The sequence below is a fragment of the Sebastes umbrosus genome, chromosome 17 (genome assembly GCF_015220745.1).
Source record: "Sebastes umbrosus isolate fSebUmb1 chromosome 17, fSebUmb1.pri, whole genome shotgun sequence".
Classification (NCBI taxonomy): Eukaryota; Metazoa; Chordata; class Actinopteri; order Perciformes; family Sebastidae; genus Sebastes; species Sebastes umbrosus.
Window position 1 is genome coordinate 21,866,208 of NC_051285.1, and position 144,179 is coordinate 22,010,386.

Consider the following 144,179-nt stretch of genomic DNA (forward strand, 5'->3'; position numbering starts at 1 on the left):
CATATGTTGACACAAGATAGTGTGTTTTCTTCTTTTATGTGACTTTTGGGTAGAGACAATTTCTCACAGAAAGTGCAATAAAGCCCTGAATTCTAATGCATGAGGCAGACAAAAATGTACCGATGTGTGATTTCTGTGAACATTTTTTAGCGACAGCTAAAAAACCTATTTATTTAATTTAGCTTATAATTAATGTCATTCTATGTATTATTATGATTGTTGTCATTATATTATTATTATAAGAAGTAGTAGTAGTAGTAGTAGTATGTTTTAACTAATTCTCCCATTTTTATTATTAATGGTCTCTGTTTTTAACTATTATTATAAACATTATTATTTATTTACTTTTTTCTACTAATTTTCCCATTTTTATTATTTTTAATGATCTCTGTTTATTATTATAATTATAATTATAATTATTATTATTATTTTTATTATTATTATCTATTTTATTTTATTTTAATTATTTACTTTTTTTATAATTCTCCCATTTTTATAATTTGTAATGGTCTCTGTTTATTATTATTATTATTATTATTATTATTATTATTATTATTATATTATATTATATTATATTATATTATATTATATTACTTTATTTTAATTATCTACTTTCTTTTACTAATTCTACCATTTTTATTATTCTTAATGGTCTCCGATTTTAATTTCACTTTTACTGCCCTCTTATTGTCTAATTTTATTGCCTATAATTGTTTGAATGTGCTGCATTTTTTGCACTTCTTTTGTAAAGAACTTTAAGCTCCATCTCTTGTATGAAAAGTGCTCTATAAATAAAGATATTATTATGATTTAATACGGACTGTATCACTGATGTTTCACTATAAGCTGTGATGTGACATCTTTCAAAAATACATATAACAGCACTGACGATGTGTCCAAGAAAGATGTGTGAATTTCACAGTAAAATTCTGTAGGTGCTATGAATGAATGTCAATTTCTATTTATGGCATTTGCTATCACAATGTGTGAGAAGATGTTGTAATAGTTCATAAAAACTTGATTATTTGCCACAGGTATCTGGGCTCTAGCCTTGAATGACCATGAACCACCAACCTTAACCGCCCCCTTGCTATTTTGCTATTTACTGGATCATGCAACTGTGAAGGCTCTAAAAAAAAGAAAAGAAGAAAGAGCATTAGCCAGACTGAGAGTGAGGGAGCACAAATCCAAGACAGGAGGAGGGAGCATAGAAGAGGGAGGGCGGGTACAGTGGTGGCTGCTGGGCGCTCTCTGCAGTACAGATCTGCTGAGAGCACCAGAGCAGAGCTCCTCCACAGACCACAGCCGCAGGGCTCCCACTGCAGCTCAGAGACAAAACCTCACACTGGACACACAGGAACTGCTACCTCACAACACCACAAGACACAAGACAAGACAAAGAGGAGGAGAAGAAAAGAGTGATCAGACAAGTACGGAGAGGAGGTGAGAAGAACCGGACTGGGTTATCTGCTTTATTTTTCTTGGAAAAACAGAACTTCCAGGCTCACACGGCTCTTTGCGCTTCACGTTTGGAGTCCATTAAATAATTTAACTTCTGCCTCATTTTGGTTTGTGGAACACAACTTTGCTTTTTAAAAGTTTTGACCTACAGGTCTGGATTTTATTTTATTTTTTTCAAATCAGCATTTCTGCCCATCTGGCTCTTTTGGCAGCACTGTTTCAATACCTGCCTCTAAACTTCACCACAGTGTGTGTATGTGAGTGTTTCTTTGGGTGTGTGAGCATCAGTTTCTGATTGACCTCAGTGAATAATGGTTGAGTTAACAGGTACTCACTGCATGGAAGAGAATATACATTGTTTTGTTCTTAAGTTACACTAGTAATATATTTTGCAGGTGAATTATTACTCATCACAGTTCTTACTTTTTTCTCCTCAAGGATCCCCTTAAAGGACCTTAAGATGTTACATCACAGAAACTACTGAGAGTCTTCTTTGCAATAAGGATCGCTGCCCACGCTATAGCAGCAATATCTCCAGAGAGGACACTGTGGAGACACTTGCAAACCTTTTTCTGAGATATATTGGAAGAAAGAGTTTTTCTCTGGTGAAGCCTGTGCCCCGTCTGCCCCTGACTCTACCTCAACCTCAGGATGGCTGGCTGTACCTGCCGCTGCAGGCAGGGGGTGCTCAAACTAATCCAGTCCCTACAGAGATTGGTCTCAGGAACTCTCGCGAAAGGTACTGTGGCTTTTTGCTCTTTTACTCTCAGATGCGTTCACTGTACATCTTTCATTTAAATGTGCATTTACACGGTTCAGCCGCGAAAGTTTGTGGCTGGTATTGTTTTGTGAGTCCGTGTGTGAGTCATCATGACACCTACTGTAACGAGAACTATCACAGAAGCGGTTTTGAGTACTTTGCCAGGTGTTTATATTCCTGTCTGTCTGTCTGTGGACAGATTTTGTCACTGTAATAGCATCACAGCCGTGCAAGATGCAGTCACGACTCTTTATAAGTGTGTAGCTGAGATGAAGACTGAGTTCAAAGATGGGTGTGGTCTGAGCAAGGGCGCCAGAAGTAGGGGGCAGGCCCCTGGTCTGATTTAGAGTCATGGCTGGTGTGATCCCACACATATTAGACATATTAGAGTGTCTTGAAACCAAACAGATGTCAACCCCATTGTGATCATTGGGTAACATCTGGGTCTGAAAAGTGTAGCCAATGCAGAAGTGCAGAAGTCCATCTGCATTCTTTCTAACAGCCAGCAGGGGGCGACTCTTCTGGTTGCAAAAAGAAATCTGATTGTATAGACGTCTATGAGAAAATGAGCCTACTTCTCACTTGATTTATTACCTTAGTAAACATTGTAAACATGAGTTTATTTTCTCACTCTCTAGTTTCAAGTCTTTTCAATACAGCATGATGTTCATCTTGTAAATTATGGTCCCATTTAGAGTCAAATAGATGATAAAGCAGGGTATGCTTTAGGGTGTGGCTACCTTGTGATTGTAAGGTCGCTACCACGGCGTTGTCCGGTCTGGGAGTTGTACGTGTTTTCGTCATATAGTAGCTAATTGTAACAATTTGGACACCTAAAAATGTCTTATCTGCATTCGGTTGTACTTAGCTCCACCCTCTTGCGTCACTTCTGGTTGCAAAAAAAACAAGATGGCAACGGCCAAAAACCAAGATGGTGACGGCCAAAATGCCGAACTTGTGGTTTCAAAAAGGCAGTCCACAAACCAATGGGTGACGTCACGGCTACTACGTCCACTTCTTATATACTGTCTATGGTGTGATCCCATCACAAGATGGTCTCTAGTTTTCATGAGTACTTGATTAGATACGATGTGGTTTTGTGAGAGGGCTACACACAACATATTAGAGTGAAACCCGACAGATGTCAACCACGTGATGTTTTCATACAACAGTGTGTAAAAAAAAAAAATGTTTAATGTCAACAGCCACCAACTTACCTTCTTTGAAACACACTCACTATATAAGCCCATAGATGCCATTAGCTTGACACTATGGAGTTCTGTTTGATGCAGCTGCAGCAGCCATGTGGTCGAGGTCAACACTCAACTCCCACACCAGCCGAAGGGAAGTCTATTCATCAACAGCCATGTGTTCTGTCACAGTGTCCTTGAGCAAAACACTGAGCCCTTGCTTTGCAAGTCTAAGTCTGCAAGAGTTTCAGCTCCTATTGTCTTATTTGATGATGCAGTGGTGCTCAATTGTAACACAGTTAGATGTGAGAATACAACACATATCTTGATTTAAATAAGAACTTCTGTTTTGGACATGGCTCGTGGCAGCTATATTGAACCATCAGGTCGGATGAGCAATATAGAATTAGAGGATTTGAGGCTCTTTAACATAGAGGACAGTTATTTTCAACCTATGGGTCAGGTTCCAAGATAAATATGAGAGGTCAAAAGATATTTCTGTGAAATACTGGATATTTTCACTTTTTGGGGGGCTTTTAAAACTGCTTCAAATGAACCTCCAATTTGACTGTTATCAGGCCATTAAATGTGCGTTATCAGTCACTATAAGCACCATAGATGTGGGTCAGTAAGGGCCTACTATGCCTGCTACGTTAAAAGCAACACATTCTAACATGTAAAACTGAATGAAACGTCACGTTTTGAACACAAACAAAAAGGCTTCTTTAGGTTTAGGCAATAAAACTACAACTTCTTTAGGTTTAGGCAATAAAACTATAACTTATTTGGGTTTAGGCAATAAAACTACAACTTCTTTAGGTTTAGGCAATAAAACTACAACTTCTTTACATTTAGGCAAAAAAACAGTTTGGTTTAGGCAATAAAACTATAACTTCTTTAGGTTTAGGCAATAAAACAACAAATTCTTTAGATTTAGGCAATAAAACAACAAATTCTTTAGGTTTAGGCAAAAAAAAAACACTTGGTTAGGTTTAGGGAAAAACATCTTGTTGACTTCCGCTTCTGCTCCCGTCATAATTACTAAGGTCACTAGAGGTCACTGTCGTGTTCTTTTATACCTTCTTTCTGTGATCTACCATGTGAATAGATGATAAAAACCTACTAGTGGGTGTAGCAGGCCCCCTTATAGCGACTGATAACGCCTATTTAATAGCCTGAAATGAAACACCCTGAGAAGGAAAATTCACTTTTTGGTTGAACTGCTCACAATTCCACAATCTCTGTAAACATAACGACCATAACCTGTAATGAGAGGTCATAAGTAGATATTTTAAGGGGTCACAAGCCAAATAGGTTGGAAACCTCTGATTGCACATAACTTTGCATCACTGCTACAAAAATAGCTATTGCTATAATTCGACACTGTCCTCAAAAACCTTTTACTTGCAATGGATAAGGCCCCCTCCTTTATGATCTGGGTCCACCTTCAAGAGCTGAATGATGAGGCCACATCGTATGCGTCATCCGTTCACACCCCTTGGGGCAAAAGTTGCGATGCACTCTCAACCTTGTGTTCATCATATTTGTGATAAAAGCCCTCGCTCTCCTCATGACCTCCATCATCCTCTAGTTCAAAGTTAGTTTTTACCTTAACAGCAAAAGAAAAAAGTATGATGAGTCACCAAGTCAGAGGGCAGCTGCAAGTCTGATGAAACACACTGACCTGCTCTCACTTCTTGAGAAAAACTCTGGTCGGATATATCTTTAAACTAAACACATACACACACATATGTGCAAATATCTGTGCAGCTGCATTTAAACGCTCACTGTGGACCATGAATTTCAGGGCTATGCATTTTTGTCCATCTTTTGTCACCTTCGATAGTCTCCAGATGCTTTCTTTCCAACCAGAAACCTTTGGATACTCTTATTCAAAATCATTTGCACCATTGCCAGGAATTGATTTCTTGCAGTCTTTTTTTAATTTATTTTTTATTTTCAAAAGTAGCAAGCTATTTGTAAGAACACAACTTTATAGCCGGCAGCTCATATAATGTTTGATCCTACTCAGGAATTTTCTACACTTTCTATCATAAGTATGAATATGCAATTGACATGAGCAATAATATCACTGCTTCCCATATAAAGCAGTAATCCATCCACTTTTGATTTCTGTTTTACCTTCATACTGACCGAACTCTCACAGATTACTTATGCCTTGTTACCTGGGATGTGGCTGTCCAGTGGGGCTGTCCTATGGACAACAAGGCTAAAATCAACCTCCAAAGTATATGCATATTTGTATGACATTCTTTTGATATAAAGTAAAGTAGCTTCTACAACTTTAATGAAATGTAATGAAACCTGCTGCGGGTGTGTTCTAAAGCGGTGGCTTCATCAGCTTCTGTGCTATTCTAGAAATAATACAGCCTACTTATGGCCGCATGGGTTGACTATCTAGGTCATGCAACGCGATGAGGCCTCATATCTGTATCTGTAGTTTCTAAAAACTGAGAGACTGCGGAGCCTTTTATAAAATACAGATATATGTGAACAATTCCAAACCTACTTTTACAATAAGAGGCTGAACTTCAACTGCTTGGACTATCCAAAGTAAAGCAATACTGTGGGGGAATAAGTCTGACGTTCAGACATTGGCCTATGTCCTGCATTAACATATTTTGCATTAAGGATTGGCTTTTTGGCTTTGTTTAAGTGAGTGTCTTGTGCCAAAAACGATATTAAATCCAGAGCATAAATTAAGTCGTCTGTGTGTACGAAGCAAGAATTACTAATTTGAGAGGGGTTTTTTTTCTCCGTGACACCTCCTGGGCTCCTTTCATTATCCTTAGATAGCCAGTTATGGTGCCCTCTACATCCTCAAAGGATGAGCAGCTGATGAAATGGAGTGTGAATTCTATTGAGCGTCTAGTCCCTTGACGTTGTGCCTCTGCGTGTGTTTGCTGCTTCTCCTCAAATGTTCCTTTATGCTTTGCTGATTGCAGCACAAGGTACTGACCTGATGTTACTTAAGGTTGACATCATGGTGCATTGGGCAGCACAGGGGCTGTGTCTTCTTTTAACTCCATAATTGAATGTCACTGAGTTAAAGGTGCCTCGAGACAAACTATTAAGTGGTCTAAAATAGGAATTGATTCCATCATTTCAATCCACAGTGGGATTTTTTTTTTTAAATATACGTGTTTTGTCCTGCTAGTGTGAGAGAAAATAAGGATAGCTTTCTAATTTAGCACAACAACACTTGGTGTAATGTGTGTTTCAAAGTGTGAATTATGCAATATCAGCTCTTCATTGTGATATCAAATGCCCAAGCTTTTATATACACATTTAACAATAACACAACAGATTGCATCGTATATTGTACATATGTTCCCGTTATTGAATCCATAAATTAAAAAAAAACATAAATAAAAGATTTCCATGGGGTATAAAATCCTCTAAATCACTTCTCATTATTAATAAACTAAAATGACAAAATGATCTGTATTAAAACAAAAGGCCCAATCCATCATTTTGTCTCCATGTAAATTTGAAGAAGGTTCATATATAAATTTATATACAGTAAATGATACGCATAGAAAGTTTGTATTGTGCATTTCTCAACCAAAATGTAATTCCAAACCCAGGCCATTTTTTTTCATCAATGTTTACTGAGCCAAACAAACCATTGTATTAAATCTGGTGGTTGTCCACTGTTAGTCCATGTATTAAAATAAAAATCAATAAATGTGCATACTACCAGTTTGCACGTTGGTGTGTTTGTTGTTTAGCAGCAGGGCTAGCTTTTGTTTACTTTCAGATCACAGATTGTACCTTTTAATCTGTCCAAAATATACATTTTGAGTATATTCTCAACCAAAAATGGACAAAGAGCTACATTTACCGCATGCAAGGTCATAAATATCATCTCATTTTAGTAAACCTGTATGCACTGCAGCATGGAAAACAATATATAATCTTTGGGCATGATAACATATAAGACATATTCAAGAGTTGATCTTGCTATGTAGGTTTATAGCATGCAAGATAATGGTCTTTTTTTAACTGTGGTAGTTGCGTTCCAGATTGAAACCTTTCGCTGCACAATTAACTTGTAGAGGATTTTCAGAGGACCTGCTTGCTATCATATGCATGGAAGAAGGCATGAAAATATGCACACACATGCATAACCAGCTTTGCACACGCAAGCATGTCAGGTAGACTGAAAAATGTAAGTCCCTTATCTCCAGCACACACTTATCTCCAGTAGTTTGGTTTGTTAAGCACATTTGCCTGCACACACTTCTACAGATAGTGACATGAACCGTAAAACTGTGCCCACTCACCTTTAAAATGCTAATGCAGCAGCATGTTTAATCATTTTAAGACCTTTAGCTGGAATGTCAGAGTTGGGGTTGGGTGGCGATATGCCTTGGGCCCTATCACCTGTGGACTTAAGAGGGGGGTCAGGATGGGCGACCACAACCCTTGGTGCCCCCGTGTTCAAACAAACCGCAGCAAAAGTGCCCTCTTGGATGTCCTTAGGTAGATAAAACATGATAAAGTGCCCTCTAGGGTGCCCTTCAAATGGAGAAAACGTGATGAGGTGCCCTCTAGGGTGACCTTAAAATTGAGAAAACATGATGGAGTGCCTTACAGGCTGCCCTACTGTACATGATAGATGATAATATATTTTTTTGCCCCACTTATTCTTAAGTCCCTAGTAGCTAATGTTTATTGTATACTGTACTATACTCTTGTTTCACATAGTTCTGCTTTTAAATCGTTCTGTTGTAATCTGTAAATCCGCAAAAAAATAAAACTTTGATAACTTGTTTTTCTCTAAAAAAGCAACTGCTGCTTAATTTCTTTATAATGACAGCCAAACAAAACTATCAAGACAGTGTCCATGCATGCAACACTCTTGTCTTGTCTTGTCTTGTGCACAGGTATATTTGAATTTTAAACTGGAAAACAGTCATTTCAATTCAGTCAATTCATACTTAGCACTGGCAGCTATGAGCCAATTGTCCCTAACCCAAGTATTAAAATTCACATATGTGATGTGTCCGACAAAACTAACCAAGCTATTTGCATGAAACGAAAAATTATAATTGAATATTAAAATGTAAACGTTGTAGTTAAACCCATGATACTGGCTTGCATATTACTTTAACAAATAATGACCCTGAAATTGTTATGCTTCCCTTCACAACATCTCACGTAAAAGCAGGACTATTTAACTTTTGAGAGAACAAATAACACACACTGTGACCTTAGAAAACTTGAGGTAAATATTGCTGCATCACGGACAGGACAGAGTCAGTTCATTGACTTTATGGCTGTCCTCCACTTGTGCTACTGTTTATATATAGCTTTGCATAGCATTATCCCATAATTGTCACCACTGTTCAGTTAAAAAAATCATGTTGAGACCAAAATGGTGATTATTTTTGAAGAGTTTGCCTTTACTGAGATATACAGTTTCTTGTGTTTACACCATTTTTCGTACAGGTCCTATTGGAAACAGTGTAGCTGAGGACAGAAAGCCTCTCATCCGGCCCCATGCTGCACCTGTCCCTCGCTATTACGAGTCACATGTGTCCTCTAAGTGCATAACCTTGCAGCAAGAGTGGCATCATCCCCCACTGCGGGAACAGATTCCGATCTATGGCCTGTGTACTTCTACCATAGCTCTATACTATGACAAAAACATATGGCAGAATTACCCAGCATTACCCTGTATTTGTGTTCTCCCCCAAGACTCCTTCTCTTCCTCCTCCTCTCATTCTCTTTCACTTTTTCCTGTGGCTGCAAAAGCAGTGGAACGGAGCTGACAGTGCGTGTCTCTGCTTTTAATTTTTTACATCACCTCGCTATACACTTTTATGTAACCGTCTTCTTCTAGATTTATTTTTATCTCTTGCCTCCTCTGTGTGTTTCCTTCTCCACATTAATTCTCTCTAGCCTCATTGTTTTACTATCTGATATTTACTTATAGGATCGTATTTTACTGTAATGGACAAGTGTTTGGTGCATTGAACAGTATGGTGATGGTTGGGTGATGTGTAGTATTGTAGCAGGGTGCTATAGATTCTGCACGCTCATATGTTGTTGTTCATTTTTTTCTCATATTGTATTCAGTCAAAAGCAATATGAGCTTGCAATAGTGACCCAAGCTGCTGATTGTACCAGGAAATATTGTACACTGCCGCCACCTGCTGTTCAAAGAGTAACACCATAACATAACAGAAAAGGAGCCGACACTGAGCTCTGTGCTGGCAAAGTAAAAATAGATAATAGATTCACGAAAACGTTGTGAGATACAATTCACACAGATATGAACACCGTCATAAAGCTATTCACGTTTGTGTATTTGTGACTGTGATGACTTTTATCAATCACCCTATTTAGACACAGTTGAAAATGCTTCAGTTGTTATGTACAGCTACTTGAGTGTGTCCATTTCATTGAATAGAGCCAGTGGTATATTTTTCCAGGGAACATTTAGGGCACTGTGCAGTGTGGAAGATACCAGGACTCCAGACTTCAGGACTCCTAACTTCTCCTTACAAATGTAGTCGGTAACTTTGAACAAATATAATGAAAAGTTATAGTTCAATCGATTAAAATATTTAATCGCAATTAATCGCATGATTGACCATGATTAATCGTGATTAAATCGCAAATGAATCGCTCATTTTTATCTGTTCAAAATTAACCTTAAAGGGAGATATGTCAAGTATGTAATACTCTTATCAACATGAGTGGGCAAATATGCTTGCTTTATGCAAATGCATGTATATATTTATTATTGGAAATCAATTACCAACACAAACAATGGCAAATATTGTCCAGAAACCCTCACAGGGACTGCATCTAGCATAAAAAAATATGGCCCAATCATAACATGTCAAACTCAAACCCAACAGGCAACAACAGCTGTCAGTGTGTCAGTGTGCTGACTTGACCATGACTTGCCCCAAACTGCATGTGATTATCATAAAGTGGGCATGTCTGTAAAGGGGAGACTCGTGGGTACCCATAGAACCCATTTTCATTCACATATCTTGAGGTCAGAGGTCAAGGGACACCTTTGAAAATGACTATGCCAGTTTTCCCTCACCAAAATTTAGCATAAATTTAGAGCTAAAGCTAGTATGACATGGTTGTTTAGTTTCATATGATGCCAATATCTTCACTCTAGCTTTAGCCTGCTACAACCTACAAATCGCAAGTTGCGTTAATGCGTTAAAGAAATTGGTGGCAATAAAACAAATTGGTGTTATCACGTTAACTTTGACGGCCCTAATTTTTTATAAAACTGTCACTATATCCTGACAGAAGTGCATGAGACATATAATCTGTGAAAATAAATCATGTTCCTGTGTGTTCTCCTAGTGCTCCTAATGGCATTTGCAAGATTCTACCACGCCCGAACAAAAACAACCAACTGTTTTCAACATGGTAGCAAACTTTCTAATTTTACAGCTAAACAGTACACTAAAATACGCTTCTGAAAACATTCGAGGAGACATATAGGCATTACAGTAACAGAATATTGATTCATATTTGATCAGTGCTGCCTAGTTTGACTGTTTGATCAGAGTTTGCCAGTTTTGCGAGCAGTGATTGACTGCTGCCCAGAGACTCATCGGCTCTGATTGGTTTGTTTTCCTTCGGACACGTTGAAATCTTGCAAATGCCATTACAAAGCACAGGAACATGACACAGAGTAACATGATTTTTTTTCACATATTATCTGTCTGCACTACTGTCATGATATAGTGGCAATTTTATGAAAATAACATCATATCATATTTGCTCAAAGTTACCGACTGCAGCTTTAAAGCACAAATAGTAACATGGAGTATGCAGGTGTAAGAGGAACATTCAGGTGAAGAAGAGAGCAGTAGAAAACAATTTAATGATGAGAACCAGGTCTGAAAGATCTGCCATCTCATGCCAACACAGAGACTGTAGTTTCCCTCAAAAGAGTATTTTAAAGTAGCTGTTCCTACCTCTGCCAAATTTAATTTCTTGAGCCTTGAGAATGATTTATTATTTCATCACATTTAAAGAACGGTTTCAGTCAGAGAGGCGGGGGTCTAACTGAGGACACCACATGAAGCCACATGAAGCGGGAGATTCCTGAAATAAACTGAAGCAAGTCAGTGAAAAGGAAAGTCGTGCAAACATGCATCTATTGATAATTATGGATATGAATTGGCATATAATTGATATACAAAGGACAAAGTGAGTAACACTTGATAAATCCTGACAAAAGATGGGATGTGTTAACAAATGTTTATTGATCTTTCACCTTTGTCAGCAGTGTCCCGTCACTGTACTGCCTGCTGGTGGTGCTGAGCTGACTTGTGTAGATCATGAACTGCTTAAAAGATAATGAGGAGATTATGAGGTCAGACTGCAGTGCAGTGACGCTGCGTGCAGGATGATACGGTGCAGAAAGGCGCTTCCAGATGGCGAACATCTGTCACGGCGATTACGGCGGTTTGCTTATAGTTTTCTGAATACTCAGTTCTCCATCTGCAAGTGTTTGTATGTGTGTCAGGGGGCTCGTTTCTATTTGCAGTGGGAGAAGCGGAGGGGAAAGGTTGTTTACACATCAGGGATACCACTTGTAATTGTAATTTGTGCTTCCCGGACTGCTGATTTTTCCAGGAAGTAAAAGTAATGAATAATTAATAGAAAGAAATGCGGGGAAATCAATGCAACAATGATATGAGTTAGTGTTATCTGTAAAGGTAAAGCGGTAACTTTTAGTGTGACAGTATTTGAACGGAGGAAAAGGAGGCTGCAGGTCACTTAGCGTGAGCGAGGTGTATATTTATCAGAATTATGCATGGCTTTATGTTTAATTAATCAGTGCATGTTAAGTCCTTACCTCAGCCCCACCTGGGAAATCCTCTCAGCAAACTGCATGCACACACACACACACAAATTTACTTGCAACGACCTACATACTTAGCTCTGTGCAGTCCCCTGCAGCGTGGACAAACACACAGCAGTGATGAGGCAAGTTTCAACGCTTACATAACTATCAGGGAATGAATATTACATTTATGAAAGACCACAGAGTTAAGGCTCTTATCTCGTGACGTAATACATCGTAGATCTGGGGGGGGTTTTCTGCATTTTTGCCATTTAATGCCACCTTTCACATGGTTTTTGCAGTTTTTTACAGCTCCGACAAAGGAGGTGGAACGCAACTTTCAAGAAACAAGGAGGCTGAAACGTCATTGTAAAAAATGGCAGTCCATGAATTTTTTAAACAAAGAGAGGTTTTCTGAACACACACACACACACACATATACACAAAAAAAAGAGGCAGAGAGAGAGCATTTACATATAGGCCTGCAGCGAGTGGAATATTTAAAAAGACATTTTCTGTGCTTCGCTCTGTGTCTTTCCAGTACACGGACCACACAGAAGCACTCGCGGTCTTCGGCTGAGTCCTGCTGAGAATCACTGCCCTTGTATGTCAGATAACATATCAAATCCTATAATATTATCCTGTTTTAGACATATTTTTACTCATTAGCTGCTTTTACCACAGTTAATGATCTTGTTTAAGTAGCAAAAGCACTTATAGTATACAGTAATAAACGTTCTGACATCCCTGTGTGGTTTTTAATGCCTAGCACTTAAACGTTACTCACTCCCAAAGCTTCCCTTTCCCCCCAATGCACACAGTCTCATTGTCTCAAATTGAAGCTGCTCCATGAATATTAATTGGCACCATTAAACACTCTAATGTTCTTGTTTGTACGGCAGTAAAAAATCACTAAATCTCTGTTGCCCTCTGCATTAGAATTAGAGAGAGAGAGAGGAAAAAGGTCTAGCCATGTTACTGTTGTGATTTAACACACCAGTGGGCAGCCTGCAGCTATCTACATGCTCATGGTGCAAACTGGAGCAGACACTATTCAGTGTGTGCATGTATATATGTGTGTTAGGGGAATAAAGAGAGGAATAAGAATGAATAAGAAGATAAAATAAGAATAGATAGATCAAATCTAAAGCGCAGGATCTGTCAGCTTAAAATTCATGTCCTTCACCTGCTACCATTCACTTGTTAGTAGAGTTATTATTGCATCGGTTACCAGCACTCCACAACAACACGAGGGCATGAGCAGGGAGCTAGAAATAGGGGGAAAGGCTGACAGATGAGTAGAATCAGGCACAGAACGGAGGGAGTGGCGCAGAAAGGCAGGAGCAGCTTGTGAGTGTGTGTGTGTGTGTGTGGTTGTGTGTGTTTGGAGAGAGGAATCAGAAATCCAAGAGAAGCAGCTCAAAGAAGAGACTCGTCCCTCAGTAACAGATCTGAGGCCAGCGAGGAGAAAGAGGAGGAATCAACAGGGGCAATTCCTCCCTTTAAGATTCAAGAGCCGTGGAGGCAGATCCTGACGACAGGGCTGACAGAATCCTGAAATAAACAAAAGGACTATCACTCTCTGGGTTGTTTGACCGGGCCGGTTTCCACGGTGACAACATGGGTGCAGTGGTGGGCACTTTGACCATGCAAACCAAGCAGAGGAGACCGTCCAGAGGTACGTCAACATTAACAAAAAAAAAAAGATGGAGAGGAGACAAAAGAGCAACAGAGTGAGCAGAGCGAGAAAGCATTCCACGGAGCAATTGTGATTCATAATATGGGTTGTAATATGTTATTTTCTACGTGTTGCATACTTTTAACGTAAACAACAACATTTATATGTTTGCCATATCTCTGTGGAGCGACTATAAATTATTGAAAAAGGAAGTCAGTCAAAAAAATAGCAAAAATAGGCCAGCTTATGTAAACTAATGCTACTTACATGTAACCAAATGACATGTAAAGTACATTAACCAATAGCATTGATGCATTTTTTATATATACATACAAGAGTATAAGAAAGAAAATAAGAATAGCTGGGGTTTTTTTAGAAAAATTTAGAAATATTCACTCAAGGAAGTAGCAGCAGAATTGCGAGAGATCAAGCAATAAGAGGTATGAGGCATAACAGCGATGGAGTGATTACAGTATACACCGTGAAGTATACGTCCTTGAAAATAACTGGAGAGCAAAATCACTGCTCCTGACTCTATATGACTGCATGTGTGTTTTGTGCGGACAGCCGTTGAATGTAAGTGAAAAAGAGAGAGAGAGAGGGGGTTCAGGCGAGAGCATGTGAATTAACAGGCAGCTCACATATCATACCTCTCCCTGGCCTTATGCTTGAGATCCTCGTTGTCATGGAGACTGGGTTGTAGGGGGCATAAGAGGGGAGAGTGAACGCTACTCAGCCAGGAGATGAACGAGGAAATTTATAGCAGCGTGAAGCGGAGATAAAATAGATGAACTGGCAAACAAAAGCAATTGCTCTGTGACGGTGGACGTATAAAGCGCCCCGCAAGACAGAGGTGGTGTTTGTTTTTATGAGATGGAATCATTCGTCCTTGTTCTGATAAAAAGCCTTTGAACAAAATGCACAGAGGTCATCCAGTTTTTTAAAGCTCCATTAAAGTTTGTCTTGCGCTGCCAGATGAGCACAAGTCTATGAGATAAGATGAGACAAGATAAGACTTTATTGATCCCCCCAGGATGGGAAATAAGTGTCACAGTGTAGCGCCAGAAATGGGGCAGAGAGGCAGGTCAAAGTAGTAATAAAAATAAGTCTGAGTCAGAAAGCTATCAACATGATATTGTAGCCCACAGAGCATGCAGTACATGTGCTGTATATGTCAGTTTCAAAAACTGATATTTCTGTCTGGAGGGTTTGCTGTTTGAGTCATTGGCAGTACCAGTACCAGTCATTCTATAGCTCACCAGTATGGTGGATAGGCTACGTCTGTGGTGTCTGTTTTGTCAGGAATCACAACACAAGCACACACGAAAGTCAAAGCAAAGACCGAAGATTTGAAGCAACAGCTGTTGTCGCTCCATGGCAAGAATGTAAAAAAATATTTAGTAAAAGAAAATAGAAATAACTGTATGTGTCATTAGAAATAAAGGAATAGTTCTTTTTGGGAAATACACTTGGGTTGCGTCCGAAATTCAACACTAACATTCAATTTAGTACACTAAAACAGTATGCAAGATATTTTAGTGTGTCCGAAACCTTACTATGGAACCAATAGTACGTGAATTGCATACTATTTCCGGTGAAATATTACAGTATGCAACGCTGGACACTACGGTGGCATAAATATCCCCCAATGCAATGCGGTAGTGACGACAATGTTCATAACGAACGTTGACAGGCGGCTCTGTAACATCAATAACGCTTTAATTTAACTGTAAGTTTAAGATTCCACTTTGTAATATAGATTTTAAATGAATTCAGACATGAGGTTGGCACGGGTAACCATGGTTACTTGATTCATGACAGATTGACGTGGTGTGTCACAGTCATATTTCTATTGGCCCAGAGCCAACGTGGGTAGGAGTACTGGACACAAAATGCTTGTTTAATTGGCACAAATGGTTCCCATCTGTAGATATGTACTTTTTAATGATACAGCAAAATTTTATAATTTATAGCAAATTATTTCAGACCCTCTGGCAGAGTGCCACGGACCCATGGTGGGTCCCTGGACCCCTCTTTGAGAATCACTGCTCTAAAGCTCACTAATTCCAACGTTATATCTCCTTTCTTTCATCAGTATAAAAATGGAAGTATACAATGACACGTTGTGGTTTTATGGGGGTTATGAGCCTGACTAATTAATGGCTCGGCACAGTGACTTCCTGGAGATTTGTCGTCACCATGAGGTTGCAAGGCAACAATCAGGAACTCCAGGAAGCTTTAATTTGGGAGCTTTAGAGTTGCTAGTCGGTGAATTTTTGTAACCTTTGGACCAGTGGCGTACCGTCTCAGACCAAACATCCCCTTAATAGGTTCTGAAACGCATATGTTAACCAAAATAGTGCCTGAATGCACCACAGTTTAATCATAGAAGCCTTATACATCATCATCATCATCATCAGAGGTAATGTTACAGGCACCTGACATGTTTGCATGCACATATCCATCTACTGTGTGTGTAAAGCTACCTGTTACATTAATCATTTGCACTCATTGCACTGCTGTATTATTGTTTACAATTTACAGAATCAGCCTGATACAATACATATGTTATTCTTTTTATATATAGCCTATATGTTTATCTTCCTTATTTACTCTTGTTCAGCTTTGTTGGCCTTGCTTTTAGCTGCATTTCTATGTAAAATGAGAGTAAAATAACCAGAGTCCTGGTAGCTTCTATGTGTGGCCTACTCATACCTGGCCAATAAAGTTGATTCTGATCCAATAAGGCAAACATTAACAGCATGGCATAGCCTGGCACGGCACAGCAGCCACATATTCACACTACATCATTAATAAAGCATATGGATAGAGCACCTGCATTAAAAAATACACTTTAACATAGTCTGGCACGGCGGCCACATATTCACACACACAGCTGGCAGCAACATCAGCATCAAATCTAATTGTACACTGAAGAAAAAAACTACTCACAATAAACAATAATACTGAAACAGGCCACTATAGTCCAAAACTGTAAAATGAGCTTACTGTTGATGCTGACAGCAGGAGACTTGGTTGGGGCTTGGTGTTGAAGTGATTTCATTACAGTCTCTCTGAAAGGAGAGCAAGGACAAACAGTTCAGTCTGATGTGAAGCACTGATGCCACTTTATATCCGACTGACGGTTGAAAAGAGTCTTTCACCAGCAGGCCTGCAGCTTATTATGGGTACATTATATGGTGACGAGGGGCCACATAATGTTCTTATTATTTGGCACTTGTTGAGGAGAAAGTGGCGCAGGAGGATGATGGCTGAACTTCTCTTCCTCCTGCTCCTCAACGCACAGGTGTTTCAGTTCAACGAGTGACCGTGTTCCCTGGTGACTTTCAGCCGAACGCATCCGTGTGCTCGTAGTTTATGTCCAAGCCCCTCCAGGAAGAGCGCCATATAAGCAAAGAGGATAGAAGCAAAGAGGCGAAACTCCGGTGCTTTTTTGACAATGGCCGCTAGATGGCGCCATTTTGGACTGAACACACCAATGAGTCCACTTTACATCTGTAAATCAAAGGGTATTTTTTTGAGGTAAATCAACTTCCCAGTATGAACATTTAGATAGCCCTCATTTAAATCATTATGTCCTAAAAATTGTAAAATTATTTAATAGCCAAATCCAGAGTTATTTTCCTCGGCATAATAAACGTGCATCAGTCCAACAGAACTGTATGTTCATATGACATATCCGGTTCTGCCAGCTTCCTGCTAGCTTTATGATGCTATAATAATGGATATATTGGCTGTAATTCATCACTTTTATTATCTTATAATACACCCATGGGCTGTATGCTGTAAGCCTGTACCATGATGGATGTATTAACGTCTCTGTTCCCATACAACCGGCTATCGGCCAGTAGCTTGTAGCGCTAGTAGCATGATATAAACAGGATTTAATGTAGCTGTAGGTTATTTACTAACACGCAGGGCAAAAGCACAGAACACAACCTCTTATATATCCATGGTCTGTGGTCTATAGGACATCGATTTTGGAGGTAACATGAAAAAGTTTGAGATTGCTCTCAAAATCTGTGTGTTGGGTTTCCATTTATGACTATCGCTCTCTTTATGCTCCTCTGGGAAGCGACCGGGAAAAAAGTTGAATAATAAATAGGTAGGCTAAGTAAGTAGTTATAATAGTATACATATTTATAATCTTTTTTATTGTTCAACACAGGCCATTTTGGTAGAGAAATTTAAATGATGACAATAGAATAGAAATCATTTTGTTTTATTTTTGTACTGCACTTTGTAGGCGGACGTTTTATTGGCAGTCCAAAAAGGCGGAGGCGCAGGCCTGCTGCTGGTTGCTGGCGTTGTAACGGAACAAACAATTGACTTTCACTTCTTAGCAATATACATTCTTTGATAACGCTATGCCGAAGAGTTTCTGTGAAATAGTTTGCACTGACAATAAATCCAAAAACGCTGATCTCCGATTTGTTCCTCTGCCATGTCCTACAAAAGACCCTTTTGGGGGAAAAAAATTCACTGTCACAAGACAGAAATTGACAAAAAGCTGTTGTGTAGGGCTAACCGAGGCTTTCACACTGAGTGTTGAGGCACATAAGATACGTGAATATTTACTGTCAGTGTGGTTAATGGAAAGCAAAGATATGCTAACCAGCTGCTGACTGTAGCATTATAGCCTCTTTACTGCACAGACAAGAGTGATATTGATCTTCTCATCGAACTCTCAGCAAGAAAGCGAAGAAGCGTGTGACTATTACTATAAGGTCAGCTGACAAAGGGGCAAATACTTCATACAAAAGCACACTGAATCTCACCTGTAGAGTCAAAGCTACACTTTGACTTGCAGCACCTTAATAACAACCAGTCACTCATATTGATTGTGTGTGTAAACACCACTGGCCTGAAGCTGCTGCAGCAGCTGGCGTAAACAGTATGACAGAGCTGCTGGTTTGTCTATAGAACCACCATCTGACACACACCTATAATTATCTCCATCACTTCCAATCATGTAACACTTCCCTCCCAGCGCATACTGATGAATGTTTAGCATCAATACTGGAACTGCTGGTAGAGAGTCTGCAGCATTTCTGTGCCTGAAAAAGAGTAAATCCCTTAGTTATATAACAATATGGTAATCTGATAATGTTGTCAACTGGTACGGTTTTTATCATCAATATGTGTTTTAAACCCCCAGGCAGCAGCTCCAAATCACTATGTCCCTTTTCCTCATCATCATGCCTCCGAGATCAATAACCTACTGTTTGACTTTTCAAAAATCCCATTTGTTTTTTTTATGTCCTCCAAACATATTGTGTGATCCTATTCTGCTATGTGTTGTTCTCTTTCTCTCACCTTTTTTTTCTTCACACTTTGCCACCTCCTTCTTTCTTTCTCTCTTCCCATTTCTCCATACCCCCTCTTTCTCTAATCAACACCTCCTGCCTGTTTCCTTTTCTCGCCCTCGTTTCATTTCATCTGTTTCCGATCACACTATAGCGTTTGCAGGAAAGCAAATGCACCCCACCTGAAAGAACACACACATACAAAAAAACAGCAAAAAAAAAAAAACGACACTTCTGTTGTTATGCTGTCCTGTTATGAGAGGCTTTTACTCGCAGGGAAGATACATGTACAAATTGTTTTTGACACCTTTTTTTTTTAATCAGTTGATCCAGTATACGCACCACTGTTCATCCTTTCCGTCTATCCCCATGACAACAAGAGCCAATGAGATCGCAACAGGAGCTGAGAGGAGGCGATGTACTGTATATATATATATATATATATAACCACATGCTGTATGTTCAGCTGATAACTGACAGCAAATATTCTGCACCAGTTAAGCATTTACAATAAACTTTGAGGAAAAAAAGGGCCTAAAAAGGGGCCGATATGTGAAAAGTGGCAACAAATTTGTCTCAGAATATGCTCATTTCACACTAAACTGGCAAAGTATCTTTCAGGGTTATTCTTATAGTTTTCAGTGCATGTGGAAGATCTCTTTTAAACTCGCATTTTGTTATTTCATATTATTTCTAAATTAGCATAAAGCTATAGGGAAGCCTCAACACAGTGATAGTTGATACATTTTGCATAGATTGAAACCAGGGTTGGCTTAAGGCATAGGATATATAGGCGGTTGCCTATAGGGCACCACCTTCTGGGGGTGCTGGTCGCCATCTGAAAAAATAATAATAATAATGTATATATATATTTTTAATGCCAGTGGGTGCCCTTCTCCATTTTCTGCATTGAAGTAACAAATGAACAAATAAATAAATAAATAAATAAATACACTTTTCACCCCTCTGACTCTCTTTCTCACACTTTTTCATCTGCCCGGCCATACTAATTTGTTCATAAAAGTGTAAATAGTAGTGAAACTGATTAAACACTTTTAAGACAACAACATCAGGGCCCAACTGTTTATTTATATTGCAATAAATACAGCAATTTATGAAAATAAAAATCTAAATTTTTGTCTTAAAACCATTGTGATGTCTGATTTGTGTTAGAAATCCAAATTTCGCCTTGGGCACCAAAAGGATTAGAGTCGGACCTGATTGAAACGGAAATCTAATAAATAACAAACAGGATCCAAATGAAGACGATTCAAAGATTAAAGCAGAAGCAATTACTCTTGTACAAAGAAACTAATGCAGCTAATGAGAGCTTTCAGCACTCATCGCATACAGCTGAAGTCCTCGGGGGAACTGCTAAAAAGCGGATGACCAACAGGATATTTGATATCAAATTCAAATGACTCTAATATCGCCTCTGGCAGATGATGCGTGACACTAGATACAGTTTCAGCATTGGGGATTAATCTTGACACCGCTGCTGAGTGGGTTGAAATGAATGAGTCATCGCCGCCGTCCAAAAAGCAGGCGTATTATATTAATCTTAATCTCCTTTTCTTAAAGGCTGACGGAGCCAATTGTTGCTAACACAGATCCAAAGCTGGTTTGTGGGTGCATACATGGGAGCAAGTCATTAATTTGGCCAGCTTTCATTGTGGAGTTTGGCAAGATCTAAAGAGGTTTTTGATCTTTGCGTTGAAATAATTCATCCAAGGGTGTAGCATATAATATCACTATAAAAGCAAAATATATTGCTTACATCACAGGGACCAGCTGGGATATGAAAGCTACCAACTATGTTTAAATATGCTGCCAGTGAATGCAATAAAGGCTTCCAGAGGGAACTATATGTGGCTGTTTTCTCTTGGATGTTTGTTCATGTTTGACAGCTCATTGGTGTGTGTACTGTGTCCACTGCCGGATGTCGGGATGATAGCGTTGCCCTGTAGCTGGAGACAGTCGTAGTGACAAACACTTGCCCGCAGCAGAACCAGAACTCTTCACATCCAACATCCATCTCCGCAGCACCCGATACAGAGCACCATGTCGCCATTAATAACATCCCTCAAGTCCTAAGGGGAAATCCATTTGTCAAGTACATCTTCTCAAACCTGTCCTTTCTCTCTTTTTACCTCTATGTGAAGCTCTTATTTTTATGCTTTTTCACTTGCTTCCCCCCGTGAGCGCTCTTTTCTGCCGTCCAATAAAAAATTGTGATATCTTTCTTGGCGACTTAACATTCTCAAGCTTCGCTGACTTGTCTCTTTCCTGTGTATTACACTTTTCACATTTCTAAAGATTGGGAAGAGCATATGTTAAACAGGGATTGTAGAAGTCTTGACATGATTCTGTGTAATAAGCATATTTCTTTCTATCTCTCTCTTTTTCTCTCCCCATGTAGATAAATTCGACGATGAGCTGGAGATGACGACGGTGTGTCACAGGCCAGAGGGGCTTGATCAGTTGGAAGCCCAGACTAACTTCACCAAACAGGAGCTGCAGATCCTCTATCGTGGTTTCAAGAATGTAATCACACACTCAGATTTTATTATTAGATCACATTGGTGCATTCCAGATACCTAAAACATTAAATATTTAGATCACCCTCATAAAAAATGGTAATGGTATCTAGCCATGCAGATTGTTTCTATTTGAACAAGACTAAGAGTCCACTGCCATACTTGTGGTTCTGCGAGGCTTTACAGAGTCGTGTCTATAAGGTAAAGCACAAATAGCAAAAACTCTCACGAGATGGTTAAGGTTAGGCATTGACCTTGAATGGTTAAGGTTAGGCATTGACCTCAAAAAGTTAAGGTTAGGCACTGACCTTGAATGGTTGAGGTTAGGAATTGACCTTGAATGGTTAAGGTTAGGCACTGACCTCAAATGGTTGAGGTTAGGCATTGACCTCAAATAGTTAAGGTCCTAACCTGACCTTGAATGGTTGAGGTTAGGAATTGACCTTGAATGGTTAAGGTTAGGCATTGACCTCAAATGGTTAAGGTTAGGCACTGACTTCGAATAGTTAAGGTTAGGAAATGATCTTGAAGGGTTAAGGTTAGGCACTGACCTCAAATAGTTAAAGTTAAGTATTGACCTTGAATGGTTAAGGTTAGGCATTGACCTCGAATAGTTAAGGTTAGGCATTGACCTCGAATAGTTAAGGTTAGGCATTGACCTCGAAAAGTTGAGGTTAGGCATTGACCTTGAATGGTTAAGGTTAGGCATTGACCTGAATAGTTTGGTTAAGGTTAGGCATTGACCTCGAAAAGTTGAGGTTAGGCACTTAACCACCTTGAATGGTTAAGGTTAGGATAGGTCGTCGGGCAGAGAGTTTTTTATAAGTTGCAAGTTTTCACAATTTGGAGATTACCTTCTAGACACAACTGCTGTACAGGAGTTAAATGCTAATGGTAGCATGTGACAATGCTAACATGCTGATGTTTAAAAGGTATAGGTTAATGTTCACCATGTTCACCATCTCAGTTTAGTGTGTTAGCATGCAAAAGACAAAGAGCAGCTGAGACTAATGTGACTGTTGTTGAAGTTTTCTGCCAGAATCTGGTCATAAATTAACGTATTGGACAAATTAAAACTTTGACCTGTTGGTAGCATTACATGAAACGTGTACAACAAAAATTCAGCAACAATGTTACTTTAACTGAAGCTGATGTATCCCAAACTTAAGACCTTGCAATGAACAATTAAGCTACTGAGAACTATTTATGTTCTGCTGAAGGTAAAAAAAAGAATATTGTTAATTGTACTAAACAAAGTCAGTTGTGTCAGTTGATTCAAATATACAATTACGAATCAAATGTCAGCATGCTAATTATGCTGGCTAACATTCTAAAATATGTTTGTGCCAGATGATACTCCAGGGACAAATATGATTGGGATCACATGACTGCACAGTTCTGGTGAATTGTTCCAACAAACAGGATCCCATTGAGTAGAGGAACCTAAACATAATTCCTCTTTTCTTTCCGCAGGAATGTCCAAGTGGTGTTGTAAATGAGGAGACATTTAAACACATCTACTCACAGTTCTTCCCTCATGGAGGTAAAGTGAAATGCTTTTGAATCTCTTTCATTGCTCCATGAAGCTTTTTGAGAAACCTTACACATTAATGTTTTGTGTTGCAGATGCAAGCATGTATGCACATTATCTTTTCAATGCGTTTGACACTACAAACAATGGCTCCATTAAGTTTAAGGTCAGTCATCCTCCTTTGTAATTGCATTTTTGTGTAAAATATCCATAATTTCTTTACGTCCGTGTGCTGCGATGCTTTCGGTATCTAACGTTGTCCTCTTTTGCATTGCTGTCAGGACTTTGTAATGGGTTTGTCTATACTGCTGCGAGGAACACTGAGAGAAAAGCTTGAGTGGACGTTTCACCTTTACGACATCAACAGAGATGGCTACATAAACAGAGAGGTGAGACTGTGCTTTCACTATCGATGCAGAGTTTAGAGTGTCATCTAATGTCTATGTCTCATCACAATGTGTGAATCTTCTCTTCTCTCAGGAAATGACAGAGATTGTGAGGGCCATTTATGACATGATGGGCAAGTTCACCTACCCTGCAATAAAGGGGGACGTCCCGCAGCAGCATGTGGATGCCTTTTTCCAGGTTAATTTCTAAAATATAAGATTAACATACATAAGAGTCCATTTTTTTCAACAGTGACAGGTGATGTTAAATCCACTGTGTTTGCACAGCATGAGGGAAAACAATATCTTAATGTCCCTTATCGTACCCCATAGCTTCCCAAATTAACCTCTCTGGTTTTATGGAGACACTTTGCATATTTTTTACTGGTACGACAAGTTTTCGATAAGGCTTATAAAGTTTTATATCATTAGTTCCTGCGGTCCATAAACGCCACTTTGCTGCAGTAGTATATGTTATTCTTATCCATATGGTGTTCTATATAGTGTGAACAGTGTTCTACAGTTTCTGTATGCTAAGTTCGTTGCAACATGAGCTCACAATGAACACAACATAATTATCAAATATTTGCTTCTATTTGATACTGATTCAAATTATATTATATTGCTTTTTCTACAGAAAATGGATAAAAACAAAGACGGAGTGGTGACTTTAGAGGAGTTTATTATAGCCTGCCAGGAGGTATGTATTGTCCTACATCTGAATTGTGTATAAAATGTAAATTAAAGAGGACATATTATGCTTTTTTGCTTTTCCCCTTTCCTTTAGTGTTATATAGTTTTTTGTGCATGTAAAAAGTCTACAAAACTACAAAGCCCAAAGTCCACTCCAAAGGGAATTTCTCTCCCCCACAGAAAGACCCCTGAACTGCCTGAAACACTTTGCTTGAAGTCCCACGTTTTCTTCCGTAACGTGGTGATGTCACCAAGTAACACATTTGCATAATACCTGCCTAGCGGCTAGTTTAGCACACCCTCAAACACAGCTAGTTAGAGCGGCGCTGGAGCGGAGTCCGAAGAGTTTGGTTCGGTTGACCAATCACAACAAAGTGGGCCAGCTGACCAATCAGAGCAGACTGGGCTGAGGGTGAAAAGAGGTGCTGCAGCCCAGCCAGTATGAGAAAATGAATCAATTAATCATGTTCTATCGTAGAAACACAAAATACAAGTATGAACCTGAAAATATTCATAATAGGTCCTCTTTAAATACATAAAGTGCATAAATTTATGTATTTAATTTATATGTATGTAGAAATGAATTCAAAATTTGAGCATGGAAATTCCATGCTGGTGTTTGTTTTTGTAACACTTGAAACTCTTTTTTAATGAGCAAATGAAAATGATGTTATATGTTGAAGCTGCTGTCGTCATGCAGCCTGTACATTACTCCTGTGTATATATAGGGATTCAGTCCGTTGCTAGTTAATTGCATCATTCTGCCCTGATTACTTTGTGTTCTCTCTCCGCAGGATGAAACCATGATGAGATCCATGCAGCTGTTTGAAAACGTGATGTAGGACCAGAGGAGATGATGAAGACATGGAAAAAAAAGAGAGGGCTTGGTGTGAGTGTGTGCGTGTGGATGCATATGTGCAATACATCCAGTCTCTCCTCCTCCTTCCCATCTGGATACAGTCAGATTCCCCCCGCAGTGACTTGAAAGAAGGGACTGGACTGGAATGCTTTTAGCCTTCCTGCAGAGTTTTACCCCACACAACACAAAAGTGACTGATGTGACAGACTTGGACGTAAAAGACATCGCTCTCGGTCCTGTCTTGAAGATTGGTCTGTCAAAGATAAAGATGCTCCTACATTGCAAGGCTGCTCCGCACCAGCAAAGAGCTATTGTTCAACCAGCAGAACTGTTTGTTAGTTTTTTTCCACTGAAAGACGTTCTTTATTTTTTTTTTTTGCCAAAATACAATTGCATGCTTTTTGCAAGGGGTTTGGATTTATCTCCAAACATTTGTCAGATTTGTTATGGGAATCTGGCCATAAGGACTTCTATATTTATCTCATGCATCACTGTTGCAGTGACCCCTGTGCTTTTTGTGTTGACCTGGCTGTCGCTTATTGCCCGCTCAGTCTGTCTGATGCTTGTTGCTAAGAGTCTGTCTAACAGTGGAACGTCAAAGAATTTGGAAACGGTACATTTGGTGGGGGTCTGATACGGTGCGTGAGTGAGTGTGCCCGTCTTCCTGTTTATGTTAGTGAAAAGAAAGAAGAAATCAAATCATTCTTTTATAATTTCACCCGCTGCTTTGCTTCTTGTGGTCATATCGGTGTTGTCAAAAAATGTGAAAAAAAAAATCGTGAAAAATGTGCTTACATTTTTGGATTTCATAAGACAAAAATGATGAATAATTAATCAGGAAGAGGCTTTTGATCATCAATTTAATATCTTTATTTGCACAGGTGGTCAAGGTGTAACTCTAAGATGAAATATTTGTATGGTACAAACTTATTGATCTTGTTCATAGGTATGTAATTATACATGAAATGATATAATTATGATCAAAAAGAGTCAAATCCCTTGTATGCATACTTGGCCAATAAATCTGATTCTGAGACACAGTCAGACGGTCGTGGGCCATTTTAATTAAATCCTGGTATGAGGAAGTTTCTGATAATCTTGCAGGGAAATAGTACTGAATGTCAGCTTTGGAATGTGATATTTTGATGACGGCGAGGACAGCTCCATCTGTATTCCCTCCATCCAAACCAAATCTGTGATGTCACGCTGACAGGTAAAGGTACAGACCAAATAGAATGACTCCTGCAGATGTTTTTTCTGTGACTCAGGGTGTGTTTGAAAGCGCCACCGTAATAGAAAACCTACCATAGGCTACAGTAATATACCGGTGGTAGTTTAAGCACTAAAATATTCATCACCATTCTTTTCGCTGTCGGCGGAGCAGCTCTTTTTTCGGAGCGGTACATCAGTGTGACATCACAGCCTCTGGTCTCTGCTATCTTGGGTTGGAATAGTTATTAAATCTCACAGAACAGAAAATTAATTCTAAGCCATAAGAATAAATATGTAAATTCTTAAATTGAGTGGTGTTTTACTTTAGAGTTCTTCTTGTATGCAAGTGTGTGTGTGTTCTTAATGTTCTTCATATTATTCTATGTTAAGAAAATAATTAATTTAACCATAAATCAAAGGAAAAACCTAACTAAATGAGAGGAGAAAGTATGTTTCTCCATAATCCTCCAATGTAGGAGCTTCCAAGGACTAAGGACTCACTGAATGGCCTATAGTGTGGTACATGAATATCCCGGTTATGAGGCTTATCCTGGTTTTGATCATATTTGGAATATGATGTGATCATAACTGGGATACTTATGCCATATCCATGTAAACACGTGAATTATACGCCATGGCCTTTGCAGTCCCCATATTCCAAACCATTTTGCTCATGGTGGCCCAACACCTTACTGAGACAGATTTTTTTTTTTTTCATTGAATTTAATTTCTCACCCATATGTATAATTAACATGCAGAGCACATTTAGCACCCCGCATTAATTTAGCCTACAAAGGGAGATGCAAATTGGATGAAGTAATTACATTTAGAAGAATGTTCAGAGATAAGGATCCATCTACAGGTTCTTATTACTTTTACTTAGACATCTTTAGAAATGCAACTCAATTCGATCCCACTGACAAAATCTGTTAAAATAATTTTCTCAGAAAATTCACAAGTATTCTGAAAAGCTATAGGCTTACACATAGCCTAGTTTTGTAGAATGTCCATTAAGTTATATAACCTTTTACGACTTATACACTGGATGAATGACTGAATTACACTTTATCGTGTCATGCATATCCACATCAGGGATATATATAATAGATACATACAGTATACTGTAGGCTACATTTTCAGACAAAATACAAAGAGGAAAAAACAAAAACAAAAATTTCAGACTTTAATTGTCCACAAAACTTAATAAATAAATCTCAATAAACTTAAACAACAAAATTCATTACTGACAAGAACATACACTAAACCAAAACAGGAGAAATCGGAGTAAACACCAATTAAATAGTGCATCTCGCCTTCTTTTCCAGGCATTAGAGACAAAGTTAGCAAACGTAAACCCATCAAAATTAAGATAAGATAAGATAAGATATACTTTTATTGTCCACGTGGGGAAATTTTTCCTGAACTCCGTCCAACTGCAGTTACAAACACTAAATTAAAACAGCATCAACAACAATAATAAACGATTCCACACAAGAAAGCGAAACAGTTCCACAGAAACAGATGTTTCAACACAGACACAGTCCACGTACATAATGACACATACTATCACACACAACATGGCAGGTATTGCACCCAAGTAGTGCACTGCACCGTCTACTGTCTTGCACATATTGCACAGACAATAGCCCAATATTACACAGATGCAACATTTTGCACTGTCCCAATTTAACATATTGCACTGTCCAAATGTAACATATTGCACTGTCCCTATTTAACATATTGCACTGTCCAAATGTAACATATTGCACTGTCCCTATTTAACATATTGCACTGTCCCTATTTAACATATTGCACTGTCCCAATGTAACATATTGAACATATTGCATAGTCCCTATTTAACATATTGCACTGTCTAACCATATTGCACTGTCCTTATGATAGCTTTATGTTACGAGTTGTTGAGAAGTTTAATAGACATCGACAGATATCTCCTGCTGGAAGGTAAAAGTTGGTACTCCTGGTGTAAGATGTGAGTTGGGTCTGACACAATTTTCTGAGCCTGTCTAATAACAGACTGCTCATAAAGCATCTGGAGGGTAGGGCAGTTTTTGACCCCCATAATCTTCATGGCAGTCTGCACCAGGCGAGAAATCTGTGCCCTCAACTGCACAGTCAGGTTACCGTACCAGGCCGAGATGCCATATCTTATGATACTTTCCAAGACAGCCGGTAGAAAAGTAACATGATTAAACACCCATTCCAATTTTTCATCTATATACCAGAATACTTCTGGGTTTTGTCCATATATCTCATGGAAAATATACATTCCTAAATCATCACTGTAAGTACACTGTCCACTTCCCCCAAATCTATCTATCTATCTATCTATCTATCTATCTATCTATCTAGTTATCTATCTATCTATCTATCTATCTATCTATCTATCTATCTAGTTATCTATCTATCTATCTATCTATCTATCTATCTATCTATCTATCTAGTTATCTATCTATCTATCTATCTATCTAGTTATCTATCTATCTATCTAGTTATCTATCTATCTATCTATCTATCTATCTATCTATCTATCTATCTAGTTATCTATCTATCTATCTAGTTATCTATCTATCTATCTATCTATCTATCTATCTAGTTATCTATCTATCTATCTATCTATCTATCTATCTATCTATCTATCTATCTCTCTATCTAGTTATCTATCTATCTATCTATCTATCTATCTATCTATCTATCTATCTAGTTATCTATCTCTCTATCTAGTTATCTATCTATCTATCTATCTATCTATCTATCTATCTATCTCTCTATCTAGTTATCTATCTATCTATCTATCTATCTATCTATCTAGTTATCTATCTATCTATCTATCTATCTATCTATCTATCTATCTATCTAGTTATCTATCTCTCTATCTAGTTATCTATCTATCTATCTATCTATCTATCTATCTATCTATCTATCTATCTATCTATCTATCTAGTTATCTATCTATCTATCTATCTATCCTGTGTGTTCTACACAGTGTGCTCCAGTGGGTGGCGCTGTTTCTTTTCTACGTGCCTGCATGAAACAGAGAAGAAGAAGAAGAGAGGAGGCGGAGTAATACCTCCATGTGAGTAACACGTTAGTTAGTGCTCACTAGAAGTAGTTGGTTGTTTCTTCCACCGCAGTCAGGCAGCTTGTCAGCGTTTTAATCTCAACATGAACGGTTTAGACGAGGAACCAATGGCGCCACAGACCTTTCTCTACGGTAAGGTTTTAAATTCTGCACATCATATATGTTATTTCAAGGTGTTTAACGTGAATTTAGCTGTCCTCGTGTTTGACCACTGATATGAGAAAACGGTTTAATGCAGCTGCGAACGGTCCTCTAATGGAAGGTAACGCTCTTATTGTAATATTAAAGCATTTTAAAGAGTGTTGTAAGGTGTTCATGTTGCTATGGTAGCAGGAGGTGGAGTGAGTCTTGGAGAACTGCGCCAGGCTAACACGTGTTTGGCTACCAGCATGGCGGCGCCCTTGTGTATGTGAACAATGTTGATATTTCTGCATTTTCTTTCCACTAAACGTTGGAATTGTCCTAGTTTAAATTACATAATGTTTTTGTTACACTTTAAGCTAAATTGACATGACAGTTTGTTAGCTCGTCGGGAAAAGAAAGCTATCTCAACGTGGTTTCAAACACATGTGCTGCTGACTCCCTCCGCCTGGGTGATAAAGTAGATCCTTTGTAATTAGGTCAATTGGTTTGCTCAAAGCTATCCCAGCAAACACTTCATCATGTTTGAAGGACTATTAGATGATGTGAATGAATATGCTAACATTGGAAGTCCCACTATTAAGTGTTTCTTTGGATGACCTAGTGTAGTGTAGTGTCTCGTCACCCAGTTTAACCTCTTCCCCTCCTCCTCGTGGGATCAGAACTATATTTAGACACGATTGAGATGTATATTGCAGACAGGAACCAGAGATGGGTTTATAATAACTCTCTTGTACTGCTGAGATTTTTTTTTTTTTTTTAAATTAATTCAGACAATAGGAAATAAGTAAAATATAATTTACACGTGTGATATGTGAAATTATTTTGACTAATTATCCCAGTAATTAGTCAATAATGATGAACATATCCATTTGAAACTATTGTTCCAAACAGGAGATAAATTGGTAAACTTGAATTTTATTATTTATTGAAATGCTATAATTTTACTAATAAAGAAGTACAGTCTACCATACAGTCAAAACCCTTGTTACGAAGCATCAGACACCCATTAGTTCTGTTAATTTGAACCATTTAAAAATGACTTTACAGTTATTTCTCCTAATTGAGGGGGATTCACTGACCATGTGGAAATATTCATATCAGTAGTCTGTATGTCTCCCTCTAGTGTACATTTGAAATATAGCACTTTTCACCCTCAATGAGGTCACTTCCCACATTTTTTTTTTTTTTTAAGCAAATGACTAATCTGGCACAGATTTGAAATATTAGTATGATTCAAACTATCGTTGTCGGAGCACTTTGTGTAAATTGTAATTGATTATTATTTGTAATCTTTTCATCAGGGTGCGTGCTGGAATCTGGAAAGGATGTGGTGTTCAACCCAGAGGATGATGACTTTGAGCATCAGCTGGATCTGAGGATGGTGAGTACCCTGAGATCTGATCAAAGAACGCATGTCATTTATTAAAACTTGTCAAGTGTTCTATATTCCTCTGTTGACCCCTATTTTGGTATTTATGAAACCACTTTTGAATATGTTCACCACTGTGTGGATTCTTATTTCTTTTAAATATTGAACAAACATAGGGATACAGTTGCAGATGCAGCCCTTAAAAAAAAGGTCTCGTATTGCATAGCCATTGCACCCACTATGCACGTTGACAGATGATTGAATAAACCTGATTCCAAGTGATGGAGCAGAAATAGGCATAGTGTCAAATGGCCGACTAAATGAACACTATTCTCTATTGGCAGCCTCTGAGATGGTCCTCATCAACATTTGGAGAGTAAGTGCCTGGATGTGGCAACAGGAGCCAAATGTGAATCAAGCAAAATAGAATTCTAAGTGGTGTTACCAAATGTTAATTAGTAGTTTAAATGTAATGGCGGCTGCTTTTGTAATTTAGTTAGTTCAAATTAGCATCCTGTTTCATAAGGTTCCACCTTCTTGCTGCTTCCTGCGTTTAAGTTACACGCACATTTTCTTTGACAAAATAATTACTATCTACACAACAATAATTACATGCCTGAGCTTGAAACTCAGTTTAACTAAATCAACAGCACAACAAAGTCAATGTTTAGCTTTTTTTTTTTTTCTGCAGTAGTTTTAGGGTGCAAAAATCTCAGTTCACACTGATTATCAGAATAGGTTATGCATGATTCATGTCTGTCACTTTGTTTCTCAGACTCATTTTGTTGAATCAGTCAGTATCCCAATGAAAATTCAGAGATGGGCAGCAAGTTGTGCTGCAGTTAATCAAACCTTTTGTATTTATTAATCTTTTCTGGTGTCACAAAGAAACGATTATTATTAAATAATAGACCTTAACTGGACCCCGTATGCCGTAAGTGGTGTCGACCAAGTAGAAACTCTACGCTGCATTCTGCTTTGCTTTCACACCACAAACTGAACCAAACGGGCAAACGTACCAGTTTGTTTCAACAGATTTCAAACAGTTCCGGTACGAAAGCACCCTTAAAGTTAACGCAGAATTACAGCCATCTGTTGCTTTGCCCACTGTAGGCCTGTGTGGACCCCAACACCAAAGATGAACTTCACATGGTGGAGGTGGAAGGACAAGACACAGAGGGTCAGAAAATCAAGGCGGCGCTGGTCTCCCTTAAGCCCTCTACCCTGCCAAGTGTAAGTAAACTGAACACAAAGTGTCTTCCCACTGCGTCAAATTTACAAGTTTAAGGGTGTATTGGTTGAATAATGCATCTCATGTATCCAATATCAACTCGGAAAATGATTAAATTATTTGTTGCAGGTGTGCCTTGGTGGTTTCACAATCACACCCCCAGCAATTTTCCGTCTGAAGGCAGGCGCTGGTCCAATCCACATCAGTGGACAACACCTCGTCAGTAAGTATCTGTCACAAAGAGTGTGGGTGTTTTCACTGGTCAGAAAAACAGTTGTTCTATGTATATTTTCAGTGCGGTTTATTGTGGGGGTTTCTGCATTAGTAACTAGGGTAACACTTCATTTTACATGTCTGCAAAATTTCATGGTAATTAGGTGATATTTAGCAAGTTACCTTTTTGAAATTTCTTTGGAATTACTGTCAAATTACCCCAATATTTACCTCAAAATTTATGAAAGTACTTTGTCTGTCTTCACTTGGGACTGGACTCTGGACTTTTATTATTATTATTTTATATCTATTATAAACATTATTTAATAATTATATTCCGCTATTTCCCAATAAGCAGTAATAAATAGCTGGTGATTTATTTAATACATTTCCAGGAAAATAATACAAATTAATTGATATACTTTATCTCCATGTCTGCTGGTAATTAGATTATAATTATCAAATAACTTATTTGTAATTTCTTAAAAAACTCCCTGAATCATTAAATTAGCTACCAGGTTACATTTGTGTAGACCATAAGTCACACAATGGTGAGATTTGTGCCTCATCAGAAGTGTCTTCTATTAGTTTTAGTTTTCCACCTCCGATGAAGAGCAGCGCACATCCGCTTCTCAAGCCTAAGGGCCTTATTTTAACGATTGTATGCTATTTTAGCATATAATTATTAAATAATGTTTGTAATAAAGTAATTTTCAATAAATTGAGGTAAATATTGGGGTAATTTGGCGGTAATTCCAAAGAAATTTCAAATAGGTTTCTTGCTAATTATCACCTAATTACCATGAAATTTGTGTTACCGTAACTAGTTTGAACAAGCAAGTTTTTTTTTATTATAGCGCAGCATGTATTTGGTTTTGGTGGTAGTGTTTAAACCTAGTCTAACATTTCTAAATTCATCTTAAAGTGATGGAGACCGATCAGTCTTTTGAAGAAGAGGATGACGAGGATGAAGAAGAGGAGGAGGAAGATGTCAAAACATCAAAGAAAAGAGCTGCTTCCTCTTCACCTGCCAAGTCTCAGGTTTGTTTTACATCCTTCAATATTTCAGTCTCTAATTTGTCAAAATTCAAATGACCATAACCCACTGTTTACCTTCTTGCAGAAAAAAATGAGAATGGAAATGGAGGAGGATGACGACGAAGATGAGGATGATGAGTGAGTGTCAAAGCATTCTAATCTGTACATACACTGAAACCCCAAAATTCAACACTAGAATCAAAAACCGGCCTCCCCGTCCCACCGGGTTTGCGGTGGTGCTAATAAATGGTGCACAGATTTATTTTGTGAGTGCAACTGTAGGTCACTAGGGTTGTCACAAGCAAACCAATAATTGCTTTCGGTTTGGATAGTTAGAAGAGTGTATTGCCTCTGAACAGCACTTTGATAAGACGGATTAATAAGATGACATCCTTTTATTTGTAATGGTGCATATAGCTCCAGTAGCAGGTTTTGTGCCCATAAGATCGGATTAGTTTGGATGACTTGCGCATCCCCAGTCTGCAGTCCGAGTGCTCAGCACACATACAGACGAGCAGTGAGAGCGCAGTGGGAGCAAGATGCCTGAATATTTATTATTCATTAACAATTTTTAATTCAAACACATCACAGTTTGATCAGTTCTAAGTATCCTTTTTATAGCAGTAGCCCATAAGATACTTTTCTTTAAAAGTTATTTTTATTCTTTTATAGATTTGTTTTTGCTTTTCAGAAAATGTTTTTCTTTAAAACCCAGATGGTAATATGGCACTTTAATGCACTAAATGGGTTTCGATTTGACAGATAATATTGTATTCAAAACATAGATTTATTTTCTTTAAAAAGAAAGCCAATTAGTTATTCCGTCTTATTTTAATTTTTTTGTATTTACTATTGCTCCTTAATAAAGTAGAAATATTTCTTATCTGATTGTTCAATTTAATCGGTAGAATACTAAATGATAAATTGCTAAAATAATAGATAGCTGCAGCCCTATTTATATCTTAATAACCACTTACAATCTGGCATCAAATTGACAACTTCTTGCCAAAGTTGAATATCCAAATCCTATCATCGTTCTTTTAAAAGATCCCTGAGAATGTCTTGTGTTGCTTTTCTTTTTTCATCAGCCTGATGTTGAATCTTGAAGTGAAATTTAAACATTTGATATGCCATTAAAGTGTTTGGATACTTTTCTATTTGGCACTCTGACAGCGAGTGTACTTCTGACTAGAAGGTGTGGATGCGCTTTGTTCACCTGGCTTTGTGTCTCTGATGGAAATGCTGCTCTACGTTAGCTTGATTGGGTTTGTCACTGGGATCGCGTTTTAGCACTGAGGACAAAAATTTGCACCTCAACCCTTACAGGGAAATATTTCGGTTTTCAGTGTATGCCTTGTATCAAAGTTAAAGCGCTAGTAATGGAGATAAAACAAAGAGGGACATATTAGTTTAGTCTGCTTAGTTTTTTGGTAAAAGACCAACAGTTTACATTGCATGTAATCTTAACATAATGTGTGTTGGAACAACAGTGGGAGAAAACAAGATATTGCGGCTTCCCACAAGTCTTTCTAGAAGAACTAAGAATGATCGCACATTTATCTGTTCAAAATGTACCTTTTAAGGGAGATTTGTCAAGTATTTAATACTCTTATCAACATGGGAGTCGACAAATATGCTTGCTTTACGCAAATGCATGTGTATATATATATATATATATATATTATTTGAAATCAATTAACACAAAACAATGACAAATATTGTCAAGAAACCCTCACAGGTACTGCATTTAGCATAAAAAATTTTCAAATCTGACTTGACTACGATTTGCCCAAAACTGCATGTGATTAGCATAAAGTGATGGGAGACTCATGGGTACCCATAGAACCAATTTTCATTCACATATCTTGAGGTCAGAAGTCAAAGAATCCCTTTTGAAAATGGCCATGCCAGTTTTTCCCTCACCAAAATTTAGCGAAAGTTTGGATTAATGCCGTTAAAATGAATGTGTTACCGTGTTATCAGCGCGCTAAAAATCCTCTTTTTTTTTTTAGTGATTTGGATTGTTCACTTTTTAATCTTTATTTTATTCTTTTTTTTAGCGATGATGATGATGAAGACGATGAGGACGAGGAGAGTGAGGAAGAAGAGTCACCTGTTAAGGTAAGCACCAATTTCATCCAGTTTTGTCAGTTTCCAGCTGAATGACCCTGCAGTCCTTTTCTCACCAACGGCTGCTTATTTGTTACAGGCCAAGCCGACGCCATCCAAACCAAAAACCCCCGCTCAGAACGGCAAGAGTCCCAAACCCAACACTCCTGCCAAAAAGCAGGTAATGATTAGTTTTCATAAACTGGACCTTTTTTTTATCTACTGAATAGCATGTGGGCACTACTACTTAACCGTTGGATGTAGCCAGTATGTTACAAAAATAAAACTCTCATATCCAACTTAATTTCTCCAAATGGTAAGATAAAACCAAACTTGTCTCTCTTTCCTAATATCTAAATGTGATGTTCATTATAGGAAAAGAGTCCTAAAGGTAAGGGTGCCAAGTCACCTAAAACCCCAACAACTCCCAAAGCAATTCTAACAGTTCCTGAGATTCAAGCCAAGATGATGGAGGCAGTGAAGAAGGTCAGTATCATTGGAAATCCTTCTTAATTTATTACCATCCATTTCCGTATTACCTGAAAGAGTAATATGTGACGTGACGACATTTAAATTTACTCATTGGTTGTAATTCTTTCCATTTTACAGGGAATCATATTACCTAAACTGCAGCCCAAGTTTGAGAACTTTGTGAAGAATGGCCATAATGTCTCAGACCCCAAGGTACAGTACAAGTTTATAGTGCCTGCCAATATTTATCATACCCCCCATTGTTGTCCTAAATTATCTTGGTAAACTTAATAAGGAGACTTTACTTTATATGCTTATTTTGAGTTCATTGGCCATAAAACATTGGAACACATTTGGGAAACACATGCGTACATACTTGGTTTACTTGCACTAAACAGGCTGCGTCCAAAATCGCATACTTACGCACTACATACTCAATATGTGTATGATTTTCAACATACTTTTATGTGAATAAACAGTATGTGTCTTTTCTGATGCACTGAACTGTAAATACCACGTCCCTTATTGAGAGCCTCCTTGCCGGTTGTAGACGCATAACCATGGTAACCCGTACCCATGTGACCAAACAATGATTTGTGAGAATTCTGAACTAATTTAAAAACTACATTATGCCGAGCAAAGTGAAATATAATACACGCGATCAGCGGTAAAAGCGCTCTGCACTGGGTGTGCCATTGTTTTCCTATGGGGAGAGCGGCGCCGCCCAACAAGGCGGAGGCACCACAGAACACTGCGCTCAAAGTTGTGAGAAACTGACCTCAGTTGCAACCGTTGTTGTTGCTGCCTGGAAACGGTGAATGGTCTTCTTTGCACACTTTTTTGATGTTATATTATACCGGCGCTGTGCTTAGACTCTGTAAGGCTCTGCGCCCTGTCTCTCGGTGAACGAAGAGCAAATGTGTAGCTGCAGTGTGTAACAATTAGAGGGATTTATTGGCAGAAATGGAATATAATATTAATAAGTATGTTTTCATTAGTGTATAATCACCTGAAAATAAGAGTAGTTGTGTTTTCATTACCTTAGAATGAGCCGTTTAAATGTACATAGGGAGCGGGTCCTCTTCACGGAGTGCGCCATGTTGCACCGCCATGTTTCTACAGTAGCCCAGAACGGACAAACCAATCTCTGTTAACTTTTCCTGATTGGGCCAGAGTCAATAACGCATCTCGCTCCCATCGCCGCCGCTCTCGCTTTCTTGCGTCACCACTCACTTCCCATGCACACTCTACTCACTGGCTCTGCTCCAGATGACTCTAGATAGGGCCATTTGTGTTTTTGCATCTGCCACCGTAGCTCTCCAACACGCTTGGCACACTGGAGAGGCTTCAGTTGGTTGCAATTGCCTCACCTCACCACTAGATACCGCCAGATTCTACACACTGCACCTTTTAAATTACAGCATTATTGACGTTGGAGAGCTGCACGCCATTATCCGTCAGGCACTTTGTCGTTACTACCACATTGCATTGTTGGATATTTATGCTGGCGTAGTGTTCAGTATTTGCATATTGTAATATTTCACCAGAAATGGTCTGCAGTTTGCATACCATTGGTCATACTAAGGTTTCGGCCAAATTTGGAAGACCAATCTTAACCAATGGTCTTATATGATTAATGGATCTTAGTTTTGAGATTAAAAAAAATATATATATATTTTAAATCCTGTCAATTTTTATGGTAATTTTAGCTAGCATGTTTTTGCATTTTGTCTTTATTCAATAGTTCACTGTAGAGTGATGACAGGGAATGAGCATCTTTCAAATTGGAAGTTGGATGTTGTGTTTTTGGTCCTTGTGAAAACGGACTCAGTCTTTGTTGCTCCAAAAAATGTCAAATCTCACACACGGGATGTCACGTTAAAGTAAATACAGTGAATATATTGTACAGGACCAGATCAGTAAACAATCTGAAAAGTGCTCATTTGTTTTCTAATCAGACACGTTAAATATGTGCCCCATGCTTCGGCCACCGTGTTAACAGTTTTTTGTCTTCTCTTTAGGTCGTTTCCGAGCTGTGGAAGTGGAGACAGACCGTGAAGGATGCTAAATAACCGTCTCAGGAGTTTTATTATCTTTTTTTTTTTATGACTTGTTTATACCCATTGCACCTCTCAAACCCTCTGAAGCCAAACTCAGTGCCTCGCCATTCATCTCTAAGTCCAGTCCAGAGGACTAGAGAGAGACAGTGATGTGGACGCTGACCGCACACTGTGGTGTTGCGTTGTCTTTCCTCCGTCAGTCACCCTCTCACTGGGGCAGACAAATGATTTGGTTTGTTGAATAAACCCCCCGGAGAACCAGCTTACAAATTTGCATCTTTTTGTAAATGTGTAAATAAAATTCTCGCTAGATTGTCATCACCTGAATATGGAGGACATCTTAATGTGTTTTTTATATATACAGTAATTTGGCCTCATGCAGGAACAATAAAAATGCATCACACACATAAAGTAACAACTTCTCAACAAATGACAAAACTTCAGCTAATGTTGGCCTCGGCATTTAATGCAAAGTTTTTGACTGACAGACATCAGCAGTAATGATCAAAACATAGATATTGATTGAGCAATACAGATTTTTCTAGTATTGTCCATGAACATAAATAAAACTTTGCACTTTTTGAATGTTTATGCTATTGTGAGATTCCTACGGTCAAGATCCCATGACCACAATCTGTCTTAACATAATAGATGTCATTTTTATCATGTATTTTACCGTCCCAAAGTAGTCAACCGTGTCACAAATGAAGCATCCTGCACATTTCAGCACTGTAAGTAGAGATTGGTTCATTTGGGTTGTTTGTATCACCATGACTACTAGCCAACAGGACAAAGGTTGGATATTTAGTCTGAGTGACTGAATGCATGAAGGAATTCCCCAATTAGTTATTTTTTGTTAACCTGAGTTGCTTAAAACTTTCCAAACAAGGATTTGCAGATGTTACGTTCTAAGAAAAGTCCCACCTGTACTCAGTTTGATGAGGCCACAAGTTCTGTGCTCATGTGACCAGTTTAAAGTAACGTTAAAAATGTAAATGTCGATGCATGAGGCCTGTTGAAGTAGAAGATCATTCCATGTTCCCAAGAAACACGTGTAAGTTTGTATGACCTATATAAAATGTGCTGTGGGTTTGGATGGACTATACCAAGATTCATTAAATAAAAATACTATGTAAGTGTTGCTGTTCTGTTTCTCTGCAACGAGATTCTCTGATGATTTTACCCCTTTTTGAAGATAAATTCAGGTATTTGATTATTTTTATGTGCAACAATGGTACTTGCTATTAAAATTTCAAGCACAGACAATTCTTGTTTTGTGTTTCTTTGGACACTGAGCGTTAAATCCAAGACATATCTTGAATTTTGCATTAGCTATGGGAAGTGTACACATCCATCTTTTTCATAAAGTTCTCCTAAATGGCTTGACAGGCAGGAGTTTTAGTTAAGAGTTGATACGAGGTGCATGTTATGTCCTGAAATTGCACAAACTACTGAGGAAATGATACCCCCATCTCAAAATATGTATTCTTGAATTTGTATTTGATTAATACATTTACAAAGAATGCACCTACACCCAATTATTACCATTATTTATATGAATCAAGGAGGACTGTTTTTCCCCAAAGCAAGTTTTCCCAAAGCACTCCACAGTGTATAGATATAAAATCATATGGTAATGGAGTTAAACTAATAGAGTGCTCTGGTGTGATTGCATTGTGTGAGTTTATAGGACAGAGGCAGACTGGGGTCAGACGGTTTGGCCACTTCGGAGTGAAATCATTATCATTATTACTTTTTGGATGTGGCCTGAGGGGAGGAAAGAATAATGATTATAGAGAATGGCAGGCAGAATGAGAACAGAGGGAAAGGAGAACTAGTGCAAGATGCTGCTAATAAAATCACAAGAAGTTCTAGGCATAATGATAAAGTGAGAGGAGATGAGACACTAAAAAGAACAGGAGGATTCAGGTGAAAATGCTCCACTGCAGTGAATGATTTTGAAAATATAATACACTATTTACAATGTGCAGTATATATAGCATCTACCCCAACTAAAAGCAGTTACCTTAACACACCACTAGGTGGCAATAAAACCAAAACAACTTTCATTTTGTTAGCCATTATGAGGCCTTTCATCTAAAAGGAAGATGGCTTCCAGCCAGTTAGTATGGCCTTGATGAATTCAGGTTCCTACCTCGGTACGAAAATCACCTGTAACCTGAGTCTGTTATGTTTGCTCACCAACATCTCTAAATGCCAAAATACTGCATGTTTGAGTGTGTTCATAACTGTTGCATATGTCAACTGTGTTTCACAGCATGCATGGATTGTGAACTTGTTTTCTTAAACACTACTTTAAGGACAAAGTTGATGTGTAGTCTTATTATTTTATTTCCCTCTTTTAAATGTATTTTAAATTAAAAAATAATATTTTAACTGTTTAAATTCTAAAGCAGCTGCATTTCCTTTTATTAGCTTTAAAATGGAGCCCGCTACAACCTAAAAATAACAATTTGAGTTCATATGTTAAAGAAATTAGTGGCATTAAAACAAATTTGCGTAAAGGCATTTCAACAAGCCAGAAACAGTAAATTTTCCACTTTTATTTTATGTACAACAGACATTGCAAATCACAATTTAAAACGTTTAAAAAAAAAAACTGAATTTGATGAACGCTTCAACAGCTTTTGTGACTTTTAAAAAAACAGTAGCAATAAGCCAAGCCCATTCACACAGACAGTTATTATTACAGAACAACTCAACAAATAGTCAGCTCACAACATCTGTCCCGCTGTATGGATGCATGTATGTAAGTCGACAAAATATTGGCAAGATGAGTTAAAAGGTATATTGGAATTTATATAGTTACAATTTCACTCCGGCACTTGATTAAAATAGTCTACAGCGGAACTGAATGATTTGTAGTTTTCATATAAATAAAAAAGGCACAAATACGTGGAAAGATGGTAGCAAATTGATTCTCAGGTGCCGGATAATGAATATGCATTCGCCCTATACAGTCAGAAATGGTGTAAGAGTGACTTCTATTCAGTGCATTCAAATCATTTCCCCCTAACGCACTGTAAAATCTGGCATGCGAAACATATTTCTACATACCAAGTTGTATAATATCACGGGTGTTTCAACCTTAACTTAGTGCTTTACAGGTGTCTACTAAGTGGATAGGATACAAATCATTAAGCACTAATGGGAGTTCCAGACAGGGCGAGGCCATTATTTAAAACTTGAATGCGGTTTGTTAAAACAATATTACAGTAACATCACAGGGTAGCCCTGAAGAAACTAAAATATAAAATAAAAAAAAAAAACAGCTCCTGGGATACATCTTTTCAACGTTATAATCTCTGAGTTGGACCTAGCAAGAATGTCAAAGTGTTCCTTCAGCCTCTTAACACCGAGTCCCGTCCTGTTCAAACGTACTCCTTGCTGCTGGGCGGTCTGGAGATGGGGTACTTGGGTGTTGAGTTGGATTTTCCTCTCGGGCAGGACGCTGCCAGCATGGCGCCTCCGACTACGGCCAGGAAAGCTCCGGCCCAGGCAATGAAGATGGCGGAACCAAACTCGTACCTGCAGACAGAGAAGTTACAGTGAGTCAAAAAGGGTAAACGGATGTCGGCAGAGCTCCGACTGATATAAAAACAAACATGCACAATAAAATTCATCAGCACTAGAGGAGTGGCTGGACACATGCAAATGTCTGCATGTAGAAGGGGGAGTATCAGCTTACTGGAAATTACACATCATAATGTTGATCCCACTTCAACATTTTGTATTTCCTTATAAGCATTTTGTATTTACTTATTTGTACTGTGGTTATTTGTTATATATTGCACACCTTAATGCAAATGATTGTACATATTTCTTCTCATTTTATTATTTTAACACTTTTATTTCTTTATGTATAGTGTGTTTAAAGTCCAGCATTATGTACATAACTTGCATGTTACATACTCCTTTATTTCTATCGTCTTACATTTTTTTACTTTTATACAAGAGCAACTGTAATGCCCAAATTTCACCCGGGGGATCGATAAAGTATTTCTGATTCTGATTGAAATTTTCACTCTCAAAATGTGGTCTCTGCAGAAGACAGAAAGTTTTCAGCTTAAATGCTCGTGTACTTACTTGGTATTGACGGGGGTGAAAGGGTCGTAGAAGGCTCGGATGATGTCGTGAGCGTACCAAGAGCAGGCGATGATGGCACACAAAGCTGTGGGAAAGTAAAAAGGGAGAACGTCACTTAAACTGTTAAGAGTCAACAAGGGGAAAAGGAAAAAAAAACAAGATAAAATGGCTTCTTACATCCAATCAGGATGATGATGCCTCCAACCATAGCAATGCGGGATTTTTTGGTTTTGTCATCTCCTCCGCAGTTGGTGCACTTCATTCCCATGGTGGCTGCGCCCAGGCCAATCACTGTTACGATGATGCCCACAATCATGAGGGCGCGGGTTGCCTGGAGGGCACCTGGGTAAAGAGGAAAGGATAGGGTTAATCCATCAGTTATTGTGACAAGTATTCAACGCCAGTTCGGTTCGCAGGGTCATGGGTGTGGCAACATTTGGGCTTTACTAGAGTAAAATAATAAATCATTTGAAGTGAATTTCTATAGTGATTTGTAGTGACAACTTATTTTCTGCAAAGTTGCTTGTATGCGCATTAAAGCCACCATTCGGCAAAAAAGCAGTGTAAACAAACACTGTTGGTGTACTATAGGGCGGCTTCTGTCTCTTGTGTCTCATTGCCGCTCCCTATAACAACGAACCACAGAAACTGGCTCCAGCTAGAAGTCACGGAGAAACTAGAAGGGGGTGGGGGAGTGTGAGTGTGTGTGGGTTTGTATGCATGCAAGTCAGAAACAGGTCTGACCAGGTTTCTGGTTTCATTATGAGGAAGACACTCCCAATTTCAGGTGCTCGCAGCCTGCTTTTCAGCAGGTGGACGCTTCGTAGCTTAAACCTACCATCCGAAAAAGAAAGACCCTATCTTGAATGTGAAGAATGCCCCAATGAGTCACAATCTAGTGGTCACACTTTTCGCAGTTTTGATATCAATTGTTCCTAAACTTCAGGTGTGCGTTAGTAGATTTTCGCAAAGGTATTTCTGAACAACGAGCCGTTATTTGTTCACTTGCTCCGTATCTAACCGCAGCTTTAATCACACAATGTTTATCAGCAGTTGGTTTGTGCTCATGTTTGAAGAGGCGATATAGACGAATTGTGCTGCAGATATCCTATCAAATGTTTTGATAAAGCCAAATAAAATGCGCTATTTTGAGGAAAATGGACAGTTGGTGAACTTTTAACTCACAAAATACAGATGTGAAGTGCAGTTGAGTGAATATGTTGAGTCAGGGATTAACACACAGGGAGGGACCGATTTACAAAAAACTGCACAGAGGACTTCCCTGTGAGTGACTTTCTGGCAGTTAATGCCCGAGGGTTAATCTATCAATCAGTTCAATTTGAAACATATACAAGGAAGAATCCAACTGCCGTGCCACCATTGACCCACAGCTTTTAAGATAAGAGTCATAAAGACAAATACAGTACATGGACTTGTGTTGTTTTACTTTAAAAAGGCATTTCTTCATTTAGCTTTAGATGCAATTTTTTTTGCTAATGGCCTACATGACTACCAATGACTAACCAGTTCACTTTGTTCCCAGAAACCGCCCACACTATTACATACGATAGCCCGGAAGCAGGGCCTTTTTTAATCGCTTAACCTATTCACTATATAAGTGTTGGAAATGCTGCATTAAATGCAATCTTATCCAGCTTCTGTAGGAAAAACTCAACATGTTCTCTCCCAAAACATAGCAAAGAATGTTTTTGTGTTCATTTGAATGCCCTGTAGGCCAAAGACAAAGCTGGTATTCACACATGTTGACTAAACACTGGCTCATACAGGTGTTTGTTAACCTACTAGGCTGTGTAATGCAAGTCCTACACTATAGGGTTCTCTCCACACATGCAAGAGGAGGAGGAGGGGGTTGTACTGCACTGGACAATGGATGCAGGATAATCATTGCCTGAGTGTAAAAAAAAAAGTGCTGCATACACACTCCATCAAGTGGAAAGAATGCAAGATTAAAAAAAAACTAATTATCTCGTTGCTTTCCTGCACCGTGCAGGTGAGGCCTCATGGTGTGCTTTAAACTAAATGATCTTGCATTGTAGGTGAATAAAAGGGGAGTTAATAAGTGACAGAACCGGTTAGCCAGAGCCACAGGAATCTGTAGCAGCGAAAGAGTTGTAAAAAAACAGCTCAGAAGTAAGTGTAGAAAATGCCCTTTAGGGGAGAAAAAGAAGTTACAAATTCAAACAGGTGCATGTCGGTTTGTTACATCATTTCCGGGTTTTTGTGTAGGAAACGGTGAGCAAAACTAACTTTAAAAGCAAGATGAGCTTCTAATGAGAATTACACAGTAGGCCTATATGTGTTTAGACTTTTAATTCTTATTACAGAAAGACTAAATTAAGCCAGACTGTGAAGCTCAAGGCATCATTTTACAGCTTTTCAAGGGCTTTAAGGCCTAACTCGGGCTAGTAAACTCTGTTTCTTCTTTTAAATCACGCCCTCAAAACCTAACCTTTACAGGGAGGCCTTTCTTTGCTTTCAAGCAATCCCTTGTTTTAAATTCCATTATTGTTGACTTTTCTTACAAAACTCTTATGCTCAGAATTTTATTTTGGCCTATGTTTTTAATCTTGATTTTAACTTATGTAAAGCACTTTGTAACTATGTTTGGAAAGGTGCTATACAAATAAAGTTAATATTTATTTATTTACCCATAATAGACTTAAAAAACAAACAAAAAAAAGTTACATTTTTGACGCTTTTGGTCCAAAAAAAAAAGAAAAACTGTGATGACCCAGGCTGCTCTGAACGCAACACTAGGTGTGTATTAACTTACTGTTGAGCTGCAGGATGGAGTCGTACACTTTGCACTGGATCTGGCCCGTGCTCTGGAACGCGCAGCTCATCCACAGTCCTTCGTACATGGCGATGGCCGTGATGATGTTGTCCCCAACATAAGCGGACATCTTCCATTGGGGCAAAATGGTGCCAATTATCAGTCCAATTAAGCCGAAAAGTGCCAGGGCGAATCCCAAAATCTGCAGACCCTTGTTGGCCATTTTAAACACTTCTTCTTCTTCTTCTCCGGTGAAACCAACAAAGAAGACGACGTCCACCTGCTGTTGAAGGTACAAATCCCGCACTCCTCACACTTCTCACGATGTTTGGCTTAAGTTTGCTGACAAAGTTGGCTCTTCTGTTAGTTATCTGTTTAGTATTCCTTTAGCTCTCTGACAAAGAAGTTAGTAGCAGACAACGGTGATATTTCAGTTTATATAAAGTTTGGCGGAGCTTCTTCTTCACGCACCTGTTCGTCTGCCGCACCTCGAATGGGGAGGGAGCAGCGGGAGCGAGCTTTATTAGGCGGTTTCTGTTGTTCAGGTGGGCGGGGACGCGCACGTAGTTTCGACTCATCAGGCGACGCAGCAAACACCTGAAGTTTCATGATGTAAGTGTTTCCTGTAGCAGACCCCCTCTGCACTCACACACACACACACACACACACACACACACACACCATTGATAGACTATAATGATTTTGGTTTGTACTATATCCAATAAATATGATTGATGACACAGAAATGCATCTGAAGTTAATATTGTAAGTGCAGAATTTCTAATAAACCAATGGATATTGTTAAATATCTTCTTATTTTATATTACCAAAATAAAAGTGGACACCAGCATTAGTCATAATAATGTAAGTCTAACCACGTCTAGTCTAACCATGTGAGGCTTGGTAAGCTGGAAAAACAGGAATATTCAAAACTAGGAGGCATTTTGTTTGTTTGTCTGTTTCTTTATTTACACATGTGAAAGATTAAAAAGATGCAGTATATAATTTGCAAGGGGATGTATTTAAAAAAAAAAAATTATATATAAAACTGCACAAAATCCAGTTAATGAAAAGAAAACAGGAAATGTGTCAGGAGATGTCAAGAAGCCACAGGTTTATACAAAGAACAATAACAATAAAAAAACAAATAACAAAAACAATAACAATAAAAAACAATAACAAAAAAGGAAGAAAGATCTAAACTAACATAATTTTAAAAATACAAAAAAAGTTAAACAACAACAAGAAGTACACAAAATGTGCAGAAAAACCTAACCAAACAGTGGAAAACAATCCAATAAAATATATCTAAACATATCAAAAGATAATTAGACATCATTAATTAAATGGGATGATAATTTCCTTTTAAAATGTTCTAAGGATAACGAGCTCTTGATAACATGTATTTTGGTGTTCCATATTTGTACGCTGCGATATCTGAGGGAGTACTGGCCATGTTTTGTTTTGTAAAAAGGCAAGTGAAGATGATTAATCTGTCTAGTATTATGTGAATTAATTTGAGAATAAGATTTAAAGAAGTTGCTAAACTATGATGGTAAAGAAGAAGGCAAGAACATATATTTATATATAAACACACATATCTGATGAATATTTACGTCATAAACTGAAAGAATGTTCAGTTTCCTGAACAGTGGAGCAGAAGCCTCCTTAGAGTTTGACAAAGTTGCACTTTGTATACATATTTTTGAACAGGTAAAGCACCAATAGAGAGACATGCTTTTATAATATATGCATGCGTAGCATCATGCTGGCTTTATTATATGGGTTCCACATGACTTAAAAATTGTCCAAAATGGGAAGTTGTATTAATGTAAGTGGAGTTCCATTCAATGAGGAGACATGAGTCAAATAAAACATTATACAGTGTAGTGTGATGAAAAGCCATTTTACTATCTAGCCTATAATATTATTATATATTATTATATTTAATCATACACAAATTGAACAATCAACATCTAAACCACTACTCTCAAAAATTGTATTACATAGGATAATATCGCATTCTTATACACACGCAATTTTGTTGGCTTTGTAATTTTTATATTCAACACATGTGTGAGTATGGCTGTGCTTGAGTTATAGGACATTAAATGGCCCTCTGACAGAAGCGTGTGCTTTATCTGCCATAGGTCAGCAGCAGAACTGAACTCCACTCTGACATGGAGGAGGTACATTTTGAAAACCAGGAAAATCAACAAACAGCAACACAAGGTGTGGCTCTGATACTGTTTGGTGAAGAGTTAAAGGTATGAATACTTTGCATTGATGGATCCTGTTGTTATGGTAACACATTTCAGTTTGAATCATGTTAAGATAAGATGAGATAATTCCTTTATTAGTCCCACAGCGGGGAAATTTGCAATGTTATTGAATGTTAATACCACTTATATACCTTTAAACTGAGGGAGATTTTATTCAAATTGCATTTGGACACAACTTCACAGCATTTATTGCCTACATTTCAAGTAACTGTGCTGAGCTGATCAGTGGCAAGACTGGCATTGTCCTGATAAATCCAGATATTATAACTTACCAGTCTAAAGCTGACTTTCAGTGAGTGCTTCAAGTTTAAAATAACTATTGCTGTGTGTCATATCAGAGTTTCTATTGGCCCAAAGGGAGTAATAGACACAATATATGCTGGTTTTATTGGCGCAAATGGTCTGTAGATAGCCTATACAATTTTTAATGAAACAGCACAATTTTATAATTTATGGCAATGTTTTTGTGCCACAGATCCCACTTTGAGAATCAAGAGTCTGCTGATCCCTGATACTGTATTGAATCAAGTGTTGGACTAAAGAATGTATGACTGAAACGTTCCCTGTCAACAGTGAATGAGATGGACACAGAGTCCTCAGCTTTCTAGTACATCTGAACACTGGTCAATGGAATGTTTTTGTACCAGTCATCTCCCACCTCAGATAATGTTTATTATCAGGAACCCTCACTTCCCCTTTAGATAAACTTCTGGGCTGGTGTGGTTAAAAAAACAGAACATCATTTTTTCGGGCCTTTCCTTTAAATAATTTGTTGGTATGTTTTACTGTCAGTTTTGTAACCATTCTTTTCCGTTAGTTTGTATTCTATACTTATTACTTTTTACGTGAGCACTTAAAGGCGCCGCCACCACCACTACTACTACTACATCAAAACATTTCAGTAGAATCCATTATGAAAATAAACACCTTCCCTCTGACACACTGCAAAAGGTGGAGCTCTAAGAGGCTCGGAGTTTTATTTTTAGGAGCACTGTGCCCTGAGGGTGAATTGTTTTCAGATGACAGTTTGTTCTCAGGAGTTCACTATGACAACATGGGAGAAAATCCCAGGACTTGGTCAGTTTTCACCCGGATAGAGATACAATCTTGTGTCAGGTTTGCTCTAGTTTTACTTGAAAATTTCAAATGAAATCTTTGCTACATACAGTATATAATGATGAGGTTACATGTTAATCTGATTGAATCGTGCCTTTTAAGAATCAGTTTCCCTTTCGACTTCGCTCTGTGTTGTACAGTTATACGTTACAGCCTGGCAGCGGCTTCAAAGTTACACTTGGAGTTGATTCAGTTACCAGTCCAAACAGGTTTTATTGAGAACCTTCTGGTATCTATGCAGTTATTATATTAGAAAACATAAAAATATGCCACCCAAACATAATCTCTATGCACATGCGAGCCTAACAAGCACAGGCATGTGAATTTCTCACACACTTTTACTACATTGCATCATATACCATATAAGCATACAAAGGGATTGTCAGGTTATGAAGATACTATGATACTTGCGCAACATTGAGACTTCAGATAGATACCCACAGTCACTCTCTGAGTCATCACACGCTGTAGGAAAGACACAGGAAGTAAGACGTAAATATTTTGGATTTGACACTAGTTTCTAGACCAGTCAGATGATTCATCTCAGATGAAACTGAATAGAACAATTTACATTTGTTTATCCTGCTTTACAGGGCGTGTCTAATGACACTTATAACTGACGTTGGATTTTCATGGTTTTAATGATTTAAATTATTTAAATTTGTTCTTAGGTTGGATCACGTGTATATGCGGGCAATGTAATTTCATAAAATTATTCACACTATTAAAAAGTTTTTCCCCAGCAACTAATGAGATTAAGGTTAATGTGACTGTCACTGAAGTTATTACCTGCCTGAACAACTTTCCCCCAAACTTCCTTTGATATTTTGAGTCATATTTTTCTCTCTGATCAGATGTTTTCCAATTAGGATTTAACCTCGCCGTTTGACACTTGTGTGTTGATGTTACCCTAATGACTCATTGTAATCCCTTTACCTTGAGTGTGCATCATTCGTGGGAAAATGGCTGTTGGACAAAAGGTTACATGAGGAGAGATGAAACAAAAATAAATCTCAAATGCAGTGCTGCCATCTGGTGGTTACTGTGAATATAGACCGAAGCTGTAAACAGCCATTTTAGCTCTTGTGGCTGTAACTAAAGCAGAATATATATATATACATATATATATATATATATATATATATATATATATATATATGTATATATGATGGTTACTTATTCTGTAAAGACAACCATGTTTGAGGACAATTTCAAGTAGATTTCTGAAATTTTCTGTTTAACTCCAAATTTGTCATGCATGGTATCTATGCATTCTTGTGTTTATTGAAGTGTTTGTGAACTTTACTCACCAGAATGTATTCTCAGATTAGATTATATAGGTTTGAAATATAAAAAAAAATATATAGATATTTAACTGGACATCATGTGACTGCATTGGGGGCAACTTTATATTTTCAAAAAGTACAATAAAATAAAATAATACCATTAATTTTACACAAATCCTACATAATGGTTCGTAGGTTTGTTTGTACAGGAGCAACTTAATAAAAAAAAATGTTCATGAGTTACAAAATAACAGCTTTTCAATTTTTTTCTAAAGTCACAAGAAGAAGTAATATTATATATGGAAGATGGAACGTGCCTAAATAATAAATAAATAAATAAATAAATAAATAAAATGTACCAAAATTATATATAAAATAAATGTAGGCATTAATTAATTGATAAAATGTGACATAAATTTATATTTCTGATGTCGAAAAGTTAACCCCATGACAGACTTTGAACGATAGCCCCCTCATTTACATAATAGAGCAGAAATGCATAAATAAATGGAAAAAGTAAATGGATAAAGAAAAGAATACAGAAATAAATAAGTTTGGGGAAATAAATAAGGGGGGAATGCAAAGGGGAAACCATGCAGAAGTAAATACATACATAAAAATATATATACATTTAATAATGAATAAAAAAATAAAAAAATAAATTAATTAATTAATTTAAAAGTTGATCAAAATAAATAAATGAATAAAAAGAAACATTTAATGGATTAGTAGATAGATAGAGGAATTAATACAAAGGTAAATAAATAGAAGCTAATTAAAACAGAAATATCAATTTATGTCACATTTTATCAATTTATTTAAGTGGCAGTATATTTTTGGCATCATTGGGCAAAAATTCCATAATAACCTTTCAGCATATTGTAATTCAAGTGTTCTGAGAGATAACTAGACTTTTGCACCTCTTAATGGCTCTGTTTTCAGGCTTTAAAAAATCGAGCCCGTGAAGGGAGACTTTGACCAATCACACACAGGTTATTTCCCTGAGAGAGCGTTCCTATTGGCTGTGCTCCGGTCATGCGTTCCTTCACCAGATTTCACAATGGCGGTGGCGTCACAAACCTTCTCATTTTACAGCTAAACCGTACACTACAAGATGATTCTGAAAACATTTGAGGGCCATAAATAGGCATTAATGTTACATAATATTGATTCATATTTGATCAGCGCTGCCTTGTTTGACCGTTTGGTCGGAGTTCGCGAGTGATTGACAGCCAGCTCTCATAGACAGAAGACCTCAGATCAGCTCTGACTGCTTGTTTTCCTCCGGTCTGTGAAATCTTACAGATGCCGTTAGGAGCACCGGAGGACACAGAGGCACATACTTTTTTCCAGGTTACCTGTTTCATGTTCTCATATTTGCTCCAATCTCGCCTACTTCAGCTTTAATGAGTCATTTATTTATTTTTGTTTTTGGCAGGTTCTGTCCTCCACAGTCATGGGCCACGCATAATGATGTATAAAAATAATGCTCCTGAAGAATTTCTAATCATTATCATTATGTTTGATCCATTTTTGTTAATTTGCAAATATGATCGAATTGTGAATATTGTGAAAAGAGCAAACAAATGCTTTCCTCTTATCGGCAGTCTCAAGTCACACATGAGAGACAGTGGTGGACAAACCAGTTGTCACCTGTAAAAGTGTAAACTCTAAGCTATGAAACGTAATCAACAATGATCCAGAAGTGTTTGAATTATATCCAAATGTACATGTGTTTAACAGTATTCCTTAACTGGAATTATATATATTATGTATAGTGGCTTAATTAAAGCTGCAGCTGTGAAGTGCTTCTAATGATCCTTGATTTATATTGTAGCTAGCAGAAAAACTGTGACGCTCAGGGCTTTCTTGCCGGAATTTGCATATAAGATTTTTATTTTGATTGTGTGCAATTTTTGCCAGCGCACTAAGATAAAAAAGGAGATTTTATTCCTGATAATGTGCCAAAAAGTGATGTTTCACTCTGCACTATGGAACGCCTATTGTAGATGATGAAGAAGATCATATATTTTACATGCATATCATTTGCAGAAACAAAGTATAATTTAGAACTTGTCAAACACTGCCTTTTGCTTACATTATGTAACATCTTTGTAAATTACTTTACTCTCTCTATTTCTCTCTCTTTATTATATTCTACATTCTACTATATCATTTACATTTAATCAATGAAATCATGACTTCTGTTTCTGTATTTTCCCTTGAAAATGTATGATGAAATACCAAATGGCTTTTGTTCATTATCTCAATTGTCTTATCTTTTGCTTCATAGCAATTATTGATATTGAGACATAATTTTCACATTTCTTTTTACCTTCACCATACACTTCTGCTGACTTTGTTGATCATTTCATGATTGTTTTCCCTCCATCTGCTGTGTTATTGACATGAATATCAATGCAAGAGCAGTTGATTGTGTGCAGTCAGAAGACATTCAGTGCTTGGAAAAAAAACCAACATAATTAAATGCAACACATGCACATAAAACCTTCAAGGTTGTGATTTTCCCACGTCTGTTCAAATTTAGCATGTAGATGCCTGTAACGGAAACATGCGCACGCTGAGGGTAATTGGCTCCTCCAGCTATCGTGAGAACTATATTTGGTTTAATGCCTTAATCCTTATTTGCCGCATTAAGAAATATAATGCTCCATTCAGTCTGTGCGCAGACGGCTCCTCTCTCTGTGTGGGTTTTACTGAGAATAATCTTATAGAAATGCATGAGCCATGCTTCCATGGAGATTTGAGATGTCCCAGTAAAGCGCAAAGGAGGATCAGAGGAGGAAAAGAGGGGCTGTCTGACCCCGGCCGAGGTCGCGTCTCAAAGGGGGACTCGTCGTGAAAGTCAGCGACAGCCCAGAGCGCACAATAATCTGCCAGATCAGATGCTGCTCAACTTGAGCTTGTTCTACAGTGTGACTTGTAGCTTAATTATCCCAGTCTGTGGGACACGAGCCATCATCCATTTACCACGGTTACCACTGAGAGATTGTAATGGCTAATTGACTGCTGGGTTGTGAACTAGAAGTAATTGCAGCTATTCATCCATCTGATGTGTTTCGGTTAAATAATCTCGGGTTTCTTTGAAAAGGCAGATGATTCTTTAGATCAGACAGCTGTTAGTTTGTTAATCTCACACCAAATGAACACTACATCATCACTACATCAATGTATTCATGCTGATTTGCCTTATATGCTGAATGCAATGTGTTGCAAAGTGTAAAATATGCAATTTGAGCTGTCAATGTTCAGAGATTTTTGTCACTACTATAAGGCTTTAGCGTCATGGTTGATAGCTACAAGGGAGATGCAAAGAGGGATGAAAGATGCGAGGGCAATTGTGAAAGGTCATGAGTCAGATTTGAGCCCACCTTTTTAAAGATGATGACAAAATTCACAAGATTATGCCCAGTGCAATTAGTTTTAATCATGAAAACTAAATGGGATGGTGCAGAAGTCAGTGTAGCTATACAGGCTTTATAGTGAACTCCAAGCGCTCTATCTGCAAGCCTGTGCATGTTTGGTTTTATAGGGGTTTTACTTTTATTTACCCTGTTTACCAAGAGTCAGACAAGCTTATGGATGGCATGACACTTGACTGAAAACCTTCTAAAATAAAACATCATTGTCCCACAATTACTGGTAGGTAAAACACTACACTTACATAAGGTAAAAAGGGGGAAACAATAGATCAGGAGTTTTCCATCATCTCTGTGGTATTGAGCATGTTAATAGCGGCAGTAGCTCAGTTCATGGGGGCCCAGCTTGGGAACCGAAAGGTCGCTGGTTCAAGTCCCCAAACATACCAAGTACACCGTGTGGACTGGTAGCTTCAGAGATGTCAGATCGCCTCCTGGGAACTGCTCGGGGCACCATCCTGTGAGGCAGCCTCTTCGCTCTGACATCTCTGCATACATAATGAATGTGTATAGGTCATGTTTGAGTATTTGTTTTTTAGGCCTGTGTGTGTCAATATATATATACAGAGTGAAAGAAATTGAATTTCCCCTTATTAATTTTCCCGGGATTAATAAAGTACACATTATTTATTTATTTTAGATTATTATTAAAGGTCCAGTGTGTAGGATTTTGGCGGCATCTATTGGTGTGTTTGCAGATTGCAACCAACTAAGTATCCCACCCCCCCACCCCCCCGCTCACTCCTCCCTTTCCGAGACTGCTGTAACGTGAGTTGCAGAGTGCAAAACCTTGGTAACGCTGTTCGCTTCGCTCAGAGGCCATCCTTACCGTAATAACACTATACTTTAGGAGCAAAGGAAGTCAGACGGCGGCTGGCGATACCACGGTTTTAGTTTCACAAGCGTGTTGGAGAACTACGGTGGCCTTCAGGTAACATAAAAACGTAAAAGTCTCTCTCTAGAGTCAGTGTTTGGTTCGTCCGTTCTGGGCTACTGTAGAAACATGGCGGTGCAACATGGTGGACTCTGTGAAGAGGACCCGCTCCCTATGTAGATATGAAGGGCTCCTTCTAAGCTAATGGAAACACAATGATTCTTAATTCCAGGTGATTATACACTAATGAAAACATAGTAATGAATATTATATTCCATTTCTGCTCATAGATGCCATGAAATGTTACACACTGGTCCTTTAATAGAGGAAAATAATGGAAGAAACACCACAAGAAGGGTCCTCCCTCTAGGTTTGATAGCTGCCAGTATAGGCAGCACGACTAAAAAGCCCATCTGCTAATATTAATTACACATGACACAGTATAATGATCATCATTACAAATGATTGCTTCCTGTATAAAGAGATAGGGGAGTGTTTAGTCTAACTTGGCTTAAAGACTGGGAAGCAGAGGGAGACTGAGAGCCCAGCCAAGATTATGCATTTTGCCCTTGTTCAACATTTCTCCCTGCTGGAACACTGACATCACTTTGTTGTGTATGTACCTTCTGCATGCAGAGGCTACTCTCTGTCCTAAGAAAAACACATCCGCTTCTTTTTATCAACCTCAGGCCATGTGGACCATCTTTTATGACGCAGAGGCATCCCTGAGGAACTCCTTTCACTTGCTGCGCATTAACTACCTGACAACCTCTTCATTTGCAAGTCAAAACATTAAAAGAGTGTCTAAAGTCTGCTATGCAAAAGGCTCTTGGGTAAATATCATTATTATGCAGAGGGGATGGGAGTTCTTCCCTGAGGTGGTAAACCGAGAGGCAACTGGCTGGGCAAGGTCGGGATATGGCATCCTTAGCTGCAGAGGTGATGGCTAGGAAAAGCTATGAAGCACACCCTGATGTGCCTGTTTGGCAGCTAACTTAATGTAGTATAGAACAGGTGATAGTCCGCCACACACAGATGCACACACCAGAATGGACATGCACAAAGTGTGCCAGTGCTCCTGGAAGAAGTCACTGTCTCTTGGAAAGATGACTCATATTCCAGCAAGACCCCTATTCAAAGAACGTTTTTCATGGATTTTTGAAAGGATGGTTAAGCAGTCCATGAAGGCCATGTTGGCTGCCCACCTCCACCCAAGATTGTCGGCTACATTACACCCCCCACCCTCTCAGCGTTTTCAGTCCACCATGACTGAAAGAGCTTATAAAGGCAGCAGCCTTCATGGTGAGAGCTCTTAACATCACCTCCGTGTTGACAGCTTACCAAGTGGAACTTTTATAATGGTGGGAAGAGATAACCAGGATTATGGATATTTGTGTGCGGTGCTGTGCTGCCCGTGTAGCAGGGAAGTGTGTGCAGGAGAGAGGTGGGCGAGATGGCTCAACCTGAACAACTTGTTGGAGAAGATTCCAGACTCAGAGTTGTGAAATGCGGTGATGGTGGTATACACAAGAGAAAGTGCTAAAAGACTAATGTGCAATAATAATAATGAAGATAAATAGTTATAGATATATGTAATATAGTGGAGCAGATGTGCACGCCGTTTGGCCATTAGACCCTTTTGAGTTGCAGGATACTGCAACAGAGTGAGGCAGAATCAGGGAAGATATTTCACCCCCATCCGGTCTCGCTCTATAGGGACCTGGCCCATGAGTGGTTTAATCATTTGAGAACTGCTGGGCTATCACAGAGTTTTATTAATGCTATTCAAAATGCCACATCATCATCCAACAGACACGTAAAAGACTGTAAGTGGAGAGAGTTTTAGGAATGGTGTGTTGAGGCACAGGATATTCCCTTCCAGTGGTGCCATTTTGTCATTTCTACAGGACTTTATTGACAAGTGTATTGTTGGTTTCGATGGAAAAACTGCAGGGGTACATGGTTTGTCGGTTCATGAAAGGGGCACAGAGAGACTATTACCCATCTCCAAGCCAATTCCACCATCATGGGATCAATTCCAGAGTTCCTCACCAGCCATCCCTCTGAGCCATTTGAACACATCCATCGCTGTTCAAGCGGTTCAAAGGGATAGCTGTGTCTCCTATAGTGGATAAGTCACAAACACGGCACTGAAGCACTGACTCATGATCAGACGTCGTGAAGTGCGTTTGGTCCCTGATCGTATAGCGATTATAATAGAGGCTGTGTCTCAGACAGAGAAGGTAGTTCTCACAATTCTCTCATGGCTGCCTGATGCACATGAACTCACTGAGTAGGCCTACCAGAGTCCGCTAACCTACCAACCATCTTACTGTAGTATTAACATGAACCATGACGGCCTACTTTTACACCCCAGGCAAAAACATTGTTTTTCATGCACTGACCAATTTTGAGATTTTGGGCTAATTTGCTTCCATAACATGTCTTCTTTCAGACTAGTAGAAAGAAAACATCCAAAATACACATTTAGGTGTTTATTTTACTACTTTGTCTATTTGCGTCTGTAGATTTCTCCTAAATTCACCAAAAAGTTAGTATTAGATAATGCCTCATTTGTATATTTAGTTACATTTATATTTAAACATTTCAGAAAACTAATTGTCTTAATGTCAGTAATCAACTGAGGACATTTCATGGTGATATCTATTAGTTAAAAAATGTTACCCTATTCACCTGTGGAGTCTTTCAACATGTATGGAATTCTATAATCCATATCTTTTAAAGGCCGTTTCTCAAAATGAGTTTTTTCTCATACTCTTGTCATACTTGTGAGCTTTTATTGTGTTGTGTTATGTTTTACGGCAGATGCTTCTGCAGAGAAGAATGCAAAGAACAAGCTCCTGGTTTAAGGTAAGACAGCTTGCTCTGCTACTACTAGGTGCTAATGTTTACAGATGGCTGGTTTTATTAGCAGTGCAACAGGTTGTATAACCAATGCTTTGCAAATGTGTGACGCTTTGCGCACAATTTACTGTAAGTGTATGGCTGTGCAGGTGGTTGTTTTGAACGGCAAATACACAGCATTGTCTCATAATTTATCTTAGAAGCCCCAAAACTGCTTTGTGACTGATTCATTGAAGTGCTTCTTGCCTCCTTTGATGCTCCTCTGCAGCTGATGATATTTTCTTTTACTGATGAAATCTGAGCATGCAGGTGTTGATGAGTGAAAGTTAGCATGCAGTCATTTGATATTTCTGTATGTGCTTTTGGATTAGACATCTAGATATAGAAACATGTTTTTTTTTTAGGAAACAGCATGGATTTCACACCAGTGTTGAGTGTTATAGGCCAGGGTATCCACTATGTGAGGGTACACAGGCCTTTGGAAGATCACAACCTCACCTCACCTCTTATATCCAACATTGAGATGAAGTGAATATTAGAAAAGCTGCAGTTTGTGTGTTTCTGCTGTATTTGTGAGTGAAAGCAGACCATTCTCAGGTTTACATTGTACAAAATGAGATAATAGATACTGTATTTACGGTGTTTGGGCCCTCATTGATTTGGTTTTATTGTATTATTATTATTATTAGTGGTAAATCTCTATGAGGTTACATATAATCTTTAAGTTATGGTGTTGCTGTTAAGTATCAGTGTTATAAATCCAGAGGACTAACTTGAATTAGATCTTTTGAATCTGTTGAAAGGAGCTGTGCGAACATCAGTGTGTTCACTGAAAGAATATGGATTAGTTTATCATTTTTATTATAAATATGATTTAGGCAAGTCAGCCATTTGTAATATTGCTTTTGAGTAAAAGTATGACATTTGTTAATAGTACAATCATTGACTTATATCTCCAAGTGACTGAATGAATAGGTCTAGGCGTAACTGAGGCTACAATTCCACATGTCCTTTAAAGATAGAGGGAGAAAAGAGAGAATCAGGGCAGGTCAGCTGGTTCAGCCTCGCCGCGCTGGGACCTGAGGAGTCACCGACCTATGACACCATCTCATAGCTCAGCTGGGACCACAGACACTTATTTTAAAAACACTGACATACTTTCTAGTAGCAATCATAGCTTAAACATAGGCTAAGTATTTCTCTATATATATTTTATTGATGTTATATGGTCTAGACTATTCATTTATAAAAGCATACAGCTCATTAGGTGACTGCAAATGGAGGGCAAATATGCAAATTACTCAACAGCGCCTCAAAGAGGAAACTAATACAGCAATTTATGGGACGTCAAAGGTTCTCTATACGATATCCATAGCATTAAGCAAACAACTATTTACTATGTAAAGATATAGAGGAGTAATGTCTACCTGAGCAGAGAATGAAGTTGCTTTCCCTCTGTGTTGTGTTGTAATCCGAGTTTCTCTGTGCTTTGTTGACATAGCCGGGCCGGCCGCGCATGCTTTTTTAACATTCCCACACAGGTGGGTCGCAGGAGATTTCATTAGGGTCGCCAAGTGAATTTGCAGAATTTGCCTGAATGTTTGTTTTGTTCTGATAATTGTAGCCGACTTATAACGTTGAATCTAATATGAAAGGCAAGCGTACATTCTGTTTATTTTACTGATGAGAGGAAAAAAACGAGAGCCCGTTAACTCCACCTAAATGCATTTATTTGGTCTCATTCGTAAAGTATTTAACATGTGTATATGTTTTCAATAACGTGCATAAAATGAAGTTGTGATTTATCAAACATATATCTCTTCGATATGAATGGTTTATTCAAGATAATATAAGGTGATGTGTAAATGGCAGTAAACATGGTGGGAACGTTAATTTACGAACAAATTTGCTCTTGTCATGATTCATAAATAAGGCCTATTATGAATTGGGTGGCGATGGTTCGTCATTTTTAAGAAGTGGGTCCCCTGAAAAAAAGTTTGGGAAACACTGTTTTAGTGCTTGTGAGCGTACCCAGCACCATTAGCTACGAGTCCCTGGCTCAGCCGTCGCCATGTTCCGAGCCGTGCAGAGGCGATAGAAACGCTCCCAATCTCGCATTTAGCACCTTTGTTAAAGGAAATGGGGGGAAAAAGACGACAAAACATCAAAGGGCACTGCAGTGCTTACAATCATACAAATATATGTTATTTTATTGAATAATATTCCAGAATAAGACATCTCCTTTCAATTCATGTAGGAGTTATTGTAGAAATGTACACAGGTCTGATGGCAAACATGGAGAGAGGGTGAATCGAGGGCTTGTGTCTGTATAGATACTGAGAGGGAGTCATCCCTAATGAGCCAAAGAACAGTGGCGAATGCATGCTTTGCAAAAAAAATTCCCTTTATCAGTCATTATTGCAGACCACCGATCGCCTTCGTATAGCCTGCAAATCCTGATTGTAGTTTGTTAGCCTGTTGAATTGTTTGTTTCCCATCCTTGAGTGCAGGCTGGTAGTTCTCGTTGCATATTGCTGGTCTTCATTTGCTGCTTCCCGAAGTGGTCAAAAAAACCAGTACGTCACTGCCACTTGCTTTGGCTCTTATTGTAAGGAGTCCAGCGTGTCTAATTCCCTGGTGACACTCGGGAGCTGCCTGAGGATTCAGGCTCTTCTCTCTGTGGCAAATCAGCGCCAATGCCCATTTTTATTTATGGCTTTTTTTTTTTTTCTTCTTTTTAATATTTTCTTTTCATTGTCAGTTTTTCGGAAGACAAGAAGATTGGAGTTAAACCAAGAGTCTATAAGAGTAGGAGCGAGAGGTTGTGGGAACTTCCTGGAAGACTTGCGTGACTGTATAACTGAGACCACCAAGGTCATTGCTGTGTGTGTGTGACGGGACACGTGTTGGCTTTAGGAGTTGTTATCCTGCTGTTTTTAACTTGAACACATTACATCTTTCACAAACACACAACTCAGTCGCACATTGGGTTTCAGTTTGTTCACTCAGGGGACACATCAGTGGACACAAAAGTGCAGAATAAAGACAAAAAAACACAGGAACATTTGGAGGGCAACAAGAATTCTTCCTCCTTCTGAGGAGTTTTTAGAAAGGAAACATGACAAGGTAAAATAACTGAAAGACAATAAAAAAAATCATCAACACTGATTATTTAAATACATTTCTGAAAAGAATAGATCTGACATAGTACGTCAGATATACACTACTTGTATCATTGACATAATAACATACATGTAAACTGGCAGCATTCCGTACATTTAAGCCATCCGGACAGGTTTCGTTGTCTGGAAGCACGCTGCTGCTACATTGTCAAGGGGAACGTTTTGCATCCTTCACATTTTTAGCATTCCTCAAAGAGGCCACTTACTGAAACAGGGTGAACATGATGCTGCAACAGCATTAGTACTCCACACAAGTACAAAATAAATGGCTTCTAGGTTGTGTCCTTTTTAATGTGAACGCTCATTTAATTAGGAATATTCAAACACAGTGTTGCAGCCAAGGCTCAACCTTGTTAATCCTTTCAATATTTAATACTGTGAGCATGGCACACTTCCATTTCCTACTCTAATTTAGGGGCTGATTTATTTTTAATTTTTTGATGGGGGATTGGGTTATTTGATTTACCACGAACAGTTCCAAAAATTTGATCCATATAGTTTCTAACCCCACTTGGGTTTTGCAAAGAAAAAGGTTTTTGCAAAAAAAAAAAAGCTGTATTTCATATTGCTAAGCAGAGTTTTGTTTATCAAATTTGACTGGATCTAATTCTTCTGTACGGAATACTGTCATGTACCATCAGTAACTAGCAGTGACATTTCGAATGTGAGGATCTGTAGCATTTGGAAGTGTTGCACATAACAAGGCGTCATAACCGCATTCGTTGCGTTCACACATTGCAGCATGATGTAAACAACCGATCCTCAGCATAAATTGTAGGAAATCAAACGGTAAAGCAGTTCCCGTGTGAAAACGTGAGGATTATATCTCAGCACAGTAAAGCAGCTTTTGAGCGTGATTGGATTTGATGTGTAGAAATGATGCTTACAAACCATACAGTGTTTCTTTGTGGCCCTCATTAACAGTGTTACCTCTTAGCTGCTTGACTGCTTCCATTAGAGGGAGCCAGTTATACACAGATTTCCCCTCTAAAGTGACAAACTGCCTGGTACACGTTTCATTATGCATATATTGGTTCGAACACGTTGGCAGCAGTTTTTGGGACAACGTACCGACTGCAAATAACCGCAATCATACTGTGTGAGAATGGACTGTGGTTTTTGGACAGTGATGAGCTTCTGGTCTGCTTCTAAGTTGGATCATTCTGAGGATTTTTGGGTGATTCACAAAAGGACCAGAGCATGAAATTTCTACATTTTTTTTGCCATTTTGGTAAAAAAAAAGAAAAAAAAAAGACAATAACAAAATCCTACACACACTTTGTAAAATCTTAAAATCAAAAGATGCATAGCTTGGAATGGTCGCATGTTGTACACATGAATTAATGCTAATGTAACATGGTGTTGTTATACTGTATTCAGTGGGATTAAAAATGCCTTGTTGGTTCTTTAATACACTTCAAAATCAAATGCTATCAAGTAGGGCTGTCGTTGAAAGAATTTTTGCGGTGATAATAATTGGCTAAAAAGGGCGATATGTGGTTATATTGCAACTTTCTTTTTTGCAAATTTCTTTATCTTGATTTTAGTGTTATATAAATTAACTTTATTGTATTATTAGGTATAATTGTTGCTTTTTAAATGACAAAGATGACAGTTTTTAACGAATTAAATACTTGTTTATTGTGAAATGCAGAACAAATAAGGGCAATGAGGGGCATCGTTTTTTTTCCAGCTGAGATGCTTTGGTTGCATCTGGTTGCTGTGATACGGAATATCAAAATGCTGGCAACATTGTAGCGTATTTGCTCTGGATGAAGGGAAGGTCGAAACACGAAGGGAAAGAGGACGGGCCCGCCGGTCTATGTGTTTAAATTTCTCCTCCATTGTTGTTGTTGTTGTCCAGCACTTGTAGCCTACATGTAGGATGTGATGGGTGATCATTGTGGAGTTTTACCTAAATTATAAAATGTTCCAACTCTTGACGACCAGAAAAAAACACCAAACACGTAGCCTTCAGCGCAGAATAGACGCTCGTGACCTCGTCACGCTGCTACCGTTTGTAGCAAAGTGTAAAAAATGCGGCAAAGAATTAAAAAAAGTAAAAACGTGAACATGGCGGTTGTGGCGGTTGCTTGCCATCCCCTTGCGGTTGGCTTGTCAATATTGCGGTTATTGCGACAGCTCTACTATCAAGGATTGTTCCAAAAAGTTTCCCTGGATGTTGGAGTTGGACAGTGCAATAAAAGCTTTAAAACTCTACTGCACTGCTCAAACATTGGCGGTGGCTAAGTAGCTGCAGTTTTACTGTTCATTATTGCCTGTTATTCCCACTAACTCTTGTAAAGTAGCAGAATTCCCTGTTTGTTTGTTGTAATCCCTTAAGAACCTCCGAAGACAGCGAGTTAACTTGTAAAATGCTTCAAGCAATGCCCAGTGCTTGTAAGGTGCAACGCTCCACCGCTTCTCCAATGACTCAGTCTTTTAGTATAGGCCAAGTTTGGGGACGTGTTTTATGTTATTATGCACCTGTGCTACCTTTAGTGGATATGTGTCTCAAAGGATAGTATGGCTGCTGATGCTCACACTGTTTCAAACACTGGTTGTCTGGCCCTGAGGAAAACCCCTTTCTGTTGTCGTCCAACTGGATTCCATGTTGAGTTTACAGGTAGAGACCAAACAACAGCCCTCTGAGGTCATTATGAGCGAATGGATTTCGCTGTCTCTGGCAGACCTTGGGGAAATTTTTTTTTTTTTGCACCCATCGCAGGGTGGCCGTTCTCTCTTTTGTGTTTTTTATTGAGTCTATCGATCATTGTTTCATTCTCATGCCCTTTCTTTTTTCTCCTTGCCTCTCTTATCTTACCCTTAATCATAGATGCACACATACAAACACACAGACTTTTAAACACACTGTTAAGTATACGCCTACACAGACAACAAAAGGAAGTTAATGGGCTGTAGATACTGTAGGCTGTGGTTAAAGAGAGGTGTGTAGGGAAGGGATTATGACTTTAAATCTCTCGTGCGTGGGCACACAAGCTATGTCTGTATTTTTATTTTTCCATGTTACCACCTCGCTGTTCAACATATTCACATTTCTTCAAACTACAATAACAAAGATCCTCTTAATACCTCTGCTACTCTATGGCTAGTTTTTTCCCATCAACCTCACATAACTTTTACATTCAAGAGCAGAACTAGTTTCATTTAATAGCTGCATGACCAAAAATCCGACTTTCTGTTTCCTTCAATTGCACTTACTTGTCTCTGACAACCTCTCGACAAGACTTTACTTCACATTCATTGTAAAAACGTACTGTTCTCTTTAGATCTTCCTGTCTCACATTCTATTCGTTCTACACTTCACATTCGACATCGGACTACTTTACATTCTCTGTTCCTGTCCTGTCTACTTGCAGTATCCCCGTCGGACAACTTACTGTGGCATTCTTTCAGTATTACGATAGTAAGGACTGGTTGCTTTTTGGGAAGGAAATCTATGGAGGTTTTGGATCTCTCTGATGTTTAACACAATAAAGCGATAAAGGTACATTTAAATCATGGTGAGGGTTAATACCTTTACTTAGAGTAGATGCTCTACTGTAACAAATCCAGTAAGAGCATCTTTAAAAATCAACTATTTTCATGCCAGGTTTACTAGATCAGTGGAGTTGTTAGTAGAGCTGCAACAATTAGACGATAAGTCAATTGATGGAAAATTAATCGGCAATTATTTCGATAATCAATGATTCGTTTTTGTAATTTTTCAAGCACAAATAACCCCAAAAATTGCTGGTTGCAGCTTCAGGACTGTGATGATTTTATAATTTTCTGTTTTATACCATTGTAAACTGAATATCTATGGGCTTTGGACTCTCAGTCGGACCAAAATATGGCATTTGAAGACGTCCGTGTGGGATGTGGGAACCTATAACAGGCATTTGTCACCATTTTCTGGCATTTTTTAAAACAAAAATGATTAATAAACAAATTAATTGATAATTAAAGTAATGATAAGGTGCAGACCTACTGTATAGACTTGGAGAAAAAAATGCCATTATGCCTCATTTTGGCATGCAAGTTTCCCTTGCTGTCACTCAGTCAATGCCTTGCACCTCCAGATACTTTCCTTTCATAGAACAGACTTATGCTCAACGTTGAAATGTGCACTGGCATTAATGGAATACGGAAAAATTGAAAACTGCTTGAGTACTGGCAGCTGAAATAAGCCCATAGCGTTGTATACTACCTGCTGTGCACACACTTTGATATCATTCACAGAGTAGTTAGTAATGCAAACAGTTAGAAACCATTCTAGGCCGTACCAAATCCACCGGGGAGAGGGAGCATAGGCTCGTCAAAAAATAGAGATATGTAGGTCTACAATGCAAAATCTGCTACAAGGACAAAATATCCAAATTTGTACTGAATGATATTCCCCCTGGAAAAGCCCAGAAAATGAAAGACCTAATGGGAAAAATGCAAAGCTCTCCAACTAATTTCCTCCATAGACCCCCTTGTCATAAATAGCGCACAGTGCCTCACATGCCTCTTTGTCTTACATTAATTATCATATCCACACGCCGCAGAAAACCCTGCCAAGAATCTCGCTCACTTTTACTGCAGAAATTCCTTATCGACATTCCTCAAGAATACACCTGCTAATCCTTCACTCTTTCTAAATAACTGCCTCCGTGCGCTGACCTCTTTTACAATTCAACACACTGTTTCAGACTTACTCTCACCCTCAATGCAGCACATTCGTAAAGCCTCCCGTTTCACATTCTGTAACCCGTCTTCACATTATGTTACCATTAAAATTAGACGCCATCCCCATTGCTTTGAACCTCCTGGAGATTATCTCTGATTGTTAGCGACCATATAATGAGCGTTTTTTTTTTTTTTTTTTTTTTACAGTTTGCCTTCCACATCTCCCAGCGTTGCTCATCCTGACATAACAAGGGACTTACTGCTGTCTGTGTTTGTTGGTGGTATCCATGCAAATTCACTTTGACTGAACATTGGGGTGACATTTTATTTCCCCTCAGTGGCTTATCAGAGCACAGCAACAACCAGTACCCTGACAGCTCCCATTTAGATGCCTCAACTTCTATCAGGTCATTGCATGTTTTTTCTGAAATTGTATCTGATTGAGAGACCCAGTGGGCGATATATCGATATTGTGATATGAGACGAGATGTCTTTAGATTTTGGATATTGTAATATCGTGATATGGCATACGTGTTTGTCTTTTCCTGGCTTTAAAGACTGCATTACAGTGACTGATGATGAGTTATCAAAAGTCTTATTGTCTAAATATTTTGTGAACGCACCAAATGTCAACCCTAAAATATCGTTGCAATATCAATATCGTGGTATTTGGTCAAAATTATTGTGATTTTCTCCATATCGCCCAACCCCGAACCAAAACATTAGTTGATTGCACCTAATGAAAATATTAAATTAATGTTCCCTTTATATGTGTTCAGTCCTCATTACCCATAAATCCTCCTCCCTGCTGTTTTAAAATGTATTTGACTCCCTAAAGTAAGTGAAAATGGTACGCAAGACAGATGTTCCCACATGGTATCACCTATTCACAGACATACTAAAGACACAATGTCGTGCCCTGTCTGAAGGACGTGGTAGAGGTTACCCACATTATCTCGATCTATCCACACACAGTGCATCCATACACATCCACACACATGGGGGTTAAAACACAATCACACAACATTCACTCAGACAACTACACTTTTTGAGGGGCGATTCTTCCAAGGTGATTTGATAAAGCTAGTGAGTGGGATAAGCTGCCAGACATCCTCAGAATAACAAGTGCTCCAGCTCAGAGGCTCCTCTGGCTTTGATGTTCGCCTTCAAAAACCTGGCTTTATGCTGACAGCAGATGCTGAGTGAAGTATACACTACAGTTTTTTCCCTTCAGGTGGCTGAGTTCAGATCCATCGTGGATTTAAAACATGACCCAGTTGTTCGTGCGTAGCCTTAAATGAGCCATTGCGATAAGAAGGGGTCACCTGGTATAGAGAAGGGTGTCGCTCACTCTCTCACCCGTCCACGCACTCGTTTTGTTTTTGCTTCCCTCACTGAGATTTATGTTTTGGCTTGTTATATTGCTCAGGTGGAGTAAAAACTCTCGTAATGTATGCTCTATTTTATGGCTCATCTTCCCAGGAAGAATAGTGGCTTTATTTTATTTTATTTTATTTTAATATATGACACTTATGCAAGCAGTGCCTCTCTTCATAAATCTTCTATCATACATCTTCTGGAATTCTAAAATCCTGATCTTGTCATTGTCTTCACCATCATTTTTTTACATTATCATCACCGCCTTGCTATTGTTTTGAGCATTATTATCATCTTAATCATCTTTTAAAGGCAGTTTCCGTACCCCATTTCCATCTGGGCTGTCATGAATTCAAATATTTATCACAGGATTGGTTGAAATACTAAAAAATGATAATAATACTAATAGATTTAATATCATAAACTCCTCTAGCTGTCATTTTGTCCACACTTTCTTCTCATACCCTTATCTTTGCTCAGCTAACCTGACCTGACCTGGCCCAGGATCCCTGCAGATATGTTTCCTCTGTGAGCTGTTTCATCTCACTTTGAGCTTTTAGTTGACCTTGGTGATTAGCTTAGCTGCGGCAGATGGTGGGTGGAAAGCTGGCTGAGCCACACTGTCACCAACTTTAGGGCTCAAGAGAAGGGGGCCCACGGGTGAGGATTACGGTGCCGAGTCAGCGCTGGAAAATGCGCGAGTGGTGAATATACAGTACAATAGAGCAGGCGGTCGGTAGGGCATGTGAGAAAAGAGGAAATTGTCAGCGGGACAAAGAAGCTTGAGCATGACAGAGGAATGAAGGAGACTGTGCATTAGGAAGTCACAAGAGAAAGAGACAAACAGTGGGAGGGGGAGGTGGTAGTAGTTCTGGCTCAGGCCCTTTCTGCAGTGACAGTTGAGGGGGGGATTCCTCTCTCTGGCCTTCTTGGCTGCTGATGTACTGCTGACCGTTTCTCCATCAGCATCTCGTAGCAGTGCACTTCTGGAACGTGGCGGCCAGTGAGGGTCCGTTCCCTCAGCCACCCTCAGTGCATAATGGCTGACTGTATATTCCCAGTGTCACTGCTGCCCTTTGTCCCACCCTCGGTCTCCTGTGCTATGAGGCATCAGCCTTGGGAGCTTCTTTCCGTCCGCTCTTTAGGGTCGGCGAATCCGACGTCTTCACCGTCTTCCGAGGAGGACTCACCGGTTCGCCGGCGAGCTGGTGTAGCGACGGTTCCTTATACATCGCAACTGTGAGACAAAGATAGAAACTGTTGGTTAATGATAAAGGAGGTGATTAATAACTAAGGTCCTGTTCAGACCTGGCATTAACATGCATCCTGAGTGATGTTTCTGTTTTAATTTGCTTCTTTATTTATTTTTCTAATAATCCCCTTATTTATTTAGTCGTCTGTTTTTCCATTTTTATTTTGGTATTTATTTTTATTAATTCTTTAGATTTTTTAAATTTTTAAATTTATTATTTTTAAATTAATTTTACATTTATCTTTAAATGCATGTATTTATTTATTTTGCGCGATTTTCCCTTGGCATTAACATGCATCCTGGGTGATCCGATCACAAGTGGACAGCTCTAAGTACAGGTGTGAACTCACTCAAGAGGACGCATTGAGATCCGATCCCTCAGACCACATTCGGAGGTGGTCCACATGAGGGCACATTCTTTTAGCAGTGTGTACGTGAATGTGTCCCGGTCCACATTAAAGACTTCCTACTATGACGCATGTTAATGCCAGGTCTGAACAAGGCCTAAGAAACTGGTCTGAATTGAGCTAAAGTGACACAAAGGACACAAACCCTCTATAACTTTAGGCAGGAAGTGTGCAGCTCCTTTGGTCTTCTTTACCCGGTTGCCCTTCATGACCTGGCCGTCACGGTTGATACCGATATACCAGGAGCGGCCAGACTGGGTCTGGCGATAGAGCATGGAGGAGTATGTGACGTAGTAGTTCTCAAACACACTCTCCTTGAACTTACACTCCGGATTGAAGTGCTCCTGAAAAGAAACATGGAGAGGGGAAAGGGGGAGAGGTGCATTCATATTAGCAAATAAAGAAAGCAAATTTATGTAAACTGTAAAAAACATATTTATGAGTCTTTGAACATGAACTCCAATGCGTGTGAGCACACACTTGAAAAACCAACAACAACATGGATACAAGAAGTGAAATACATTAATTAGGTGACCGTTTCCTGAGGGAAAGGATGTATAGAATTATATCTGGACTTTCTTTGAAAGTGTGAACATCCTGGTCCTTTGGGAACCATACGTGTAGAAATAGTACTAACATGTCTGCTAAACATACATAACACATTCCCAAAGGGAAAGAGCAGAGAAGATGAAAAAGCAACCGAAACACTGACACCTACACCAGTACAATAATAAACATACAACATACATACTGCACATATAAATGAGTAGTTCTGACATCAGCGTCAGAGGCATCCCAAGTTCAGAAAACAAACTTGTGTAGCATACAATATAGCCTAATGAACAAGATCCTTGATAATGGGTTCGGTCTTTAGGAAATATGTAGGTTGGTGCTTATGAACAGAATCCTCCCCAAAAGATTAGAGGAGATCAATCGACAGACAGTCTCAACAAAGCCAGGTCTCTTATTTTATAAGTTTGCCTAGTCTAGTAATTTCTTCATTTGTTCATAGGCCTGCTTATGAGCAAATACATTTTTATGGGCTATCGCTGTAATCTATTTGATGTGATTATTGTACATTTGGTAGCTGTTTTCATTTCAATAACGAAAATCATTGAAGTCCAATTTTGTCTTCATCTCTCATTAGACAATAAGAACAAAGTAAAGTGAAACATAAGTAAATAATGACAGCAAGTTTGAGGAAAGTTTGACAGCTTGCTTACTGAGGCTCAACTTTGATAGCCGCAACGGGATGGTCCATGTGTAAAGTGGCAACTTCGGCAGGGCTTTTTCCCCCGCACACAACCTGAGTGAAAAAACAAATTCTACCAGCTGACTGAGATCTGTTTGTCACTTACTGACTGACTGACTGACTGAGTGAAGGGTGAGAGGCAACTGACGCCCATAAAGAGAAGGAGGTTCTCTCCCTGTTCACTCAATGGATGTATTAAGAGAACTGGATACAGCGTTGGAGGCGGGGCCCCGTTTATTCCTATGAAAGTTGCTCAGTGGCGCATGATGCCAAAATGGCTCGACTTCCGACTGGAAAAGTACCCGGATCTTCCGGCGATCTTCCGGCGATCTTCCGCATCCATTGGGCCCATGGAGCAGACGCAGTAGTGTCCGCTCGGTCACATTGCTCGTTCACGGTGTCACAACCGCCACGCTGTCGTCACGGCTTGCTAACTCCGCCTCCCAGCCCTCGCTCCAGCCTCGGTCTGGGTCTCATTCACATGAACGGAGGAAGGAAAATAACTCTGGATTCAGCTATTAGTGCATTTTTACAACTTTTAGGACCTAATGATTTAACTAAGGGCTAATCAAGTGTTCGTACTGGGAAGTGGATTCTCCTAAAAAAAAATTATCCGCCGAGTTACAGACGTCTCTTTTCCAATATAAGTCTATGGGAAAAAGTCTTTTTGAGCTCAATGGCATCATGTGACGGACAGGGAAGTTATAGTACCGCCGTTTGGCCACTGCGAAAATTGGGATCAACGACCAGCCCACTTCCTGGGGGCTTGGTTCTCTCTATTTTCCTCTCACTATGTATGTGAGTGTGTGTGAAAGAAATTCAATTTATTATAATAGAGGAAACCAGCATATATTCACCTTCAAATCATGATTATTCAATTATCAGAGCTGTTGCCGATGTATTTTATTAAGTCGGTCAATTAATCGACTAATCGTTAGTTGGTATATTTTTAAAAACGCAGGGTGGAAAAAGTGAAAAAACAAAAAGAGGGGAAACTGACTAACGGGTGTAACTGCTCACAACTCAGACATGTAAGACAATTAGGGGTCATAAATAGACACTGCTTTATTTTGAGAGCTCACAAACCAAAAAGATTGAGAAACCACTGCATTGGCAGGTTTTTCCCACTCTGGGTATGTAGAAACAATAGTAAGATTAATCCCCCTTCATTGCCCCCAAAAGGGAATTAATATAGCCGACTCTCATGTACTGTCAATTGTCCGAGACTGGCTAAATCTGAATAGACATTACAAAATCAAATTAGCAAAACTTGGATGAAATCCAACAGAAGAGCCATTCGTTATAAATGATCATGTTCCAGCAGTGCTCCCCTCCTCCCGCTCTGTCCTCAACATAAGGACTACTGAACCCTGCATAATGTTGACTGGTGATATTAACCAATAGCGACAGATATACATCTCTCTTAGTCTCCATCAGGGTCTGGACAGGGTCCTTACCCTGTCAGAGAGCAAAGCCAATCTGCTGGATTGATTAAGTGAGAGCAGCAGGGCAGAAATGGCTGAGTGGAGAATTTCTCCGAGACTCGGGACGACAGAAGAGGGCCAGAGGACCGCATCTTGGCATAGACGAGCTTTAACAAAGAGCCAGAAGTAGATTGAGAAGGTATAAGGGACCTCCAGTTTCACACTTATCACAGATCATCACCTTTCTCCTTCACTAGGAGGCGTCAGCCCTTTGAGCTGAGAAGGCAATTCGGGACTTTGTGATCTTTCTCCGTCCACTCTTTTGCTGCTGCTGCTGCTCAGTTTATGTCCCTTTAACCACTGTCTTAAAAAAAAACAAGCCCCTAACCTTAACTCAACAAACTCTCCCACTATACCATCGCAGAGCTATTTTAAGATCCTCTGACAGGTTTGATATCTTCTGCTGTGCTAACACAAAGAGGATGGGATCGATAGATGATCTGCTTCATTCATTATTAATCAGGCCAGAGAGCAAGAGGGGCGGGAAGTGCGGGAGACAGAAGGGAAAAAGGTAGGAGAGACAGGAAAGAAAGCAGAAGATCAGAGAGGACAGAGGGCTTGCTGGGTAATAGAGGAGATTAAAGGGTGGGATAATTATTTTTGAGTTTTTTTTTAATATGATTCTATAGCTTCCCAGTAGTGTTCCTTATGTATTCCAATATGGACATTCTTGGTCAAAGTATGCATGTTTTAGTGTCAAAATGCTATTTTCGCAAGCCCATCTAAAAACTTTTTGCATGATGATGCTGTTACAGTATATATACAGCCTTATAAAGGACATGTCATGTTTTATACTTCTGGTTAATATAATCAAATCAATCTTATTTCCATAGATGTATTTTGTATATACAGTTTTCTTTGTTATTTTGAAAACCGGACATAGTCGCACGTGTATAACTAATAGCTAACTTCGCCAAGTGCGACGCTAGCTCTGCCGTCAGCTTTGTTCTCTTTATACATCCATGGTCAGCTCCATCGGGGCTGTTTGAATGCATTTAACATACATGTCAGTATATGGGTGCTCTACAGTTGTAACGTCAGCAGATTTGACCACAAAGATGAGAGTGACGGCCGGCTTGACTGCATGTTACAATAATATTTCCTGACAGAATTAGTATGCAGCTTTAGCCATCATGTCTAGCTCTGCTTTTCCTAGCAATGTGGGAAAACCCAAAGTGTTTCCATACTTTACTGTATGTGTAGTTTTAACCACTTTGGATTTCAAATGTGAGGGTGCAAGTCACATCCAAGCGGACCCTCTGCCGTTTTCTACTTCTTCATTTTGTCTCGCCGGGGCCGGCTGCTGTTTTTATGAATAGAGTCTGGTTTGGTAGCTTTCAATACCGTCAATTCCCCGTTGGAAAGGGCTGTCTGATGGCAAGGTAAAGCGGTGAAAAAATATGTTTTTCTGCTGCTCTTGTCCACAGCTGCTTTACCTCGCCGTCAGACATCTCGTTCCGACAGTAACTGAAGCCGTTATATTGCGGTCTTCAAGACCAGACCAGACTCCATTCATAAAAACAGTCATTTTACCTCGCAGCACGTGGGAATATACATACAGCCCTCAACCAACCCTTTCAGTTATTTCTAAACTTAGCACAGCTATGACTGAGCTAGTGCCAGCGTTCACATTATTCATATTGATTAGCTTCACGATTATTTTGAAAACCTTCGTCAAAGCTTTTTGCAACGTCTGAGTGGGCGTTTCCATTCTGAAAAAAACCCCAGAACAGAACACAGATGGACCTGCCCTTTAAGAAGAGAGAGACCTGCTTCTTTGCATCTCCCCCAGGACCAAAAGAAGAACTCCAGGCTGACAGGGGCTTTATAGTTGCCAGCACCCCATGATCTGACACACATCTGGAAAGAGAACCCATCCCAACAAAATACCCTTCAGCTCAACCTCTGGAATGACACCAGTGATAACCCCTCTCCCAAGTTATCCTATAATTACCTAAATTAAATTAACTTAAATTAGCCTAATGATAGAACCCTTCTGTATTACATTCAAGTAGTCTCCAAAGGTCTGGAGGAGGAAAGAAAAAAAAGTACACCGAGAGAGCAGACAAGACAATGAAATAAGACAGGTCTTATGAGATATTTTTCTACCACTAGGGCCAATATACCTGTCCCCTAACTGATACAAATATGTTGCTGTAATTATCCCCATCTGTGAAACTCACCTTGAAGTAACCTCCAATCCTCAGCAGAACTACAGAGACCACCCACGGTGTACTGACTGCAGATATCACTCAAACCACCAGATTTACCTGCGCACATGAATAATTGTTGAGGATGTGTTGAGGGCTGCACATTTTTAAGAGTGATGGGGGAACATTTCCATCTTAATGGCGGGGCGCTCGGACTAGAAATTAAATAAAAACCTCTTTCTTCAACGGCGGCCTCATTGAGAGACTCAGCTTTCCTTCCGTGTGTCTCAAGCCAAAAAATGAATTTAAATGAAAGCAGACGAGAAAGGTAATATGTAGCATTCGTGCCGAGAATCCCCAAGATGGGAAGAACCTTTTTATGATGCAGAGCAGCATCCCAACCCCCCCCCCCACACCCCACCACCACCACCCCCGCCCACAGACACCACCTCCTTCCCCATCCCTCGTGTCTGATTACATCTATTCTATACCTGCTTCAGGAGGCTTAACTCTCCATGCCAACATACACTTGGGGTTGCACTCTCCAACAAATAAGGACAGTGAAGTACTAATAATACACACTCAAAGGGCAGAGTTCCTGACTAATCTGACTAATGTCTTTCCCTGCGTTAGGATATAAGAACAGGAACAAATGTTATGACTAAAAAGATAGTGAATACATGAATATAATATCTTGTTTACTCTCATTTCATCATGCATGCACAAGCATGAAATCAGAACTAAATGCCTCTGAAAATGTAGCCCTGCTTCTGGAATTTAAAACATGTTTTAGCATTTATTTTTGTTTGTTTCTTTATAGTGCCATTCAAGTGAAAACAAACCTATAAAGCATATGACACAGTACAAGAACTAGACTCAAACCTATGGAGGATGGAACCTGCCAAAATAAAAAACTAAATCAATAAATTGATAAATGACTCGATAAATAAATTCATTAAATGTAGCCAAAAAAATATTGAAATTAAATGTATAAAAGTAGCCATTAATTAATTGATAAAATGTGACATAAATTGATATATCTGTTTTAATTTGCTTCTTTATTTATTTGTCTTTGTATTAATCCCCTTATTTATTTACACTTCTGTTTAATTTTCCCTTTTTTATTTCTTCATTTATTTTTATTAAGTTTTAGATTATTTTATTTCTTATTTTTGCATTTATTCTTTATTTATTTTTGCATTTATTCTTTATTTGTTTTGCAATAATTTTTCATTCATTTTACATTTATTTTTAAATGCCTATATTTATTTAATTATTTATTTTGCACGCTTTTCCCTTTGCATTTCACCCCTTATTTATTTATGTATTCTTTTCTTTAAACATTTCTTCACACATTACTTTTTGCATTTCTGCCTCATTATGCAAATAAGGGGGCTGTCACTCAACATGTGTCATGGGCTCAGAGCATAGGTCAGAGTGCATAGATTTTTTATATTATTTTTTGCTTCATCTAATGACATTTATTTATGGAGTCATTTATTTATTTATTCATTGATTTTTGGCAGGTTCCGTCCTCTATACAAACTAACCCAATCAAAAGAGTAACAAACAACAGGGACAGCAACAACAAGCAGAAAACAAACAAACAAAAGATTGATTTTCTTATTGTACTGAGCGTTTAGGTGTGTGGGGATGAATTTTTGGTGTGAAAGATATAGAAGGGAGATGGCAAAAAAAGGGGAGACAGTATTAACCAAAGGAAGATAGAAAGAGAAATATGAAAATAAATAAATAACATAACATAACTACAATGCTCTTGGAGGGCTCTAAGGACAAAGAGATGTTTTAGCATTTTTGACGTGCAATTATTATTTGCAGTCCCCTATTTAGACAGCAGGGGTCACAGTGTCATACAGGCTTCCTGCAACTATTGACTGTCCCATCAGCTCCCAGGGTAATCTATGGGAAACTGTGAAATCTGCCCAGCTGCAGTAATCCCACAGTTTTTCCATAGTACTGCTGCATTACTTCTGCAGCAACCCACTCACATGACAACGTGAAATGCAAAACTCATTCACAACAATCCTCTGTTACGTACACACACTGCACATAATCTCCGTGCGTGTGCGTGTGCATGTGTGTGTGAGAGTGTGTGCAGTGCAGAACACCACCAGCAGGGCACATTGCTGATGTTGTCGTCGCCACCAGATGCGGATGCGCTGTGACACGCCACGTTACATAAGTCAATAGGGCACAGACGTGCTTATTAAGAGGGGGCTTAACAGAGGATGAGACTGGCAGTTAATACTGTCTAGAAAAACACACACATGGTCTGTCTGTAATGCTTTATGATAGCCCATAGAGGCACGCATGGCGAGAGCAGAGTGGATAATAATGTGCAGGGGAGTCGTGCCTCTGCAGTGTTGACTGACAGCTGAAAGGCTCCTGTCAATAAAGTGTGGCTGAGAGAGGAGCGGTGGCTGACTTTCACTCCTCGACCCTCAGCGACAGAGGTGACCGACTGCTGCTGCAGCCTTTATCGCCCTGCTTTTTCATTTTCTAGCTAAGATAGGACACAAAAAGTGGTGGTTGATTATGTATCATCATAATCACCATAGGTATTTCATAACTTGGCAAATCACAAGGACTATTCTAATATATCCTGGAGAGAATTTTGGAACGAGGTACAAGATAGTACACCTATATCATGAGCCAATCACAAAGAATAGGTTCCCTAAGTGCTCTTAATTGGCTGCCTGGCAAAATATATGTCCTTATCATTGCATTTTCTGCACTTCATCTCTTCTCCTCTTGCTCCGGCCAATTATCCTCTCTCCGCTACTTTTTCTAATGTCCACATTTTATCCTGTCCTGCGATAAAAAAAGCGATGCTATCTTGCCGCAGGTGTTGTCCTGCATCTCAATGCAATCCTCCCACGAAAAGAATAGAAAGGACATAGCTTTTTCATCAATAGGTCTCGCGCTCTTTCTTTATCCCTCTCCTGCCTGTCTCTCTATCACCCACACACACACACACAAGTTCCACAGGCCTACACAGATCACAAACAATAGTGTTTATTGTGTGGGTGTCCTTTAAGTGTTTCTTTGATGCATTAAAGGACCGTTTAAACTGTGTGATTGTGTGCACTTCCCAGGCGAGAGCTGGCGACTGTGAGGAAAAAACGTGGCCCACAGCGATCAATTTGGAGCTCAAAGACATCCTGTGTTTGGGGCAAAAGGGTGATTTTATATCCATATCTCCATGTAATCTTGGTAGGGATGTCCATATCAAGTTGTTTTGGCCCTGATCCTGATCCGAGTCTGATCTGAAACTTATCCAAATGTTGATTAAACATGTGTGTGACTCACTGAAATAACAGCTGTAGCCTACTTAAATCTTACATACCTTATTTTTAATGAGCTACTTGACGTTTAGACTGAAGGTCCTGGTTCAAAACTATGAAGTTTATAAACTTAAATTGCTGATCTGATATAAATGAAAGTTTAACTGGGAGAATGCAACTCGTGAATTTGACGTGACACGATCAGCTAGAGAGTAGTCCATTGGCAATCGTACAGTGGTGTAACAGGGTGAGGGGTCTTCGCTCACAAAGAAAAGTTGGTCGAGCACATAGTATTAGTACATAGTATATACTGTATATAAGAAGTGGACGTAGTCACCGTGACATCACCCGACGTTGGTTTGTGGACTGACGCTTTGAAGCCTGGAGTTCGGCATTTTGGCCTTTGTCATCTTGATTTGTGGCTAGGGATGGTAATAAACTTAATAAACAGTTTAACCGTTAACCGTCATTAAGCATTTTAACCGATTAACGCTATCGGTTAAAACGGTTAAAAGACATGTTGATAATTAATTAAAAACTTAGAAAAACTTGTCACTTTAAAGAGAAAAGCTAGTCCACCTGAAGTACCCACCTTAAGAGAGTCTGAGCCAGAGTTACAGATACAGGAAGTTGGCTCCCGTCTATAGCTCGCTTGAGCTGAACGGAGGAGTTGTAGCCTCATAGCATTTATTTACTGACAAATAAACTGTACACACACTATCTGCTACACCTACGTTCACAGCTATAACGCCACCGACGAATCCACATTCACCGCCGCTACACACACACACGGTCTGTCGGAAACTCGCTGAAGTTACGCCGCGTTGACAGACCGTATGTGTGTGAAAATGGTGAGCATGACGCTACCAGCAGAGCTACAGCTGCTACTGTTGCACAAACGGGACTCAGTTGTCTGTTGTGCTCATACACTGCAGCTGGCAAACCGCTGCATGCGAGGCACAAATTTTGTCGGTTAACGGTTAATAATCGGTTAACGAGGGTCGGTTATCGGTTAAGAAAAAATTTCAAAATTAGCATCCCTATTTGTGGCCGTTGCATCTTGTTTTTTTGCAACCAGAAGTGACACGAGAGGGTGGAGCTAAGCACAACCGAACGCTGAATAAAACATTTTTAGGCGACCAAAATGTTACAATTAACTTTCATGAACTGAAAACACACTGTGAAAGGGTTAAAGTTCTAAGACGAAAACATGGACAACTCTCAGACCGGACAATGCCGTGGTAGCGACCTGTCAATCACGAGTTAGCCACGCCCTAAAGCATCCCCTGCTTTATGGTCTGGGAATATGGGACCATAATTTACTAAATGAACATCATGCTGTATTGAAGAAGACTTGAAATTAACGATTGAGGTTTACTGAGGTAATAAATCAAGTGAGAAGTAGGCTCATTTTCTCATAGACTTCTATACAATCACACCTGTTTTTTGCACAGAGGAGTCGCCCCCTGCTGCCTATTAGAAAGAATGCAAGTTTAAGGCACTTTTCAGAACCGCAGGTTGCACAGACACCGGCTGCAGAGAGCCCTTTAACCAGACAGTAGACAAGTTTAACTTTGCCCTGCCATCAAGTTACTCGCAGAATTAATATAAGTTAGCGGATATGACCTGCTGCCGGCGACGTTTATCATTTTAACCAATGAAAGCGGAATGCTCTGCACTGTTGAGCCGACTGTGGTAAAGGAGAGCAGCACCGCAACACCAGCCAGCTGAGGTAAACAAAGCACAATACAGTACAGTAAGAAAGGACTGGAATATGATTGGCTTTATTTTGGCCGATACTGATCCTTTTAAAATATATCCGGATCAGGGACATCTCTAATTCTATAGGCATTCTATACTGTCCAACCTGACGTGCCTCAAAATGGATATTGTACAGTCTGATACGGATGACAACAAAAGATTTTAGTCATGTGTTTAATTTAGTTTAATTTATTACTTTTGTCAGGGCCTATGTACAACAAAACATTAATCTCACACAAGGAAAAGAGATGTACCATATTAAGCAACTAGCTAATTTCCATCCGCATTCCCCGGGGATCTTTTTAAATGTAAAATGTGCACACCTGCATGAAGGCAAATATTTACAATAACAGGCAAAGCCCGTGTCTAAATCGTGATTGGCACAAAAACTGCTTCTGTGAGACAGCCTCCTCCAACACAAGCCCTTCTTTCTCTCTCTCTCTCTCTCTCTCTGTGTCTATGAGGAGTTTTTCCAGAGCACATAGATTATAAAATGGGGCACGAACGAGCCGAGCTCTATTTTTATATCAGGATCAGCCATTTCCTGTTGTCACCTACAGGTAGTGAGGCTGAGATTTATGTGTAAGACAAGGCAGCAGTGGACTTTGCCTGCTTGTTATAGAGCCTGGCCCCTCAACCTGACCACTATATGTGTGTGTGTGCATGAGAGAGAGCATGAGAGAGGGATTCAAGACATAACACAACATAATTACCACCATTAAGCAGCAGCAGAAGTGGCAGTATATGCAAGAAGATGAGCAAATAGCTGGAGGGAAGCGACTAGTCACTCTGTCAGTCACCTCGGCTCCTCTGAGAGCGACAGTGACAAACTTATTCATCGTAAGTGGAAACATTCCACGTCTGTGTCACGCACTCTCTTGGCACGCTTTTAAATGTAAAAGCGAATATGAGCATGCTGTTAGAGCACGCAGATATGTATAAATGGCCATATCGTGCCACCTGCACTCCCTCCTACAGCAGCAAATTAGCACATCAGATACACTATAGACTATAACAATGTGCGGTCATAAAATCAAACTTGCATGATATTACGCAAGCAAACATCTGTTGTGTTGTGCAGCACCTATATCGACTCATTCATGTATAACTGTATGTGTGTGGTTGAGAGGGAGTATGTTCTCTGAAAGAGGTCAGTGTGGGATGCAGTGCATATATTGACTGGTGCTGCTGAGGAAATCCCTTCTCCTCTCTGTTCACAGAGGCAACGCACCAAAGTCTAATGCATGCTAATCAGAGGCTCTGTTGGAACCAACACACGCATGACTACTACATATTTATAGAGGGGCACTGACATTTATTTTTACATAAGTTTCCATTAAACTGCGGAATAATAACTTCCGCTTGTATTATCCTCTGATGTTTTATTTTTTATTTATGTAAAATATGTATATAGTATACCTGTATATGTGTATGTGTGTGTGTGTGTGTGTGTATAGGGAGTGAGGACATAATGACAACAAGGGTAAAATTTTCAATATATTATGCACAATCCAGATTATTATACTGGAGGTATTCTGGCCCCAAAGTTTGTCAGGTGACACAGTTTTTTTTAGGTGTAAAGGACTGCTTTCTGAGCCTGGTCTCTGTTATTAATAGCAACACAACTTTATTGCTATTGTGCTGTTATCTTATACAGAACTGGATAGATAACAACGGCCACTAAATAGACAAATATGTATCATGAACCATGTAGCTATGGTTTAGTGCTTTGACGCTGATTACATGTTAGCAGTGTCATGAGCACTGTCCATGGTGCTGATCAGAGTACACACACTCTTAAAATGACACTGACGCTGTCCAGGGTGCTGAATGATCTGCCCACCCTGAAAGATTCACAAGTTGTCAAGATGGGCTTCAATGCTTCCTGGCTGAAAAATAAAAATTTGACATGATGTTAAGTGATTTGGCCATATTATCATGCTATCACGCTAGTGTTGCAAGCACTGTCCAAGGTGCTGATCAGACTGTGTACCCTAAAACTGTCTCTAGCGCTGTCCAAGGTACTGATACTGGGACGAGTATTGTTCAGTGACTGCATGAGTGTTCTCACCAGAATTACAGCTTGCGGCTTATAGTGGAGCAGATAGTGGAAAAATCATGCAAATAGTGATACAAGCACCAAATTTGGCATGATGATTCCCGAGGGGATGCTAATGCAAATTGACCTGCCAACAATGGTTTCTCTCATAGAAATTCATCTACTTCGAGTAGGGGATCAGTAGTCCAAAGTTCCCTTCCCTGAAAGACCGGATAAGCAGGAATATGACAAGCTCCATATCCAACGCCAGGTGCTAGAACTGGAACTGTGGACTCTCAAGCCGCGAAAACCACAAAGCAAAGACTCAGAGGACAGCCAGAAAGTAAGAAAAACATTATTGGAGGATGTTAACGCTGTAAAAATTAGATCCGGCATACCAGAAAACATATAACTCTACATTACACATTCAAATTGACCAAGTACATGCATTTCCTGAAGAAAAACATTCTACGCAAGTAAATTTGACAGCCATCTTGAAAAATGACCGCCATATTGCAGTTAAAAACTATCAAAATTAGATCCAGCATGCCAGAAAACACATCATTTGACACCAAGATCACTCAAATCGATCAAGTAGATTAATTTCTATGAGATAAATCATTATCGGCAAGTCAATTTGGCGGCCATCTTGAAAAATGGCCACTATCTTGGATTTTCAAGTGGCCAATCGTTTATATTTGCTTAGGGAACCCTCGGCAATCATCACGCCAAATTTGGTGCTTGTATCACTATTTGCACAATTTGATTGAAAAATGGATGTTATCCGCTCCACTATTAATCCTGAAACTGAAGACAATGCCTGCTGCTAATATAGCAGCATATCTCTCGATTGTAAGTTGTAGATTTTTGTGTAGTGGTACTGAATACATCGATTTGCAACTCGTACTGAATGAAGCCCTGATACCCTTGACACTTAATTAGACTGAATTGATATTGATTTTACATTGATAGCGCTTTGCCACATCGACAAAATTAGACAAAACTCATGTCCTTGGGTGTTGCACTTTAACACCTTCTTTTCACCCTCCTGTACACATTTTTTGTTTCCTTGTCACCTGGAACTGGTTTAATGTATGTTAACGTAATAAATAACACTGATTTTGGAATAAATATTTAAAGTGTAAAGCGGAAAAAAAACAATTGAACGTGTAAAAGTTTGTGGAGATTTAAAAAGTGCAAAAGTACTGATCTAACCAACAAAACAAAAAACAGCATAACGTGCATACGTGCCACTTTCCCACCTGCCCTAGACCAGAAATCTGTCAACAGAACTGCCCTCAAGAGACCCAGATTCTCCAACAGGAGTTTTACACCCACTCTCCATTCCTCCCTGCCTGTCTTTCCAAAACTAATTGGAATACTCATGCAAGTAGTCTAACAGGTTGTCACCTTATATCTTTCACTCCCCTTCTCTCTATGCCTCACCTTTCTCTCTCAAACATTCATTAGACACTTTAACACTAAACTGCAGTCCAACTGACCGACAGCTGAACCTCAAAATCCAAAATGACAGTAGACGATGAAGCCCTAATTGGTGTTTCCCCTCTTGACTTCCATGTCAGTGATGTGGACAGATAATAGCTTTTCTATTGTGCAGATATCAGGACCATGTACAGCAAGACATGCAGCTTATACTGTATAATCCCAACCTGAACACTGACATTACAAGCCAAAAACCAGAGCAATCATAACTGGGTTTTCACTGAGATTTAGTGTCACAGCAACATATATTTTTTTAAATATGGTAGTCGAGATATGTGATCAAAAAATGACAGTGGAAACCGCTTATAGTGATCACGTCTGTCCGGGTCAATTTGATCACTATAAGCGGATGATTACTATTTTTTGTTGTTGTTCTTTATTTCTCATTTCTCATATCAGTATGTTTATTACATGAATACACATTGATGAAATGGACAGTTTTGCTATATTTACAGGCTCACCAATGGTGAGGCATTGCTGTTTTTGGTCGGCTTTGTGTCACTGCAGCACGGGCGATGCATGCAGATGAACACCGCCCCTTTGCCGGGGCTCCTCGCTCGCTCACCCGGTGAGCGGCGTGGAAAGAGGCGGGCGCCATTCGTCTGCATACTGCTTCCCGAGCTGAGTTTCACTTTATGCCTACCATACATTAGGAGACTTTGAAAAGACTTTTAAAAGACTGAAGTCTGACACCGTCTCACATCTAAAGACAATGTGTTTTAAGTCACAGCGTTTTTAATCACAGACTGGGGATCTTGCAGGGTCACTATTTACAAGACTACAAGTAGATTCCATTTGAGATGATGTCACATCCTACTCCTGGTGAAAATTTAGAAGTGAACAGAAAGAAGTGGACAGTAATTGCTGCAGCCCTCAAAAACCCTCCGTCCCAAATGGGGTTACTTGCAAGCTAACGTTAGCTACTGGAATGTTTACTATTAACCTACGGGCTAATGATACGTGTCCACAGGGGCATTTTTTATCGCGAGGGGACGCGACGCTTCCCAACATCGGACGCTTGGTGGGCTGTCACTAGACACAAGGCTGTCCCCACCTGGTTGGACGAACGCTTTCCCGCCGTGGGCTGCTGCTCCCAGCTTTCTAACCGGAAACAGTATGGAGGCTCGGTTGGAAACTTTCTTCTCTTATTTCACGAAAATAGTTCACCGAAATGTGTTTCTGAAAACATTTGAGGCGAGAAATAAGCCATGTAGTTGCTAAATCTGTCTTTATTTTCGATCTACAACTTTTATTTTAAAAGATTCTCGGGAGTTTCGAGAGGCGGCGAGTCGCGTCGGACGCCCGTGATTTACATAAAGTAGACTAGACCTCAACTTTATGCAAATAAGGAGCGGGCGTCAATCATATCAACAATAGCTAATGTTAGCTCGCAAGTAGCCCCGTTTGGGACAGTGGTTAGCTAGAGCATATAGTAAACTCACGGGGATTTCGAGAGCGGCAGCTTTTTTCCTTCTCTACTGTATCGTGGTACAAATGGGAGGACACGTCAAAGTGGCACTCTTGTTCACTCCACAACTCCTCCAGTTTCTCCATGTTTACTTTCTACCCCGTTTCCTGCTTCCTGTTTAGTGCTGGAGAGAGCACATCTATTGATTGTTGACAATGTTCTTGTCATTGAACTTACGCTACTATTAAACTTGTTTCATTTTATTGGAATGTCAAGACAAGAAAACGACTGACTTAAGCTGTCTTAAGTCAGTCGTTTTCTCGTCTTGGACTGAGTTTTATGACCACCTTACGATGGAGATCAACTCTAATAAAACTCTCGTGATTTTATTCCGACAATGGAAATATATCTGCGACAGTGAAATCGCTTGAAAAGTTGTTTGGTGTAAGGTCGGCATTAAGGGCCGCATTACGTGACCAGGCATTATCAATCAACTTGACGAGGGCGGCTTCAACCACAGTTGCTTTCCCCGTACACATTAGTTTTTCATTCAGAGAAAATGACTTTCTCTTTTCCCCATCATGATTTCAATGTGCACGCAGCACCAGCCGGTTTGCGAGGCAAAGTATCAAGGGAGTACAGCAACAAACAAAAATGAAATCAATGTTTGTCTAATGTAGTTTTAAAATGTTTTTTCCAAATGTTGTCATTCATGAAAAGACCCAACACTGTAAGCAGACTATAAGGGAATTATTTAAACAGCATTTGTATAGGAATGATTCTGTCCCAAGCTTTTTGATCCATGCATCACTGTTACCGTGATCACTATAAGCGGTTTCCACTGTACTCTTCCATGTACACCTGACTGATCTGTAGCACACACTTACCGAGGTATAGAGGTGTCCGTCACTATTCATGGCAAGGTATAATCCTGTCTTTGCTCCCTGGATTGCCACAATCCGCAGTCCCACCGGAATTAAGTTGAACTGAGCTGAATTGGGGAATAAAGTAGGAGAGATAGGGCACGACAAAGAGAGAGGAAAAAAAAAGAGAAAGTCAGAGAAGATTGTGAAATCAAACTACAATGCTGTTAAATACAAACAGAGCTTTCTGAGTTGGTTAAACTACTCTGAACTTGTTAACAATAAAAGAGTCCTCAAGAAATAATGTAGGTTGTTGAATAAATACAATTTTCAGTTTTAAGAATCTGCCGTATTCAAACTACAGTCCGAAAAAAACTGCCCAGGACTGAGTCTGGAAGGTCAAATACAAAGAAATGATACCAGGAAGAGAACACCTCACAGTTTCTGATCTGAAAACCACAATTGGATTGCTAAAGGTCAGGATGAACATTCTCATCATCCTAACGGTGGCAGTATGTCATTTAGAAGTACTCCATACTCAGGTAGCAGCTTTTTGTGATTCATAACCTTCAAATACTGAGACTCAGATCCAATCAGAATCAGTATATCAGTGATTTGAAACCCAATATAGATGCATAGGGATGTCACAATACCAGAAATGTAGTAGTTGTTACCAATATCAGTATAATTCCACGATTCTCGATACCAATTCGATTTCAGGGTAAAAAACTAAAGTAAAACAATAAATCCCATGTACTTCATCATACATTCTGCATTCTGGTGTTTGTTAGGAAGTTAAAGAGTCATAATTCCCTCTCTGTTATCTATTTTATATTGCTGTGAAACCTTCAAACAGCTGTATTTATTCAAGTTTCTCACCGAAAACTATATTTCACAAGATTACATTTGAACACATCATGATAACGTTAGAATTTACCTTCGTCCAATACTCATTTTTACTGAGCCTGACCGCATCCTAATGTAAATCAATGGCACCTCCCGTGTTGAAAAGGCCAACGTTAACTAGCTCACGTCCTGCCGATTTCAACACAGATTTGTTGTTCGCAATGTAGCATTATCAGGGAAGAAATAGGGTCCACATCGATACTGATTTTACTGCATACCACACACATTTTCTAGACGCCGTTGGTCTTGAGCCCTGACGTGATGGTACCTTTGGTACCTTTAGAGAAACGATTCTCATGCCCTGACGGTAGAAAAAGTACCGTCACATTTTCTAAATTTTGGCATCGACTTGGTACCGAAGTATTGGTTCTTGTGACTGCATTATGAGCAAGTACACATTAAATTACCAAAGTTTGGCAGTTTGACGTGATGTTCCTTCTTATTAAAAGACAAAAATAACAGTACAAATTGGAACAAGTTTGACATGACCTGACAAAATCCGAACTTTCGCTTTGACTCTTCAGCCACAGGGACCTACAGCACAGTGTGACACCTACTGTGGTTCTGTTTAGCTCAGTGTGGAAAGTTCAGCATTAACTTTGCCGAAGAAAAACTCATTTTTTCAGTGCTTGTGCACATAGACGGGTTTCTTGTATACAAAGTAGGGCTGTCAATCGATTCAAATATTTAATCGCAAATTAATCACATTTTTTATCTGTTCAAAATGTACCTTAAAGGAAGATTTATCAAGTATTTAATACTCTTATCAACATGGGAGTGGACAAATATGCTGCTTTATACAAATGTATGTCAAAAAAATCAATCAGAAAAATAATGTGTTTTTTGAACATTAAAGCATGTAATCTATGGAGGACCTGCCAAAATAAAAAAATAAATGACTCGATAAATAAATAAATATGTCATTAAATGTAGCAAAAATAACATTAAAAATAAATGTAGCCATTAATTAATTGATAAAATGTGACATAAGTTGATATTTCTGTTTTAATTTGCTTCTTTATTTATTTGTACTTGTACTTTGTATTAGATTTGGCTCCTGATGAGTGTACGAGCTGTTCCATATAAACTATATGATGGTGAAAAGTGAAGGTGTTATATGCATATAGTACAGTATGGCTTCTACCTAGTACCTCTGTGAATAATTTGTTTGAATTTACACAACACAACCACAAGCAAAGACATTTAGGCCATAGAGAGAAACACACTCACAAAATGAGCTGCTTTCATCCCTTGTGCTGTCCATGGTGCCGTCAGGCTGCATCTGCAGGTAGTATCCATGTTGGCTGTATAGCCGAGTAACAATGCCTTTCAGCTGTGGCTCTGAAAGGGAGCACAGGAAAACAACATTGCATTAGACAGGTGCCACCGCCAGACGTCGAGAGCACAGAAATGAAACTCGCTGATTTACAGAACCTGCAAAAGGGAAGGGTTAGTCAAATATGTCAGAGTTAGAAGACACCGACCACAGAGGAGTTTTACTGTGTGCAATATCTGAAGTTAGAACATGGATTATGTGTGATATCTAAAACATTTTAAAGTTTAATTGCATGAAAAAATTTGTTCAGACATTCATGATTTCCAGAGGATGAATCTACTGACTTTTTGTCTCTTGCCATAATCAAGTCAAATTATTTTTTGTCCCCCAATACTAGCTACATAACTAATTGCATTACCATCATCCTCAATGTTAATAACCACATATTACCATGCTAACACCATAAACTAAGATGGTGACAATGTAAAACATTATACCTGCCAAACATCAGCATGTTAAGATTGTCATTGTAAACATGTTAGCAACTTACAGATTTGATTTATACTCGTATCGTACCATCATGCAAACTGGTCCAGAAACATTCCATACAAAACTTGTGAACTGATACGGTGTCAGCATCATTATGGTTATATGTAATACTGTTCCGCTTCTTCATTTCCAGTATATGAATTACAGAAGCATTTAAAAAATCAAAGTCATGTGAAAGAACTATTGGGCATCAGTGTAACGTCTTTAGGGAGTTTTACCTAGCAGAACAGATGATCAGGGAAGCAAGCAGGGAAGTAGCTGACATGTTGTACTTGCCTAAACATAAATAAAATATACAGGGATTTGGACAATTATTATAATTTATTAACATACAAAACATACAATTAACATGCTCTCCCCAAAGCCACCAGACTCCATTGGCAGAAACAGTAATTTTACCTCGCTGGTCATTGTAAAACAAACTTCATTCAAACTCGACAGAAACAAAATAAAACTTGGTTAGACTTTCCACTGTTCCAACAATCACCAAATCTGGTTGTTTTCTACAGAAGCTTGGCATTAGTAGTTTTAATGATGTATTATAAAATGCTTAGAGCTGGTGTTAGGAAGTTAAATAGGTCATAATTCCCTCTTTATCTATTTGATATTGCTGTGAAAACATCTCCTCCAAACAACTATATTTATTCACGTTTCTCTCCAAAAACCAGATGTTACAGAACTACATTTGAACACATGATGATGTTCTAATTTACCTTTGCGCAATACTCATTACTGAACAGAGCTTGAACACATCATAACATAACTCAATGGAACCTCTGTTGACGTTGGCTTTTAGCTCCGTTTTTTAGCCAAGCAGGACTGTGCTGCCCACAGACTGCTAACAGCTAACGTTACTAGCTCTCCTGCTGCCATTTTCAACACAGATTTTGTAGCATTATCAGGGATTGGCAACTAGAAAGCATTATTTTACTGAATGACGACTGAGAAACAAGATCACATTTATTTTTCTCTTGTTAATCGGACAACTGCATGAGTCATTCCCACTTGCCCGAACACAGAGTTTACTTGCCCCGGGCAAGCGTTGCTGTCGAGTCCTGCATGATGATTGATCTCTGACATCATAATAGAGGAAGACTTGTCCAACCTTAAAACACTTCACAGTACTACAGAAGAAAGAAGCTATTTATATTGTGTAGTTCTTAGAGGTTAGAGATTTTTCTCTAGAGGAGAGAAAATGTAAAAATATCCAGCAAAAGAGTTTCAGTATTCAATAACAATTTCTTGGTTAATTAGTGAATTGCCCAAGGTGCATTTTTGGACTAATTCACCTAACACTGGGAATGTAAAACATCGAAATAATCAGAAAATTCTGCAGTAATGCATCTGATGAATAGAATGGATGTATAGGTTAAGCTAAGGCATCAGTCCACTGGCTTGCTAGTGGTATTTTTAGCGAGAGCCGGGGCCATCGGAGGATGAAGTCAAGTGAGAGAGTTAGTCTGTCTCCCGCTAAATAAAAGATACATAATCAAGGGGGCCGGGTGGTGGAGGGCGAATAGAGAGATTGAATGTTTCATGAGTGGAGTCCCTGCAGCCTACTTTGCGTTCATTTAAGAAACAGACAGAATCTTCGCAGCGGCTCTCAGACATCACTAGAGCCCCCCTCCTCAATTACACCAAGCACTCTCGGTGTTGTTGAGGAAATCTAAGTTGTCTCCTGAGCTCCGCACCTCGCTGCCTCGACCGGGCTACTCCCAACAGCAAGGACAAGAACCCCTTAGGTCCTCTTTCTTATAGCTTAAACATGATAACTACCCAGGTAGTCATTTTGACCGTTTTTAAATTTGTTTTCTTTGTTGAAACAAAACCCATGTGACTATAGGACCCTGACTTGTCCTAAATGTGTCTATTTTTTATTCTAACATTGTTATTTTATAAAAATTTCAAAACACAAAATGGTTATAGGTATGGGGGGGTGAGAGAGAGGGAGAGCGAGGGAGCGTGTGATGATACAAAAACTTTTTTTGATCATGAAGCCCAATGTTACTGTACAATTCTCTGGTTTATCAGTGACCTGTATGAACTACACTGTAGACTTGAGTCTCTGAATGTGTCCAGCGCAGACTGAATGCGCATTCAATACGTCTGATGTATGGAATGTCTGTATCGTCACTGCACTGCATTTTTACAAACATAAGATAATCTGGTCACGGGTCACATCTCTCGGCCGCGTCCCGGCGCCGTGCCATTCTCTCTTCCTCTTCCTGCAGTTCTCGTAGGCTTATACTCGTAGAACTAAGCAACCAATAATTGTGATTTTTGTTTTTGTTGTTGCTGTGACGGCTAAAATGGTACAAGCGGAAATACTGGTTGTTTGTATTACTCTTACTGTTTATATTTCTGTGACATTCTGTAATGTTTATTGCAACTTCAACATGCTGGTCTTTACGTTACAAACAGCTTTGCTCGCTTACTGGAGCAGCTTTGATGATATGGGCACAGTAGCCTTCTGTGTTGATAGGCTATAGAGTCCTCCAGGGATATTTTTATAGGCCAACCAGGAAGTTAGCATCACCCTGGGTTCCCTCGACAAAAAGCCAATGCGGTTTTTCCATTGGGTTCTGGATAATTGCAGAAAATAAACCCTGTGGCAAACAAACATTTATGATACTTGCAGGTTTTGTTCAGCAAGATAATCTCCACAAATGAACACCACTTTATGATTTTTGAAGTGTGAATGCAATCGCCAGAAGTAAAAAGCTAACGTTAGGCTATAGACAAACTACACCACGGTCGCATGAGCGCGAGTATACGCAATGAGGCTGTAACGGTGGACGAGTCGGCGTGATGGCGTTTAGTAGTCTCATTTAGCCACTTCTTCTTTTTTAAGACTTCAAAATTCAGTGGGGTGATTTAATGATGTATTTTATGTCGTAGAACAGAACGTTAAAATCTCTTTATTCTTAGTTTTTATATTAATTATTGACATTATTATGCAAATAATGTATGAATGGTCATGAAAGGCCATTCTAGTAGTTATAGAATTCTGGTAGTTTGAGTGTTAAAAAGCTCAGTGATTAAGTCGGGTCAGTGAATTGACCGGTCTCCCTCGATAAGGGAGATGAAACATTGATGAAGAAGCAGTTCATGACAGGGCCATCTGGGAGCTCCCCCTCTGCTAAACTTCGCCCGTGCCCTCACACACATTCCCCAGGGAGGGGCCTAAAGGGCACTGCGCAATCTGCCCGTCTTCTTCAGACTGGCACAGGAAGCGAGAGAGTGGCGGAGGATGCAGGGAGGAGATCTGTAGGACTATTTCCCACAGGAAGTGTGCCAGGGTTGAGGCATCAGTGAAACTGTGACCTACTCCCATTGTTACACGCAAGCATCTGCAGCACTCGCTTTCAAAGATGCTTGTCAAAACATTTCCGTATCTCTACTCCTGCACTTTCTTCTTCTTCTTCTTTATCCTCCTTTTGCATTTCATTGTCCTTTGAGCCACGTACGCTTTCATCCCACCTAATAACATCATACATCATCCAATCAGAGGCAGGGACGCCGTTCATTACGTGTCCCCACAGATGCAGAAACAGAGAGATGAGAGAGAGAGAAAGAAAGAGAGAGAGATGAGAGGAGAGAAGTGAGCAGAGGGATAGCAGAAGAACAGAGTGAGTGAGATGACACTGTCATTTCATTAAGAATGACGGCTGCATGTGCACGAGGAAAAAAAGAACACATTTAGGCACAACTTCAATAGACAGCTTGTGCAATATGGCTGCAATCAAAACTCCCATACTTGGTGTCAGGGGCACTAAAACTAATGTTTCACTTAGCAGAGCTGGCGCTAACTTCAACATCCTCATCCCAACGCACAGTAAATTCTGATCCGACGTAATGAAAGCTCCCAGCAAAACAGTTTTACTGCAGCTGCATTAGAGATTCATAGATGATAAAACACCTTTTGCTCTCGCCACCTTATTACCATACAAATATTGCAACTTTGGACTACTGAGGCCCACAGTCATATTTTTTAAAACGTTTCCGTGCTCTAGAAGTCAGCAGCGCCTTCATCATATTAATGTGGTAATTTGGACATAAAGGAAAGTGCATTCATGTTTTGCTACTGAGAGAAAATTATTTAGTTGTTGAAGAAGTTTTTAACATATAGAACTGGGAGGTATACACTTCAAGAAGTGGGAATAATACGGTTTTATAACCTTCAGTGTTGTGTGTTTCTGTAAACTGACAGAACAGTTGGAAGTAGTCACAGATATATTCCGTTTCACTACAATCAACATACACATTTGCCCGTATATCCAATAGTACATGTAATCTTAACTTTCTTGACTTTAATTTCTTACAATTTGCTGGATTTTATGTCAGAAATACCTGGATTACTCGTCATATAAATACAGCAAACAACCATCAGTATTGTTGACAGTTCGGAGCATGAAAGACAGAGTGTGCTACAGCACTACATACTACAGTAGTAGCAATACTACATTTACTACTGCTTCTGAGCAAGTATTTTAAAGTGTTGACCAGTTACAGTGTTTAATGCAAATTGACACCCTCCCTTCCACTCATTCATATCCCTTATTCTGTCACTCTCCACCTCTGCTACATCTGCTGAAGCCTCTCCAAGCTAACATTGAGCTAGCAACTTAAACAGCTCTGAACCACAGTCTCGGCCATCGGTGAAGCCGGAGACTCGAAGGGGACTGAAATCACTGTTACTGCTTTCAATTTCAGCCGGTAAGAGGCTTTGAGTCGTTAAAGTGAAACACAAGCCGTTACTGAAAAACTGTGAGTCACAGCACATAACTGTGGTTATTAATTCTGTGTGACCATCACATGATTTATCTAGGCATTAAAGGTCCAGTATTGTAAAAAGTGAGGTTTAAGTGCTATATAAATACTGTGGAAGTATTGAAATGTTCAATATACAGAGAACTACGCACAGCCCGTATTCAGAAATCGTGCGTTGGAAACAAGCCGTCAGGATTTCTGTGCATTTGTGATGTCACAAATATACAATATTTAGACCATTACAAGGTTTTTAACTTAAACATTCTTAATGTCACCCAGTTTATTTACAGTTGCAGTGTATGTAAATAACATCAGCTGATGTAAACATGGACCCAACCTGTTGCCTAGCAAGGCAATTCCGTTGAAATAAGCTAAAATGGAGCGTTTCAGACACAGGATAAATACAGGCATATTCAGGTAAACAGTATGAGGAAAAAAAAGTTGTTTTTTTAACATTACAGCATGTAAACATGTTATAGTAGAAACACAAAATATGAACCTGACAATGAGCATAATATGGGACCTTTAAAATGGGTGGGTGTGAGGGGTGAATGGGACGTTGCCTCGTATTTTTGGGGCAGAGTGCCCCACGGTACGTTATAGATATTAATAGATTTTTGGGATCTAGAAAACAGGATTACTGGATTACAGGATTATTTTTTTTATTTTCAGGAAAAAGGAAAAGAGCTTTTGTTGCAACTACCACTATAAATTTGGTCCAGGCTCAATACATAGTGTGTTAAAGTGACTACACTCCAAAAAGTGGATTTAGCGCTAAGTTACTCTTCAACAAACTTGCTTTTCTTTCCATAAATGCTTGCATCTACTGTGAAATTATCTTATTTGGCTCTAATAGTTGAGTGCAGCGACACGGCTTTTAACAACATGCAAATGAACAAAACTGTGCATAATCATAACACTGAATTGACTCAGTGTCATCAAACAGCAGAGATGCACTACATCCCCATGCATATTCTGCCAACTGCTCCCCTCTCACTGTCCTGACAGCATCTGTGTCTGCATAATGTGTGCACACATACACACACACACACTTGACACATTCTGTCATTGTTGTTAATGTCGCAGTACGTTGGCATTAGGAGGTAAAACATCAAGGCTTCAACAAACATGTCACATTGTCACCTAAGTAACACGCCCCTGTCATCAAAAAGTAAAATGGAGTACATCACACAGACGACAAACACACCTGCCAAGGTCAAATTTGTCTCTTGAAGAGTTGAGTTAAAGGTTGGAAAATACATATCTATTCTATAACCAAGATCCAGTATTGAAAGTCTGCATGTACTTTGATATTCTCTTTAATCACATGTGAAATGTTTTATACAGATATTTGACTAGTATGTGGTTTATGATGTCTTCATGAACTGCACTGAACTGGAACACAGATTTTTTTTTTTTTACCTTGACCTGCTGCAGGGGAAACGTGTACTCGAGAAATTTTGTATTGCACTTAAAATTTAAATTGGAATTTTAACAAAATACTCTGTCTGCTAAATTTGCCTTCTTTCAAACCCAATAACTAGGGATGTCATGGTACCAGAAATTTAGTAGTCAATACCAATACCAGTGAAACACACCGCAAAGACGATGCGAAGTAACGGTTCTCATGAAATCCCCACCCATAACTTCAATTTGCAGTATCAAACCCAAGCAGACACCATCTGGGTTATTTTCTCAAACTTCAGAAAGCTCCATCCAGAGACACTAAAGACATTAAACATGTGTTTTCATAGGCTGAGTAGTCCTCCTCGTGACGACTAAGCTCAACTTCACATGTAAAATCACTGAAGTGCCCCTTTAAATTTTAAAATAAGAGCGCCCATTACTAGGCAAGCCAACTTATTTCCCCCCTCATAAGCCTTGGGGAAGTATACTGACAGATAGTGACACACTTTGACAGCAGTCTACCTCTGGTCAGATTAGCAAAGCACACAGAGTTGTTTACATGAGCAAAAAGCCTGCGTTTGTATCATGAGGATGCGTAGTGTGCACATGTAGTGCTCCAAAGGGGTAAACAGAGGAGATGATAACTCGGAAAGTCACTGACTCAAAGGTCATGTTTAGTGATTTGGGTATGTTAGGGCATCCTTGTATTCAAAGAGTAAGAGCATATTTTATATGGCAGGTGGCCAAAATCAGTCATACTTTTATAAGACCATGACCCAAACAAATGTAAGGTTTGAAGTGAAGCACCTTATAATGCAGTGGTGGAAAATACCTAAGTATATTTACTCAAGTACTATACTTCAGTACAATTTTGACACACTTTTCACTTAGTATAGTAATTTAATGTTCTGCTACTTCCTACTTCTAATCTATATTTCAGATGAAAATATTGTACTTTTTATTGCACTACATTTATCAAGTAACAATAGTTACTTGTTACTTTTCAGATTAACATTTTCAGTAAAAAACCTTAAATGCCTTATTAAAGATTAAATCAGTGACTTTTGACCCCTTAAAAAAGCAGTGTCTACTTTGGGCCCCTTGTCACTAGCAGTACCATTTAAATAAGTGTTAAAGGCACAAAGAAAATCTTTTCTAATCTTTGTTTCACAACAAAAGCAAAGATTAGAGAAATGTGTAAAAGACAAATACACATTTATGTAGAAGAACTTTGTTTTGAGATATTTTCAATTAATCATCTCACAACCCCTCTTGTGACCCTTTGGAAGGGCCCAACCAGTGGTCTAACCTACTGAACTCTATCTTAAGTAGTCAACCGTTGCATCAGTCACAGGGACCATTTTTCTATTTGATGAGTATTTTTTTAAATTTTGATACTTTAAGTACAATTAGTTGATAATACTTTGGTACTTTTATTTAAAGGCAGGGTGGGCGATCTTGAGAAACTAGCAAGAGTGCACTAGATTTTTAAAAATGATCCACCCAAAAAAACGAGCCCAGTGTAGCCAACTCTTTTCCAATGAAAGTAGCTAGCAGCACTAGCTCCAAGAGTCGCAAAATCCAAGAGAAAGTTGCCAAGTCGGCAACACTGACAGTACGTCACTGCAGGCCTCCCTCCGAAGCCACTCCCCCGAAATGTTCATTACGAACATAAGCATATCAGAATGAACGTAAACGGCGATCATGGCTATTGTTCATACTCACAGCTGTCAAGCTAGCAGCTTGGAACACTCCAATGATGCGCAATGACTGAACGGGCAGAGAAATTAAATATTACCGCCCTGGGACAGCCACAGATAGCGGATTTTCTTCTTTTTTTGTCAGAGCATTTGATTTATTGATTGCTGTCAGGATGTAATGAGAATTTCAATTCATATAAGAAAAAAAAAGTTATCTCGAGACTTTTCAAAGCTTTTCATATAGAGCAGGTCTAGACCGTGCTCTATAATAGACCCAACAAGAGATCCCCCATGTGCATGCATTGCAGTTTCATATACATGTATTGGTACTGTTACTTCTCTGAATACTTCGACCACAGTCATGATGCCCTAATAAGTGGTCCCATGAAGTGTAGTAGGGCTACAACTAAGGATTATTGTCAATATCGAGTAATCGGCAGACTATTTTCTCGACCCAAAGATGTTCAATTTACCATCAAGACCTGGGCTGAAACTATTATAAGAATAGTTGCAGGTTTTCTGTCGATCCACTAATCAATTAATTGACTAATCTACTAAGCGTTTCAACTCTAGTGTATGATTTATATTAAATGCTTATCAATTCAGTAGAATGTCATTAATGTTACACAACAATGTGAGAATGAAGTCTCACTGAGGGGTTAAAAATTAAGCCATGGTTTAAGACGGACCTTTTTTTTGCATGAAAGTGAAAAAGTAGAAAGTGCATCTAAGGACTCATTAGAAAGGGAGTGGGTTGACACTGTAACTGTGGTGGGAATTTGAATTATTGTTTCCTGGGTGGAGGATGGGATGTTTAACTCAGATGAACTCATGCTAAGTTTTCTCCCGTGAGCAAAGTTTTACATTTATGATCATGACCATACAGTAAATGGATCAACGGTAAAACTGCTCTCTTGAGCCCACGGAGACTGCTCATAATCATGATTCATTTTACCATATGTATAGTGTGAGTCATCTGCTGTGAGGTGCGTCCCTGTTCTGTAGTTAAAAGAACAGCAGGGGCTGCACATTATCTTTCAGGGTGAGCACACCTACATCTGCCTTTCAGAACCTTCTCTGTAGCTATGCCAGGAACACAACCTGCAGCCTGCCGCGGGTATTTCCCGCGGAGAGGTGGTGTGCGACTACATCCATCACTCCTGGGACACGTGTGGGCCTGAGTGACAGGAAACATTCGCTGATCCAGGTCAGTGGAGTGTGGGTCAAAGAGAGCTCCCTGTCTGTTTATGTACATCAGCGCACAACATGTTGACTCATCAGCAGGCTCATTTCCAAGTGACCTCTCCGCACATAAGCGAAAATATGACTTGTAGTTGACAAGCGGAAAAGCAAGTGTGTAGAGAGAGACAGAGAGAGAGAGAGTCTTAAAGCTGTAGTAGGCAGGCTGGGGCAAAATATTATTAAAAATAAAAAGGTATTTTTATTTAAAGGTCACTATATCCTGACAGTAGAGCATGAGATGCATGAGCCTCTATGTCCTCGCGTGTCCTCCGGTGCTCTTAATGGCATCTGCAAGATTTCACAGACCGGAGGAAAACAACTAATCAGAGCTGAGCTGGAGCCTTGCCGTCTCTGAGCAGCTGTCAATCACTCACAAACTCCAATCAAACGGTCAAACTAGGCAGCGCTGATCAAATATGAATCAATATTCTGTTACTGTAATGCCTATTTCTCGCATAAAATGTTTTCAGAAACATCATTTAGCTGTAAAATGAGAAATTTCCGCCCACCAGGTGGAGCAAACTTTCTCATAAGACGAGAAATAGGCATTACAGTGACAGAATATTAATTCATATTTGATCACCGCTGCCTAGTTTGACCATTTGATCGGAGTTTGTGAGTGATTGACAGCTGCCTCCGTTGAATGAACAGCCAATAGGAACTCTCTCTCTTTGAAATGACCTGTGATTGGCCAAAGTCTCCCGTCACAGACTATTTTTTAAACCCTTAAAACAGAGCCACGAGGAGGTGCAGAAGTCTAGTTTTCTCTCAGAACACTTGAATTAGAATATGTAGAAAGGTTATTATGGAATTTTTGCCCAATGATGCCAAAAATATTCCGCATATACTGCAGGTTTAAGGGATGTGGCTTTAGAAGAAACTGTATGCGCAATGTAAGTAAAAGTCAAATTTTACTCTGCCAGTGTTCAAAAATTCTTGCATTATCACATTTTATTGCAGACAATGTTTGTGTTAATGCAATATAATTCAATGTAACTAAGTAACAAGCAATTGCTTATTTTGGCGTATTGTTTTGTTTTTATTTGTTAGCAAAAGGTTAGTACATACATCTTTAAATGAACTTCACATGCATAAAGGCCTTTACACACCGGGGGCGTTTTTTTTTTTCATGCAATTAATTTGCACGTCAATATATTTTTTCAAACTGTTGTTTTTGTCAAGAGTACTTTAACACAGAACGCAAGTATTCCGCATTTTCGTGTATTGATTCGTCACGCCCCCGGTGTATAAAGGCCTTTCGTGTAATGGCTCTCCCATTTGGCATCCCAGAGACATTTTCTTGTGGTTTTGTTATCTTCGGGGAGAAATATTCAATTAGCAAGTTTCAGACAGAGGTAAAAATATTATTAAGTAAACGGTCCAAGTTTTGGAAAAACCAGGAGAGATTATATTCATAAGAGCATTTTGTTTATTAAATTGGGTTCGCCTCTAATCCCAGCAGTAACCGATCCACACAGGGATGCCCCTCATCAATTTACATTCAGCACTGATAATCATTTTGGAAAATCACCTGGGGGAGACTGGAGCCCTGTGTTACAGCACAACCGTTCGCGCAGCAATTATGTGTGTGTGCGTCTGTGTAAATGAGGTCAATGCACATAAGAACCCAAGGTAATCACTTTATGCATCACGGCTGCCATCAAGGACACTTAAACCCTTCGCCGCGACGTAATTGCTCTGGAAAAAGAAGCATTGGTTGAAGGTTTATCGCTAATCAGCGTAGTGTATGGCTCGGTGTTGGTTATCATTACACTAATGTATTTATCTGAGCTCAGTATGTCGCTCGCTGATCTCCCTCTTGCCGAGCTCCTCTTGATAAGGTTGGGGGTAATTACTAGGGTGGGGGGGGCTGCATGACTGAGCAGCCAAGGGCATTTCTTCTTCTGCTCTGACCGTAACCGAACAACAGGGGTTTTCCTTTGGCTTATATTTTCAGGACTCCCCTCCCTTCTCATCATGCTCTCTTTCACTTTCAGCTGCTTGTAGATGCATGTGTGTGTCTGCATGCGTACATACATGTGGGCGTGTGCTGCATGCATATGCAAGAAAAGATGGAGTCTGTCTCTTGTGTAGTGTTTGATTCGGCTTCTAATAAAAGGAGAACATGGTTCCTCCTTTTTTTTTTTCCTTTTCTAAACTGGGCCACGAGCTACAGTGCTGCTAGTACTGTAATTATCAACCTTGTGGGAAGATAAAGGGGGAGAGTAGGAGAGGAGCAAGGGAGGAACGAAGTCGCGAAAAGCTAGTTAACAACACAGAGGCAAAGACTGAGGAATGCTCTAGTCCAGAAATAAAAAGAGGGAAGGATAGCAAGAGGAAGAGAAAAAGGCAGTGATGGATTCAAAGATACAGACAAGAAGACGTGAGGAGTAGGGAGAGAGGAGATAGTGGGGAAGACAGACAGGTTGAGGAAGGATGCTGTAGAGGAGGAAGAAGAGGGATAGCCGGACGAGGGCGAGGTTAAAGAAGGAATAGGAATGAATGAGGTGTATCACATCACCTGCAGCTCCAACAATGGATGTTTTCAATTATGAATAATGTACAATTAAACAACAATCGTTATTGTTGAACATAAACAATACACATAAAATACTTATAGGCTACATTTATGTAGCCTATAAGTATTTTATTATGATGATGATGATATTAGCCCTATTAACTAAAATGAAATATTATTGTTCTTCAAGATAAATCCTAACTGAGGTAGTTTTGAAATAGAAAGAATATTTTCTAGATTTGGATCTCAACCAATCATGCAAGGATTTCCCTACGTTTTGAATCGTATCACATCCATGAAACAGGTGCTGTGTTGTTTCTTCATGTGTAGCAGTGCAACACCTTGTTCTGATGAATTCATTTGAAGGATAAATTTAATTTACAGTTTTAAAATGTATGTCTTTATATTAGGGCTGTCAATTGATTAGAATATTTAATCGCAATTAATCGCAAATTAATTTCAAATTTTTTTATCTGTTCAAAATGCACCTTAAAGGGAGATTTGTCAAGTATTTAATACTCTTATCAACATGGGAGTGGGCAAATATGCTTGCTTTATGCAAATGTATGTATATATTTATTATTGTGAATCAATTCACAACACAAAACAATGACAAATTTGTCCAGAAACCCTCACAGGTACTGCATTTAGCATAAAAAAAATATGCTCAAATCATAACATGGCAAACTCAAGGCCAACAGGCAACAACAACTGTCAGTGTGTCAGTGTGCTGACTTGACTATGACTTGGCCCAAACTGCATGTGATTATCATAAAGTGAGCATGTCTTTAAAGGGGAGAATCATGGGTACCCATAGAACCCATTTTCATTCACATATGTTGAGGTCAGAGGTCAAGGGACCCCTTTGAAAATGGCCATGACAGATTTTCCTTGCCAAAATTTAGCGTAAGTTTGCAGCATTATTTAGCCTTCTTTGCGACAAGCTAGTATGACATGGTTGATACCAGTGGATTCCTTAGGTTTTTCTAGTTTCATATGATACCAGTATCTTCACTCTAGCTATAAAACTGACACAACCTCTGGAACAACTGGTACAACCCCCGGAAGATCAATTGTGTTAATGCATTAAAGAAGAAGATTAGTGGCATTAAAACGATTTTGCGTTAACACGTTATTATCGCGTTAACTTTGACAGCCCTACTTTATATTAATGAGGAATTGGAAATTGATGGAATTTTGTTCTATAATCTATTTTTTCATACTTTTTGAGATTAAAACTGCAGTTGGTAACTTTGAGCAAATATGATAAATAATATAAAACTATATAAAACACTTAATATCCTGACTGTAATGAAATAATCTTTGAAAAAAATCATGTTCAGTGCAGACATGAGGAGTATAGAGAACGGGGGAAGACAGACAGCTTGAGAAAGGATGCTGTAGAGGAGGAAGAAGAGGGATTTCCGGACGAGGGCGGAGGTTAAAGAAGGAATAGGAATGAATGAGGTGTATCACATCACCTGCAGCTCCTACAATGGCCTATGAATGTAAATTCAGTGCTCCATAAATCATTTCATGTGACAATGGCAGCAGTTCACGTAAGTGAGACGGAGTTATTGCTGCTTATTAACGGCGCTGACATGAGCATGTCAAACACGAGCAGAGGCAAATAGGACTCACAGTGCTCCCCTGACACATTCAATATTCACACGTGTGCTTCATTAGCATTATGACAGAGACATATCAGTGACGGTTAACAAAATGCTCAGGACGGAGCGATTCAGTGCGACGTGGTGCGGCCTCACAGCTTCATCAATAACACTATAGCAGCACATTTGATTTCTCCAGGTTAAAATCTCCCTCTTACTCGTCTGTGCTTTCAAGACCACTGAGCCTAACAGCTCCCCCCCAACACACCTGTCCCCTTTTTTCCCCACGGACCCTCCAGCAAGGACACAAATAGGCACTTTAATATATGCAGAACACACAAACACAAACATTCCTCTGCACTCCCACAGGGGTCCAGACCTCTGTCAGATCGTGTGATGATCACACAAGTAAACAAACAACTGAGCTAAACAGCGCAGTGATGGACAACAAAAGGATCCAGAGTTTCAACTCGCATTGATTTGCTCGCCGAAACACTTTGATATAGTCCTTACGGTGCGCTTTTCCCACGCAGAAGAAGAAGAAAAAAGTAGAGACGCTGAAGAGCAGCTCAGCATGGGAGGAGGGGGGATGCATTGTAAATTTCAGCAAAACACTGTTTGAGATTAAGTTTAGCTGACACAGTTTCGATACTCACTCTGAGCTGAATAGAAATATACAGACATGCAAAGAAGCTGGCACATACATTTGTGGGCTTGAACAAATGAAGGTACAGTAAACATATTCTAACATGCAAACCAGATGTCCCATCAAACACAATAGGTTTACATTTTACGATGAGGTTTGGGTAGCGTTGGCATTTTCAAAATAATGTAATAATAGCATAACCAAATGCTGCATTACTATATATATGTTAAAGCACTCAGAATGTGCTGCATCCCGCAGTCTGTTCTCCACCGGATTAGACATTGTCACTTCCCGATTTGTGATCCAGGAGTGAATTGAGCAGCTGGATGTTCTTGCTGATCTGGAGTAGAGAGAGGCCAGGCAAGGCCAGCAGCTGCAGGTGCGTCCTTTGGGGGAAGCCGAGGGGATGCACCTGGCACTGGTCAGCGGAGTCGAAGCTGGTCTGATGCCAGTCTCGAGTACTCTCTCTTTGCTCCATTCTGTCGACGTTTTACTGTGAGTGGGGCTCTAACGTTTCTGACCTCTAAAGGTCATCACAAGTAAATGTAAAAGAAAATCAATTTGTCATTGTTTTACAACAACCAGAGACTGTATATAAGAAGTGGACATAGTCACCATGACGTCAATCATTGGTTTGTGGACTGTCTCCATCTTGTTTTTTTGCAACCAGAAGTGACACGAGAGGGTGGAGCTAAGTACAACCAAATGCTGAATAAGACATTTTTAGGCGACCAAAATGTTACAATTAATGTTCATGAACTGAAAACACACTGTGAAAGGGTTGAAGTTGCAAGACGGAAAACACGGACAACTCCCAGACCGGACAACACCGTGGTAGCCACCTGTCAATCGGTTGGTAGCACACCCTGAAGCATACCCTGCTTTATGGTCTATGTGATTCTAAATGGGACCATAATTTACTAAATGAACATCATGCTGTATTGAAGAAGACTTGAAACTAGCAATTGAGACCGTAAACTCATGTTTACAATGTTTAATGAGGTAATAAATCAAGTGAGAAGTATAGGGTCATTTTCTCATAGACCCGGAGGTTGTCCACTGACAACATCACACCTGAATTGCCCTTGCTACGCTCGCCTACAATGCATAAAAATTACGTTTGTTGAAATATCCAAGACGTTCTGCTTTGTAAGACAAGTGGAAAACAAATCAGAAACCTAGACCTTACAGTTTCTTACAAGTTGAGGTTAGGGGAAGCCCGAGGTTATGGGTTACTAAGTTGTGACAACAAAATACTGCTATTATTATAGTGCTTATTATTCATGAACAGGTGAATTTCAAATGTAGTATGACGTACGCAGGTCTCTTGCAAAAGACATCTTGATCTCAAGGACCTAATTAAGGTGGACAATTTGCACATCTTGAATCAACTGTTAACACTGGTTACAGGTGATAACACGGATAAATTGGATTCTGTGGATTTTAATTTTAATAATTTCAGTCTGCAATAATAGTGACTTCTTAATGCAGTCCGTACATGTGTACACAGAGGGACATTATCTTTTTGGTATCTTAGAGTACTTCCTGATTCTCTCGCAGTGCATCTCCCATTCATGCAACTCCTCCTCCTCTCACATCCTCCCTACCTCTCCGTCTCCTTGTCTTCTCATCATTACCTCTATAGGTGTCCTCCGTCCTCACTGTCTTTCTCTTGTTAGGGGTAAATTCAATCTGTCCTTGTCAGCTTTAATCAAAGCACCCACAGATTCAATTTAGCAGGTGTGTGTGGGAGGTTAAGGTGGCGTCTTCAGGACGACACGAAACAAAAGTGCACACATCCCTCCGCCTCCTCACTTTGAATACGACTTAAGGCCATTGTCAACAGCCTCTCTACAGCTCAATATCTTTTCTCAAGACAACTCTAACTGCTATAATACTCATGGAAAAAGTCACTTATCCCCCTGATCCCTTCATGTGCACTGACTTTATTTGCTGAGTGTTTTAAGTGCATCTGCAACCCAGAGCCGTAAAGTTAGATAAACCTTTCAAAATTAAAAGAAATACATAAACAAATCCCTTAATCACTATGGATTTCTACTTTATATAAAACAAGCTGACAGATTAGGGTTCAAAACTTTGTTGTGTCATTGTGGTTTTAATCTGATGCGTACATGAACAGCTGCCCCCACCATCTTAGTCATTTGACACCATTTGGTACCAGACACTGTATTTAAGTTCCCTGATGAAGCATGGGGGTTGTTCAAAGCTGGAAAATCCCCAGAAATTGGATGACCTCAACAGCAATCAACCGCTAATCTTTTGTCTGTCTCGTCTAGATGCAGACAAACAGAAAGCTGTTGTTTCTTGGAAATCTTTCAGAATTGGATTAGGGCTGGAAGTCGTCAGCCCTAAGCAATATAAGTAATATATAATATACCAGTTTCACTATGGTGAAACCTTCTAGTTTATGGGAGAGAGGAGACAGGTGGCTCATAAACTCTGCGAAACAACCCAAAAGTTCCACACACTAAAATGTAATTCATGAATGAAGGACCAAATCGTTGTAAATAATGTGAGAACAATTGACAGTGTGGTTGATTTTTTTGGTTCTTTCACAACTTTAAACAACACCCATAGACATCAGAACATGAATGAAACCTTGAAGGAGTACATATAAAAATTAAAGTAGAGCTGCGACGATTAATCGATTAGTTGTCAACTATTAATCGCCAGCTATTTTGATAATCGATTAATCGGTTTGAGTAATTTTTTTTAAGAAAAAAAGTCAAAATTCTCTGATTCCAGCTTCTTAAATGTGAATATTTTCTGGTTTCTCTGCTCCTCTATGACAGTAAACTGAATTATCTTTGAGTTGTGGACAAAACAAGACATTTGAGGATGTCATATTGGGCTTTGGGAAACACTGATTGACATTTTTCACCATTTTATAGACCAAACAATGAATCGATTAATCAAGAAAATAATCAACAGATTAATCAACAATGAAAATAATCGTTAGTTGTAGCACTAAATCTAAGAGTGTGATGCATTTAAGTAATTTCTAATTTAGCCATAGACATTAACGGTCTTAAACTGTAGAACACCCAACCTGCTTTTGTTTATGGTACTTTTAAGTGTGTTTGATGTTGCAGTCCAACAAAGTTGCATCATACAGTTCACTGTTCACTTTGTTACGTTTAATTAAATCCAAGGTGAAGGAAGTTTACTATATCTTAACACTAATAGTAGAATTTCATGAAAGTTTAGGGATTATTGTGATAATACTGTTTACCGTGATATTTTTGGCCACAATAATCGTAGCGTTAAAATTACGTACATACCCGTACGTTTCTAATGAACATTTAATTTTTGGTGGTTATGTTTTGGCACTCACGACACTTGGTTATGGTTAAGGAAAGGTTGTGGTCTTTGTTGAAAAAAATCAACAGTGACTTGAAGCACGAGATAGGATGTGTACTTTTTAAAAATGTAACCAAAACCAGAATCTTTCCCTTAATCAAAGTGCTTTTATTGCCTTAAAGGTAGGGTTGGTAATGCTGAGAAACCAGCGAGAGTACACTAGATTAAAAAAATTATCCAACTGAAGCACCCAGTCCAGTGTTGCCAACCTTTTCCCAATGAAAGTAGCTAGCAGCACTAGCTCCACAAGTCCCGAAATCTAGCAAGAAAGTCATCAAGTCGGCAACACTGACAGTCCGTCCCTTCAGGCCTCGCTCCTAAGCCAGTCTTCCAAAATCATCATTACAGCCACAGATATCAAAGTTTTTTTCTTTTTTTTTAGTCAGAGCATTTGATTTATTGATTGCCGTTGAGATGTAATGAGAATTTCAACAAATTTAACAAAAAATATATTTGAACAGCACAACCAATCCTACCTTTAACTCCCCCTAAAAATTTGGTAGCAAATTTTAAATACTTCTCTAAAACATTAAAGCCTCATGTTCAAGGACGCAACAATCAAAAATCAAAAATGTTGGTATTGTTTATTAAAAACTCAGTTTTATCTGCTTCATCAGGACTGTGTGGGAGTGGTTTGACCAGGTTTGATTGACAGTGGCCCTGGCAACATTAGCGGCAACCCACCTACTGTCATCACATTTTAAGTGCATTGAAGTATGCGACATCACCTTCTTCCATCTCAGCCTCGTCCACTTCAAACAAGTCACTATAGTGCTCGGACAAAATAATAGACAATATAGAATCTAACTAATCTAAATATCTCTTATGTGAAATAAGTTCACAAACTGTTCTAAATTTGGCAGAAAATTGTGTGTTCATGGAGGAGCTCATGTTATGTTTGGGGGCCTTTTTCACCTAACCTCCATAGCTCATCTATGTGAACAAAAAAAAAACACTCAAAATGTAGCTAACATAACAAATAAGTAGCGTATAAATGTAATTTATTTATAATCGTGCATCTGCAAGCAGTACACCAGCCACCGACATGACCCACCCACCCAACTTTAACCAACTGAAACACCTAAAACATTCATTGAATAGGAGAAACAGGCTCAGCTTTCAACCTACTTCATAGACACAAGAGTATTAAACAATAGAAGAACTCCATTTCTTGCAGTGACAGTTCACATCCAGCCCCGATGGCATCCCATCTCATGTTCTCCACATGCTGCCTCTATGACAGTCTGATTCACAGCTCTTTCCAGTCCCACCCACCTTCCCTTTAATCTCCACTGCTATCTCTCCCTGTACCCTCCTCTATCTTTCATTACCTCTTTATCTGTGTCCACCCCCAGCATTGCCACCCACCTCCACCTTTTGATACAATTTTTTTTTTCCCAGTAATATCTTCTCTTTAAAACCCTCTGTTTACCTCCACAGTCTCGCCCTCCCTCCCTGTCTCTGTCTCTTCCTCTGTCTCTCTCTCTGACCCCTGTCACAGGCAGTAAAGTTCTGATGAGAAGCTACCTAACACTGCATTGTCTGATCAGGTGTTGTTGAGTAAGCGAGTTTGCGGCCCCGATCTCCTGGGGTCAGCTTAATGCTATCCTCTGCTGGATCTCTCCTTGTAACCCGGCCCGCCGCTCCGCCAGTCGGGGCCTACATTTGTGCTCCGACTGTCGACTGGCCCCCTCGGATGCTTACTCCTACGACATACTACAGCGCAACTCCATGCCAAACAGTCCACACAATGCTACAAGATGTCTAGGTCTGCACTATATTTGCATGCATTAGTTTCTAATGACTCAGCTGAGAGTGTTGCTATTTTTAATGCTTATTTGTATTTCTACGATACTGTGAAGTCTATAGTGGCATTCCCCTTCTTTGTATCACATATCGGGCTAATTTTAGATTTAAATATCTCCATGCACACATGTGTTTGTGCAGTGCTCATTTGATCTAACTCAGAGAAAGGTAGTAAAGGTGTTACACGGGGGTCAAGCAGCTCGATATCCCTCCCTTTTCTAGTCAGATTCCACCTTGAACAAACTAAGAGGGTGATTATTGATTAATCGCTATACATTAATGAGCTGAATTGATCTGAAAAGAGGGCAGCAGTGCAGATCACTGATGGGCGGGGGAGAGTTTTTTTTATTGGTCAGGCCAGCAACCCTTGAAGGGGTTAATTGCATATTAAAGGACAGAACAGGACACCTATAGAGGAGGATGATGATGATGATGATGAAGAGGGGTGAGGCAGGTAAAGATTCTGTGGTTCTGTCACGGATCTCATCCAGTGTGAGCTTTGTGCCAACCACATGTAGAAGCAGCAAGGTTTATGTCCGTCCCCATCACTTAACTAGCACGTTGCTTTATGGCAGTAGTAAATATAGCCGGTGTGATGCTAATATGACAGATGAAAAAAAACTCTCCTTTAAAAAAGGATCTACAGAATGCTGTGATGGTGGAGAAAACGTGTAAATGTATTTTTCTGGTAACACGGTATTAACTAGGGCTGGGACGATTCGCCTATCTCCCGATTCAATACTATCACGATACTTGGGTGCCAATTCGATATGTATTGCGATTTTAAAATATTGCGATTCTACAAGTATTGCGATTCGATATTGCAATTTATTGCGATTTAACTTTTTTAACACTAGACCATGGGAAAAAGTTGAATCATACACTTCTAGGGACTTTTACTTTGGAAAATATCTAAATTAATACAGTAAAAATGTTTGATTTACAGCATGTATGTAGTCAGAGATGTCCATCAGCTCCGTTCTCTTTATGGTCAGCTCCATCGGGGTAATTTGAATGCATTTAACATAAATGTCAGTATATGGGTGCTCTGCAGTTGTAGCGTCGGCCGATATGACCACAGAGATGAGAGTGAAGGCTGGTTGACCGCAATACAATAACGTTTCCTGTCCATGACAGAGTTAGCATGCAGCTTTAGTCACGTCTCTGCTTTTCCTGGCAATGTGTGAAACCCAAAGTGTTTCCATACTTTACTGTATGTGTAGTTTTTACTACTTTGGATTTGACCTCCATTTTCTACTTTTTCGCTTCGTCTCGCGGCGGCTGCTCGCTTTTTGTTTAGGTTTAAGGATCAGGAACGGATATGACGTCACATTGCGCAGACTGCAAAAATAAAAGTGGTAACTTCCTTCTCAAATGAATGATTAGACTCAAATGAAGCAAATATTCTAGAATTAAAAAATTGATTTCGAAACCGTAAAAAAAAAAAAAAAAAAGCGATACATAGGTGAATAATTTTTTTTGCAATTTTGTTGTATATATACAGTATACTGTATATCTGGTAAAAATCCCAAAGTATTTCAGGCAGTTTTGTTTCTGTAAAAAGGTCAATAGCATAAATGAAGCAGATTTGTCTTTTCTCTCATTTTGAAACAAGAAGAGTAACACTCATTAGCTCTGTTTAAACTGTAGCAGGTGCTACTTTCCTTGCCTGTTGGTGGCAACATTAACAGCTCTACATCTGCACGTCTATCGGGTTAGTATATGTGGAACAGGCTGACAGTAACTAATTAGCTCCCCCACAAACTGCAGCCTGATAAGCATGAATAGGCGGATTTATGAGTTTGTGAGTGAGTTGGTGAGCCCGTTTTGCTTGACAAATACACTATATATATAAATATTTCAACAACTATTGGATAAGTTAAGATGATATTTTGTACAGACATTCATCGTCCCCAGAGGATGTATCCTAATGACTTTGGTGATCCCACTGACTTTCATCTAGTGCCATCATGAGCTTTTGATGAACATGGTAAACATTATGCCTGTTAAACATCAGCATATTAACCATGTCATTGTGGACTCAGTCTTGCTTTTTAACTTTAATTTGTAAAATTCATATAGACACTCTCGGTATATAAAGAACCACAAGAACATACTGTACAAAGCTTTCTTTCTCCACACTGGTACAGCATGCACATTCACAAATATGTGTAGTAGAATAATGTCATGTCCAAGCCGTCCTCATCGAAAAAAATGTCAGTATAGGTCGTCTGTGCAAGCAGCTTATTACAACCAATATTAACGTTTGTTGGTAGGCGGCAAACTCTTGTGGCTGTAGTGATTATGAAAGGAAGAAGTCAGGTGACGTAGTATAAAGAGTGGCAAAGTCCGCGTAGAGAGGAGGACAAGGTGGATGAACGGGTCAAACAACCACTGGACTTTCACCTAAGAGACCGCTGTTCATGTCCTGTGTTAAACCAAAAGTCAACACGTTGAGTTATTTTAAGTCACAGAACCACGTCACGTACTACGTCACGTACTTAACGTCGTAATTTAACCCAAACTATGATCTTTTCCTAAACCTAACCAAGTAGCTCCTGTGCCGTTAGCACCGTTAACTGCTTGCCTCCAGCTCAGCCGTCTCCATGTTGGAGCCGTGTGGAGGCAATCCCTCAATGCTCTGAATTTTGAATTTAGCACCTTTAAATAAAATGGTCACATGTTTAAAACTGCCACCATGCGACCGTTTCACAATGTTAAATAAAATGGTCATATATGTGTTTGTTTTGGGAGTCATTGACAAAGGACCTATTCTGTTGTCAAGGTATGAGGACATGTTGCCATGTCACACAGAGCCTTTCAGAACAAATGAAAACACTAGTAATATCCTCATGAAACCAAAATGATAATAACTGTAACTTTATGTGAGCGACCACAACAACACCAGACGAACATCTGGTATTATTACGTAAACAGACAGTTTTATAAAAACAGGGATTGTCCAGGCTACACTGAACAGATGCAAAAGAATGGTTCCAATGCACTTTTTCTAAGAAATAAAGCTGTCTTATTACAGTATGTTATCATTGTTATGTCACATTTGCGAAGTCAGTCATATTGAGCCACCAACATGTCTTTACGTTTATGTTTATTACCTGCCACAAATGCCACTCGATAAGCAAGACTTATTTCATTCCCAGACAAATTTCAAGTGAAGCTTTCTGCAATTCTTTCAATAAATAATGTACAGTGTCTTATCTACAGTACATCAGTTTTTTTCGCCATGCAGTGGACTTCAAAGTTTTTGAATTACAATGCTGTTTGAAGCATAGTAGACATGTGTGAACGCAGCGGTGCAGAATGAAAATGAAAGTCTTCATCAAGCACAAAGCTCTGCTCATCGCTCATCATTCTCACGTTCAATCTGCTTAGATGCAGTCTTTAGCTCTGCGGGGGGAAAAAAACACTCTAAATTCACTCTTTCTTCCCCAATCAGCCGCGAAAGTGTGTGGCCTCTTTATGAAGGATGTTTGTTCAGCGACATTTCTGTAATATGCATAATTTAACTTAAGCATACTACACTTACTAATTGTGCATGAATAAGGCAAAACATTTCTCAGTCAGGAATTAAATAATTCAGCAGTCTACCAGTCACACCAAAGGAGTAAAGAATACTGCACAAATAAATGAAGAAATCACATTACTCTCTCTACTGAATTAATGCAAGTGCATTTAGAAAAAATAAAAAGCTATTATGGAAAGGAATACACAGGGGGTTGCATATTAAGAAATGAAACAACAAAGTTTACTTTCCATTAAATGTTAAACATAGAAATTTGTTATCATTTATGAATATGTAACAAGAATATAACAACACACGCTGCACCCGCAAGCACAACATCAAGGAGATGTTATACTTTTAAATGAGCTAATTTTTCTTTTTCATTGACAAGAGAGAAGGTGATGTTGGCAACACATCACATAATTCTCCATTCAGAGCCTCAGTGTTGAAGTTGTGCTTTCAAAGAGAAAGTACATCAGAAAAGCTGACAGAGGAAGCCAGCACAGGGAAATGTTTTACACACATTTGGCTGTGTGGCAGGTTGTGGACATCAAGACAGCAGTACTGTAAGATTTACCTTTGAAAGGTTTACAATAGGGCTGTCGAAGTTAACGTGAAAATAACGCGTTAACGCAAATTCGTATTAACGCGACTCATTTCTTTTAACGCATTAATGCAAATTTTTAGTTTGTAGCGGGCTCCGTTTTAAATCTAGAGTTAGTAAATAAGTAAGTTCTAGTAAGCTAGAGAGATACTGGCGGGCTAAAAAACGTTCCAAAGTTACGCTAAATTTTGGCGAGGAAAAACTGGCGTGGCCATTTTCAAAGGGATCCCTTGACCTCTGACCTCAAGATATGTGAATGAAAATGGGTTCTATGGTAGCCACGAGTCTCCCCTTTACAGACATGCCCACTTTATCACTTTTTCACATGCAGTTTTGGGCAAGTCATAGTGAAGTCAGCACACTGACACACTGACAGATGTTGTTGCCTGTTGGGCTTAATTTTGCCATGTTATGATTTGAGCATATTTTTCATGCTAAATGCAGTACCTGTGAGGGTTTCTGGACAATATTTGTCATTGTTTTGTGTTTTTAATTGATTTTCGATAATATATATATACATACATTTGCATAAAGCAAGCATATTTGTCTACTCCCATGTTGATAAGAGTATTAAATACTTGACAAATCTCCCTTTAAGGTACATTTTGAACAGATAAAAAAATGTGCAATTCATTTGCGATTCATCGCAATTAACTATGGACAGTCATGCGATAAAAATAACAAATAATAGTCACAAAAATGACCAAACAATACAACATCTATTGAATTGTATATGTTGTAACCCAATTTTCCTAATCGACTTCCTAATCTCAATCGACCAATGGATTTTCCTCTTCCAACCACGATTTGTGCTCGAGTGTGTCCCTCACTGTATTCTGCAAATTCAATTAATCAATTCAAAACAGAAATCTTAACTGCTACTCAAACTATTCAGGTGTGTGCGTGTACATCTGTTAACGTTTCATTAACATTCCCAATAATTTCGCCCATTACATGAGACAACTATTCGTTGTACAATTGTATGCAATCATGTGTACATGGTAATGGGGAACTGAAATATGCACAGATGCATTGAATTCTACAATCTGCAGATGTGCATAAAACTAGAGAGAGTACTTAGACTGCATAAAACTGTAATGATGTTTTTTAGCCAATTTCACAATTTATTGTTCCTGCAGTTCTCCGTATAATTATATGTTTGAATGCAAAAGCCCCATTAGGTGTGTGGGAAGTCATTCCAGCTGAGTTTTACATTCGTTCAACAACTTTTGTTTATTCTTTTCTTTGCAGAGCTGAGTGCATTGGCTGCCATCGGTCAGTGTATCAAACAGGTGAAGCTGCCCTGAAAACAACTGCTTCTGTGAAACCATTAGGTTTTATTAGCAATGACAGCAACAGATATTGTGATTCCGTTTGGAAAGGTATTTTTAATACAATGTTGACCTTCTGAGTTTCAAATGCACAGGAGATAAAAGAGAACTGAATAATATGTTAGAGCTCTCTGGCAGGTCTTTGATTGACTAAATAAACCTGTGGGATTCTTTTTTCAAATTGAAATTTCAAAGTTGACATTATGACAAGAAATTGAAAGAATACATTTTATAATATGGATACATTTTGTGTTTTAATAATTGTAAAAATGTAAATCTCATTTGCTCCATTTTCTGTTGTTTTTTGAAAATATATAAGCTTTCATTTTTAGCCAAAATATACCAACAAGAAAAGGAACAAAGATGAAAACGATAGCAGTGACTCACCCGGTCTTTTCTCGTTTCGACCTTTTCGACCCCCGCATAGTCGCACTTTGGATATCAGGACCAGGATCTGTTTCTGGCACAAGGACTTGTTGCTCTTAGGACAGGGCTTGCGCTTGTTGGCTACCGGTCGGTTGCCTGGGTCCTCCTTGACCGCCCGTTTCTGTCTGATGAGAGAGCTGGCGAGAGCTGCCATCTTCCCCCCCTCTCACCTTTGGGAGGGGGGTTGTCTTCCTTCCCTGTACCCCCCCTTTCTGCTGGTTTGGCTTTTGCTTTCCTCAAAAAAAACTGGAGTAGGACAAACGGTTCAGAGAAGCCCCCACAGGGGAGATCGGGCCGTCTAAGTGGGTTAACAGGGAAGAGTTTAGTTTGAGGGTTCCCTTGGAGAGGGAAGAACTGGAGGAGATGCAAGTTCACCTGCAGTCCAATGTAAAGCCTCCTCTCTGACCAAAAATAACAAATATGACACTATAAGGGAGCACACGAAAAAGTGCCACAGTCACATTTTCAATTTGAAAAAGAACAGAAAGGTTAGAATGACTTTTTAAAAAGGGAAAGACGGAGACCTATTTCTACCCCTCTTCCCCACTCATTTTCACATTAAAGGGTGCCTCAATAGCCAAGTTCAAAATATGATATTGCAAAACCTACTTTGACTAGACAACAACCAAAAGAGAAGGCGCTCAAATGTTTTTACATATAAAAACACTTTTACTGAAGAAAAGTGAAATCATTTTGAATGCTAGGAAGCTCCTGAAAGCGCGAGAGAAACCAAACTGTTTGTCACCATTTGTGTAGTCCACGGAGGTCCAACTTTGCCTCCCATTTAAATGTGGCAGCGTGGAATAATGAGCCGGGGGTGCGAGCGGTAATCCAGCAGCCGACTTAAATCCAGAGGTAGAACGGCGGGCGGGACGTCGGCGGTCTTTGCGGGAATGAAGCCCTGAACGGAGCAGCAGAGACATGGACACAGACAGACAGAGATTCCTCTTCTGCCTCCGATGGCACGCTCCTTTCCCACAGTCCTCACCGAGACCCCCCTCCCTCCTCCTCCACCTCCTCCTCCTCCTCTTCCTCCCCCTCCTCCTCCTCCTCCCATCCAAAGTCAGCGAGCGGTTGTGAGAGTATGTGTGCGTGAATTCCAGCAGCCACCATCAGTAGAGGTGACATTCATGAGAGAGAGGGAGAGAGAAAGAGAGAGAGAGAGAGCAAAAAAAGAGGGAGGGAGAGGGAGGCTGTAATGTGTGAGAATGAGCGAGAGACTGGCAACAGCCACTTCACAAAAATCACTGCTCGCAGAGGCTACAATTTTGTTATTTCACAGCAACCCCCCTCCAAAAAAAAGAAGAAAAAAAAACTCAATCATTTTGACTGCTCTTCTGAAACAGAGAGACAGAGCCAGAGGGATGGAGAGAGAGAGAGGGAGAAAAAAAGAGTGCTTGAGGAGCAGATTGTGACAGTTCTCTGTCTCCTCCAGAGGAACAGCATCACCATGTGTTACCTCCCTGTCACATGCACCCACACACACACATACACACACATGGCACATCAGCATATTTTGTAGTAGAGTCTTCCCTGCTGTATAATTGTCTGTCTCTAGTCAGTATTCTTCTTCATCTTCCTCCCTGACACCCGCTCGTACAGTAGTAACCTCCACAGTCTTGTCTTGCGATTTGTTTCCTTGAGCTCTACATATGAAATGGAGGCAAAAAAAAAAATAATAAAGTGACTTTGTTCCCCTGAAACTGGCATTTAGTGTCTGACATATCTGACTGCTGGCTTACGCTAACCCTGACAGGAACATGAGCTTGGACAGATTGAGTTAGACAGCTAACCCTGCCAACACACACACACATACACACACACATACACGCAAACCCATATCATCCCTCGCTCTCCCTCAGCTCCCCTCCAACCTGCAAAAATACCCATACAAAAACAACACACACATATATTACGGATAGTGTTCATGCAGCTAACCCTCATTTAGATACAAAATGCGAGGGGCTGACATTTCTCCTATATTAATTTAGGACAAAACAAACTTCCACAAGTATCAGTATAGAGAGCACAAATCATGCTGACATACTTTTGCACGAAATAGCGGGTTGCTGGTAAATGACAATGCCCCGCAGTCAAGCATTTCTCATCTTGTTGAGTTGCAACAAAAACAAGGTTTTTTGCTTACCGTTTTCATTCTGCAAAACAACCTGATTTTTAGACAAACAGTATGTTTGGAGTAATGCAATGCTAAGCAAGTCTATTCAAACATTTACATAGATTTGTATAAAGTGAAATTCTCAAAAGGATGTCAGGCACCCTGTCTAAACTGCATGCTTTTGGCTATATGTATTGTGGATGTCAGTGGTATATGATCACAACGTACCCTCATACAACGGTTCGTATGATATCTTGCGAAAAGTTATTCCTAATTTTTCTTGCGTTCTCCCACGAATGTCCAACAACACGTGGCACAAGTGTCAATTTCCACTCCGGTCTTTTCAAAATAAACTCCGGTCTTCATAGGAAACAACTTGGTTAAGTTTAGACAACAAAACAACTTAGTTAGGTTAAGGAAAAGATTGCGGTTTGGGTTAAAATAATACATGAAATTGCCTAACTTAAGTACGAAAATTGCATGACAAAAACTACTTTGTTAGGTTTAGGAAAAGATCGCGGTTTGGGTTAAAATAACACATGAAGTTGCGGAACTTAGGTACGGAAATTGCGTGACAAAAACTACTTAGTTAGGTTTAGGAAAAGATTGTGTTTTGGATTAAGTAACACCGGAAGTGGCATAACTTAAGTATGGAAATTACGTTCCAAAAACTACTTAGTTAGGTTTAGGAAAAGATTACGGTTTGGTTTGAAATAGCTCTGGAAGTGGCGTAACTTAAGTACGGAAGTTACAGTACGTGACAAAAACTTCTTAGATAGGTTTCAAAAAGATCACGGTTTGGGTTAAAATAACTCAGACGTGGCTTAACTTCAGTACGGAAGTTACTCGACAAATAAATGAACGTTGACTTCTGGTTTCACACGGGGTACGAAAAGCGGTCTCCTGGGCAAAAGTCTGGTGTTATTTCACCCACCCATCCAACCCTACCTCCTCTGTATGCGGCGTGTGTCTCTCTTTATACATCCTGGTTCACAATTATATGAATTACAGTACATTAGTTTTTGTAGGTATAACTACGAACGATGTATGAGAACAGCCTGATGATCATGAATAAATTGTTAGATTTCTGCAGGAAATGTGTTCACCTTCACTGTTAGAGTACACCGGTGCGTACGATAGCTTGGTAAACCAGGGCCATGATGTAAAAAGCTCATTCACTATCATTGTGCGTCATGAATCTCTAGTAGAACTGAATATAAAAAAAACTCTATGAACATCTACAGTCCGGCCCCTCAGTCTCTAACTCAATAAATCAGCTAATCTGAGAGCTAATCAATCCAATTTTATTTGTCATGGCACCTCTTTTAAAAGCCAATTGCCGGGGAAAGCAGCAGCGGAAGCAACTTGAAAATGCAAGGTCGATTCAAATCGTTTCTAACAATGCCGAGCAAGGTCACTGTCTGTCAGGGCTTGATTGACAGGTGACAGCGGATGTTTGGTCTCCACGGAGGGGCGGGGGCTGAGGAGAGGGAACCCACAGATGAGATAATGCAGTTTGTATTGACAAGGAAACAGAAAAGATATTTTTTCTCCTTTTTCTAATGATTCGTTCTCCCTCCAAACATCCTCAGCCACGCACTCGCTTTCTTTCTCTGGTTCAAGAATCAATCTCCTAATGGACATCGCATTGCAAACATTGGCAAAGGTTGCTCTCTTTTATGCTTTCTCCAATCACAGGTACATGCCAAGTTACACCAAAAGAAAGCTAAGTGGGGGACATTAGACAGTCTCAAGGTTAACAAGTGTTTCCATCATTATAATGGAATTTCATGCACAACATCTAAGTGGACTCATTAAGAGTAAAACCACTTTTCTTGTCGTCCTAAGAGCTATCACCATATGAACACACCCCAACTAACAACTAAACACCCATTATGCCAGGACTATGTGTTACTGCCATTAGTTATTTCCCATTTATTACCATATAAATGTTAGTCTTTTGTCTTGCTCAAATATAATTTGTGCACAGCTTGCACACTTTTCAACAAGGTTCTTAAACTCGCATCTAATCACATTGAGGATTTACTGTGCGGGCTGCCTCAGCCCTATAGTGTCATTATTGGACCCTCTTTGGTGAAGTGGAGGAAAACCAATCTGCATAAATCAAAATGAAAGTAAGGAAATTTGAAATAGCAAAGAAGCACTCCGTCACGTGTCCGTGTATAAATTCTCGTCATCTGAATAATGCACAAAGGGGGATTAAATGCAGATGTTTTGCTAAAAACAATCCATGTCACAATCCCCGCATGCATATCAATTCACATGGAAGCCCAGGGTATTAACAGTATATCCTCTTTCCTGTTGAATTGTTTTTCCTAGTATAACGGATCACACGTGTTGTTGCATTCTGTGTTACCTAACCAAGACTTCTCTAATCTTTACTAGACCGGATCGGATGAATAGATACCATACTTTAGAGGTCTTTGCTTGGAGGATGGTGTGTTTCTGTTTCTGTATCCATCCCAGTGGTGGAAGGTAACCAACATTGTACTACAAGTACTGTACTCAGTTTTGAGGTACTCTACCAACTGTCTCCTACAAAATTCCGTTCCCATACAATTAAACTGCATTCTCAATTATTTTTTGAGGGAAACATATTTTATTTTCGCCCGGATAACTGTCACAGTTTTTAAAAAAAATGTGGTTAACCTTGTAAATTGAATTGCAAATTAATCGCACATTTTTTATCTGTTCAAAATGTACCTTAAAGGGAGATTTGTCAAGTATTTAATACTCTTATCAACATGGTTTGGGCAATATAATATACTTACTTTATGCACATGTATGTATATATATATTATTGAAAATCAATTAACAACACAAAACAATGACAAATATTGTCCAGAAACCCTCACAGGTACTGCATTTAGCATAAAAAATATGCTCAAATCATAACATGGCAAACTCAAGCCAACAGGCAACAACAGCTGTCAGCGTGCTGACTTGACTATGACTTGCCCCAAACTGCATGTGATTATCATAAAGTGGGCATGTCTATAAAGGGGAGACTCATGGGTACCCATAGAACCCATTTTCATTCACATATCTTGAGGTCAAAGATCAAGGGATCCCTTTGAAAATGATCATGCCAGTTTTTCCTCACCAATATTTGTGAACGTTATTTATCCTCCTTTGCAACAAGCTAGCATGACATGGTTGGTACCAATGGATTCTTCAGGTTTTATAGTTTCATATGATGTCAGTATCTTCACTCTAGCTTTAACACTGAGAGCGTTACAACCTACAAATCGCAAGTTGAGTTAATTTGTTAAAGAAATTAGTGGTGTTAAAACGAATTAGCCTTAATGCGTTATTATCACGTTAACTTTGACGACCCTAAAAAAACCCATCATAGTTTGGTTTAAAATGGCTAAGTGAACATTGACTTTTAGTTTCATACGGGACACAAGCAGCGTCTCCTGGGGGAAAGTCCTGTGTTTGTTTGACCCATCCACCACCTCTCTTGCCCGCTTGTAGCGAATCTCTCCTGTTGTTCTCGTTATGCCACATAACCTTCAATAACGTTAGTATTCCTCGTAATTTAAATTAACAGTCGCTCAATACACTACATCACTTGCTCTGTGCCTCGCTCGTTGTACTACGTCACTTGTTGCGGCCTTCCGCGGACTATTACAAACGCAACTCTACTTTACATGAACATTTCCACTTTATGCTACTTCAAACATCTATTCCACTACCGAACTAATCCGCCAATTATTAACAATTTTCATTATTTCACAAAATCAATTTCTCTATTTGTGTTTTTCTCTGTGCTTTTCTCACTGGTTTAAATTGGGAGAGAAAAAAGATGACGTCACATACTTCTATCAGGATTTAGCAACATGTCAAAAATGTGATGACAGTCGATGTTTGTTTATGTTGTCAGGCCACTGTCAATCACATCTGATCAAACCACACATCCACAGTCCTGATGAAGCCGTCTCAGTCAGCCGACAACACTTAATAAATAAACCAAAGATGTTTTTTCTTTTCAAAACGTTAACATTGATGTTTGTTTATTTAACCATGGACATGTAACTGGAAAAGTTTTCAGGGGCTTTATGTTTAAAAAAAAAAAAAAGCATATTCATATATATAAATAAGCTCATAAAATATAACACATAGTTATGTTAAATGTTAAAGTAGTGCTTACCGACCTTTTTGCCTTGAGACCTCTTTGAGAAAAGCAGTTTCTAGCTAGGGTACCTTGTCATGTTTTAGACGCCTAGCAGTTCCACAAATGAGTGATTTCCCCTTTAAAACTTCTTACATGGTTTCTTTAAAATAATAGTTTGAGGCCCTAAGATGTAAAAAATCTAATATTTCACAAAAGAGTAAAACTGATAAATACAGATTTGTGTAGCAGAACTTTGTTTTCTTTTCTCTCTGCCATCGATCATTTCACGACTCCTTCAGAATTATCTTGTGACCCAGTGGAGGTGGTCTGACCCCTACGTTAGCAACCACTGTTACTGTAGCTTCACCTCGACCAGCTACAACAGTCAAATGCTGCTTATGCAACAATCAAATTATGTAATGTGTAATAATATATCACTTTTTCTGCAGACATTATATCTTCGGGTTGTCTGTCTGTCCATCCGTCCGATATCAATATCTCAGGAATCAAGGGGAATTTCCTCAAATTTGGCACAAACGTCCACTTGGACTCAACGATGAACTGATTGTATTTTGGCGGTCAAAGGTCACTGTGACCTTCCGTTCGTCCCATTCTCGTGAAAGAGTTATCTCAGGATCGCCTGGAGGGAATTTCATTATATCTGGCACAAACATCCGCTTGTACTCAAGGATGAAATGATTCGATTTTGGTGGTCAAAGGTCACTGTGACCTCACGAAACACGTTTTTTGGCCTTAACTCAGGAATGTATATGCTTATGACAATTTCACACACGTCTAACAGGATGACATTTTGGACAGACATGGATATAAACCGCAACTTGACTTGTTGGCGGAGGCGTACGACCCCGAGGCAGTAATTCTAGTTACTTATGTCGGATTTCGATTGCAAGATCTTTACTTGTAATGAAGTATTTTTACGTTGTTGTATTACTTTTACTTAAAGCTGAAGTAGGCGAGATTGGAGCAAATATTATTAAAAAAAGTTATTTTTATAAAACATGTAACAGGTAACCTGAAAAAATCATGTGCCTCCGTTGTCCTCCGGTGCTCCTAACGGCATCTGCAAGATTGCAAAGACTGGAGGAAAACAAGCAGTAAGAGCTGATCTGAGGTCTGCTGTCTATGAAAGCCGGCTGTCGGTCACTCGCGAACTCCAACCAAACGGTCAAACTAGGCAGCGCTGATCAAATATGAATCAATATTATGTTACGTTAATGCCTATTTCTCGCCTCAAATGTTTCAGAATCATCTTGTAGTGTACTGTTTAGCTGTAAAATGAGAAAGTTTGTGACACAGCAGCCATTGTGAAATCTGTTGAAAGAATGCCAAGTTCTGGTCACATGACCGGAGCACAGCCAATAGGAACGCTCTCTCTCTGAAATGGCCTGTGATTGGTCAAAGTAGATTTTTTTTAAAGCCAGAAAACAGAGCCATGAGGAGGTGCAGAAGTCTAGTTTTCTCACAGAACACTTGAATTACAATATGCTGAAAGGTTATTATTAATTTTTACCCAATGATGCCAAAAATACACTGCCTACTGCCACTTTAAGTAAAGGACCTGAGTACTTGTCTGATCTACCTGTCATCACAAACAGGTCGAGTTCCCTCCAACTTCATCGCTGGATAAAATAATTCCTTACTGCAAGCCTCTCAAATGTGATGTCTGTTTTATATGATAGTTAATTGACTATTAGTAGGTTTTGGACTGTTGTTTGGACAAAGCAAGCAATTTGGGGTTGGGTTGTGATAAGCATTTCTCCCTATTGCCTTCTTTTTATTAAATAAACAATCAAGTAAAACAATGGATGATTAATCAAGTACATAATTACTTAAAAAATAAAAAAATGGACATAAATCAATAATGAAAATAATCATTATTCAGCCCTATAAAGCAAACTTCACCATGTCATTATGTGTTGAAGGCAGTATGGTTGCTGCAAGATGTCCTTTAATCCAGGTCCAGTGATACAATGTACCTATCCTGAATGGCATGTTTACGTAAACACACGCACACACAAAGCCAGAAAGAGTTAAGCACATCAGAACAATTGGCCTAGTTCTGTCTCTTTCTCCCCCCTCTCTTTATTACTCTCTCTCTCCTTCGGTCCCCTCTCAGCTCATCACGCTGTCCACAGATGACAGGAGGTATTCTTCGTTAATCCCCCCCTCCATTATGCGACCATGTGGAATCTGACTGAGGCCCGCTTCTTGCATACAGAAATAATATTTCCAATGTCCATGACCCATGGGTGAGTTGCTCATTAACTTTGAGCAGCACATATCATTCTCAGATTCATTCTTTATTTAGCCCTGTTCAGATCAGTCTCTGGTAATTAGGTTTTTAATCGTGAGAATTACTTGGGTGTGTGAGACGGATGCAGATTCTTTTTTTTTCTGCGTACAACTGCGAGTCAGTTTTGTTTTTTGTTTTTTACCACAAGGCGTGTCTGAAATGCTTGGCTTTTAAGTAATGCGAATAATGCTGGATTTTCTAAATGAATGCAGTACTCAATATATTCATCATTGTTGGACATTTTGTGTTGTCAAGCTGTGCTTGTTCTGGGAAAGCAAATACAGAAACAGTAATCTATTATTGTTGTCATTGTCATTCTACAAAATATCAGTTATAAACACTTTAAGAAATCAATTGACCCTACATACTGTACTAGGGCTGGGACGATACACCTATCTCCTGATTCGATACTATCACGATGCTCGAGTGCCGATTCGATATGTATTGCGATTTTTAAGTGTTGTGATTCGATATTACGATTTATTGCGATTTTTGTTAACTTTTTTAACACTAGACCATGGGAAAAAGTTGAATCATACACTTCTAAGGACTTTTAATTTTGAAAATATCTAAATTAAAACAGTAAAAATGTTTGATTTTTAGCATGTATGTAGTTAGAGATGTCCTGAAATCAAATATATCAGTCATTGTCAGGCATTATTCATTATTATTATTATTATTATTATTATTATTATTATTTCCAGCAAACCAAAAATCAAAGAAAAAAGACATTTCCCTCACAAATTAGTGGTATTTTCTTTTTCAATTCATAAGAAACATGTGATGTTTTATACTTCTGGTGAATATAATCCAATCATTCTTATTTCCATATATCTATTTTGTATATACAAAACCGGAGGTAGTCACACGTGTGTACTTCCGCTAACTTCGCCAAGTCCGTCGCTAGTTCTCCCGTCAGCTTCGTTCTCTTTAAACTTCCATGGTCAGCTCCATTGGGGCTGTTTGAATGTATTTAACATAATGTCAGTATATGGGAGCTCTACAGTTGTAGCGTCGGACGATTTGACCACGGATGTGAAACTGACAGCTGGCTTGACCGACGTTACCGCAATAAGATAATGTTTCCAGTCCATGACAGAGTTAGCATGCATCTTTAGCCATCATGCCTAGCTCTGCTTTTCCTGGCAATGTGTGAAACCAAAAAATGTTTCCGTACTCTACTGTATGTGTAGTGTTTACCATGTTGGATTTAAAATTGTTGTTGTTGTTTCGCCTCGCTCCGGCCGGGTGCGGTTTGTTTTGTTTTTTGACGGATACGGAACGGATATGACGTCACGTTACTCAGACTACAACAATAAAAGCGGTAACTTCCTTCTACCTCCGCATAGACTCAAATTAAGCAAAAATATCGATTCTGGCATTAAAAAATAAATTTCTAAATTGTAAAAAATTGAAAAAGCAGTACATCCCACCCCACTAAATACACAGAATGTGTCAGAACAACCTCCATTCATCTATTGTTTACTTACAATCACCAGAAACATACTTCATTTTTTGCATTTTAGTCTTGTATTCCAAACATTTGACCTGAAAATGATATAAAATGTTTAACTTTTCTAAAGTTATTCTGCATCAGTAAACCTTTAGAATTAACAAACAGGAAGATGAACTCAACTCTTCAACATTCTATTTGCAAAGCGGGGCGCTATCTTTTCTCATTGCCTTCATCTTCGCTGTTGCCTGAGGTAAAATCTCAGCAGGTAAATCTGCAGGATTAAACCTGCCTCTCAGAGTGGGTAAAGATTGCTTGATGAAAGCAGATTTTTGGAAGGCCTCTTTTGTTAGTGCTGTTTAAAGCCCCATGTCACCCCATCTAGTTCAACCATCACCACCCTAACCCCCCTTCAGTCTCTCATGTGTGATCCCCTTCACCGCTGTCAGCTATACTGTACTGCTGTGATGACCAATAGACAATAAAAGGGGTACTTTTAAATTAATTTTATTTGACCTTGTGTCTTCACAAGCATCCTAAAATCCATAAACTGTTTCTTACATTTGTTAGTTATACATTTACATCTGTCTGTCATAATCTGGAGAAACACAATTTCTTGTATACGTATTAATATGCTCAGCACACTCAGCTTCTGGTTAAAAAAAGAAAAAGAAAATTGTTGCATTCTTTATCCTCTAAAATAACTCACTGTCACTCAGCATTAGGGGTTGTTTAATTCAGTCTAATGATAACCATTTTCAAAGCACTTAACTGTGCCATGTAAAAAAACTGCCTCTGGAGCGCCTTGGTAGCCAAATGGTTTCAGCCACATAACCACAATGTCCCTGTTTCGATTCCTACTAGGGCTGTTGCGGTGAAGGAATTTCCCCTGCGTTTTTTTTTTCAAATTACTTTATTTATTCTGAGTTTAGTGCTATATAAATAAGCTTTATTGTTAGGCTATTATAGTTGCTTTTTAAATGACAAAGATGACAGTTTTAAAACCAATGAAATACTTTTTTTATTACAGAAGGGCAATGAGGGACAATGTTTTTTAGCTGAGATGCTTTGGTTGCATCTGGTTGCTATGATACAGAATATCTGCAGAGGTAAAAATGACGGCACCAGGTCGAGTACTTGCTCTGGATGAAGGAAAGGCTGCAACCATAAAAAAGAAAAAAAACACAATAGACCCTCAGCGCCTTGTTACACTGCTAATATTTGTAGTATACTGTATATACGAGGCTCCCCCATTGCTAGGAATTCAAAAAGAAGAAACGCGGTTTTCTTGCCAATATTGCGGTTATTGCAACAGCCCTAACTCCAACCGTGGGACCTTTGTTGTCGTTCGTAGCTATACCTATGAAAAGTAATGCACTGTGATTCGTATAAATCCCACAAAATCAATTTGTATTTAATCCACGTAATCGTGAACCAGTATAAAGAGAGACAAACGCTGTATAGCGAGGATGTCGTGGTGGATGGGTGCATCAAAAAACACTAGATTTTCACCCAGGTTACGCTGTTTGTATCCCATGTGAAACCAGAAGTCAAAAGTTGATTTGTCACGTAACTTCCGTATTTAAGTTACGCCACTTCCATAGTTATTCTAACCCAAACCACCAGCTTTTCCTAAACCTAACTAAGTAGTTTTGTTGCCTAAACAAAGTTGTTTCCTGTGGCAGTTTATTTTGAGAAGACTGTATGCATAGAATGAGAGGAAATTGAAACCTATTGCTGGATATTTGTAGGAAAACACACGGAAAATGAGGAATAACTTTTCGTAAAATATCAACAAAAAAACTTTAAAAAAAAACTGCCTCTGAACTTCCAAACGTTTCATCTGTTTTGTTTGGAAGACAAGTTTCACCGCATAGTCAGACGCAACATTAATATTTAGTGTGATTAACGCGAGCCAGGGATGATCCCCGCTGTTCAATCCTCAATCTCTTTCTCCCTGCTCCGCAATCTTCATCCCCCATTTCTATGAAATGAATGAAAACAGAAATAGGCCTATGTCAGATTAGGATGACCTTTCATTTTTAAAGGATTAGGAATGGGAATGTTTTGGGTTCAAATAATGACTCCTTATTTACGAACTAATCTAGCTGGAACCGAATCTCATCATCCCTCTAAAACTGTTCTCAGTAAACACAAACCATGCGGAAATGAAAGTGTTGTCACATAATGTGCGTTCAGTGTGCACAAATGAATGTTAATACTGCAGTTTTTTTTTGATTACGACGTATTCATGCATATATGAAGATGATCCACAGAGAATCAAAAACTAAGCAGGCGTGCAGGAATAAGATGCCAGCAAAATTAGGTCACATAAGTGGGTTTTGAGATTGGCCGTGTGTTCAATATAAATATTGATTTTGTGTTTCTGGAGGTCTCTCAAGTGTTCCATCAGTCTTTTTGGCATTTCACCACTCGACACGCGCCGCAGATTATACGAATAGCTCATTCAGAATAACTCATTTAGGATTCAGAACACATGATGGCATAATGTCTTTTTCATTCTACTGATGAAGGCTAAGCATGCCAAAATGAATGAACTGTATGTGTGCGCTTCTGGTAGTTATTGACACACAGGCTGATACAACATTACTGAGACTGATGTAGGAATGCAGCTTGGATGGTGGAGGAGGGAAGTGGTGGGTAAAAGCTGGCATGTCCTTGGGGTGATCAAATGGGCACCTCCCATCACAGATGTTCTGCTGAATTAGGATCATAACACCTCTAGAAGGCTGAAAACTAACTTCTGGCACCGGAAACTACCCGCCTGCTCTCTACACCGAGCACTTTCTGTGGATTTTTTACTGTTATTAATATTTTACAAATTTGTCTAGAGTAGGTTATGTTAGAGAAAGTGAGGGTAGCTTATAGCTCAGTTCCTCTCAAATGTGGGAGCAGACACCTCTAGTGCTTTGTACTCATTAGCTTAGCATTAACCGTTTTTTAAACAAAAGGCTTTCATGCGTACATGACAAATCCATGACGAGATTCTGTGGCTTAGTGAGTCAGCGAAACAGCAAGCAGGCGGGATAAGAAGCACAAACTAACTCCACCTCCTCACACCTTAAGATCAGTCAGGAAAAAATTACTATTTAAAAGATGTTTTCTCTTCATAGCCCTCTTCTAACCTATCAGAATATAAATAATATTAAACAAATATGGATTGAACAAATGTTTGTACATAACGCTTTTTTTAGCCATACAAGCTGTATGGCTCTATGGACGGTAATGTCGGTCTTTTGGTCGGTCCACCACTTTGGTCCATACTCTAAAAATGTTCTACAGACATTCATGGTTTCCAGAGAATGAATGCTACTGACTTTTGTGATTCCTTCGGGCATCACCAGCAGGTCTACATATTTTGGCTTTTAGTGAAATATCTCAGAAAAAGATTGGATGCATTGCCATAATATTTGGTGCAGATATCCGTGATGCCCAAACGATGTATCTTCATGAGTTTGGTGATCCCCTGACTTTTCATTAGGGCTCCCCCCTTTGTAATCGATTATTTGACTTATGGGTCGTTTTGGTCTAAGTCGACTAAGATTTCTTTAGCCGATTAGTAATATTTTATCTTATTAATGCTGAATGACTTATTTCTAAGAAACTTATGAGCACATCTCTGGTAAACACAAGATTTAAAGTGGTGATTTTGTGGAGAAACTCACAGATCTATCAATTAAATCAATCAGTCAACAAAATTGTAAAAGTGTGTAAAAGCTTTTAAGAATTTCTTTGGTCGAGGACAGCCCTGCATATCATCTAACACCACAAACCATGAGGTTGACACTTGTGGTTCTAAGTGAAAGGTCTAAACAACTATTGGATAGATTTTGTCGAAGTTTGGTACAGACATTCATGTCCTACTGCATAGATTGTAATAACTTTGGTGATCCCAATTGGTGATATCATCTACTGCCATCATCAGGATGATTTTAATTTGTCCAAAACTATGGTTTATCACAAAATACCCACAAAACTAATGACATTCACATTGGCCTCAGTTGTACTTTTGGCTTAGCTTTTGGTTTAGTACTAAGTGGCAAATGTTAGCATTCTAAACTGAAATAGATAACATCGTTAACATTATGGCTCCAAATCGCATACTTTTTATTTTTATGCAGCCATGGACGGAGGCACTATTTTTTTCAGGTTGTCTGTCCGTCAGTCTGGACGCATGCACCATTCTCGCGATATCTCAGGAACGCCTTAAGGGAATTTCTTCAAATTTGGTACAAACCTCTACATGGACTGAAGGATTCGATTTTGTTGGTCTAAGGTCAAGGTCAATGTGACCTCACAAATCACGTTTTTGGCCATAACTCAAGAATTCATGCTAAATATGCCAATTTCACACAGTTGTCTAACAGGATAAAATGATGCAGTGATGACATTTTGGACAGGCATGGATGTAAACTGCAACTTGACTGGTTTGGTGGAGGCATACAACAGCGAGGCAGTAATTCTAGTTACTTTTACTGCAGCTGCCCTTATACCGTTGCATGCAGTATGCATACATTTAGGACATACAGTACTACCTTGTCATAACATTGCGCCTTGAACTGTCATCTGTCATTGTGGCTTCTGTCAATGAGCTGTCAACGGGCTGTCATTTGTCTGCGCTCTCTCAGCGGCTCAGTCGATGTGACGTATGGTACGCTGTGCAGAGGATTGTGGGTCACAAATATTTATAAAAGCATGCTGGCTTGCATACTGCAAAATGCGACTGGATGCAGTAGAACGTCCTGGTATTGGGACATACTAAATATTTTTCTGGCATACTAAATAGTATGGTTGTATGGGTATTGGAAGGCACCCCATACCCGTTCAACTTCAGCACGTTATCACCGTCACTAATGCCTCAGTACAGCCTCACAGAGCGCCTAGTGTGGCTGTAGCCTATTAAGTCTTATCTGTGCTTTGCTGCTTACTCTACTTGAATTCGTCAAACCTTCTTGTTTAAGCTTATCTGCTTTCTGAATGTTTCTTAGCTTCTGTTAAAGAAGCATAGGCCCAAAAAAAAAATGTCTCATGTGATGAAATGCCATGCCGTTTCCAAAGAATTTTAACTTCTCTGCAGCCAAAATAATACCATGAAAACGCAATGCAATGCAAGAAAGGTGTGCATGCTAAGCAGACACTGCCACTGGAAAACAATGCTCTTGCAGGTGAAGCATCTCTGTGTAATTTCCCTATCAAGAATTACTTCAATTTAGCTCCATTTGCCATAACTTGGTGACAGTCAGAATAACTTATTTTAACACAGACATTATTATTCCACAGTGTGCTGCAGTGTTATCTTTCTGTGGGGTTCTCTTTCCATCCCTGATCTCTGTGCAAAGTGTACAGCCCATCTGTGGTATTGATACTGCTGGCATGGGCCTCTGTTTATGGTCACTATAGTCTATTTCCAGCTGCCTTTCTCATCTGTCACACATATCAGGTGGTCACAGCAGCCATTGGACAAATCCACTTAAAGCCTTTCCTTACTGGTGTAATTATTTCTAGTGCTGCTTTTGATGTCCCTAGGGTTGAGTCAGGGGAAAGTGAGGGTAGGTGAGGGCATGTTATTATTTAGTTTGGATTGGAACCTTTATGTGCCTGGGGTAGTTTTTACTCTTTTTCAGGACCATCCTGCTCACACTCACACAGTTCATCACATCTGGAGGCTGCCCAGTATAACCAGTTTGATGACCAGTGAGCAGCCGTATTGGAGCAGCTAGGGGGTCAAGGGGTTTTGCTCAAGGGCAGCTCAGTGGTTGTAATGCGGTAGGGTTAAACACTGTTTTCCCCACCCAGGGTCAGTAACACCAATTAATCTACATTATTGGGCAAAATAAATTACTAATATTTGTTCCTTCAACAAGAGTGCTGTGTCTTTAAAAGTAGCACCAGTAACCACAGTCCCAAAATATGCTTTAATTTTTTTCCCCCTTTTAATTAAATATATATTAAGAGCTTTATATAAAAGCATTAGTGGTTGTGAGGCTTAGCGCAGTGGGCATTTTTAGTCAGATTACAGCTGGAGACATAATGTGGTCACAGTGAGACGGCACATGCATGATTATGGTACGTCAGAGAGCTGTTAACAGATTGAAAGCTCAAGAACTTCCGTGGATCGAGCATGACCTTTACAGGGTGAGGCAATGAAAGGAAGAGATAAAACGGGTGTGGTTGACCTTTAGAAGACAAGATAATCATCTGGAGAATGGATGGCAACAGTTTATTAAATTAGGCTAACAGTGCCACAGTTCTCAGGTGTCTTAAATAATCATGATACTTCATTGTTTTTGTAGCAGTATTTTTATGTGGGTTGATCATTTAAGATTTCTGCAACAATACCCCAAATCTGTCATAGACAGTGGGCGATGAATGTCCACAGACTTGACTTGTTGTTTAATAGGCATCCAAGCATCAGACCCAGACAGCAGCAAACAGAGTTTTGCAAACTTTTTTTCTGGGGACCAACTTTTAAAAAAAATTATAAAAACCATCGCAACCCAATTCATATTAGGCTTTATCTATAAATCATGAGAAAAGCGAATTTGTGCGTAAATTACCATTTTTACTGCCATTTACGCATCACATTATATTATCTTGGAAAGGTAAACCAGCCATCACAAAGCGATATTTGTTTGATAAATTGCATGTGTTATTGAAAACATAAGCATTTTAAATACTTTATAAATGAGCCCAAACAAATGCATTCAGGCGTAGTTAACAGGCTCTCGTTTTCTTCCTCTCATTGGTAAAACAAACAGAATGTACGCTAACCTTTCATATTATATTCAATGTTATAAGTTGGCTACAATTACAATACGAACATTCAGGCTCCCTCATGAGGCAAAAAGCTGTACTGCAGATATAAATGTTATATAAAGGTTTACATTTATTTGGCGACCCAAATAAAATCTCCTGCGACTGACTTGTGAGTTCCGACCCAGTCTTTGGGAATGTCTGCTCTACATAATATGAAATATCTTAAGTCAACACTGATGTGGAGAGAGTGTAGATATTGAATTATTTTCTATGTTAATGTAATGCAAAATATATTACAACATTCTGTGACTCACAGATGGAGCTCTTTAACTGCTAGCTATGTAAATAAATAAGCTTGTTTGCTAACAAATTCATCATATCAGGTGATAATATGTCAGTGTTGTGTTCACAACTTGTTTCTGCTGCCCCCAAGTGGCCAAAAAAGAACCAGCTATTGCAGATTTAAATAGTTTTACTCGTGGATTCTGGGTACATTTTGGACAAATTCAATAAAACAATGTTTTGTTCCCAACTGACTGCAGCAACAAAACATTTTGAATTCACTACAGCTCTGATTCATGCCTCCGACTGGTTTTGTCTCCATAGTAACGGCTAGTAACATTGCGGATATCACTAAAAGAAACATTTGAAATGGGAATACAAAATGCAAAACAATCCTCCCAACAGGGCTGGGTATTGTTTAAATAATTGCGATGCCTGTACCAATACCAGTACCTTTAAAGTGATACAGATACCAATAGAGTACTACATTCGATACCCATTATGTGAATAGAAGTTGTGTGTGTATATCCCACTGGCTAGCTAATCACCACCGCATTACACGGTGCTCATATAGTGGAGCTGGAACCCTCCAGGTTTATTTACAATGTAAATAAAGTTGCATATGGAAAACCAATATGTTCCTAAATCATATGCACTTCCAATTCACATATGAGCTTTCAGCTATGATATTTTCCCTCCTTAGTTACAGTGTAGATGACGTGGTTGCCAACCATACATCATATTTTATGCCAGGCAGTTGTGTCTTTAATAAAGGCTTGGTGATATCATGAGAGACCTAGAAGCAGATCATCAATGCAGAGGTCATTCCAATCAAACCAGTCTTAATTGCATCGCTTGGTGAATCCCAAAGACTCCTCTGCAGCATGGTAGATAGCTGAGCCGAGAGTTCCACATTTCACTGCTACCCTTCATAAGAGAGCACCCTTTGATGTTGCAGAGCTCCGCTGCAAGACAGCCTTTGAACCAGTGGGAAACTGCAGTGGATTAATGGATATTGCAGTCAAGTCTCTTGCTGGGGGCTTGCTTGTGCTATTATGAGCAGACCATGCAGATCTTTGTTATCATCAACTTACCACAAGTCGTGCCCTGCACACGGCCCAGCGAGAGGCAAAGCCATGAGCTCTCATGTTTGTGTTTCAGATGTAAAAGAAGGGTTGTCATGACAAGGCCACGCTCGGGGCAAACCGTAACGAGGAAGACATTGTTATCCATGTTTCAGACTCCGTGACAGTGTGTATTGCCAGAGTCCATGCGGGCACTGGAGTTGTAACAAGGCCTGTAACAGCAGTCGTAAATTGTGAGTAAACAGCAGTTTATGTCCTTCGCTTGACAGGATCAGATCATTGCCGTTCTAGGCGCAATCTGTCTCCTCTTTACTGTCTTCCAGGTTGGGTGATTTTCGCTGTTGTGCTTTAGGAAACACTCGTTTTGCATGAAAAACACACAAAAGATGCATGAATGTTCAAACACAAGTCGGCTCGCATTATGATAATTCATTACCTGCCGTGATATGAATATGACACGCACACACACACACACTGTCACACAGATCCAGACATGGGTAAAAATAGTTTCTTATTTGCTCCGTCAGATCCACTGAACAAGCACTGTCCCACCTGTGAAGCCCTATTAAATAGCATGCACGATGAAAGCTAATAATTGCCACCACAAATCATGAAAGTAAATTTCCCTTGAAACGTTAAGTGGCGGATCTCAGGGAGAACATTATATTTATGTTTGGTTGTGTCGCTACGGGCTTTTTTTTTTTTTGCGGATCTTAAGCCTGCATGGTTTGAGATTAGTTTGAAATATTTTTGATCACGAAATAAGTGCCAGGTTTTAATTTAATTGGAATTTTTTTCTGTCAGCGCTCACCATCCATGCATCAGAGAGTTGCACTGCACTGGAGTAGTGTGGGGGTAAATTCAGTGGTCAGAGCGAGCTGTTTATCTCACGTGAGCCAACTTTAAATCCGGCTTTAGGTGCATTGAGGGCACAAATTGAACTCGACTGTATGCGTATGTGTGTGTGTATTTGATAGGGGGCCTGTGCCAATCCCTGTCATGTAATTTAAGTTTAACGGAATGCATTATGCATGAGTCAGTCCTGGGTTCTGCAGAGGAGCCAATGTACAACTGCTCAGGCCAAGGAAGAGAAGCTACAATAATGAAAGTCATTGATTATTGTTTTCAACTTCGTGTGCCATTTTTCCCATAATGTAAAGTAGAATTGTACCGATACCAGTATCGGAAATGTGTCCGATATTGTGCAAAATTCAGCATAGGGCATTGGCGAGTACACCTCTCTGCACTGATCCGATACCATAATTTATTAACCCAGAAAAAAAATAACTTGTTTAACCAGAAATCAATTCATCTTCGTCGCTACAAAACAGTTACCTTCACTATAATGTCGCCCTGGATGTATCATGGCTGCCACTGGCAACTACTGTTTTAGAGCAGCGAAGAAGAACTGATTGCGGGTAGTTTGTCACGTAACGATAGCAAACAACAACAGTGCGTTGCTAGAGGAGAGTGTAACGGTAACGGTAGTCAGAGCGAGAAGAACGGTAGTCAGAGCGAGAAGAACACTGGTATTATTCATTCCAAGCTTCATTTATTTATGTTCTTTGTAACTGAAAAAGAAAGTTCTATGTCATTCATTCTCTATATGTATTTGTTCAAGTTTTACAAAGAGTTTAACCTGAGCCAGGCAATAGAGCAAAGATAGTAATCATATATCATCCATACATGATCAATAGTAAACAGCTGTTAAATAATAATAACTAGGTCTGTCCCAAATACCATTTTTTGGGTGGTGAGTAATTATAAGAAAAACCCAAAACAAAGCATTTGAATACTGATTTGGAGGACAACTACCATGGCAACGGTCGAAGCATTCAGGTCAGCCCTAATAATAACTATATATATATATTATTTTTTTATCACGCTGGTATTGGATACTGCAAAATCAGGTATCAGAATCGGTGTCGGGAAGGGAAAATGGCATTGGAACATCTATAAATGGAAGAAAATGAGTTTAAAATGAGACAATGACACCTCACAGAGGGCAAGCGCTTATGCCAGCATGCATTGGCCGGGTTGGCAGTCCGTCACAGGGCTAACACAGATTAACACGGTCAAAGTCACATTCTCACCTCTGAGGAAACAGCATCTTCGTGCTGCGAGGCAGCAGAGCGAGTCACTGACCCACCGCCATGTTGCAAATTGTTTAAAATGCAGCTTAATTAACACCTGTGCTGTGTCCCCTACTGATGGCAGTATGCTTTCGACGCTTTTTCCATCAGTTATCTTGGTATAATCACACATTATGTATGTATATGTCGTTGACATTGGACATTTGAGATCATGCGGTGAACCAGTGTATGGTGTCTGATATTCATTCCCCCCCACCCTCCCGGTAATCAGCCCTTGGATTTGCATCCATGCTGCCACAGGCTAGGTGCCTTTCAGCCAAAAACTGCGGTTTAATCCACCATCTCTGTCCTCTCAATTCCCATGGAGGACAGCCAAATCCTTGTTTACCCTGAACCCTCATCTGTCACCGCACATTAAGCCCCATCTCTCAACAGAAGCCCCGACACTGCCTGCAATTAAAATATTAACATGATACCTTTTACTCTCACCATTAGATATCCGCAGAAATATCCCCACAGATGCTTCTCCCTCACACTGACACACAAGTGGGTGTGTGGTGAGTGCATGCGGAGTGCAGATGTGCTCTTGTGTACACACACACACACACACACACACACATGCAGACCAAGTGGATATTTTATGTCAGCTTATCAGATGAGACCAAAGAAGTGGGTCCCCTGATTGTCTCTCATTGACACTTGAATTCTCTGTGTGTTGTGTGAGCTGATGTATCTCTGTTCTCTTGCATGTTCTTTAATCTTTTTTTTAAGATTTTATTTTAAGGTGAGCATCAATTACATATCATACATTTAGCAGAGCAATTTCCACACAGAAGATGCAAAGAGTTGAATGGTACCTACAGCCATACTAGCGGCTTTGTAAGTCTGAATGTAGACACAGCAGTGCTTCCAGTTAAGTGCTAATGCAAGCATGGCAACATTGCTTACAGTGCTACTATAACATGCTGATGTTTAGCAGGTGTAATGTTTATATGTTCACCATCGTAGTTTAGCATTTTAGCGTTGCTTAACACGAAGTACACCTGGGACTAATGTTAGCTCCACAGGTTTTTACGTAGAAACGTAACGTTTTAGAAACGTATAACTCCTTCCAACCTCTCCAGATAACGGGTCACTATTTAACGTGCCCCAGGTATAACATTTAACCATGACTAGATCGAAATCCACAAAATCAGCTTGAAAATTAAGAAAGTCTGAAACGATTGCATGAGGTTCTATGGAGCACAGCCATGTAGTTGTCAGACCCTGGTCAGAGCTGGCCGATGCTACGCTATGATTGTCCAGTCTGCGTTCAAGGGGGCGAGACTTAGCGAAGGGTCAATTGATGCTGTTTTTTTCTTTTTTTCTTGGAAGGACAGTCTCCGTTTGACCCTACTGTGGAATAGAAGCTTTTATTTGAGGATCAGCACATATAATAGCTCTTGCTTTAATACCGAGCACTAAAAATTTACATCCTGATAATGTGGGTGTTTTAATAGTCCACTGAATCTGCCTCCAAAGTAGACCTCGTAGCTTTTGGCAATAAGTAGTATAAATTGAGATTAATCTCAAGTCACAAATTGCTGGAAAGCGGAGCCATAAAATGCATTACACTCAAGATTGTACCGTACACTTGATGTACCCAAAGAGAGGAAGTCCAAGCTCCATTAAAATTGACAGTGAATTTTAAACCTGGTTTGTGTTTTACAAATGAGTATAAACACAAAGTACCATATGGTGCTCTCAGATATGGCCTCCGTTTTTTTTCTTTTTCAACTACCGCCGACTGTTTATATTATTCACATTTAATAAAGCCCAAGATCATGTGGGAACATTCTTGGTCTGAGAGGGCTTCCTCGTCTAATTACTGCCCTTGTTTTCGGACTGCAGCCCGTCTAGTGCGTCAAGAAATAATTTGTCACACCCCACTAGGAGTCTGTTTTCTTCTCCCCCAAGCTTTCTGTCTCTTTATTTCTCTCTGTCTATGCGTCATCCACTGTGTGTCTCATTTTCTTACCTCTTTGTGTTCACTCAAGTCAAAGATGCAACTAATTTAAAGATAATGGACATTCACCTATTAGTTTTCCTTTAATTTGATTCCAAACATTTGACCGTGAAATGCATGAAATGATTACCTGACCACAGAAAATGTCAATAAAATAAGTCCAATACTATTATGCATTCTCCAGCATATAGTGCAACCCATTGTATAATTAGAAATTGCAGCAACGCTCACAAAGGGGATCTATTTCTGGTTGTGGGGAGAAAAACGTCTCCTGCTAGAGCTGATCGAATGGGAATAATTCAGAAAAGGGAGCAGAAAGTAGGAAGGATTGGTGTCGGAGCAGAGTGAGAGAGAGAGATGACGCAAGCAGAGAGAGGAGAGTGGAAGTCTGAGAAGAGCAAGAGAGTGAAAGTTGACAGAGAATGAGAAACTGATTACTTATTACACCCTTGACTCTTAATCCATAATTCAACTTCTGAGCGAGAGATATTTTTGGGGCAGTGAAGGACGCTGTGTGGGATTCAACAGATGCATGCAGGTTTTGAATATGGTGTACGGTAATTCATTTGTCCGTCTTTCACATTTATTGTTTAGTTTTCATTCGTTGATGAAAAACGTGATACATTTCGTCATAGTTCTCAGTACTAGTAATCAAAGGTTACTTTTTATTTAGTCTCATTTTTGTTGCAAAAAGAAGGTTGTCAACAAATATTTTAGTCATTGTGTTTGAAATAAACACTGCTTTAACATAACACAGTGCAAATCTCCGCCACTTGTGTCTGCAACGACTACTCCTGTTATGTTTGATTGAATGAATACAACCCACAATTGGCTAACCCCCCATATGCAAGTGTATCGCTGTCACACAACAGATACGCTCTCATTTTAATCTATGCATATGTCTGTGCAAGCGCGCTTCTCAGCTCCGTCTCATGGGCGTAATCGCAACTTGAAGCGCTTCTTTTAGGCTTTTGGTATAAGCGTCAGACAGTCAGTGTTGGCAACTTGCCGACTTTGTAGCTAGATTTAAGGACTTTTGGAGCTAGTTAGCAGCTAGTGCTGCTAGCAAATTTAATTGGAAAAGAGTTGGCAACACTGGGCTGGGTTTTTCGGTTGGATAATTTTTTTTAAATCTAGTGTACTCTTGCTAATTTCTCAAGATCGCCTTAAAGAGTAGTGAGTTAGGAGTCAGCTGGCAATCAATGACAGTATCAAACAGGCAATAAAAGGTGTTTTGAGAAAGTGTGAGTCACTGCAACCATGAGAGGTCCATGAGCATGCAGCCATAAATGAGCCCCCAAAATATTATACAGTTTAGTGCAGCAGAATGCGAGATTAGCTGTGGACGGACACAGAGATGCACACACACGACCGATCTCATCATCTCCTGGAGAATCAATAAACCTTTGTTGCAATACATTTGTCAGTTTGTGTAGCATCAGTAACCAAACATTTCTACCAACATACACAAGGTAATAATAAGAACAAGGTAGGAATGAAAAGGACAATCACACGGGTGTATACACACACAGAGTAAGAAGGAGACAAAATGTAAATCAACCACTCATTGACCACTGTAATCTCCCCCTAATACTCCAGCAGCGCTCTCTTTTCATTTTCTCCCCAGAAACTATTAATACTCTCGCTGTGTTAATGGAGATTAATGGGTACGGGCAACAAACAGACTTGGTAGAGCAAAAGAAAAACCATCATGAGTGATGGCAGAAGGGGGGGGGGCGCGGCACCCAGTGAGTGGGTAGAAACAAGGACGTAGTGAAAGATGGATAGATTTCATTAGGCGGGGAATAGGAAACTGAGGTGAAATACACCTTCCCCCCTCAGAGCAAGGTGTTCTCCAAATAATTACAGTTTATTGTCCCTTCTCGATGTCAGAGGGTCACCGTCACGTGGCGGAGTGTAGCGCAGTATGTAAGACGATAACCAGAAGTATCTTTGTTTTACATGAAATGAGAGAAAAGAAGCAGAAGATAGAGCGTTTCCTGGCATTATTCACTAGGGGTGGGCAAAAAAAAAGGTTCACCTATGTATTTTTTTTACGATTTTGAAATATATATTTATAATGCCAGAATCGATGTATTTGCTTCATTTGAGTGATTGTTGTAGTCTGAGTAACGTGACGTCATATCCTTTCCGTATCCTTCAACCAAAACAAACTGCAGCCGGCCGAAACGAGAAAAATAGAAAACAGCAAAGGGTCAACAGGTAACGACCTGCACTCTCACATTTTAAATCCAACTTGGTAAACACTACACATACAGTAAAGTATGGAAACACTTTGGGTTTCACACATTGCCAGGATAAGCAGAGCTAGACATCACGGCTAAAGCTGCATGCTAACTCTGTCATGGACAGGAAACTTATCTTATTATCTTATTGCGGTAACGTGCGGTCAAGCCGGCAATCACTCTCATCTTCGTGGTCAAATCGGCCGACGCTACAACTGCAGTGCACCCATATACTGACATTTATGTTAAATGCATTCAAATGGCCCCGATGGAGCTGGCCATGGATGTATAAAGAGAACGGAGCTGACGGGAGAGCTAGAGATGGACTTGGCGAAGTTAGCGGAAGTGTTTGACTACATCTGGTTTTCAAAATAAGGTGTTAGCAAAAGGAGTGTATGTCCAGAATACATTTATTGACATAAGAGAAGTATAAAACATTCCATTTCCCTTGTAAATTAAAAAGAAAATACGACTAATTTGTGAGGGAAATGTCTTTTTTCTTTGATATTTGGGTTGCTGGAAAAATTTTAATAAATAATGCCTGACAATGACTGATATATTTGATTTCAGGACATCTCTGACTACATACATGCTGAAAATCAAACATTTTTACTGTATTAGTTTAGATATTTTCCAAAGTAAAGTCCCTAGAAGTGTATGATTCAACTTTTCCCATGGTGTTAAAATGGTCGTAATATCAAATCGCAATCTATATTGACTCGGCACCCAAGTATCCTGATAGTATTGAGTCGGGAGATAAGTATCTCTATTGTTCACAGTTTAATAAAAGCTGGTTGTTTGAGGCTGTTGAAGCATCTAAGACGGTGTCAAATGGCTAAAATGCAACATGAGGCTAATTGACTGCAACCAGAGTCCCCTGCAGGCTGGCCAACGTCAGACCAGTGGAAGCAGCGTTTGAGTGACGAGGGCCCGGGTTAGTGTGCTCAGTGGGCATCTTCGGGGACACGGGAGAGGACGGGGCTGCGCTTATATAACTTGAGCTGTGGAAGATCGGGGCATCCGAGCCTGAGTCCACCACACCGCAGCCTGGAGAGGAGAGACAGAGACAGACAGTGTTTTGTGAGGTTGGGGGATGGGTGGTGGTATAGTTGAGGGGGTACATCAGAGAACATTCCAGGAAACTCAGAGGCATAATCTTCTTATCCGTGGCAGATTGGTTCAGTGTGTGACGTGCATGCGTGCGCGGTTACATGTTTGTGCTCGAGAGGTTTGTTTGTCCTCCTTCACGTCACCTCCTCGTCCTTCAATCGCTTCCTTCTCTTCCGTTGTGTTTGACCCCCAACCTCCCTCGCCGCCCTTCCCCGTATATACACTCTCCTCCATTTCATCACCGGATCAAGATCCGCTCATCTGCTTTTTCGTCCTCATTAGTGCCTCTTTTTCCCTCTGTGTCGGTTTGTTCTTTCCCCTCGATCAGAAGATGAAAGTGACCCAATGTGGGAAGGCAAGAGCGAAGGGAAAGGCTTCTCACTGAGACTGCTAGTGTTCCTCTGCCCCCTGGCCACGGTGGGGATTCGTGTGAGAAGCAGAGGAAGGGCGAGAGGGGAGAAGGGAGGAGGTGGGGGGTGCTGTGGACCAGATTCTGCTGATTGTAGGAAATTATATCCTCTAATTTCACCTGCAACTCCAAGAGACAAAGGCCTCGGGGAGAGAATAGGATAAGGAAGTATTTCACAGAGTGATAAGAAGAAAAGAGAGAGGGATGAAAGAGGGAGAGAAGATGGACATAGGGGGCAGGAGAGGATGTAACACTAGAACGAGGTTTGGTCTGAAGCCAGTCAGGGAAGACAAGAGAAAGAGGACGGAAAGAAGAGAGGCAGCCACTGAGAAGAAAAGTGGTTCTGCTAAAAACCAAACCATGTCCTTAAGGATCACCCATCCAGCTTTAGCACACATGCACGCACACCAGCACACACACACACAACACTTTTTACCCACCTATACCCCCACTTTTCATCTTAACACCTTACTAAAGCACCATTTGCCGTGCCGCTCCCCGTGTATCCTCCCATCTTCCTTTTCCGATCCTGGTTTCCCTCTCCTCCTTGATAGTCTTACTCGCAGACCGTGACTATCTCCCACTGACAGAGCCGCTACAGGATTAGAGGAGGATGGAGAAAGAGGAGAGCAGTCAGCCAGCACCTCCTGCTGTACGCCAAACGCAAGTGACTCGCAGGTCTGCCGCATCCTTGAAAAACACAGCAAGGGCATTTCTCGATTCAGACACCACCGCCTCGTTCTTTCGCTCAGTCGTGTCGACTTCAGAGCGACTTAATGTGAAAAAGATGATAAGGAAAGAGGAAAGTGTTCACTGTGCATAACAAAACTGTATTCCTACTCATCATCTGCATTGTGATAAACCTCACAATATTATTCTGAATCAGGAAATGCTCACATCTGATTGGTTGAGCACTGAAGGTGACTCACAAGTTGAGTTACTGTAAAGCTTTGAAGCGTTATCTGATATCATATGAGATTATTTGTGGTGTGATCATTTTTCAAGCCGCATTATTTCGGAGTGTAACATCTCAAAGCTGTTGACCGAAGTGAGTAATGAGATGAAGAGCTGAAACGATTAGTCAATTAAACGATTAGCTGATCGACAGAAAATTAAATGGTAACTATTTTCTTAATCAATTTTCTATTTGGGTCACTTTTCAAGCAAAAATGCTGAACATTTTCTGACACCGGCTTCTTAAATCTGAGGATTTGCTTCTTTTCTCTTATCCATATTATTGTTAATTGAATCCCTTTAAGTTTTGGACTGTTGGTCGGACAAACTGAGCATTTTGAATATATCACCTTAAAGCAGCAGTAGACAGAATATTTTTGGCATCATTGGGCAAAAACTCCATAATAACCTTTCAGCATATTGTAATTCAAGTGTTCTGACAGAAAACTAGACTTGTGCACCTCTTCATGGCTCTATTTTCAGGCTTTAGAAAATCTAGCCCGTAACAGAAGACTTTGACCAATCACAGGTCATTTCAGAGAGAGAGCGTTCCTATTGGCTGTTCATTCAACAGAGGCAGCTGTATGTTACTGCAATGCCTATTTCTCACATAAAATGTTTTCAGAAACATCTTGTAGTGTACTGTTTAGCTGTAAAATGAGAAAGTTTGCCGGTGGACAGTGCTTGGTATTTCTTCAACTGATCTCAACATGGCTGGCGGGTCACAAACTTCCTCATTTACAGCTAAACAGTACACTACAAGATGTTTCTGAAAATATTTTATGCGAGAAATAGGCATTACAGTAACAGAATATTGATTCATATTTGACGAGAGCTGCCTCGTTTGACTGTTCGACCGGAGTTTGCGAGTGATTGACAGCTGCTCAGAGACGGCAGGGCTCTAGCTCTGCTCTGATTGGTTGTTTTCCTCCGGTCTGTGAAATCCTGCTGATGTCATTAGGAGCACCAGAGGACACAGGAGGACATTTTTTTAAATCATATTTGCTCCAATCTTGCCTACTGCTGCTTTAAGCTCTGTGAACTTAGGTGAATTAAAAAAAAATAATAATAATAATTTTTCTGCCATTTCATAGCTAATTAATAATGAAAATAATCATTATTTGCAGCCTTTTTTGTCCTAAAAGACAAATAAAGGACAATTGGTGACAGTAACATACCACCGCTTCAATGACTACGTTTACATGCACAAAATAAAGTATTATATACAAAGTATTCCCTTATTTTGAAAAAGACAATATTCCTACTAAGTTGTTTACACGGCTAATGAATGCTGTGCATACTCCAATTAATGTAACAGACTTTTTTGACCGTGTAAACCCAGCCGCCCTCTTTCATTCCTTCAACCACCTTTTTGAAAGTGTTGGTTTCCAAAAACTGGTTGATATCCAAGTCTTTCATAATGTTTAAAAGTAGGCGTGTTTCTCCTTCCAACCAGAAATGTCGGCTTTTCTTTTGGGCATCTCTGCAAACTGTCGGCTAGTTGGTTTGTGTACAACGCACAGAGCTGGCCGCATATTCCGAATGCGCTGTAAAGAAAGCTCCTAAAACCTGAATAATATCAGCATATCCATCTATGCTCCATTCGGAATGAGGCCTAATTCAGGTATATCCAAACGGAATATGCTGTTTACATGACCCATATCAAATTAGGAATATTGTTATGTTTGGAATAATAGTGGAATATTAGTGTGCATGTACAAGTAATCAATGTGGAAATACAGGATTAACTGAGGGGAAGGAAAGCTAAATATGTAATTTAAATGTGGTCATCTACTTAACTAAATCAATGGATGACCCACAGGCCCTGTGTCCCATCTGTGTTAAACTAACACAGCTTTTAAATAGGCCTATAACACATCGCTCTGCCAGGATCATCATATTGTAACGTAATTTCAGTATCCGTGTTTAATCCAGTCAGAATGGATTCGGGCTGATTTAAAAGGTCTTTGGCGAATTTGGATACAATGAAGAAAACTAGGACACGTCAGCGCAGGCAGTACGCTCTGTGTTTCACAATTGTGATTCCAACAGCAGCCTCAAGTCGAGCTCCTCGAAACTAGACAGTTAGACGGTGTTTTTTTTGTCATCTGTAGATTTAGACAGCAGAGACTCTTCTCTCCAATATTTAATGCTCTCTGAGATCCTACAAATGCACCAGCCGCCACAGCTCTTATGAACTTTTCATGTGGCATGTGCAGTACATCAAGTGTGAAAACGTACTGGCACTGGCAAGTGGTCAAACATTTACTATTGCTCCTTTTTCTTTGTTATTGTCGGACCTCTGTTATTAGTCGGGAGTCTGTGAGAGTGAACGGTATAAGTAATTCAGAGAGAGGAGAGTGTTGGAGGGGAGACGGAGAATGAGGAGCTGGACGACAGAGAGTGAGCTTGGCAAAGCTACAGCGTTTTACTGCAGAGGTTTTAAATCCTTTAACATGATTTGCCTCATCCTATTAAAGACATAGCTATGGATAGGGAGACTGTAAAGTGTTACGTACAGGAGGGAGGGGGACTGAGTGAGAAGGAGAGAAAGGGAAGGCGAGGAGGGAGAGGGATTAAATGGGTGTTACAGTAAATACAGGGAACAAATCATCATTCCAGTCCCATTTTCTATCTGCAATCAGGCTTCTAAATGTTCTTGTAGATTGGGCTGGATGACCTTTAATTATTTGCTCTCCTTGAATATCATTCCTTATTCTTCACATGGACATCTCCCTTTGGTTATAGTCAAAATGTATCCTTAGCATTTTTTTGAAAGGCACCAGTGGTGAAGCTCAGCAATGCAAATCACCAAAAAACGAGTAATAGTGGTTAAAGAAAACTGATTTAAAAGGCACCTCTGCAGTGAAACTATATTAGCACATATGTGGATGACAACATATTGTATTGCTTTGAATATGAATGGCATAATGGCACAAAGCTGGGAGTAGTGTCACACTCCAAAACGCAGAATTGTTAAAGAGATTTCACTCTTTTAGTGCATGGTCACCTCTTGGGCTGGACCCAAATATTCGACTAGTCGGTTATTCATTCGTTGGGTAGTGAGTAAAGCTGTCCCGAGTACCATTTTTTGGACTTCGAAGCTTCGGTGAGAAATATTCAAAGATATTGGAAGCTTTGTGGAGCGCCGTGGCGTGGCAGGCTGACATGTTCTGCCTGAGACCGTGCCGCTGCCGCACTACTGTACACATACACACACCTCTACACACATCAAACAACGACATCCATCTGGGAATAACTAATAATAATGCATGTTGAATAATGAATAAGTTGTGGGATTATTCCTTATTTCATGGGCTATTTTGGGATTTATACATTATTATTACATATTCATAGAAAAAAAAATGAGGCATTTGATTACTGATTTGGAGAAGGATTACCATGGCAATGGTCAAAGCTTCGAAGCATTCGGCTCAGCCCGAGTAGTGAGGCCTATTCGGTTTTCAATTTTTGGATTTCGGATGTTCGTTGTTGTTTTCTTTCACAACTCGGGTCGGGATTACAAACATGCATAAAACACACCAAACCTTTTGGAAAATGCGTCTTATTCAATAACAAATAAAAATACAAATAACAATACTGTAGAATAACAGAATCCTTAAAAAAATCAATGCATTTAATCAAACCCAAAGACATATGTTGCAGCGCTATGTCGTCCATCTCAGCCGAGAATGGAGAAATGTCTGGCTGAGTCCTTCCTGAGTCATGTCATGGAGATGAGCCCTCGACGCCGTTTCCACTGCCCTCGATTGGCCAAAATACACAACAGCGATATACAATATTGCCACTGGTGAAAATGATACTGTTGCTGGAGAGCAGGACAGAGCATCTAACGTTATACCTACTGTATAGACCTGTTCTGCTGACAGCATCCTGGGCTGGGTTCCACACAGTGTGGTAAATTAATCAAATTTAATTTTCAATTCCGATTTTGACTTCCAACGATTATGATAATCATGATAAAATGATTATTGTGCCACATTCTGTTTTGCAATGATGCTCCCGTTTTGTCTTGTGTTATAAATCTAGCACACCCCTTTTCTTTTACAGTGGTGGGACCTCTCTGATGCCGGCTGGCCCTCGCTGGGCGCATTTCCTCCGTGGTGGTGCGCTGCAACCAGCTCTATGTCAACTTGGAAAGGCCCTGGATTAAAGGTGGCTCACAACGGTGAGCTTTACAGCACCCCTTCGCTTGGACCTCGCTGCTTCTTGACAGGGTGCTTGACTGCAAGGTAGGCAGCTGCCAGGGGCCCCAACTAAAAGGGCCTCTTAACAGCTCTAGATTTATTATGATTATTAGATATGAAAAATATTGAATCATGTCACTATTCTAACTCATTGTACCCCGAAATAACTTACAAAAGGTCCCCCCAAACACTTAAAAAATATGCAATTCAACTGTATACTACATACTGTCCTGTACTTCTACTTCAGAGGAAAACATTGTAGTACAACATTTCCCTGACAGAGAAATGTTACTGGCTACGTTGCAGATTCAGATTTGACACACAAAATGTCACAATTAAAATATGATGCATTATTATTCATTAAACTATCCAGCATCATATTAGAATTACATTTTCCACCTTGAACAGACATTAAGTACATTTAAGTAGCCTACATTGTGCTGATAATTTCACTCTTCACTTGAAGTAAACATTTGAATGCAGGACTTTTACTGTGCGGTATTAATAGTTTTACTATTAATAGTTTAATAGTTTTACTTCTGAAAAAAAGGTTTTGAGTAAGCCTATTTTTTCTACCACTGCCAATACCAACATTCCCAGTTAGAGAGGATGAAAAGTAAAGCAAGACAGCGTTTGCCTGGGGCCCCAAAATCACTAAATCCAACCCTGAAAAACACACCCAGGTCTACTCCCGGTCAGAAACATCGGTGAGATACATTTAGTGAGGCAATTTCCAAATAGGTGTTATTAGTCGCTTACTTTTTAAGAACCTGGGGACAATAATGTACAATTTAGAGGCCTGCAGACTTTGCAAAACAAAAAAAAGAGCAAGAACTGAGGAAAAACATCTGTCTATGTCATGCTCAGAACTGAGCTCTCAACCGTAGGAAGCATTCCAATGACACTATGTATTTCTTTCATACTTACGACATTTAAAGGTTGTAGTACTTTGCTTTTATGCCGGCTTGAAAAAAACAAAACACACTAAAAACAGAAACAAACAACATCAGCGCTGCTTTGAGTGCCCAGACATGCAATATTAACTTGAATCCAGCAGAGAGAGCTGTTCTCCAGCTACTGAAGAGTGGAAATGCATCATCTCTGAGCTGGACCCTGTATAGTTTAGCTCAGTCTCTCTCCTATGTTACCTTGATGTATAGATTTTTAACTTTCAGTTACAGCAGCAACCTTGTCTCCTCATTGTCTATTAATGTCTGTATCTATACTGGTTAAACTTTTACGGAGTGCAAACCTGATTTTTTTCAAAGTATACAGTGCATGAATTTTGTCCATTGTTCCATCACGGCAGTACAGATGTGCCATCATTCCATGTCAGAGGCAGATTTATATAGTTGTTCTTTTACATTTAATTCATTTTGCATTATTTATTTTTTCAAACCGCAAGGAGGATTAGAGTTGTTGGTTGAAAGTTGGTTGATTTCAAGATAGTGTTAAGCTTGACACAAAAATGTTCCTCCAGAGTCTGAGATCAGAACTGTGTCCATAGCAACGGTCTGTTATACATAGCAACGGTCTGCTATAAAGAAATAACAGACTGTAGAACGCCGTGATTGACCAATCAGAATCGAGTATTCAACAAAACTGTGTAATGAACTTCATTAAATGCACATGGACGGCATTCAAAACTGTC

The 144,179-nt window shown here is 39.4% G+C and overlaps 4 protein-coding genes and 1 long non-coding RNA gene across 7 annotated transcripts; 3 read left to right on the forward strand and 2 right to left on the reverse strand.

Moving 5' to 3' along the window:
• The first annotated feature begins 1,262 nt into the window (after positions 1–1,262).
• On the forward strand, positions 1,263–26,798 carry kcnip1b (Kv channel interacting protein 1 b). 2 transcript variants are annotated; one of them, XM_037749276.1, is made up of 9 exons: positions 1,263–1,443; positions 1,900–2,200; positions 21,693–21,817; positions 23,284–23,353; positions 23,437–23,507; positions 23,623–23,730; positions 23,822–23,926; positions 24,365–24,427; positions 25,215–26,798. In XM_037749276.1, exons 2-9 carry the CDS (start codon positions 2,113–2,115, stop codon positions 25,260–25,262), a joined length of 678 nt encoding a protein of 225 aa, XP_037605204.1. In that variant the 5' UTR covers positions 1,263–1,443; positions 1,900–2,112; the 3' UTR covers positions 25,263–26,798. The 2 variants fall into 2 exon arrangements, with proteins under 2 accessions (XP_037605204.1, XP_037605205.1); XM_037749277.1 differs by lacking the exons at positions 1,263–1,443; positions 1,900–2,200 and adding an exon at positions 13,425–13,946.
• A 2,745-nt stretch (positions 26,799–29,543) lies between these two features.
• On the forward strand, positions 29,544–39,492 carry npm1a (nucleophosmin 1a). Of its 2 annotated transcripts, XM_037748358.1 has the most exons (12): positions 29,544–29,723; positions 31,037–31,116; positions 32,218–32,337; positions 32,465–32,558; positions 33,474–33,589; positions 33,672–33,724; positions 34,760–34,762; positions 35,647–35,707; positions 35,796–35,876; positions 36,071–36,181; positions 36,305–36,379; positions 38,188–39,492. In XM_037748358.1, the coding sequence occupies exons 1-12, from the start codon at positions 29,675–29,677 to the stop codon at positions 38,236–38,238; spliced, it is 894 nt and encodes a 297-aa protein (XP_037604286.1). In that variant the 5' UTR covers positions 29,544–29,674; the 3' UTR covers positions 38,239–39,492. The 2 variants fall into 2 exon arrangements, with proteins under 2 accessions (XP_037604286.1, XP_037604287.1); XM_037748359.1 differs by lacking the exon at positions 34,760–34,762.
• Positions 39,493–40,770: 1,278 nt separating this feature from the next.
• cldn7b (claudin 7b) lies at positions 40,771–45,614 on the reverse strand. The gene is made up of 4 exons (XM_037748360.1): positions 45,128–45,614; positions 42,511–42,675; positions 42,334–42,418; positions 40,771–41,775 (listed from the first exon to the last, which is right to left on the reverse strand). The coding sequence occupies exons 1-4, from the start codon at positions 45,348–45,350 to the stop codon at positions 41,619–41,621; spliced, it is 630 nt and encodes a 209-aa protein (XP_037604288.1). The 5' UTR covers positions 45,351–45,614; the 3' UTR covers positions 40,771–41,618.
• A 5-nt stretch (positions 45,615–45,619) lies between these two features.
• LOC119475551 lies at positions 45,620–58,108 on the forward strand. Its single transcript, XR_005203824.1, has 4 exons — positions 45,620–45,739; positions 47,278–47,394; positions 56,952–56,996; positions 57,395–58,108. It is a non-coding gene; the product is annotated as an uncharacterized LOC119475551 (long non-coding RNA).
• A 1,613-nt stretch (positions 58,109–59,721) lies between these two features.
• On the reverse strand, positions 59,722–113,177 carry fgf11b (fibroblast growth factor 11b). Its single transcript, XM_037749661.1, has 5 exons — positions 111,300–113,177; positions 85,780–85,890; positions 83,668–83,771; positions 68,025–68,223; positions 59,722–67,457 (listed from the first exon to the last, which is right to left on the reverse strand). Exons 1-5 carry the CDS (start codon positions 111,490–111,492, stop codon positions 67,321–67,323), a joined length of 744 nt encoding a protein of 247 aa, XP_037605589.1. The 5' UTR covers positions 111,493–113,177; the 3' UTR covers positions 59,722–67,320.
• Positions 113,178–144,179: the final 31,002 nt, after the last annotated feature.

Coding starts and splice junctions, on each gene's coding strand:
- kcnip1b (XM_037749276.1), top strand. CDS start 2,113: ATGGCTGGCTGTACCTGCCGCTGCAGGCAGGGGGTGCTCAAACTAATC. Junction 23,354..23,436: donor ACAGTTCTTCCCTCATGGAG/GTAAAGTGAAAT, acceptor TTTGTGTTGCAG/ATGCAAGCATGTATGCACAT. Junction 23,927..24,364: donor ATGTGGATGCCTTTTTCCAG/GTTAATTTCTAA, acceptor CTTTTTCTACAG/AAAATGGATAAAAACAAAGA.
- npm1a (XM_037748358.1), top strand. CDS start 29,675: ATGAACGGTTTAGACGAGGAACCAATGGCGCCACAGACCTTTCTCTAC. Junction 32,559..33,473: donor CAGTGGACAACACCTCGTCA/GTAAGTATCTGT, acceptor TTCATCTTAAAG/TGATGGAGACCGATCAGTCT. Junction 35,708..35,795: donor AAGAAGAGTCACCTGTTAAG/GTAAGCACCAAT, acceptor TATTTGTTACAG/GCCAAGCCGACGCCATCCAA.
- fgf11b (XM_037749661.1), bottom strand. CDS start 111,492: ATGGCAGCTCTCGCCAGCTCTCTCATCAGACAGAAACGGGCGGTCAAG. Junction 85,891..111,299: donor TCGAAACGAGAAAAGACCGG/GTGAGTCACTGC, acceptor GCTCCCTTTCAG/AGCCACAGCTGAAAGGCATT. Junction 67,458..68,024: donor CCTGCCTAAAGTTATAGAGG/GTTTGTGTCCTT, acceptor TTTGTCTCACAG/TTGCGATGTATAAGGAACCG.
- cldn7b (XM_037748360.1), bottom strand. CDS start 45,350: ATGGCCAACAAGGGTCTGCAGATTTTGGGATTCGCCCTGGCACTTTTC. Junction 42,419..42,510: donor CATCATCATCCTGATTGGAT/GTAAGAAGCCAT, acceptor ACTTTCCCACAG/CTTTGTGTGCCATCATCGCC. Junction 41,776..42,333: donor TTCACCCCCGTCAATACCAA/GTAAGTACACGA, acceptor CTCTGTCTGCAG/GTACGAGTTTGGTTCCGCCA.